Raw genomic sequence first — 144,179 nt, forward strand, 5'->3', positions numbered from 1 at the left:
TACATTTTTGGAATAATTGATTCTCTTAAAACTTGAGAATGCAACGAGCCAGGGCACTTTAAGCTATCCTGGGTTACGTATATTCAAATCTTCATTATCTGATAGCAGTACTTTTTAAAAAATTTATTATTTTTGAGGGAAAATGTATTTTTATGTATCTATTAGAGTACGTATTAAGGTTCTTGTAGTTAATGAAGCTTTTAAAGGGGTTTGCAGTGTAGCTCCAATAATTACCTTCACAACTAGTTTAATTTTAGCAGTATAACTTCTATACTGGCAACACTGAGGCAATACTGATTCGTTTTTTCCCCCCTTTTTGTTCTTTATACTTGGGTGGAGTTGAAAGCACTTACTCAGATTTATACCCAGTTGTATTAGGCATAAATTTGATCATTATATTTACTTTTCACTGGAGTGATAACAAAGGGATGAGGAAATACATAATAAAAGAAGAATCCTAAAGTGTTTTATTCGATCTATGTATCTACTGAGATTACATTATTCCAATAAACCACTGTTACATCCATTAAATTATGTTCCCTCTAATTACCATAAAAGAAGCAAGGAAATACTGATGGCATATCTGTAAGGTACTTCTTGAGTTGTACTTAGTTGGAAGCAATGGCCATCATAATCCTCCACAGATATATAGATCACCAACAAGAACCACTATCATATTTTTGATTTTAAATCAATCAACTGCATGTCAATATTATCTAGTGCTGTAAGACTGAGACTACAAATGACCTTCTCAATCTAGCCTTGGAAATCAAACCTCGATGAGAGACCCAAGGCAATAATAAGATGGCAAAGCCACCATGTGGTACAAAGAGATTGCCTCTGCCCAGTGTGCTTTGAACCAAGCACTTGAGTCACCAGATTACACTGATATTTTTTAAATTTCTGGTTGTACTTATATAAAAAGTCTGTTTCTAAAATGTCAGATAATCTAGTAAGTGTAAAGCCAAATTATAACCAATATTATTCTTTGTAGCAATATGGCAAGATATAAAGGTCATACTTAAAAGTAGACTTACAAAGGAGCCTGTGGTAAGACTCAGAAATCCAATATTGGACTCGAGAAGCTGTGGGAGACTTTGTGGCCCTGGATCAAGAGAGAGGCTCAGCTGTGGCAAATGCTCTGCACAGAGGGTGGGAAGGCAGCTGGCCAAGGGGCCTCAAGGGCCAGCTGGGAGCGTGTAGCAGAAAGGGCAAGATTAGTTCCAGTTGTGCTGGACAGGAACCTGAACGCTTGCAGAGGCGTCTTTGGGCCAGTCCCACTGCTCAGCCACCAGACTGGGCATCGTGAGCTTCTGCCTGTGTGTAAAGAGCTCCCTCTTCTCACACCTGCTATTGGAGTTTTGGACCTTAGACACACCTAGACCTGGACACGATTCATCCTGTGGGAAGCCTATAAAACATGCAGAAAGCCTTGTTGTTTGTTGGCTTCTCCGCTGCCCTGTCTCCAGATGCCTCTTGTACTGTTGCTGCAGCCAAGGCAGGATTACCCAAGCAGGCATCCAAAAGTGCCCCCTAAGAGCTGGCGCCAGACCTTCCCTTGGGTGTGCTGGCAACTTCATCCAGGGAGAGGGGAAAGAAAGTTCAGTCTATGTTCACTGTCTACAAAACAGGCCCATCTATTTCCTCAGCAAGTGCTTAAGGAGGGTCTGACTTAGAGCATCAGATGGCTGCCTTCTGCATTATCTCTGAAGTAAAGTAATGGTGTTGCCTACATCATGCTGTCCTCCTAGAGGAGAAGTTATCAATAACTGTTTAATGGGAAGATTTTTTTCTATTTTCTTAGACTTTTTAAATGTTTAATACATCTCTACTGCATTTTTCTTTCCCTGCATTGTCCTTGGTCAATAAAAATAAGTTATGAAGCATGGGGACGTGGTAGCAGGTGGCATGATGAATTACCTCTTTAAGAAGCTATGTTCTTTTCCACTATGGATGTAATGTTCTTCCCAGGTAGTCGTAAGAGGGCTCTTTTGTAGGAGCCCTTAGTCATTTTGGAAAGAGAATTAAACTCTCTGTGTACTTTGAAAAGGTTTTAGCAGACTTATGTATAGTTAAGTTCTAATGAAACTCCTCCCTTTATTTGTGAGTAATGAAGTAAATAGAATCAGGTTTGCATTTTTATAGTGAACTAGTTTGTGCTGCTAACAGTTCTAAGCAAGACATCATCAAGTTGTGTCAGAACACAATGCAATAATGTATTTCTGATCATATCCAGCCTGCAGAACTGAGCAAAATCCAAACTGGAAAACTTTTAAAAAATGTCATTCAACTAACAGCATTCCCTGCCAGGTAAAAATAAAAAAGTTTTAATTTACAGTTTAAATGTAGGGGAAAGGTGCTTTTTTTTAATACATCAGTAAAATAAAATTCTAAATAGCACATTTAAGTTTTTATCTTTCTGCATGTAAAGGCTCTCAGATAATGGACTTGGAATTGAGTATCTCTGTACCTTCAGCTTAAGTGTGGAGTTAAGGTGGAGAGCCTTGGCTGCTCCTTCACCCAGTTTTCCATAAGGAAGAGTCTGGGAGACGTAGCTCACTGTCCAAGTGGCCTCATGCCTTGAAGCAGCCTGACCACAGAGATTTCTTCTTCTGGAAACTGGCTCTTCCCATCCTAAGCTGATTTCAAACACTATCATCCATAAGAGGTGGAAGAAGTACCCAGTGTAGGATTTAGCCGTAACAAAAATACACAAATCCCAGTCAGTGGCTGTTGCTGGAAAGAGGTGTTTAAATTCACTTAATGAGTGCTTTTTTTTTTGTTTAGGTTTGTAAATGGCCTTCTCTGGTTTCTGTATGTGGCCAGAGTCACTCTGCTCAGGGCACTTTCCACAGCCCTTGCTGGGCTGGACCACGGCAGAACCAGGGTATGGCTCAGAGCCTTCTTCTCTTGCCCTCAAAAATTAGAGCCCTGCAAAAATTTCATCTGATGTCAAATGCAGGAACAACAGAAGGCTGTAAGAATTCTCTGGCACAAAAAGAAGGGTGCAAAAACCAGGGATGTGTTGAAAGCCCAGTGTTCAGAGCACTCAGTGTGTCAAAGTCCTGCATTTTTTCAATGTTGTCTCCACTTTGCAGCTAATATACAGAAGTTACAGAATCAAATCAGGAAGCTAGCACTAAACCTGGACTCTGTGCCAAAGCCGTTGCCCCATGACATCCCTGCCTCGTTCAGGTGCATCCCACAGACACTGGGTATGTCCAGTTAGGGTTAGGGTGTGCAGAAGCTGGCAAATAGGGCACAGTAAGGGCTTGTATGGAAAAAAGGGATTTAGATTTGAATTGTTCCAGACCTCCAGCTGCTTGGATGGGTACTTTAACCATGAGTCTGTTGGGGATGTGGCTGAATCATGGCTCTGTGAGACGAGCTGCTTCACTGGGCTGATGTTTGTTGGCATTGCTGCAGAGCTGCAGTTTAGTTCATCCCCCGAGTAAGGTGTCTGCTCAGGAGTGAGAATGTAAAGTTAAAAATACACAGTGTAAACCTAAAAGCTGTTCAAAGCATTATGTAACGATGGAAGATATCAACTGTGAAAGTGAAAAAGTTATATTATAGTCAGGCAAATAAAGCAGGTACTTTCCATCACAAATGTTTAAAGACTTCAGGAGTGGAGATTATTTCTGTTTCTGATACTCTCTCTTGCTGAAGTTCTGAGCTGTCATCAGCCTCCTACTAGATGTTGCTGGAAAAAGGAAGGAAACCTTTCATTCCCAGCCTAAGCTTGCATGTCAAATATTTCAGTAGTTACATAAAGTTTTCAATAGTTGTTAGGTTTACACCTTTTATTTTTAACTCTACACTCTCACTGCTCATTTTGCTTTTTCACCTTCTTCTGGCTCACCCTTCGTCTGTTCCCAGAAGCCTTCTGCCTCAGTCCTTACCAGTCAAGCTACTTGCACAAGCACTGTCATTAACAATAGATAAAGATCTTTTAAATAAATTATAACCTTTACTTCGAAGGATCCAGATGACCAGATGTGCTAATGCAAGAGATCTGTTTGCATGGGGGAGCCTGTGTTCTTGTTAAAGCCAAGTTTGGACTACCTTAGAGTCACACCAGTTGCAGTTGACACACACACAATGCCATTTACCTCTTGTTTCACCCACTGTAGCACTGTGTTCTGAAGGTGTATCTACAAAAACCTGTTAGATTAATTGCAGGTGGAAAGTCTGGGTGGCATCAGTCACTGAGCCCTAGCAGTGAACTGAACCAAGGTGAGCCCTGGTGGGCAAGCTTGTCATGAAAGCTTATGAAGTTTAAGAAATGCCAGTCAAATATTTGTCAAAAAGCCTCCTCTTCAAACCAAACTTTTTATCTTGAAGTATTCAAAGAGAGAAAAATCATGTAACTTACCAAGCTCCATGTAGATAGAGAAGAATGACACGGCACATGGAGAATTCTGCCTATATCTGGACCCCTTGAAGTGCAGCTGGAGTATGGAAAAGCCATTGCAAATATCTGTTCTTGCTTGTGCTTGCACTAGTTTAGTTGTAGACTTACCTGTCAAGGGATTAACAGCAATACTGAGATGTGGGGCTGAATTCCACCACAAATTCCATATTTCTGATCTGAATGGTTGAACTCAATAATCTTAAAGGTCTTTTCCAACCTAAATATTCCAATGGTTGTATGAATCATGGTCATCAATACAAAGAGGACTACAACCCTGTAAACAGGTTCCCCAGATGATTAACTATCTCCCTCATGATCACTGTTCTTACATTCTGCTTCAGACACAAAGCTTTGCAGAGGGCCACAGATAGCAAGGACGCAGTTATATTTAATTCAAAGGTATAAAAATAGGAAGTGAGCATTCACTTCATTATGTTTCTAATGAATTATAAAATGTATATCATCTAAATAAATATTCTTGAAATTGCTTCCTAATGAATCACTTACACAATGTGCCTACTCAGTTGTGTCAATGATTAATTGCATTCTTGCCTCCTTGCTGGAATACAAATGCTTTTATTGAAGCAATCCAACGTCAGTAAGACAACAGACTCATTCTTATGGTCATTCATTTGGTTGTGGATTGATAGAGTATTCCTTCCAGCATCTTTAGAGTGCATCTGAACAGCTGCAAGTGGCTGTGACATAAATGAAAGTTCATGTCACCTTAAGCAGAATGAGATGAAAGACAGTCTATTCATCCAGTTTCAGCTTATCAGTGCACAGTCATTAAATACTAATATTATCTGGAGCACTGTGATAAATACAGAGCGTACCGCGCCAGCTGCCAGCATCATCAGATGAGAGCCTTTTTACAACATTCTGATGCACAGAGGTGAATTATTCCAGATTATTAAACATTTCATTAGCTCTCAGTTTCAAGATGCAGCTTTAGAAGTGGCCAGTCTGACGGAAAAAATCATTATCACGGAATGCAATACTTACAAATTGGTATTTGTGAAGTTCAGAGACTGCCACTGTGAAAGAGCCTCGGAAACCTTTGTGTAGGTGAGTGACATCGTTCTGCAAGGCTGAAAAGCAGTTGCTTATTTGCATAATGGCATTCACATCATTGTTGAAAGATTAGGATTCATTTAATCAAAGTGGTCATGGGCAGAGAAAAATGCTTTTGTACTGAATTTAAATAAGCCACTCCTGAGCTTAGGTATTCCTCTTTGGCTTCCTAGCACAAGTCACATGGAAAACTTTGACTGCCAGCTGTCCTTGACACTGATGAGCTTCATGTCAGTGAAGATAGTTAATAATGTTCTTTCTTATGCCCAATTACTTAGACATCACTAAGCAGGACACTTTTATCTAGTAAGTCAACAACTGCAATTACATGGAAAGAAAGAAGCACTGGAGAATTAATTTAGTGCAGTCTGTCTTGCACAATGCAAAGTGACCAGTTTACAATGACAGGAAATTAGGAAGGGTGGTATTAACTAGGAATATACCACATGTGGCTGTGAGGTGCAATACTTTCAAGGTATATGGTTTAACTAAAATTGTTGGAAGTTAAAAGAAAAACTAAAGTACAGTTAGGCCAATTTGAAGAACACCCAGACATAAAGAATCCATCTTTCAGGTACACTCTGTATTAAAAATATTTGATTCAAGTGAAATTTTAGTAAAAAATTGCTCAGATTTGCCTTGCACATAAGCTGCAGCAAAACAAAATTGGTAACTTACAGAAGAAGAAAGCAAAGATTTTTAAAATGTGAGGATTTTGTAAATGCTTTGGATGATAAAGAAAAGGCAGAGTGCCTGAACCACAGCTGACTGTATTTGATAGTGCTCTTTTTCTTCAAAGTGCAATAATTACATGTAGGGGGAAATGACATTTAAAAGAAAAAACCACAGCAGAGAAGAACACAATTTCCTTCACCTATTAGCATTCCTCTTTCTTGGTTCAATCCTGCCTTTGTTCTTGCACATGAATCTCACTGAATTTAGGTAGCAGCCCTCTGGGTGACTCCTCACCAAATCCACTGCGGAGAAAGAGACTCTTGCTGTGCTCAGGGGAGTTTAGGGGTGGCTGTGGATGAGGAAGGATTTGGGGTAGGTCCTGCTGTTGAAAATCACAGGTGGCAGAACCACGTCCTGTTTGCACTGACTTGTCCCTTTCAGCAGTGAGACAAAGCAGACTCTCACCATGGCGGTGGCAGGACAGTGGTGCCTCCCAGGACTGTGCATGGTGGGGAGCAAGTCCTGCAGCATGTGTGGCAGGGAGGGAGGGAAGGAAAAGCCACATAAAGACTCTGTCCTTGCAGTCTACTGGGGTTATCCTGTCTGGGCAGAGCTGTGGCTGGTCCCTCTGTGTTGTGTATGAATCCACGAGAGGGAGGGGAGAGATGCTGAATGCAGGGGAGCAGCCTTCTCCTGGTGCCACACCCTGACTTGGTACCATCTCCCCAGTTTGCTTGGGCAGAGAAGCCTTTGCAAGAGCTACTCAGCTATTTCTGGCTAAATCTGTTTTTCTCTGATGCTGCCAGGAAGTGCCTGGCTAGCTGGGCTCATTAGCCTGGAGCAGCATCTGTGACCAGCTTCCTGACACATGAATTCACTCGTGCCTTCCTCATTCATTCAGGTACAGATGAAAAAAGATACAAGCACTGGGGAGCCAGCCCATTGTCAGTGTGGTGTGGCATCAGGACAGCTGCTGTTTCCTCAGAAAAAAACTCACCTGGGGCTTCCGTGGCACCAGAGAGCATCTGGCTCCTGGACCATTCCCAGATCACTGCCTCCTCCTCACCTCCAGATGCTGGCCCAGACGCTGCCCATGTGCAGGACCAGACTGGCAATAGGAAGCAGCCAGAGAAGAAGCAATTACTGGGTTAATGATCTCTGTTGCAACTACAGAAGCAGATTTCTGTGCCATGGAAATCAGCAGGAAGGTACAAGTGCAACAGGATATGAAAATTAGTGAGTACTGGTATGCCAAGGCTTAGGGACTTCTTTTCCTCAAACATGCTGCTGTTCTCACTGAGCAGCATGTCTGTGAAGCACCTCTGCTGGCTGTGTATTAGCTGTACAAATATATTACTGAGACAGCCCAGTGGGAGAAAAAATGGGTGCATTAAGGGAGGATGGAGTTCAGAATATATATACTCATACCAGGCACACATACACAGGCTTACATAAGAAAATGGATAACAATTGAAATTCAGTTAAGGACTTCATGACTTATTTTTTCTGGAAAGTGTCATCCACTTCAACATATTTCTTTATCTTGTTCTCCCTTAATAAGGATATTGTCTTTCAATTGAGTTAACTCTCCTTGTTGCTTAATTACTTTAAAAGAGGATCTCAATTACTTTTTCATGATCTGTTGTCAGACATGTTTGCCTGCACTTATTTATAGCAACTGAGAAATTTTTTTCTTTAGTCTTTTCTGGTGTTGTCTTTACAATTTGCAGTGTATGCTTTGGCTAAACACATTCAGGCAAAAGATTACCACAGACAGATCTAATTGCAGTCATATAGGCTAAAGTGTAGCTTCATTGGGATTGCTCTCAAAATATGAAGCTGTTCAGAAGTATGTATGAAAGTGGCAACTGAAGGCTAGAAATTTGGGAAGGTCATTCTGCTTTCTAATGTGGATTGTCTGCCATAATGCCAACAGGCTGTGTATCACTGCACACATAAAATTAATAAATGCTACAAAACCTGTACTGTGCTTTTCTGCTACATGCACAGAAAATTAGATTGGTAAGAGTATCTGGGCATGGATGACGTGCTCAAATATTATAGTGATTGGCTGCATATGGAAATCAGAGGGTTCGGTAGTTTGTTTTGGAGGAGGGCACCCTCCAAATAAAATGCAATACTGCAAAAGGGGAATAAAGAAAAAATATTGTGCTATTCTTTTTTTTTTTCCCCTGCTTCAGAGCTTTACATTCTGAAGTAAACATGTGTGGACAGATACGTATCAGAGATTTATCCAAGTTAATTTTCAAATCACAGCCCTCTGAGCATGCTAATTTACTGTGCTACGCTATTTCTGCCCAACAGCTGTAAAGCAGACGTACCTGGTTTAGTGCAAAGCCAGCTCAGAGCTGTCTGTGCTTGCTTAGTCCTGCAGGCACAGAGATGCACTACAAATCATATCCAGCAGTTTTCAAGAAGCAAGAAGGAACCTACAGGGTTAATATTTTATTCTTTTTTGGTTATTATTTGCACTGGTTGCAAAGCATTACACGGGAAAAAATAAGAAGCGGAAACAAAATTTACTATACTGCATTTTACCAAATGGTCTGTGAAGTAAAGCAACAACAAACTAAAAAACAACCTTGAGAGACTGATATGGCTGCAGAGCTCCAAAATATTTCCCATTGTGCTGATCAGCTTATGTTTATCATTAAACAATACCGTGGCACTAACTGTAATACAATGAATAACACAAGATTCAACTCGAACAGTGTGAGAACCTCATCCTGCTGCAAATTGCTAGGAAGGGAAGAGAAAGGAAGGGAAGAGCAAACTAATGTGAAAAACATGCAAAGCACAAACATTAGGCTGGATTTAGAGAGCTGCAAGTTATTTTACGAGCATTATAAACTGGATATTTTGTCATTTAAATGAAGATTTTGAGATTTCAGCTAGCTTACATTATAACCCAAGCATCGGCATTAAAACGAAGATCAATAAGCAGTTGAAAACATTTGCAGATCAGCTAGTCTCAGTCTGTACCCTCATGTGAGGGCCAAGTGCTGCAGGCTGGTGATGGGCAGGAAGCAATTCCTGTGCTCGGCTCCACAGCCTGCAGCTCCGTGCCTGGGAGCAGCCCAAGCTCCTGCTCACCCCTGTAAGCTTCATGCTCCTCTCTGTCAGATGAGGCTCAGATGAAGGAGCATCCAGAAATAACGGGATCGTCGACTATGTTAGATTTCAGCCTGATCTTTTATACAGAGATAATAATTTAATGCCTCATTCATGAGTTTCGATATCCCTTCCTAAGCTAGTGGAAAACGAGCAGAAGAACTTCAGTTGTGGTTGCCAAACCTTCTTTGGAATCTTGCTGACTTCTTGATGTGGGTGATTTGCTCTGGAAATGAGTTCTGGATAATAAGTCATGTGGAAAATCATCTGTTTCCTCAGTGATAGATTCCCTGCATTGTCATTTCACCAAGGAAATTTTCTTGGCTGGAATAACACCAATCCCTTTTGCTAGAGAATAATTGTTATAGCTTTTATAGATAAACATCACCTTCTCAGACCTTCAGTTCTTTGAAAATGTCAACAACAATTGGATAATAAAAAGCTGGCTGTGCTGTCTACTGTAATTTCCAAAAGGCTTTCAGCGAGGTCTTTCACCAGAAGCTTTTAAGGAAGCGAAGCAGCTGTGGGGCAAAAGGGAAAGTTCATGTGTGAATAAATAATTTATTAGAAGAAAGAAATCAAAGGGTGGGAGGAAATGGTCGTTCTTCATGGTGAAGTGAGATTGTAAGGGAGTCCTGAAGAAATTCTTACTGGCACTTGTGCTTTTCAACACTGTCACACAGGATATGGAAGCAGGGTGAGGAGCAGGATTTGCTGAGAATATGAAGTTAATAATTTATTCTGGACAGCAAAGATGATTATGCAGACTTGCAGAAGAAACCTGCTAGATAGGGCCATAAAATGACAGATGAAATTTGATGTAGACAAATATGAAGGTGGGGGAAAACCAATCCTGTTTTAATATATAAAAAGATGGGTTGACTGCTTCCCTCAACAGCAAAAACTCTGGGCTATGACAGAGCACGAAAACTATTCATGCTTGTTATCAGTATGCCACCTAAGAAAAAGCAAGTATTAACAACTGACAGAAAAGAAAGAAAGAGAAAACTGGACATCATCATCATGCCACTTCATATGCCCATGATTTCTCATTCCTTCTATTCTGCATGCAGTTCTGATTTTCCTCAAAAAGGTGTAGAGATGCTGAAAAAGTTTCAGAAAAGAGCAACAAGGATGATCAAAAGTATGAAACTGCTTCTGTATGGGGAACAAAAAGAGGAAGGGAGCAAAACAGTCCAAAAAAGAGTCAATGAAATAGCACAGAAGGGAGCCAGCTCAAGAGTTAATGAAGTCATGAAAAGCATTCTAAGAGAGGATCAACAGAACACTCCTGGTAGAGGAATAGGGCACTGGCAGATGAAGTAGTAGGAAATAGGTTCAGCTGACAGCACCAGAGGTTGCTCCACCCTCAGAGGGTTCCTGGGCTGTGAGCTCCTGCTCACAGATATGGATGTCCAAAGTTTGCATGTATTCAAGGAGCACAGGACAAACTCATGGAAAAGAGCTTTTCTGAAGATTACAGCATTCTGTGAGTCACTTGGCAGTTACTGCTGGAGACAAGGCATCACCTTAAGAACCTTTCTGGTCTTACATTGCAATCAGCAGCTTTAAATATTGAAAAAAAAAACCAAAAAACAAACAAACAAAAAAAAAACCCGAACTTTTTTTTTTTTGCCTAGGAGAAGTGATCTGATTTCAGATCAGATTCCTGATCTGAAATTTGGAAACAGAAACTACAGCGAAAAGACAAATGCTGTTTGACCCTTAACATTTGAGGCTGCTCTTGCACCCTTCCAGCTTACTTTCCTTCCTTGTCTGTACCACTGAGCACTCATGGGGAATCCCTTATTTGAGGAAAAGCCATTTTTGTGGCCACTGTGGTCCCTGACCTTGTTTCCACCACTTGACTGTAGTACAATGCAATGTTACTAAACGCATTCAGTTTTTCAATAAAGGTAGTATTCTTCTGGCCAAAACCACATTAAACATGATACTGAATCAGCCTGGGAGCTATCCAAATATCCCTGTTATTTCAGCACTCCTGCCCAGCTCAGTGCACAGTGCTACCTATCCTCCAGAAATTAGCCAATAAAATAAAATTGTGTAAAAACTACTGAGCATGATTTCAAGCTGCACAGGAAAACATATAACACTATGAATCAGAGTAAAGCCATGAATTGGAGTAAAGCCATGCTTTTACTTAGAAGTAAAAGTAACCTAAGGCTAACCATGAGTTGGTTAGACTAAGTGCTAGGCTGTGTTTAACATTGTGTTTTAGCTGCCATTTTTTAGCCCACTACATTTCCTTTGTGAAGGAGAAGCTTCGGTCTGATCAATTCCTTTGCTGCTGACGATGGACGAGGGATTTTAGAAAGCATCCCCAGGGTACAGAGAGCCCTGCTGGGCTGTTTGCCTTCCTCCCAGAGCTTTCCTGTGGAAGGGTACAGTACAATTCTTTGGTTTTAGCAGTTAATTTACATCTGTTGCTGTCTCTCATTTGTTATTCCTACTCCCCACGCCTGAGACTGTCATACTTTGTCCTTGGCATAATGGGTTTCAGTGAGTATGAAGTGTATGAAGTCATGAAGAGGATTATTAGCATCTAAATTATGACAAGTGGGAGCAAATGAAGACTTAAAGCAAAGATATCAGCTCTCTGAGAAAAATACTAGAATGAAATTAAATCAGATAAGAAATTACAGAAATTTGAAATAGGAGATAGAGACAAAATTGTTTACAATTAGTTCATTGGGGTTTTTTCTGTATAGACTACACATACTTTGCACTATTTATTGAACAGACTAATGACTCCTCTGTGAAACAATCTCTTTGAAAACAGTCAGAAAGCCTTTTTTGGGATCACTGTTGTATGTTGTTCCCACATGCTGGGAATCCTGGCATGCTGCCTGGGAAGCTGCCTTCACCCATGTTACACCTGGAATGGTGCAGGTGTCCTCTCTGGTACCACATCCCAGGTGTATTTTCCTGCAAGGGTTTGTGTGTTAGGCTTGTAAGACACAGCTGTTCACGTATGGGCTAAACTCAGAACCTGCATTTGCATGTCCAAGAGATAACATTTAAGAAACTTGTGCGTTTAAATCTAGATGCTTGTATGACAGAGTTGGAAAAAATCCAAGTAAAGATTTCCCGTCTACCCTAAGCATTGCACCTGGGGGGTCTGCCGAGACAAAGCTTGATGCCCATATCCCATTTGTGGGTCTCTGGGGCACAAAACAGGTGTGGAGTACACAAGACTTTTAACCAGGTGTAGGATGAGATCTCTACTTCTGATCCAGTGAAATATATTTTCTTTATTCAACAGATGAATGCAGAAAACATGAGTTCAAAAACTTGAGCCACTTACCACTTGGAAGCCAATATATAGCAACTTCAGTTTTCAGGTCTTCAAAGCATGGATGGTTTTTACTGAAAAATGGGAATATGAAATAGACTCTGACAGTAGAAGCAGCATCTGAACAGTTGAACTAAGCTGCCAATCTTTGAAGTAACTCCTAAACCACCATGATGTTCATACTCACACCAGTAACCAGAAAGCTTTGCCTTACAAAGCTTCAGATGCTGAGAGCTTGCCCTTGAAAAGAGTTAAGCTGGTATTCCACTTTAATTCATTGTCATCTCAGGAGAAAAACCATTTGAAAATAACAAAATCTTACCTGATAAAGACTGTATTAATATTTGTAGTAGCTGGACAGTTTGTATTTTTGAAGCCAAGTGAGTGAGTAGAGTGTAACTTCTGTATTTGTGGTGGCACAGTAGGACCAAGACATATTTAAACACTTGGACTGTAAAGTTATGAGTAATCTCCTCAGAACAGGGATATTGGTGTCAGAGATGTGACTGGGCATCCTCGTTCAAGCCCTGCTTTGGCAGAGAAGGTAAAAATAACTAGGTTTTTTTTGGAGGGTGGTTAATTCTTGGGTGAATCAAGACTTTCCTTGAGAAGTGTATCAGCCTTACTGTCCGTGTTGTGGACACTAAGTGCACTTACACGAGCTTAGATAAGGCTCCCATTACGGTCCTGATGGAAGAAGGTTGTGCAGTTTGGGATGCCCAAGGGCTGTCTGTGATGTCTCAGCAGGGCTGGCATGTATTTCCCAAGGCCTGGGAAATCTGTCCCCTTTGGGAGAGCCCCTGGAGGCTGAGGCAATGCTCAGGGGCATGTGAAGTGTCACCAGATATGTGTGGGTAACTGAACTGCTCTGCTGGTGACACACCATTGATCAGGCACTTCTTAGCAATCACATATGAGCACATCTGACACAGGGCTATGCCAGACTTAATAGGTAGTGATCTTTTAAAGATGTGTATTTGTGGAGTCTTTTTTTAATTTTCTTTGTTGTTTTGTTTTGTTTTGTTTTTGTGCAGCACAGAACACACACTTGCTAGCTGAATTACATTTTAACAGGGTTCCCTAGCAGACTTCATGAAGTCTCCATTCTCTGATTTGTTTATCCATAATCCTACCTTTTACTATTCCCATTCCCCCTGTTCTATTTATGAAAGAAAGTGTGATGAAAACACTCTGGAGAAGTGTAAATCATTGTAGCTTGCTTGAATTTAATGAAGATAGTAGAATTTTTATTATGGAAGGATTTTGCCTTTTCATCTTCAGTTGCCATGGGTTTCTCCAGCTATCTCTGCTGTAAAACCCGAGGGGTGCAAACTTATAGGATGAAACAGTATTGTGTAGTTCATTCAGATGGTTATGATTTATCTGTTCATTATAAGTCACAGATCTCTGTTCAAAATTGATTATGTTTAAAGATTTTGAGAAAAAGAAATTCTTTGTGATACTTTGATGAATTCTGCTGTGATATGAAAGTCATCATGTGTCTTCCATAAAACACACTCCCATATTAGATGAAACAAAGACTTGGAGGGCAGTAATGGATGTGTGGTCCAAGAGTAACTGTACTGCTGTGGAAAAATATTCTTTGTGTAACAGAGGCATCACAGCGACATCATTTATTTGGGTACGTAAAATTGAAGAAAACTTTTTCCTTTCAGCATAATGGAATCTTGTCAGGAATTATGAAGCACAATTTTTCTTTTTCAGGTTTTAACACATTGCTAAAGAAATGGAATTTTTTGCTTTTGACAGAGACAATAGGTAATAATTCACTGTGCATTAAAATAATACCAAGATTGGATAAATCTGCAAAAGACATTGTTAACAGAGCTGACAATAGCCGTTAATCTTAACTTTTTCTTTTTTTTTTTTTTTTTGCAGCTGGCAAACTAAAAGATACTTTCCATTTCCCTCTGAAGATGTGTCTATAAGATTCATTGTAGCACTATGATAAGCAGGCAAGAAACTAAAAATGGGATGGCATAATATGAATGGTCTGAAGGGCTTAAGACAAACCTTCCAGTAAGCTCCTCATAACTTTCTCTTGAGCATCTTTAAACTGAACTCAGGGCACATGTGTCTCCCAGTAAAGTTACTGGGAAACACAGCACGGCAGTAACAGCACCCCATTGTCCATTCTGTAAGACAAAGAGAAACCAAAGCACTCAGAAAGGGGAAAAGAAGAAAGCCCTTTCACTGGCCAGAACCATTTAGAGATGAGACTTACAGTGGGGCAAAATCTTGTACCCAAATATGAATTTAGGAATACTAGAATGTAACTGCTACAAATCCAATGGAGGACACATTGGGAAGTCTCTCCATCCAGCAGAACTGTCACTGCAGTTAAACTAATAAGCAAGAGGTCATTGATTTTGAATTGAGGCTGAGAAATAATCCCCCAGGTGCTGTTTTGAACTGGCAAGAATTTGGCAGGAGGCACTGATTAATGCTATTGTGCTCTAGCTCCTGTTGAGAGCTTTTATGTTTTCAGCAACAATCTGGCAGAAAGAAACAGAGGAGCAGCAGCAGACCTGTTCTTTGAAGAAACCTTATAAAAGTAAAGGTGGAACCACAACAAAAATCTCTCCCAGGCATATAAATGCTTTAGAAACAGCAAGGGAGTCTTATGGTAATGTAGGATTATTTAGAGCATGAAGGACAGTGAACAACAATATCTTCAAACAGGACCACACAGTGATGTGTTCATGACACATTCAGTGAAGTGTTGGAAAAGAGTCTCGCAAAATGTTGGCAAAATCAAGTCATTTCATTTTCAAATTTCCTCCCTTTTGTGATAGATGTGCTTTTTTTTTTTTTTTCCTGGACAAATGGCAATTTTTCTGGAATTAAATAAGAATTTTAGGACATACATTTCAGTGAGGAAAAAAAGCAAACGGCAAGACATTGAACCCATTATATATGAGTTTGACATGAAAACTGAAAGCCACATTTTGCACAAATAGCAGAGGTGGAAAATGGAAGTGAAAAGGCAGAGACTGCTGGCATCAATGTCAGTATCTACAGTGCAGTCGATTAAGTTAGAAGAGAGAAGGAAAAAGAGTGAAAGGATATCAGGTTAATTGTCAGTTGTCAAGTCAGTTTAAATGTGAGTAGAGCAAAGGATGTGTAGGTATTTAAAGGCATTTCTAGTAAAGAGCTGGCACCAGAAGCTTGGTTTTGTTTTGATTAGAAAGCGAAGGGCTGAGGAAACTCCTCGATACCCCTTCCATGAATCCAAGTAGTAAGGGAGTAGTAGTAATGAACAGGTACACACATATTCCTTAGCATAAAACCATCTCTGGGGATTTTACCTGTGTCTCTCTTTCAAAACACTCTGCTGCTCAACCTTCCTATGGGCCAGCAAAGTCACCTCAGATCATCACAGGGGATGAAGACACTCAAGGACTGAGTACAGAAGTGCATTCCCTTGGCTGAAAAATCCCAGCAGTGGTAGGGTGTCACATTCAGAGAACATGTGATCTTAGTCTTCATAATCTTATTCCTTTTTAAATCTTAAATGGCTTCAGACTGCAAGAGCTGGAAAGAGTTTAAGAATGAAGGGAACTATTTCCTTTTTACAACCATTTCCTCACTTGTCTCCCACCATCTTTCTAGTGTGAACAATCTTCAGGATGTGTCATGGAGACTTGAGAAACATGATGTTTGAAGGTTTTTTCCCCTTTGATTTCAACAGTAAATTGTACATAAAAGTGATTTGCTCCAGCTCAGAGGAGATTGTCCACTTTTGTTGTAAGGTTCAGGCTTCCCAGGACTTGAAGTGAGCAGGTGCAGCAGCTTGTCTCTGCTGCTCTCAGCAGGGCTGAGAGGGAGATGCTGTTAGGAATGCCTGCAGGGCTCCCTAGGGTGAGCTGCTGGCTTGGAGCCAGGTGGGGACAGGGCACAGCTCCCTGGTCCCTAACATGTGTTTTCACCCGCCCTGTCACTGAGGGTGGCTGTGATAATTAATGACCTGCAGTTCCCAGATTGTTCAAGGACTCTGTTAAATATAGGCACAGAATTAGCAGTGGCAGAACTACCCTAGTGAGGTATACTGAAATATCTCAACAGGTATTTGAGGGCTCTTTGGTACAATCTATGCTGCAACCTCACAATTACACTAGTGTGAAAATTTCCCTGCTGTTTTTGGATCTGATCTGAAAGTTCATTGCCAAAATGGGAAGATTCACATGGATTGTTGTGCTTTAGATGAGGACTGCCTTCTGCTGCCAGTCATTTTTCAGTTTCCAGTACTGAAAATCTTGTGTTGGGGATGGTGTTTCACTTTGAGGAATCCCCAAACTCCTCCGTTCTGTTGGATTTTGTTTGATTTAGACCTTGCTGGCTGTGTTTTCCTGGACTGAGAATAGGGAAATGCCAGACATACTATTTGTGTGTCTGCAGGAGATGCTGCAATGAAAACAGCATTGAATTCACAGAAGGAGAAGCCCACATTGTCTTGGGAGACAATTACTGGGACAAGTGGCTGCTGTAGGGGTGAAATCACCACCAGGGCTGAAAGCTCTGCAAGCTGCCCATCTTCCAGTGTGGAAAGCATGCACAGGCAACATCTTTTCATTAGCAATTTCAAGGAATGAGATGGAGGAGATGCACAAGAGGTGGCAGCAGTCTGTGGGGACAGCTTGCCCTGGTGAAATAATGAGGGAAAGGAAAAAACAACAGAAGCTAAACCACAGCTAGTTCCAGCTAGAGGAGCTGACAAACAGACCAGGAGGAAGTTCAGAGCAGCAGTATGTCTTGGGCATTACTTGTTTGTTAAGAAAGGACATCCAATTATCACAGAAGCAACTGGAGAGAAGGTTTTTCAGAGCCACAACTTATGTTCCAAAAGTGTTTCTTTAAAAATCAACAGCTGGAGCTTGCAACAGATGGTGAAAGCACAGTGAAAGCAGGGATTACAACCAGAGGGCAAAATGGGAATTTTAATGCTAGTACCAAACATTCCTGATGGGAGAGATTCAGTCGTCTGTGGATAATAAGCATGCTGTCGCAGTCCCTGCTGCATCCCAGAACTACAGTTTGGGTGAAACAGTCCTTAGGAGGGCCACGTTTGTGGCAGCCATATGTCACCCAAGGAGAACAGCTAGTCTTCAGAAACTGGCTCAAGGGATTTTTGAATTTCTAAAAAGTGATCTGAAACGGAAAGAAGAGAGAAAATGAGGCAAAACCCCAAGGAAAGATCTCTCTCTGCATATGTGTGTGTGTTAGCCTGCAGCTTGTTTGTTTTGCCATAAGCTTTGTAGACATTCTCACATGCTGAAGCTCTGAGTAATTCAAAGAGTAGACAAAGTTAAAAAGCAAGAAGGTGGAAGAATGAAAAATGATCAGGTGTAATGTGACTAGGAAATATGAGAACAGCTTTTGGAGCTCAAAGGTAAAGAAAAATAGGTATTCCTATAACATTCAAAACAGTGTAGAGAGAATGGGATGGGAAAATGAGGACAAAGCTGTTTCTGTAAGATATGAGCTCAGAGTCAATAGGAGGATCTGTGTCAGATAGGCTTTAGGATTTTAAGTCTAAAGCTGTCATTCAGAAAACCCTGTCAGTTCATTGCTTCCCTCCAAAAATATCTCTCATGCAGGCCAGAAATCTCTCTTGGTAGCTGGATGTCTCAGCTGTGCCAAAGGCCTGACCTGAGCAAGACTTCTCTGCACTGAATGACAGGCCAGGCTTAGTTTCCTGTCAGCTTCATGCTTTACAGGACAGCAGGACAGCTGAAACAAATGAGCCAGTGGCAGAATTTTGGTAAGCCCTGTAGAAACTGGGGCTCCCCTGCTTTCCATGCCTTGGCTGCTCTTGCTGGTCCAAGGGGTCTCCTTGCTTGTGGCATCTCCCTTTTCTATAGGTCTGTGTGGGTCCTGGGTTGGCAAGCCAGGGAGATCAGCTCCATGCTTCTTTTGCAGGGAGGAAAACCCCTGGGAAGCTGGCTTCTAAGCTAAACTGGTATTTTCATCAAAATCTGTCCTGGAGATAAAGATGACATGTTCTCCCAAAAGGCTTGTGCAGCTTTTGAGGGCTTGGCAGAAGAGTAATTAGTTTCCCTGGATGTCTGCTGTCATCCTGAACAGTGGAGAAAACCCACAAATGAGATAAGCAGGCTAAAAAACTTGGAAAAATAGCTTTGAGTGCAGATGTTTAAAGGAAGAGAAAGGTAGCCTCTGTAATTTGGCAGCATTCAGGCCCTCTGCTGAGGCAAGGCAGGTGGTCCTGGAGACCTCAAATTCCAAATTTATTTCCTGAGTTCCTGTGTAAGCCCATTTTTCTCCACACACATGACCCAGATCACAGAATCAAGCATCCAGAATCACTTAGGTTGGAAAAGACCTTGAACCCTTGACTGTTCACTGCCTTGTCAACTACACCATAGCACTGAGTCCAGCTGTTTCTTGAACACCTCCAGGGATGGTGACTCCAACACTCCCCTGGGCAGTCCGTTCCAATGCTTAACAACCCTTTTCGTGAAGAAATTATTTCCCATGTCCAATTTGAACCTCCCCTGGCACAGATTGAGGTAACAATCTCTGAATTTTACCATGGCAGCCAGACAAAAATGATTAACACCAGACTTCTTTCTTGAACCTTAATTCAGGAGAGGCATCTCCCACTAATCGGATCCTAACAGGGAACAAGTACCAAAAATAATGAAAACAATCCAAAATCTCCAGTGAAATGTTCTCAGTAACTGTCCAGCTCATTAGCTGGAAGCAATTTTGTAAATTTGGTACCCTTCCCCATCATGTGACTTCCTCTGGCAATCACAGTGGCCCTGGAAGGCTCCACAAGGCAGGAAGAATGGGCAGCAGGCCCATGGCAGCAAACTATTTAATGACTGGGTTGTTGTGCAAGTGACTGTCATCTGTGAGAGGAGGATGTTTTCCAGTTTGTCCTTGGCAGCTTAAGCTTTGCTGAAGGATAACCATATTGCAAAGACAGGGAATTTCAAGAACTGCTTTTGCTTTTAGGCATTTTGAGTGATGTGTGCTCTTATGAAGTTCAGATTCAGAAATGTACTTCCTTGAAGCTCAAGGAGATCAGAGCATCTCTAATTGGGAACAGTAATCCCTTTAATTTCAAATAACAGCTGGAGGCTTGTTTACATACAGTCAACCATAGAAGTTTCTCAAGATCTTCCATTTACAGGCAGTAATCATCTACCTTCACTCATTTCACTGTTTTACTGTTATGTGAAGTTTTTCTAGTTCAGTCTGGAAAAAAAACCAGCTTTGGGCTGACCTAATTGTGGCCTTTCAGCACCCTACAGGTAGGAAGCCTGCAAAAAAGATGGAGGGAGACTTTTTACAAAGGCATATAGTGACAGGACAAGGGGGAATGGCTTCAAACCAAAAGAGGGTAAGTTTAGATTAGATATTAGGAATAAACTCTTTATATGAGGGTCGTGAGGAACTGGAACAGGTCATCCAGAAAAGCTGTGGATGCCCCATTCTTTAAGGGGTCAAGACCATGCTGGATGGGATCCTGAGCACCCTGGTCTAGTGAAAGGTGTCTCTGCCCAGAGCAGGGTAGTTGGAACTAGATGATCTTTAAGGTCCCTTCCAATCAAAACCATTCTATGATTCCACCTGTGTCTATTCAGTGAAACACAAAATGTAAGGTAACCCATTCAGGAGCTGAAGCTTGGGTCCCCTATCAATGCTCTTATGTCTACAGCTTTACACCATTTATGATGAAAACATGGTTTTAATGCTGAGAAGATTTAAACTAAACCAAAAAGCAGTTTCAGCAGCAGAATGTTAATTAGGGACACTAATACATGAAGTAGAAAGTATTTAACAGCTTGGCCCAGCTACTGAAAGAAATATCTGCACATACCTACATCACAGTTTGTTCTACTACACCAGAGCTTCCTCTGAAACAGCAGTATTACCAGAAAACAACATATTTTGTTGAGAAATGACACTATTTCATTTGAGACAATCAGAAAACAATAAGTATTGTTCATCTGCTTCTGTTACTGTTCCAAAGGATTCTGAAGAGTGAAATGCCCAAGCCCTTTATTCAGTTTCTTCCTCAGGAAGGAAACAACAGTCCAAGTCACAGCATTTTGTCACTTGCTGTCACAATGACATGCTCTTGTTGCACACCAGAAATGGCCTAAAGAACATATCAGCGTGGATAACAGTTTTTCACCAGCGAAGCACTCCCCAAACTTCTAAAAATTTGCATTAACTGGTGTAAAACTAACTAATGAATAAACTCCTCTGATATTTAGTATGTTCATGGTTGTTCAGTAACTGCTAGGTGGCAAAGCAAACTTTTTTTTCTGCTGCTCTTGTCTTATAACACTTTAAACATCCCATAGCAGAATATATTTGATGGCATCACTGAAATGCAATGTACCTGCTCTGTTGAGGAGATGTCAGAGGTTAAATACAGCTCCTCACAGGGAAAAAGCAGCATGAAAATCATGGTGCTAGGAATTAAATTAAATTACCACGTCCTATTATTTCAGGTGCTACTGCTGAACTTCTGCTTTTCTGATTATTTCCCCACTACTTTAAGAGTGAGGCTAAGATAAAACTTACAGATAATATTTCTGGCCTAGTAATGCCCTGTATAGGTTATGGAGAAGTATCAAAATTACTGCTTAGTTAGCACTACCAGATACCTACCTAGGACACATCTTGCTTGAAACAGCATGTGTTCTCCCACCTTAGGGGCTTCAAGAATAGTAGCTCCTTCCTTTTTGCACACAGAAGGCCTGGGAGGCATTGAAAGCAGTGCACAAGCACAAATAAATTTCCTGAGCAGCATGTGGCCAGCTGGTAATGTTTAGTGAAGTCACCACACACTGACTCTTGCTATTCACTTTCAGCATTAAACTTCCACTGCAGTGGGTAGGAGCATGAGCACCAAGTTTGATCCTTGCCTCTCTTACTCCTGGAAACAAGGCAGAGGGATGTCTCCAGAAAAGAGATTCTCACTAATACATTATTGCTTAGCTTTGGTTTTAAATGTTGAATTTTCAGTTATTCTTACAGAAAATTAGGAGCAACAGTCAAATCACAGTCCTCATAGTCCAGAATTTCCGTAAATTTCAGTGCCAGTAGCTAGTGCAGCTTCCACTGAGAGACTGTGTCACTAGGATTGCACCCCGTGAATAAACTGAGGACACAAGCTTATCCAGAATTTTCTATTCATAGATAATGTTATCTTGAGGACACACTATAGTTATCTTCAGGGACATGAGAATTGGAAGGCTACCCCACATCACTCTTCTGCAAGAGCAAGCTAAAAAAAGCTTGAGCTATGCTTTTTCTTTTTCTTTTTTTTTTTTTTTCTCCTGGCATGCCACATCTGAAGGCAGAAGTAATTAACACAAGGAAAAATGAACAAAGTTGCCAGACCTGGCTGTTCAAATCAGTAGGACCTATCCATATTCTGAGAGGTCTGGACAAAGAGACAATTACACAAAAGTGGTCTACTAAAGATTTTCCAAGTAGAGCATGGCAGAAAATTGTGTGGTTGTTTATTAGCCTGGCTTCCAAGTCCCTCCCTTGGCCTTCCCCCTAAATCCTACTCAGCTTGGAAAACCCCTCTCACAGGAGAGACTGTCAGGAAGTCTATAAGCAGATCTTTAGGCAATCCTGAGGGGCAACCTCAGGCTAAAAATAAATAAATGACCTGGCAACATTGATCTTTGAAAGCTGCTGCTTGCCGTACTGAATCCAGAAGTACTGCTGCTCATGTTTCTGCCTTCCTACAGACAGATGGCAAAGTAGAGCCAAGTCAAGAAAACCCTGGTGCAGAAGCTCTAGGTGCCAGGGACAGGTATATATCTCCAAACTCTGTCTTGAGCAGCACCCCTTATTCTTACATACCCACAGGCCAGCTGCCCTCTTCCATCCCTCGACTATAGAGTGCAGCTCCCAGCTGAAATCAGTACATAGATACACACACACACACACACACACACATATATATATCTTTTTTGCAGCTACCAAAATGTAAATCAACTCCAATGCAAAGGAATTTAAATCTCTCTCTCTGTAAAGAATATGAAGACTCTCAGCTTTTAAAAATAAATCAACGTTTTCACATAAATCAACTCTAATGTAAAAGTCCATTCATGGGAGGAAAGACAACTAAGATATCTTTACATCAGTTGTGAAGACTGTTAGGAGAATTATGTAAAAAGGTCATTTATTTCCACATAAACCCAGATTTTTCTTCATGTAACGTAAGCCTCTTACAGGGCTTTTTGGGGGGTTTGGATCTTGGTGCAAAACATCAGTATTTATTTTTCTAAGGTGGTTTTGAAAAAGCAGATATTTGGGAGGTTACCTTGCCCAGCTTGTGAATTTTGCTCCACATACTGGAAATAGACACCATAACACAAGATACAAGAGTATCTTTATAAAATAGTGTTTCCACTATCGAGAAAATAACCTTGAAACTAAATTAACAGAAATTTCATTATGTTTTATACAGCAGGAATGGTTTGGCTCCAGGTTTAAATCCCACTATATTACAAGAGCATTACTCACTCAGACTTAATTACAGATTCCAGCTGGAGTATGACCCTGTCTCAAAAGCATCAACTCAGATAACAGGACAGCTTTGCAACATCATTTTTTTGGCACCTGAATCCTGAACTTGGCACAGCTAATTAAGATCAAACAAATGTTGACATGATGACCCTGTTACAGGAACACAATGCCTTCCCAATACTGACCCCAGCATTCCACAAGACATAGTCTGGAACATTTACTTTGTGAGTAGCGTCTCCAGCAAGTAGTTCCACTTTCAATACTACTGATTGCCTCTCAGAGAAATGTTTGCTTCCAAAGTCCCCAGATTATGGGTCATCTGTCATGACACTGAGTCATTCAGGCAACTCAGCTTCAACAGAAAGCTTCAGAAGGAAAAGGAGTTACTTTAACCTGTGCTAGAAGTTTTGTGCTTGAGCAACTGGAGAACAAGGAAAAGCATTTCTAGGAACAGACCTAGAGATGACTGAGGTGGCTGTACTCAGGCATTTGCAATTCAATGCACTGACACAGTTCAGCTCTATTTCTTGAATGTCTGAGGACCATGTTTCCACACACTATATCCTGCAAAGCTCTGTATCAGAGGTGAACTGGGTACTGCCCTCTGGACAGAAACTATAAATTCAATAGAAGGCTACACGTCACAACTACGAATATTTCAAATGAAGATGGCACAGCTTTATGTGCTTTGTTTCTGCCACGTGGGAAAGCTGTTGAAAAGTTCTAGATGATCAAAAAAAAGCAGTTCATATACCTCTGGGAGAAGGGGGTGCTGAATCTGTACCCTGTTTTCACAGCCTGGAAGGAAAAAAAAAATCAACCCTGCCTCAACTCTCTATTCTGATTGTTTAATTCAATGCTGTGATCAGACTAGAGAAGTTTACAAGTATCTTGTAAACAACTCTAATGTGCATGGATCCCAAATAAACCCCAGATCACATACAGGTTTTAGGTGTGGTATTTCATATGAAAGCAGAAATAATATTTTATTTTCTCCTAAAATCAAATTAGCCATACATAATAAGGGCCTGGAGTGGGTGTTCTTTCCTAGACTCCAGAGAGAATCAAAGGAAGTCCAGATCATGAGGGGAAGACAAGAGTGACTCTGGTACAAATTCATTTTTACTTTTGCTGCTGTTAGAGCATCCCCCTCTCTTAAATACCACTCCTTCCTCTTCCTGCACCAAGACCTTTGTTTAGAGACAAAACTCCTGAGCCCAGAGTAAAAATACTGTCCTTAGGGTCTAAGTATGAATGTAATGACAAGCATAATTCTGGAAGAGTTCATCCAAAAATGAGAAAGACTGATGTTTTGTGGAGGGGCAACAAGACTAATATATAATAATATTTGATAATAATAGTTGATAGAATACTTTTTTTTCTCTGCAAAACCAAACTGGAATTCCTGCAGTGCGTCAGAGATTAAACAGTAGGCAAACACTCACATCCACTTTATAGCTCTACAGCCTAGATGGGAAAAATGGCAGTTCAAGTAATGTGCCTGTGTCAAATCATAGGGGAGTCTGACTATGAGCTCTTGCTGTTTTGCAGCCAAAACTAGGTTATATATGCATGTTCAGATTTGGCCTTGTTAGAGAATGTCCTGTGAGAAGCATCAGAAAAAAACAACCTGAATAAGCTGGACAAAGCTGTGGCTTTGGATTGGGGTGGGTTTTTTAATTTTGTTTTGGTTAGTTTATATTTTGTTCATTTATTTAAATTAGTGCCTGGTCTACTTTTCAGAAACAGTTAAAGAAATAATTTTACATGGGTTGTTGGAGAGTATCTTATAGCTTAACTGAGATTACAGTGAGAATCTAAGATTTCATCAAGTTTTTCATCCTCCAGTTTTCTGTGTGGAAATAAATGGCAGAAGAGAAAACTGGTGACATTTTCCAGTCTCTTTGGAAAGAGAGAACAATTTAGCAAAATCATTATTATAGACTGTAACACGTTTATGAACAGAATGAAATATAATCTTTTTAATAATATTTGATGTAACTGGATTACTGTCTCTTCAGTTTTTCATGGTTATCACTGAACACCTTCAATTTACATTCTTAAATAAATCAGTGTAAATAAAATATGCTCAGAGATCTTGTATGTGAACAGTACTTACATTTAATTACAAATGATCTGGATATGTTTATAGGTGAAATACATTAAAATTGTTTACAGGAAATAAGCTCAAATAGCACTAGTTTTGAAATCTAAATTTTCACAACAGTACTGAGTGTAGCTCAGCTATTTTCTTGAACATGCTTTTCAAAATGGAGTTTGGAATGCAGTAGAAAAAAAAATCAAAGAAATGCCAAAAAGAGGGAAGCACAGAAGATCAAAACTCCATAGCAGGTTGGATCAATAAAATATTAAACTGTAGTTCTTAAATGTAAGTACTACACCAAGTAGTAGCGTGGCTGTTCTTAAATGTTAAAGCCCTTGTTTTCTAAAGGAGACAGTAATAAGCATTTTTCCTATTCAATCCACTCAAGATTTAGACATCGTGCTACAAAAGCGAACATATCTGACACTTCTTCTATAACTTTAGCAGTTGGCTTTCCTGCTCCATGCCCAGCCTTGGTGTCAACATGGATGAGAAGTGGATTGGTTTGTTTACTGCTTCGGCCCACAATGTACTGCAGGGTAGCGATGAACTTCAGAGAATGGAGAGGGACCACACGGTCATCGTGGTCTGCTGTCAGCAGCAGCGTGGAGGGATACTGGATGCCATCTTCTTCTGGTAGTTTGACATTGTGAAGTGGAGAGTACCTGAGAAAAACACAAAAATGTTTCCATGTCTTTTTCCTCAAGACGCAACAGGAAGGTCCTTTCCTACTGAAACCATCACAGTGGCATCTGTAGCACTCAGCATAGAACAGTTCTCAGTTACATTAATCAGAATTGTGCTAATGGCAACTGACATGCAATAGTGGCCACAGATCTCTGGTTCTGAAATGTGAAGCAAGTACATTTCGTTATTTTCAAGAGAGATGTATGTGTACATCTCGCAGGAATGTCCAAAATATCAGGAGAAGCCAGCGGGAAAACTGCAGCAAAACCTGTCAAGTCCATAGCAGGATCCATCCTGCTGGAAACAGGGAAATTGAGACTCTCAACTGAAGCTGAGAAATTAATTAAGATCCTATTATGGTCTAGTACCATTCAATTCCTACAAATAAATCCAACCCACGTTGTATAATACAATTCACAATGGAGACTCCCTCTCCCTCATGGTAAAAAATACAATTTATGTAGTGGTCCACTTGAGAATATTCTGTTGTAATAGCCTGAAAGAGTCATTATTCAGAAAGAAAACTTTACAAACTGTTAAAAGCTGCTAGGGGAACAAAGGTCTTTGAAAACAGGACCACTTGATTCAACGGGGCTTTCTAGATAGTCTTTGATTCAAAACTGACTTGTAAGGAAATGCTGAACTCTCCAAATTCAGTGTGGGAAAGGACGAAGTAATCACTAGAATAGACATTGATCGTGACAACTGGAAACTGTTGAGCAGACTATGTGTTTTAACAAGCCCAGGAAGTATTTAAAGGCACTTACTTGCGCAGCCATTCGAACTGCTCCTTACAGTCGGAGCAACCATAGTCAGTGGTCCAAGCATGGCCGATGGTGTACTTGTGGAACTTGAGCATGTCCATCACTCCCACTTGGGCAATAGCACAACCAAACAGGTCAGGGCGCTGGTTAGCACAGGCAGCTTCAGCAGGAGAACAATGCCATTAGTATTCAGATCTTAAAGAATTAAGTTCAACAGTGAAAGGTTCACTACCAAGTCGTACTGGGAGTAGGCTGTCAGTGAAAATGAAGTCAAATAGACTTTCAAGCAAAACTGTAAGCAAATACACAAATGGATAAAAACTGTAACTCTGAAAAATAATATTTTCAAAAGAACTTAAGAGCCATTTCTCTGCTCTTCAGAGAACCAAACATGTTTTTCTATGAAAACTGGCTTTCAAACCACCAAACTGGGACTGAAGGAGAAATAAACTTTTAAAGCATGTGAGATTTTGAACTACTGAACTGAAGGTACCTAAACCATTCGCTGTTTAAACTTTCAATGTTAGTTTCAAGACTATTATTATTAATGCCCTTTTCCATAATTACTATGTAAACCCATAAGAAAAAAGTTTTGATAAAAGCAGACCGTTACAAGATCAGTGGAATAACCTCAAATTAACACAGTGAATTGCTGCTGTATTTTCTTGTTTTACGATTTTTATCTTCCTACAGCTGGAAGGGACAATTTCTTTAAGAATAATGCTTGCCTCATATATTTTAAAAACAACTGCAGTAGGCCCATCAAGCTCAGTGTTCAATGTATATGAGTGGCAACTGGGTGATCTCTCCCGTAAATTATTATCTGATGAACTAGATATTTCAGTTTTCTCTGAGCTGGAGTTATCTTCAGCCATCCTATAAAAAAGCCATCAAAACACACATCCCCTGTAAATACAACTGTTTCCTCTCTTACTATTTATTCATCATATCCTGTAAGTAAGTTCTTCAATTCCAATTCCTGTTTCTTGATTTAAACCTTTTCCCTGGTGATTTTACAAATTCCCCTGCCTTTATTGAATTTTAAGAAATAAGAGCACTGAAATTTTCACATAACTACTACAATTAATCCCATAATCCCTTAATTAATTCAGAGCTATTCACTGTGCATCCACATGTAGGTATGATCTTTCCTAAATTCTTATCTCCTCATTTTTGTCCATTGTGAAAATGGATTATCACCACTCTTTGCCTCCTGCTAACCATGACATTGCTATGACATGACTTTGCTTCCAGCTCAGCAAGGACTTTCTTTCACAGCTTTTGAAAATCCAAGAATAACTCCTCACCTAGATCACTGTTACAAGCCCCATGTGCATCCCGACTCCTTCAGATAGCTCTAATACATTTGAAAGCTGCAACTTCAGCCTGTAGAATTCTTTCTTTTATGTCAGCTATTATTTATTGGTTTCAACTAGCTTGCCCATTAGGAAAGTCAGATTTACTCATCTGCAGCTTGTGGATCACCATGAACCATTTAAAACTTGGCATTACACTTGCCCCCTTCTGTTCCTCAGATAGTCAGGCTTAGTAGCCTGCAATTTCATACCAGAGTTCACTTAGGATCCTGCATGTGCACCATCTGGTCCTGGCAACATGCTACTTTTCATTGGACTGATTCATTCCAAAACCTTTCCTGCTGATGCTTCAACTGGAGTCAGCTCCCCAGAATATTCTCCATGAAGACAGACCCATGCAGGGAACCCCCACCCTCTCCTCAGGAGGGAACATCAAAACAAACAGACCATTTAGTTGTTCTGCTTTGCAATTCATTTTCTTTAATGCTCCTTTTACATCTCACTAACCTGCAAGTCCCACAGATCATCTGACCAGCTTCCTGCCTCTGATGAGCATAGAAAAATGTCATTGCTAATCTTAATATTGGAAACAATTTGCTCATCCATCTCCTGTAGTCTGTCTGTCCCTGCCAAGAGTTTACACTACACCCTATTTTCTTCATTTAAACATGATTTTTACTTTCTGCAAAATGAAATTTTACTTCTGGTCATCTCTGATATGTAACTATGCTAATTCTTCCTTATTTATGAGTCATTTCCATAAGGTACATATAGTGCCTTAAAGAGATGCTATGTAAAAGATTTTTAGGAAGATCAGGTCTCTCCTTTTCAAGCTATTTTCTTTTATGAACATAAATTGTATTGTGGTAGGAACAAAAGCCAAAACAACTAGCATAACATTTTATTTTAATACTATTTATTTCAGAATGTCTCTTGAGGCACTGTCTGTTGCTCAGGATTTTGGAAATTGCTCCTTGCTAGTTCCTTAAGTAGTTACTTCAGTGAGAAATCACCTATGGAGACACTCATCCATGCACACTACAACTTTCAATTAGCCATAATAATTATATGCATTAATAAAGTGTAATCTGGAACAACAATTTATTTGTGAATTTTACGCCCCTTTATATAACTTTGAGCTTTAAAATTCAGTACGAAAATAAGCCTTCAAAATGTTGGAATGGTTTTGTCTAGGCAAACATGAGAGGTCAAACACTGCATTTGCAGGGAGGTTTTCAGCTCACAGCTGTACTGCTCTGCTCAGCTTGGGGATCACACTGCAGGACAAGGAAGTCTTGTTTTGCAGTTGAATGAGGCAAGACGAGCTCAGGGCTCTGCAGTCCTCAGAGTCACCTCCTGTTAGTCTGACTGAAAGGAAACAGTATTTTGGGAGAGTGACAATACTCTTCCTTGTCAGCTTTTTCTCCAAGAAATAAGAACAAAGAAAATCTGGCAGTTGGTCTTTGAACCTACAGGATGAGTTATGATCTCTAATGTTGCACCAGTAACTACTGCAAAATTTACTTTTGCTCTGATAAAAAAGACCTTATAAGAATTTCCTGAATTCACCTAATTCTTCTCAGTCAAGGAAAATCCCTATCTGGCTCATGAAGAGCATGGAAATCCTGCTTGACTGTAATCCACCAGTAAATTCAAGGGAAGGATTCTAACAAGATTTTTTAGAGCAGGGAGGTCTAACACTTGTCTCCTACCATAATGATGTGCTTCCTGCAGTCGTCACTTGCTTCCCCTTATTGACACAAGGAGCCCAGATGAATAGTTCAGCCAGTGAACCAGGGGATTTTATTACTGAAGCAGGGTAGGATGAATCTCATCCTGACTGAAGCTGAGGTCCACATAATGATAAAGAAGTATTCTCAGAAGCTATGTAATATATTCAAAGTTTAACTGCATTTCACACTATATATTTGGGCCCAACATAAAACTGACTTGTGCAATGCTTGCATTCCCAAATGGAGTACAAACCCTTAAATCCTTTGTCATATTCACCCATTTCTATTTCAAATGCACAAACACCTTCTGCCACTTGTTACTGAGAAGCATATAAGCTTCCAAAATACAGCTTTACAAGTACTTGTTACTTGATCTTTAAAACAATTGCTTTTTAAAAATAATAATGCAGGTCTAGCCAAGATGGCTTAGACTAAAGATCTGTATAATTCCAAATTCTGTTTCTCATGCTGGATGCTAATTCACTGAAAAATAGAATAAAATCAGTAGAGTCAGTATACAGCAGCTAATAAATACAAAAAGAAGAGCAAGCAGAGTGGGTCTAGGGAAACTGCTCATTTTCTATAATTCAGTGGTTTATGAACTTGAGGTGCCTTTTTTACCCCCTTATCACATAAGTAGCTCAAATCTGTCATACTGTCACCTTTTATGCTGCTTAATAAAAGGCAAACAGACCCCGATACTATTACTTTGTGTCTCCATTTTCTTTCAAAATTGCACAAAAAAAATCACCTTCTTTTTTCTTCTGTTATTTTCAGATGCTTTCAGATAGGGATCTTATCAGAAATAGCTTTTGTAGCTCTTAGACTGCTCAGAATGCGAGACAAGACTTCTGTTTAAGAGAAGGCTATTAATTTTCTTGAATTTAAGAATGCAGCAGTGAATTTTAAGTGAACAAGATGCATTTGTAACAGACCACACACAGTTTCCCAATGCTACATAAATTAATAGTTCAGTGGTTATTTTGCAATGGTTAACCTGAAGAAAGAAAGATTAGAAAAAACCCCATGTTTTTTAAACCATTCTTACTTTCCTCTACCAGAGGATTAGCTCTTACCACACAAATCTGTGTGACTTTTAACAGTCAGCCTTTGCCAGAGACGTCAGAATTCCAATCTCCTATGCAAACTGCAAATGAAGTTTGTACATATTTAACACCTGGTATGCATTAATGCATTGACATTCTGGCAACTTTTGACAGGCACATCTCATCAGTTTTTGTTTGTTTACTTTAATAAGCCCAGCACCAAATCTGGGAAATAGACAAAGAGTTCTTACCAACTAAGAGGCCTCCATTTGAGCCTCCATTAATAGTCAGCTTCTTTGGGGATGTGTAGCCTTCCTTGATGAGGTATTTGGCAGCACACTGAAAGTCATCAAAGCAATTTTGTTTGTTGGCCAAGATACCACCTAGCATGGAAACAAAACAAATCAGTTTATACCATAAAATCCTTTTGATATCATCTCTTCAGAAAAACATGTGTCCAAAAATACCTGGGAACAATTCCAGTTTCATGAACATTTTAATAATTGATGCAGCTCAGAAGAACAGCAAAAATGAAAGATTCTGTCAACACACAGAGGCTATAAGATGGTTCTGTCAATAACTCTGATGCTTTCAGAAACTCTGAATAATACATACCTATACTGTGGAATGAGTACCAGGTAATGTTCCTAACCAGTGAAAGGAAAGCTAAAAGCTTTGCACAGCAAAATATATACAAAATGACCACATACAACACGCTTGAGGTTTAAGCTAATGGGACTTTTAACATCATTAAACTCAGTGACAGTTTCTTAAGGCAATAAAGATTCAGCTTATAAAATAGGCTATATAAAACAAGCACTTCTAATTTCCTGGATATAGAATATGTGGCTGGCAATTTACTTTTTTTCCCTATTAGCAGTTTTCTAACCACATGATATAAAGCTATGGTCAAAAAGGGACTTCAAGAGTTCCATCTTGCTTTGAAATTTTATTAATTAACTTTCAACATGGAAATGCTTAAGATACTGCCATAGTTTTGAATGAAATTCCAAATGTCATCAGATGTACAATGGAACAAATAATGACAGAAAATGTTGGTTCTGATGACATCATTGATAAGACTTCCAGGTCTGAAAAAAAAAAATTTTGCAGGGTGGGATAGGGAAGGAAAAGGATGATTTTCCCTACAATCTTTCAATTATTCTAATAGAAGAGTATCGGCTTAGACAACTCACAGTTGTCCAAATCTTGCTTGTTTGGCAAGAGACTCAAATTAGATCCTCCTCAAACGTTATCATACCTAAAGACCATGGTAATCTTGGCCAATTAAATGCTAGTAAGAAATGGGATTGCATTCCTGTAGCAAAGGCCAGCCAAGCAAGTAGGGCTTACAAGATGCAGAAATGGAAGTCCAGTGTTTTCTACTTTCTTTAAAAGCTGGATGTTTATTCCAAGCTGCTTGCCTAAGGTTCCCCCTATGGTCCAGGAACCTCCAGGACAATTAATTTTACCCTAAATTAAGTTAGATGAGCTACAGTCTGGACATGTCTCTTTATCTCCATTCTCCATCAAGTGATCCTTGGACAACCAGTTCACAATGGTTTTGTAAAACCATTTAGAAAACCAATGATTTTGTAAAACCTTTGTTTCTATGTCACAGAAGTTTAGCAAGATAAGTCTGACATTTAGTCATAAAGATCTTGAAAAATTGAAACCAGTACATTTGTAATTTTTTTTTTAAATAAATACACATCATTCTTGTATTAACAAGACCGTTGAGGACAGACATACTGGGACAACAAAAAAGTCTTTAAGTATGTGGCAATAAAGAAGAAATAAATCTTAGTCCTTGCTCAAAACACCAGGCTGGTGTAAAGTCAGAATACTATTTACAAAATTAAACCCAAGCAAAAAAAACTTCTGTAATTGCTTCTAGAATTAAAAAAGAACAGATACATATTTTATTTCAAATTGCAATAAAAGACTTGGGTCATAATCAAGCAGGAAATAGGTGGATCAAAGAAGCATTATCATATTAAAATAAATTTTATTAAAATCTACTACAAATCAATCTGCAAATTAAAATTAATGAAGGATACTTCATCTTTAGCAATATCCTGTATCTGCAAGCAAATACAGCTTCTATTTATGAAACTATTACATAATTAACTCAATTGTGAGGAAATGACCCAGACAAATAGTTACCACAGATGAAAAAGTAAAATCAAGATGCAATGATCTGGAAATACCATTTTGTCTGATAAAAAGATATTATGGATTACTGCCATGGCAAATTGCTATATCATAAGCACCACTGTTTTAGTACATTTGCCTTGCTGATAACATTCCTAGCAACTTATGCACCAGACTCTTGGAATAAGAGTAAAGTGTTATGATTAAATAAGGATAGGCATGTTCCTGAGATAAGGACTTTTTAAAGCTTTTTCCCCTGGTGGAGGAATGTGGACAGTTGTCAACAATAAGGAAAGTAGACAAAGACAATTCAATTATTAAGACAAGATGGGAAAAACATGGACAGAAATAGATCAAAAGTGTTAAGAAAAGGGAAAAAGAGATTTACAGAGCTTTTCAGTGTTTGAATGAGTTTCCCTGTGGCATGACAGTTTAAAAAAAAACTAAAATGTCAAATGGTTACCTACAAATTGGATCCCCCAAGAGTTTGGAGGGGATGATATGAATGCGCTTCTGGAGCTGACAGTTTTCATATGAACTTCAATCATGGAATCACAAAACCATTTAGGTTGGAAAAGACCTTTAAGACCATCAAGTTCAACTGTTAACTCAGCACTTTCATGTCCCTAAGACATATCTATGTGTCTTTTAAATACCTCCAGGGATGGTGACTCAACCACTTCCATGGGCAGCCTGTTCCACTGCTTGAAAATCCTTTTGGTGAAGACATTTTTCCAGTCACATTCATCAAATTAAAAAAGAAAGTCTATTCATAAATTATGGAAAAATAATATAGAAGAGTTTATACTCTGAACTCAAGGGTCACACCTTCCACAAAGTTCTGCAATTTTTGTGTGTGTGTGTGTGTGTGTGTGTGTGATACAAAGAGAGCCTAAATAGTCAGTGTTGTTGTTTTGATGATTAGAACTGGACACCTGCAATAATCAAAGAGGTATGTGAAAGCAAGCCAGGTCTTTTTAAAGAGGCAGACATTTTTTTATAAGATCAGTTCAAGAAAAATAGTTGCGTTTTCCAGTGTTTAAGTCCAGGGAACTTGATATTGCCTAAAAAACCACAATGATTTTCTTGGAAAATATTCTCTTTGTACAAAACTGTTTTTAAGTAGGCTGCAAAAATGAAAATAATCTAATGAAAACCATCAAATTAACACTGGACAACGTACAGATCTAACAAGTAAGTAAGGAAAAATATTTACTTTTTTGCAGAATAAGTAAAATGCAAAAGAAGATGTGAGCATGGGAGAAGGAGTGAAAAGAAAATGCTGCAATTTTCATTGCTAAGTCTGCAGTTTTGCTCCTGTGCTTTGACTGACTTACCTTTGTGCCAGGTCTCTCCATATTCTCCCCCGCCCCTGATGTTTGCCACTGCTAGAACACCTCCCAGGTGTCGCACAAAAATAAGTCTTGACACGCTGAAAAAGCAAACAGATAAGAGGATTGTTTTTATTTTCCAATTTTTATACACCTACCACTTCTGCAAAAATGCTTTGAGGGAAAGATCTCTCCCAAAGTCAATGAGAAATTGTGAATTAAGTCACTCTTGAAGGCGAACTTAAGTAGTTGGGCTTTTTTGATGGTTATCCATGGACATGAAACTCCCAGCAGCTTTAGGAGAGGAAGGAACCAGTGCTGGTCTGTTCTTCCTCCCTCAGTTCTGCCCTTCGGAGGAGAGTGGCCAGTGGTCTGGCCTAACAGCTGACCACTCAGAATGTGCCACCGTTTACAGAAGTTATCTTCAAAGCCATTAGTCTGCAGACTAGACTTATGCAGTACCACTGGACCTCCATAGCTTTCTGAATTGTTCCTCCTTCATGGGACCTCCACTTCTTCTGAGAGGAAAGGAAGATTTAGCCCAAAGGAAGAAATCAAAGAATTAAGAACAGCACTTGATTTTTGTTTATGAGCAGCTATTTTCAACCTAACTTATGCTTAATTTACTTCTTTTGGACGTTTGTAATACTATGTTTGCAAAGTAAAATTCTATATCTACCATCCTTTTGTGCTATGGTCAGCAGTCAAGTCAGCAGCTGGCCAATCCCATTCTTATTAATTTTCCTTTCACATTGCTAAATACAAAACAAATAGTATAACATAAAATTACAGGTTCTGCCTCCCCTACTATCTCCTGAAGTTATCTGAAAACTAAAATAGCATATTTTTTTAAATGCCAAATTACAAAAGTATCAAAGACATTACTATCTTTTTTTAAAATGAACTGAAGTAATCAAATTATATCTAACAAATATGTTAGTTGTTGATCTGTTGAGGCTTAACATAGCAGAAGCTGCAGAAGGCCAACCACATATATGCAAAAGAGACAAGTAAAATATTAACCTTTAACCTCAACAAGCCTTTATTTTCCCCTCTAGTAGGTTTAAATTTCTCATTTACTTGAATTCTTTGCTCACCCAGAAACCAGTCTGCAGAAAATAAATGTGTTCAATCACAAGGGCAAGGGCTGTGTCTTTTTACCTTTAAGTACCACTGCTGCTTATCAGAAATGGTTTGAAAAATGGCAGTCTTACACTGTGTCTCATGTGGATGTAGTATCACAACAGGTGAAGTTTTCATACCTCCCAAAGCAATTACCTATGTACTGGCACATGTTCTTGAGAGTGTATATCAGGCAGTAAGGAAATGAAAAGGAAAGCACAAGGACAATTAATATGAGATTTCTGCATTTTCATAACCATCAAAGGAAAACCTTCCACCTAGGCTGGTTTATCTGGCCCATCAGATGGCTCAGGAGCCATGGATTATCTCAGCTTCTGTAAAATTAATTCTTAAGACCATCACTGTGAATTGCATTTTCCCTAGATTGCTGTGACATGCTGATCAAATGCAAGATTGATATTCTAGAAGTACATTGTACCAAGGTCAGGGAGCATTACTCTGTCAAACAGGTTGCTACACAGCTAATGTGGAGTAACCTGACAGTAGGTTGCCTCATGAGACTGTGGCTTAATTTCTGGTAGGTAGAGTCACAAAACCTCCCAAAATATTCTGCACTTCTTTTCCCTGCCTACCTCAAACTTTGGACCTTTTGGTCCAAAGTTACTTGATTCCCTAATAACCAAAAGTAGCAAGTAAGAATTACAGGTAAGGTAAGAACTTGCTTCCCAAACATACTGCCTGAGAATACTTAAAAAAAGAAAATATTCCACAATAGAGTCCATCCTCTTCCATCTGCTGAAAGGAACTGTGTCCATCTGAAGGATCATGGTGAGTCAGGACCCTAACTTGACCAATATTTTGATTATTTGTAACAAACTTTCTCAAAGTTTTTCTCTTGAACTTTATTTTTAAGTTCAAGGAACCAGGTTTTTAAAGTATAGAATCCAAACTTATTATTTTTTAAAAAGTGAAAATTCCAAGTAATCAGACAGCTCAAAGCTCAAGTTTCCCACAACACCCTATTACTGCCTCCAGTGTTTTTCCAGGTGGATTCTTGCTTCCAGATTTGATTTCAAGTCAGCTTGGTGTCTGAGTCACTGCAAACTGCCCAGTCAACCTGCATGGCTATGAAATGTCTCATTCTGCAAAACGAAGTCTGGCTCCCTGGTCTTCCCAACAGTCTCTGTAGCCTTTTGCTCATTATCCCTGCTCTTCCTTCTCTTCTGGAAGCAGGGTAAAGGAAAGGGCAACAGGGTCAATATGGAGTCAGTGGAGGGATCAGAAGACAGTTCCCACCATGGAGAGCTCCTTCCAGACCCTCTAATCACTCATAAGGAGCATAAAACAAGAAAGAATAAATCAGATCTTGTTTTTTGCAGTAGAGAACAATGTGAGGAGCTGTGCTTCACAGAGCAAGAACACTTCCCCAGAATTACTGATATGCTCTGAGGTATTAGAGTTGACAGAAAAATGCAGGCTGCTAGTGCACAGGAGATGGGAAAGAAGTCCTCAGCCACTGGACTTGGTTGCTTTTTAAGCTTTTGTGGAGCTGAAGAGAGCAGTAACAGAATAAGCAAAAGGCACAATCGTCCACTCTGCACTGAGGACTGCTCTGTTGCCTGACCTTTCTCCAGGCTCACAGTCTCTCTTCCCTGCACCACCTCTTTGCTTAAAGGCTGGGAACAACGTGGCAGTGATATGCAATTTCACAGTCTGCTGCACAACCAGCTGCATTCCAGGATGACTTAGAAATTGCTTCTCCTGTACCCACGCAGGCACACACAGAACAGAGAAGGGAAACATGTTGGTTCCTACAGTGTAGTTAGCCAAATCTGAAGCATTAGTGGTGGGTTTGTGATGGCATTTCCCCAGCAGCTCTGCCAAGCCACTGGTATCAGACTCCATCAGCCTTCACTTGCACTTGCTATGTGGGCTGTATAATTAATGACAGTGCTCTAGCAAGCACCATCTCAAAATGCCACCAAATGAAGCTCCCCAGTCCAGCGAAGCATATGAAAGATGCATGCTTGCATTCAAAAATAAACCACTACTGTCACTGACTTAATGACTTTGGCCTATCATTCTTGCAGTTATTTCTGGATCCTGTAACCTGTTGTTTTGTTTCTATTGCTTTCAGTAAAAAAGATTTTTTTTCCATTTTTGATGTAAAAAGGAACATCAGTTTGTGAATTAAGCAGAAATAAGCTCCCCAAACCAGAGAGCTTGTTCACACTAATGGGTGTGAAATACCAGTAAGGAAATACTGTACAGGCTGGAAGACATACAGGACAGAATTGAACCACTGGAAAAGGAGAAGATGGAATGCTTTGTGGAAAGTTTTAAGAGTCTTAAGTTTAAGTAAAAAAGCCTAGGAGTATTTGGCCACAAAGTTTTTGTTTGTTTTTTTTTTAAAAGTAAGCTGGCTCCTACTGGTTGCATTTCCATGGCTACATCTCAGTTCAGAATCGGGTGAGTGATGTAGCAAACCTCAGCCTTGGCCATCCTGTGGCTGCTTTCTAGCACTCGTGCCTGTGGTCATAAAATAAAACAAAAACCAACCAACCAATCAACCAACCAAAAAAAAAAAACCAACCCAAAAAAACCAAACCAAAACCAAACAAAAAAACCCATCACCAAATCATGGTGTTGGGCTGTGGATGGAATGGCATTCGGATTTGGGAACTCCTTGTGAAGTACTGCAGAATGTAGTAACAGAGATGGAGTAAAGCATTAGTGGAATCTGCCAGGTAAAGGGTGAACTGGACATCCTGCCTTTCTGACATAAATTCCGTTTTACAATTTCCTTTCCCCGATTTTTCCTGCCTACTTTTGGAACACATTCCCTCACCAAGTACTCAATTCTCAGGTTATTAGCCATAACAGGTTTTTGAAGGCTTTCGCTTTTCTTTTTTTTATTTTAGAAAGAGAAAGCTGAGAAATCATACCTTGATATTACAGGGAGAGAGTAAGGAGGGAGGTGTGGCCAATCATGTTTTATTTACATTGTCAGTGCAACAATATATTTTGATCTGGAGGTCACTGATAGTTCTCTGTGCATTTACTTTTAAGGGACTGTTACAGATTCATATTCTTAATTTATGAACTGTATAATGAAGGTTTCATAGGGTTCAGGAAAATATAGGTCACTGCTCCTACCTCCCATCTTCCTCTCTTCTAAATGTCAGCTGCACCCTTTTACTGCTGTTTGCTGGACTCCTACGAGAATCAATTTTTAGCTTGCCAAAATGGCAGAAAAACACCCACTCCGTTTTGCTGGGATAGTTTTCTGTCATTCTTGCGGGGTAAATCAGCTTAGCAAAGGATCCAGCAAGCACCAGGGCCAATGGATGGGAGGTGGAAGTAGGGACTGTGAAATACCTTCTCCTTCTGCCAGCAACCAGCTCGTGTCAGTCTGCAGTACGTGAAATTTTACCTTAAATTTATAGATATGTAATATTTATTTTACATATATATTGTAAAATGAAATGAAAACATGGTAAATTTTATCACAGTTTCCAGCATCTGCAATAAACTGTAATAAATCAGTGATTGAACCTAACTAAAAAAGAATTCTAAAACTATGCTCGTTATATAATTGTGTCTCTCAAGAACCACAGGAAATTAGAAGTGTAGCTTTATGAGGCAGATAAAAAGCTTACAAATAATCACAGAGCACAAGATGGGAGGTCCATTGTTAGACAAGGTATTTGCTAAAAAGGACAAGAAACTGTAAATGCTATTCAGAAATACAATCATAGCAAACAAGAAAGGCAAGCACTAGAAAGAATTTCTTGAAATGTGCTAACTCTAAATCAAGTCTGGTAGCACCTAAACTTAAACCATTTCTTCATAATAGATTACTTTTCTGTGGTAAGCTGCTCTGCTGCTTCCTGAAAAACTGTTCTCTATTCAGCCCCTTCCGTTTCTGCTCACCTAGGAGCATTTCTTAGGCATTCAAGCATTGCCTCTTGGCAAGTGTATTCCAATTGCCTTGCTTAAGAAATAAGCCTTTTCTTTAAAGAGACCATCTATGCAATAAAGCTTATGGCTTTTGAGAGCTACAAAGCCTGTTCTGAACACAGCATTTTTGGTTTACAGTGTGTTGCTTTGCATTTGTGAAGACAGTATAATTTGTGTCTCAATACACAATCCTCTTTCCTGATCATATGGGACACAGAAGGATTTTGTTTCCAAGCCAAATTTAAATTATTTACATTAATTTAGTCAAACATTTGATTTTCTATAATATTTAGACATAGGTAATTGTTTAACTTGGAAAAAAGAAAACTTCCTATGCTGTTAGTTCAGCAATGGGCTCAAATATTTCCTTAATATATTTGTCCATGTTTTTCTGTTGAACTCAGTGACAGAGCAAGAAGAGGTTAAGGTGTAATCCTAAGGGCAGGGTGACTGTTGTAAACCTCAAGAGAGCAGAGCACTTCTCTGCTCTGACAGAATTTCTTCTGTGAGCCTGGGTAAAACCCCAGACAAATGATGCCGGGGCAGCTCTTATCCCTCATCTTGCTTACTTAGGAACTTGAAATGCATCCTGTCAGATTCATGGTCCACCCTGCCCACAGTCTGTGACAGCTGCTAATACCAGATACTTCAGAAGGGGTGAAGCATCCTGCTTACCTGTAGCTCGGTGTAATTGATATGTTGAAGCCTCCATATCCATACAAGAAGGCAGGATGAGAACCATCTAATTTAATTCCTTTCTTGTGAATAATAAACATTGGGATCTTAGTGCCATCTTTGCTAGGGTAGAAAACCTAAGACAAGAGAAAAAGAAATACAAAATGCTCTCAGTGCTGTAACTCTCCTCAAGTGCTGTTAACAAGAATGAGAGGTGGTAATTTCCATGGGGTCTGATGGGTAAAACCTTCTGAGCAACTTGCACCAATTGCCCAGGTCAGGTTCAGTACTGGGCACCACCTGCTTGGTTGTGTAGCAGCTCTGGAAAATGTATCAAAATGAGACAAAGGGTATGAGGTATCACCTTTAGGTATCTTATCCATCAGTTCTACACACAAGAGGGTTTAAGAAAATGTTACAAAAAGAATACAGCTCTCTGCAAGGGAAGACTATCAAAACACAAGGGCTGCATGGTCCATCACATGTGAAATGAGCAAAGACTGAGCTGGCACATAGAACAAACAGAATTTAAACCAGATTTCCTGCACAGATGAATTCACCAAGGCAAGTCTCTATCCAGCAAAAGTGGACTTAGCATTGCCCAGTCTTTCAGGTTATCTCAGGGACACTTCAGCCTCATCAGGGTGGTAACACAAACCATGACAGAAACTTTTGTTGCACTTTGGTGCATTTTCAGACATTACTAGGCAACTAGAACCAGGAGACCCAACCTTGCAGAATCCCCAGTCCATCAAGTAAGACAACTGAACTGCCCACTGGCTTTCTTCCTGAAAGGAAACCAGCTCCCAAAACACCAAGTATCCACATAGCACATGCCTTCATACATCTTTCTATTGCTGCCACAGCACTGTGTGAAGTTAAAAGCTGAACTCCATGTACACAAACATAGACTGTAATTGCTTAACACAGTTCCCACATCTTCTTGTTTGGATGCATGTCTCTGCCTGCATACTCTAATTTGGGATCCACTGTGTTATATTTTGCCAAACAAGAAAAACATGTGGCTGTGAATGCAGCTTACGGCTTGTCCTAAAATTCTGTCTGATTCCTTTTCACTGCCTTGCTTTGACATCATGGCAGTTTCGACTCTAATTAGAACAACAATGTAGTAAATGAAGAATGACATATTCTTATAATTTAGTTGCATGTTTACAATCTCTGCTTTTAAAGGAAATAGTCCCACCATGATTTGTAAAGCATATGATCAACAGGTTCTATTTTTACAACACATGAACCTCATCAGTAATATGAACCTATGCAACACATTTATTCTGAGCATTGCCTGTAATGTGAAACATGTAAATCCACATGGCTGAAAACAAAGTAATCATATTTAATTTTAGTTTAATCATTGCTAAGGAAATGTGAGAAATTTCAAATGAAATCACATCTACCTCCAAAGGCTTTACCAAAACCTCTAGACATATTACAGATAAAAATTCAGTATTTCACAGCACCCACAGTAGATAGGGAAAAAAACAAACCAAAAGCCTAAGGGTGTTTCTACGCAGATGAAATCACTTTTTCCAAATGCCATAACTGTATCTTAACTGACAAAGTGCTTGTCAGAACAGTAGAGTATAATGGATTTTCACTTTAAATAGTTACCTGAACACTATAAACGAATAAAATAACTGATGAACAGGAGAACTGCTGAGGCTGATGATGAGGCGTTCCAGAGACTCTTCCCTAAAATATCATCTGTCAACTCCAGCTGTTGCTGGAAATTCTCAGGAAGCAAGCACCTGGCTGTTATAAATTTCCAGAAACTTACTGCTGTTGGCCAGTCCTTTCCTGATGACTAAAGCATGCCACTAATCTTACTGCTGGTTTCTGAATGAGGACTTTATCTTTTATATAACAGCTCGCTGAAAACTGACTTCTGTAGGGCTTTTATTGTCATCAGTTAAGATACAATAACATACCATTAAATGAAATCTCAAATGTCAAGCTGCATGTCATGGCTTAAATTTGCAATTTAAGGGGTTTCAGTCCTATTTTTGCTAAAATAATTATTACCTCTCCCTCCAAGAACACAAGAGAGGGGGAGCAGAAATCAATTCAGTGAGACACTAAGATACGTGAAGCCATTTAAGCTTCTCCAAATAGACTATTTTCAACAACTGATTCAATCTCACCTTTAAATTAGCTGTTATCTCTGAAGCAAGCCCAATAGTTTATTCATGTAACCAATAAAGGGACATGCTTCTATCTCAAAGATTAAGGTAAACTACAAAGGGCAAGCCCTAAAAAGGATTTCCCATGATGGTGTTTCATGCCTAACTTTAGATGCTGTCAGCTTTTACAGTGCTAAATGCTCATTAAAGAGTACTAACTTCTGTTTTATCACAGTTAGGAGAGATCCACTTGTGCCAATCACATTATATTACTCATTGTTCATATAATTTCCAATAAGGTCTTAAGCCACTAAGGTCAGCATATATACTAAGAGGACAAGTAAGGAAAATGCATTTGAAGGGAAAAGGATGGAGAAAAACACTTCAGAAATATTATTATGAATTCTGAAACTCACCATTCAAAGAGGGACATGCTAAAAATAAGTATCTTCAGCCTTTAGGAATGCAAGAGCAATGCTGTGTGGTTGACAGGGCACTCCTGCTGCGTGCAACCCTTGGTGCTATTCTAGGACCATAGTGCTGGAGCAGTAGAGCAGCCCTGGAATTGTTCTATCAGTCTCACACTCATGTCCCTGTGTCACATGGCACTGGGGTCTCAGTGCCAGAAGCACCTTCAATTCAGATGGCAGAACCTGAAGTATATATTTATAGCCTCTAGTCTACTTATTGTGATGGAAGGAGAAAGCAATATTCTTTTCACAGTTACTCATTGCTACAAATTACATGAAAAATAAGCTATATAAGCAAAACAGAACCCAATTTTAATCATTCTTTAGTGCATACATATGTATTTATACAGTGCTGTGTTACTGTCTTTTGATTTTTAAACTTAGCATTGGAAAGCAATTTAGATTAATTTTCACCAGAAAAAGGCAATGGATGTTTAGTCAAAGACAGTTTACAGAGTAAGTTTTACAAGCAAATATAGTTAACATCTCTGTGCTCGGGCTTGTAAATTTACTTAGGAGTTAAGCAGGACAAAAAAGTTCAGTACATTCATTCCTGGGGAGGTCTTTGTCCTTCTAATTATCATCTGCTTTAAATGTGCTGTATTTATATTAGGTGAATCTTCCCTTAGGGAAGGGGGGAACTAGCAGCTGGCATGGTAGACACAGACCTAAATTCATAAAGGCTCTATATTTATCCACCTCTGCCTCTGCAATGACAAAAAGCATCCTCTCCATCTCAAATCACCAGGAGGCAAAGCTAAGTATTTCAGAAAAACAAAAGTTCTGAAAAACAGAGGCTGCAGATGAAGTTTTCTTTCATTTATCTGCAGAGATAACATTGCCAGATATTGATACTTGGACATAGAACTAAAAATAACTTTGGCAATCATCCAATATGCACTTCTCTTGTAAATATAAAATCAGTACCTTAGAATATTAAAGAAAGTGACACAATCATCCCAATAAATAAACAAAACTAATCTGTCTGCATACTCACATTGTGCCACATAACTAAAAATACCTAAATTACTGACGCTGAATAGAAACTTCAATTTTTAAAAATTTAAATCCTCAGCAACTTCTGAGTATTTAGTTTTACTTCTTCTCCCTTTCAGAACTATTTTATCTATTTATATAATGCAAAAGATTAAAAGATGTATGTAATTGTAATTGTTTGGGTGTGAAAAGTGCACCTGAAATCACCTTGCTTTTAAAAAACCTAAAATCCTTCTACACAAAAACCAACCCCAAATCTTTACATATTTAAAAATTAACATTCTAAGGTAAGATTCAACACAGGTTTTGAAATGCTGCTGTAAGACACAAATCCAAAATGATCTGGTCCATATGGGTATAATGTATTTATTTTTGGAACTGTGAATGTTCACAAATCTTTTATCATTTTCCTGACTTGCTCACTAATGGCAAAGTATTAAAATCCAGTTTAAAAGTGATTAGTTTGTCTTGTCAAGAAAGAAGTATGTCCTGTAGATAAAACATGAATTTTATACAAGAGAAGAAACTTTAATTTCTGAGACTTGAAAACACCCCCTAAGTCACAGTAGGCTAATTATTCATAGGAAGCCAATAGTTATTCTAATAATACCTCTCCCAAATTCTCTTTCAAGATTAGGTATTACATACCAGAAAGAGCAATTGTTTCCATGTCTGCGTGTGCTTGATCAAAACCAGGTAAGAATCACACCTGTCATTAGACTGACATCCATTGCGTGAAATGCCAAAAAATTTTACAAAGAGCAACTAAAAAGGCATATAAATCAAGCTGGAATGCTCCTTATTAAAAATTCATGTTCAATGATTTAGGTTTATTAACACCACAACAATGCCTTCAAAATAATTTTTTCCAATATGTCCTATACAGTTATTCTGAGATAATTAATTTTCATTTGAAACAAACAGAGGATTTAGCAGTTTTGTGGGATTTAGCAATATTTTTCTACTTCTAGGTAAGAGCAGCTGCCCTCACACACTGCTGCAGCCACCACAAAGTTACAGACAAACTCGGGAGGCAAAACACCCTGTTCAGTCCCAGCAATCCCTGGCACAGGGCTACAGGGAATGACTACTTGGAACTGAGTTTCAAACATCCAGTTTCACAAAAAGTATTCCCTTGTTAAGTGAAGATTTCTCAATACACTTACATCAACATTTGTGTTTTGAGATTTGGAGAAGAAAAGTACAAGGAATTCACTGCACACCTTTTGCCAAATGTCACAAATGCTTTGTTAAATGTGCACTGTTTTAAAAATCCCACACCAGTATCTTTGAAAGGTGACTGGAACAGTAAACTTAAAGGAACAGTCCCTAGAGAAAGTCTTCCTTCACAGATGGTGGCATCAAAGAGATACCAGTGCCAGAGCAATGCCACATAGCAACATCTCCCACTGACAAGTCCTAACACTCGGTGCTTCAGGAAGGCAAGTCACAAAGACAAGTCTGGACATGCAGCACTGGCAGGCAGGGAGAAAGCCTCTCTTGAGACACCAGGGCAGAAAACTCACTGATTCAAACAGAATCATGTGCTGCCTTCCACACCATCTGTCCACTGCCCATTCCATCCCTCATCACCTCTGATCTTATATAAAACAGACACTAGTCTGGGGTTAAAGACCATAGTACATCACAAGCAAAACTCCCCATTTATTGCAGCAGTGGCATGGACCCAAGTGTAAGATCTGCAGTGGCCCCATAGGCAGCTCTGGCAGCCAGCCAATGGCCACACGTAAGAGCAGCTCTTACTAAACACCAGTTTTTGTATTCTTATATAGAACATGAATCAGAAGTCAGGAAAAACAACAGAGAACTGTTACCACTACAGAGCAAATCCACAGGATCTGAGGTTTCCTTTCTTCAGAGGGGAATCCTCATCAATCTTCTTTAAGCCTCTTAAATTAGCTTCAAAGCAATTCTGTGTGGGTTGCAAAGCTTGCTTAACATTGAGCTGGAAAGGGGCCAAAGTAACTCAGTACAGTAAAAATTCATGCAGGTAAAACCCAGAAAGGACACCCACCACAGACATTTGCAAAAGCACTATGAAAATAATCAAGAAACCGCTCAGAAGAAATTGTTTCACCACCCACCCACCAGCACAAAAAGCAGACTCATGCTGACAGAGGCAAAGTGCCAGGAGATGGGCTTTCAGAGGAAATACCTCCTTTCGGCTAGGTTCAGCTGCCCAGCTGCAGGGAGGTATCTCATAGGGTGGTGGGAGGATGTAGGGGAAGACAACAGAAAAATACAGGTGCAAGATGAGAAATCCTGCAAGACTGGCATGGTAGAAACTGCTTTTAAATCACTCTTTTCTACATAAGTTAAAAGGTATCATCCCCCTTACATAAAGCATTAGTGGTAAACAGGATCCAGTGAGACCCTCACACACTCTCTACTTCTGCAACCAGCAAGGCTGCCTCTTCTGTTTATCCTTTGCCCCTTTCAGTGCAATCCCAGAGCCTCCTGAAGCAGAATAATTAGAATCTGCCAAATACAGTTGTTCCTCTTCTTTCATCAGTTTGCCTTGAAGATGACTTAGTGTACAGTGAAGAGACAGACATGAGACAGATAAATTTACCTTTTCATTTAAATATACACTCTAGTCATGTTAAACAGAAAAATGTCCCAGGGATCTGTGTAAGTTACACTCTCTTTTCTGAATTACCTCTGTGTTTATGCATTCAGAAAATGTACTACTGTGAAGCAGTATAGCATGAGACAGGCAAAGGGGTATCTTGATGGAAATAGCACACCATTATGAGTAAAATCATAATTAACATCTGCTGGCTAGTCCATTTTCTTTCATTAAATCAAGCTTTAGTTCACTGAGTAAACTGCTCTGACAAGAGACAACACAATGCAGTAGTGTGTAGGCATTAGAAAATAAACCTCATTTTTACCATGGTGGAAATCAGTTCAAATTGTAATGAGAAACACTCTAAGAGCAAAAATACAGAGGCAACCTACCTGGGCTAAGTTACTAATTTGGGCCCCGACATGACTAAAAAGCCACCAAAATAGCAGAAGGGGGAAAAATCTCTTGAGAATGGTCAAGGAAAAACTCAAGTCCTGTAAAATATCTGGGGCTATATTAGAAAAAATAATTCTAAGGTTCAGATGCTATTGATTTCAACAGTTTCCTGTGGAGACAGTACTATTGTTTTCAGATTTGTAGCAGTCACTTGTACAATGAAGAAAAATCACTCAGTGAGTAGCAAGAAGCAGAAGAGAAGTATGAGTTTTCATTCACTGTTGTAACAATGCTTAGGGAAGAAATTATTCCAAGTCTAATATAAAGCAACCCAGCAAAAAATGTCAACTGATGATGTAGTTTCCAGCAGATGTCAAAACTAAAACTTGCAAGGGACTTCATAGCAGGAACACCAAGGAGTGTGCTGAAGCACCCTTGTAATACTCTTGGAAAAGGGCAGAAAAAAACAAATAACAAAAGAGGAACATTTTTTTAAAGCCCTAAGACTAAGGACAGTTTGCAGCAATCTTTCCTTTCTTAGGCAAAACATGAACAAGACAGCAAAAGCCAATAAACCTGTATCATAATCCACAACTAATAATCAACTCTCAATAAATCAACAGACCAGATTTCTAATGACACCAGATCAATAGAATGAGTGCTGTCAGTTCAAAAACCACCAGTAAGCAGAAAGAAAAAGTCAGGGATGTCCTTACTGGTAAAATATGACTCTGTGATTTCAGGCATTATGCTTTGAAGATTTTCTGCATCCAGACTATTTTTAGCTGTTAGCAGGGATCTCTGTACACTGGTTCTTTCAAAAATATTGACAAATTGGATGAAGAGCAAGTGGTTCAGGGAGTTGTCAGGGAGAATTTATGTAGCAATTTTTCCCTGTCTGTGAGAATAGAAGCTGGAACTAAGGAAATAATCTCTTTCTTGATATCATTCATCTACAAAGTTGAAACACTAGTTACTGTGAATAATAATAGTTCTTAGAGGTTCTCCATGTCCCATAAATCTCCTGTGAGATGACTAAAGGACAGAGCAGAAATAATTAATCTAAGGGAAGATAATACTTTATCAGTACCTCTGAGCAGTGTTGATAAAATCAAATCAACTGCTAAATGAAGATGCAAACTAGCTTACCATTAATAAAATTGCACACTGATGAATTTGTGCTGCATCATAAGCAGACAAAAGGCCAGAGAAAATTAGTTATTTAAATGTTTTTTGGGCAGAAAGTGAACTGAAAAAGAACTATCTTCCTTTATTTTCCCTCAAAAAATGTTCTTCCAGAATTCACCAAGATTTTGTGATTTTTAAGATTTTACTACTTCAGTTCTTATACTGAGGACAAATAAGAGAGGTTTGCAGAAGGATTCCACTCGTGTTCCACTTAGACAATTTTGCAACTTTGCATCTCTGGACACTTATCAAAGCACTTTATGTTTAGCTTGTCTTTTCAGCAGTGAATCCAATTTAAGAAAAAACAACCCACCAAATCTGTTGACAAAGCATTGACTAAGCTTTTTAAGCTCTGCCTTACTGTTACTAGTGCAATTTTTTTCTGTGTTTGGTATAAATGGAGTAAATGGAGACTATGCCCTTCAAAGTGGTCAGCAACACCAGTGTATTACTGAGGTGTGATTGTGCCATCTAACACTGAATAGAGAGAGGTTCTCCAAAATCTCCTCATTGCTATTTAGCAAAATTTATTTTCCCAGTGTAAACTGAACTGCTCATAATATTTTATGATCAACCTGGTTAATATGCATCCTTTTCTAAGGTAATCATGCTATGGTAATCACGCTAAGGTAACCAGTGAATGCTAGAGTTGTAACTTTAGGTTACAAGACTTGGCTATAATTTGCTTCCCTTTTCCCCTTTGAATAGCAGAATCTGCTCCAAGTAGTGGCCAAAAAATCATCTATCAGAGGTTTTCATCTTCTATACATCTATGTAAGATCTCAGCAACATCTGAAATTGTTGTTTTCCACTCTCTACTCTGTTAAACTGCTTTCCATCATGATGATGAATGTTAATTAACAAGAAAAACCCTAATCCACCAAGCAGTTTTGACCCTGGATAAAGACAGCAAGTATAATTTTATTGGGCTGCAGTGATTATGTGTGTGTATATATATCTCAAGAGTTTATCTGCATTTCTTACCAGTTCTAATTTGGTTTTGTCTCCTTTAGGTAGTTAATGCATAGCTATCATTATCAGTCTTCCAAATGTAATTTATTTCTCTGTTCTGCTTCAAGCTGTGGTTGGTAAGGGCCCTGTGATGGTCTGCATTTCCATGCTGTCCAGCACACTGCTGAATGTGGCCCATGATTAAGACTCAATAACCAAGCAAACAAAGGAGCATCAACCTTCTAATTTGTTCTCTGCTGGCTGCCCTACCTCCTTAAACCTCTTTGTAACAGTTGCATGCCAAACCTAATAAATAACTGCATAAACTAGTTATGAACTTGTGTGTGCCTGGAGGCCTGCAACTCTGAAACACAAACCTCCCAACCCTGCCAGAGCCACTGATATTCTGAAAACACTCCAGTTCCCCAGCTGCCTAAAGAGACACTATTGAGAATGAGAGATGCATCCACTGTGAAGTATTTAAATAGGAGTATGGAGCTGTAGTGAAGCTTAATTGCTAACAGGAAACACGGAGACACTGCAGAAAAGAGGGGACAAGGGAGTCCTTTCTGGAAGGAGTAACAGAGAGAAGCCAAAACTACCTGAAATAATAAAATGCAATCCAGCAAGGCCAGAAATACAACATACTATATAACCTGACAGATGCAATCACATAAAGAACTGTGAACAACTCCCTAAAAAGTAATTTAGAAAAGTATCTTGGAGATGTCGACATGCCAAACTGAACTTGAATGATGAATTGTTAGGGAAAAGGCAATCCCTACATGAGGACATATAAACCAAAGTCTCACCCACAATGATTTGTGAAGTAACCCCTCCTGTTGTATTCACATTTGCAAAGTCTCTGCTGGAGTGCTGTGTTCAGCTGAAACCATGGCACACCACATGCTGAGCATCTAAACAGATCCCAGGAAGAGGATGCAGAGTGATAAGAGGCCAAGAAATACAATCCACTAGAGAAACTGAACAGAGTGCAGATTTTTCTTCTGTTTTGATTGTTTTTAGTCTAAAGGAAAATAAAATTGAGGGACACACAGTGTCAGTCTTTAAATGTGCAGAAATTGGCTGTAACCTCAAGAGAACCAATTGCCTTCCAAGGCAGTGAGGGACACAAAGCAACACGTTTCAAATTCAAAAAGGGAATTCAGGTGAGACCTTTAGGTGGTGTACCCCTATGCCCTGCAAAAGCTTTTCAATAGGAAACTCAGTGAGAACCTGGGACAGATTGCCTAGGGAGTGTGAAGGCATTTAAACACAAGGCAGACAGAAATCAGGCAGGAATTGCTACAGGCAGAAGTGACCTGCCATAGTGGCCATGACAGCTCAATCATGACCATGTCACCACCACATCCAAACACACCACCACATCCAAACACATGCAGGCATGGTACTTTCTTCTTATTCCCAGTTTTTTTGCCCCTCGTTTATTACAGCAGCTCTGCTACAGGTTTTTCTGTTCACAGCTACAGCCACCTGTTGAGCAGTAGAAGTTGGTTTCTTCTTGCAGGAAAATCCTACCTCCTGGGACTCAAATAGATAAGATGAGTTCAGAGATTGTTCTTACACAGATTTTATGTGATTTCAAGAAGAGAAGCTTCAAAAGCAGAAGTTAAGAAGACAGACTCTAAAACAGAACAAGTGCCTCCTTTCTCTTTGCCTTTCATAAAACCACGAAACAGAGGAATGTGAAGGCCATCCAGGGACTTTACATACATAACAAAATCTACAGGAGCAGCTGGTGAGAACAGAGATATATTCAAAAATCCACCACTTGCATTATGTATCTTAGTTAAACTGGATTATTAGTTAAACTTGAGAAAATGGTTTAAAACTTTAAGCATTACACACTTACATGTTAAAACTGAAGAAAACATTTTTAAAACTTGCCCATATATATAACAGAGATGAGCAAACACCTATTAACAGAGTGTCCAACATTTTATTTTCAAGTAATATGAGCCTCACTAACAAATAAATTACTATAATTGGTACTGTTCTGGAAAATTGTTTGAATTTAAACACTGTCCTATGGCACAGACAGGTACATACCTAGGTATATAACTCTTACTAAGAGTAAATCCCCTTCCTAGGAAACCTAATGACTATTAAATGCACTTACATGACACTGCTAGTACAGTACTGAAAAATACAACCAGAGGAGTCTGGTTTTCTTGGAGGCCTAGAAAAGGCAGTCAATGTGTCTCCCTGCTAGGTCAGTGGCTCGAATGCTGGCCCACAGCAGTGATGACTGACAACTGCAATCATCTAATGATCTTTTGCCAGCTGAAAAATACTTATGATTGTGGTCCCAGAGCAATCTGTCCTCAATACAGCATTATCATCACAATTAAACTCCACCCCACCAGCCAGGCTCCATGAGGCAAAATGATGGGTGGGCAGATGGATAGAAATATTCCCATTCTGCAGAGGAGCATTCTCATTCTGAACAATGCTGGCATGCCAAAGTTTGACATTTATTCTCTTAGTGAGAAAAGGGGCAGCTATCACTTTTTTCTTTCAGTAGAGGACTATACTGAAATTTCCCATTTTTATGACTACTTGCTTCAAGCAAGAATTAAACAGCTATAAAGAGGCTTTAGAGCATTTTCTTCTGTGGAACCATTCTGTGTTTGACCCTCTACCATGAATGGTATTGGCCATTCAATCTGCACTGTACAAGACAAACAAACACTATAATGATCAAAAGACTGTGTGCTGTCAGCCTTTATTACCATTAGACATATCAAGAGGGGGGCTTTTTTTTTGATGCTAAAGTTCTCTGAACTATTTGTGTAAGATTTTAATAACCATCTTGATTAAGTTTTCAATCCACATCTGAAAACTCAACTCTGAGGATCAGCAAACCACTGCCATTAGAACAGCAAACCATATCCCCAGAGCAACACCTCATCAATATGAAGCCATGGACGAATTTCATCCTGAATGTTTCTGTTCCTGTAGAATGAAGTTAATAATATTCACTACCTTTGAGAAATAACACTGATAAGCCTACACAAATGGGAGAAGAAAAGCTGGAAGTAGATTCCCACTGAGGACCATTACACAGAATTCTTACTTACCCTGTGAATAAGAGAGTTAATTAAAATAGCAAGGTGTTCATGCTTAATTAGTGGAGGTGAGTTCAATCAGAGGAGTGAATATGAAAGTTCCAGGAAAAATAGAAGGAAATTCTTTCTTGAGTTTTTAGAAAGAAGAAAAACCCCAAGTATTTTTACTACATTATCATTTTAATATCTCTATATCAGCAAAGAATCTACCTACAGAGGTTCCTGAAGACTTCAACACATGCGTTTATTTAAGGTATCTGAGTGAATGACTTTTTAAATATTTTTTATGGCAAAAGGTATTTTTCCATTTACTGTAAAAAATCAAAGCTATTTTTTATTTACAATCAACATTGCAATCATTTAAGACATGTGAGGCAATCCTTTAAGCTCCACTGCAATTCCTTAAGCTCTTGTTTAAAACTCCAGGGTGCAAAGAGGAATTCAATTCACTATAAACACTATGTTTAATGCTTACAAGGCCTGTTTCAGTCCATGCTATTTCGCCTTGTGTTTTAAGGAATTCTGAGAGAGTGTGGAATGCAGCTTGGGATTAAGTAAGCCAACTAACATCTCCCTTCACTAGAAAAATGGAAAACAAACCACTGCAAGCTCAAACAAAAGCTCCACTGAGTAAGGCACAGGAATAGTATTTCATAATGAGTTTTAGTTAAACTACTAAGCAATCACTTCTTTTGTATGCTTGAAACAAATGAACATTTTTATAAAGTCTAGAGCATGAAGGGTCTACAGATGCTTCCACTTTAAAAAGCTCTCCAGCTCCCTACATACTCAACAGAAAAATAAACAAATTACTATTAAAAGCTTGGAACTATTGAATCTCAAAGCCTATATGACAATACAAATGAACACAGAGAGTATTTTTAAAAATATTTTAGCATTATTTCCCACAACGTGTGGTCAGTAGTGTGCTAATTCTTCCTAAGAGAAGTTTTGCACTCCCCTGCATCCCAAACCACACCACATTTCCATTGTTCTGCATTCTGCTGAACAAAAGCTCCCAACTTCCTAAACTATGCCTCAATCCCCAGTGGTATATAAGAAGGGGATAGAGCAAAACCAGACATTTAGACGTTAAAATAGGACTTGAACTGGGCTGGTGAAGAAAGCAATGCAAAGTCTATCACTTCATCCTCTTATTTGGAATAGAGAGACGTGGTTCCTACTCCAGATACCTAAGGAACATCTGAACTGCATTGGATGGGGCTACTTAAATTATAATGGATGGAGAACCAACTGCTATTCTGCTACTCCAGCATATGGATTTCAAAATTCAAGAGCATTTAAGGTCATCACAGGAAATCCATCTCTTGGTACTCTATCTAGACATAAAGTCCTTGATTCTGACAATTTCCTCCCTTAGAAAGGAGGGTAATGTGGCTGCAAATATTTAATATACAATGTCTTAGCTTTCAAGAACTACAGGGGCCTTTAAACTAGAGCACTACATTTTCAGTGTTTCAGTGTTTCTTCATTGACCTCCAATTAGAAGAGGTAATGGCAGACTAATGTGGTGTTTGTAACAAACACATGCCAAGGATGTAAGATACTATATTCCACAGGCAACCTGCCAATGCTGTCACAGTTGTCACTGTGATTTTGTTGATGTCCTCCAGAGAGAGACTGGTGCCTTGGTGCCAAAGCACTAGGTGAGATCAGAGTCAGTGACTTCAATCTCCTTCCTGGGAGCTCTGAAAGAAGTGGCTCAAAGCTTATATCCTCCCTGCAAGAGAGCAGGTGTCTGCCATACTGTGGCAAGCACTAAAACTGTGGTGTTTGTGACATTCCTTCTTCCCACCAATATTTCACAGAATCACAGAATATGCTTAGTTGGAAGGGACCTACAAGCATCACTGAGTCCAACTCCTAGCCCTGCAGAGGCAGAGGACCATCCCCAAGAGTCACACCATGTGCCAGAAAGTATTGTCCAAAGCTTCTTGAACTCATTTTCTTCTTTACTGCAATACAAAACCTCAAGGAAATAAAAAGAATAAAATGGAAACAAACAACAATAAGCAACTTGTTTCCCCCAAGCATTAATTCTATCCTCCTATCCCATGAGATCAAGGCAGGATTCAAACCCCAAATACTGTGAGAAGAAAGAAAGTCCAACTCTTCAAAAATCACCCCCTTTTTGGTTGTGATGGATTCTTAGGAGAGGGATGAAAATGATGACAAAATTACTTACTCCTCTGTAGAAAAGGGAAAAATTATTTGTCTCTGCTTAGAATCAGCTGCAAGTACATGCCTTCAGTTCTCTGGTATGAGAGTACTTTGTCTCAGCAGATAGATTCAAAGCTACTCAACTTTTCTCCAACTTACAAAGATCTATTAATACAGAAAAGTCACACTCAAGAGTTCTGGTCAATGGCGATGGCATTTGGGCTGGCACTGTGTAACACCTTCATCAGCAAAATGGACAGCGGGATTGAGAGTATCCTCAGCAAGTTTGCTGACACCAAGCTGTGCACTGCAGCGGACATGCTGGAGGGAAGAGATGTCAACTAGAGGGACCTTGGCAGGCTTGAGAGGTGGGACTGTGTGAACCTCATGAAGTTCAACAAGGCCAAGTGCAAACTCCTGCACTTGAATCGACACGATCCCAAGCACAAATTCAGGCTAGGTGGAAGCGGACTGAGAGCAGCCCTGAGTGTTGGAGTCTCTGTGGTTGAGATGACCCCGAGGTGTCAGAAAGTCTCTTTTTCCCAGTCCCGCGACTGAAGGAGTTGGGATTCCTCAGCTCTGGTTTCCAAGGTTGTTTATTTTCTCTTATCTAATACATTCTTTCTCTGACCTGCTGAGGTCTGTCTGGCAGGTTGGTTCATGGCACACTGACCATCCTTGGGGTAGTGTTAACATTTTACACTAAGAACTATGTGTACTTTATTTACAGTAATTTTCCAACACCTATTACACAGTCTGACTCTAAACCAATTTAAAAGTGCCACCATCACACAGAAGATGGAAGATAAGAAGGAGAAGAAGGAAGGACAGGGCACGCCCAAATTCCTCCATCTTGCCTCCTGTGCCCCCATTCTAAAAACCCCAAAATTCTACTTTTTCACCCTGTGACAATCATTCTACTTAAACTCTTGTGGCTTGTAAATCTTCACACAAAGCTGGTAATTTTCTCCATGGGTTAAAATCAAAGGCACAGGTGTCTTTGACTCCATGCCAAGGTCTCTGAGCCCCCTGCCAGGGGCTCAAGCCATCCAGGGCAGCCAGAGGAATGTCCTGGGTTCTGACACCTGAGGAGAAATACTTGGGGGTGTTGGCTGACCAGACACTCAATGTGTCACAGCCAGTGTGCACTCACAGCTCAGAAAGCCAACGGTGTCCAGGGCTGCATCCAAAGAAGCATGGCCAGCAGGTCACTACTCTGGTGAGGCCCCACCTGGAGCACTGCACCCATCTCTGTGGTACCCAACATATGCACTGGCATGTCACAGAAGGCCCAGAGGGGACACATGAAAATCATCTGAGGGCTGGAGCACCCCTCCTATGAAGACAGGCTGAGAAAGTTGGAGTTGTGCAGGAGAAGGCTCTAGGGTAGCCGAATTGTGGCTTTCCAGTACCTAAGAGGGGCCTATAAAAGAACTGGAGAGGAACTTTTTACAAGGGAATATTGCAATAGAAAAAAGGAAATGGGCTTAAACTGCAGGAGAGAAAGTCTAGATGAGAAATTATTAATAAATTCTTTACTGTGAGGGTGGTGAGACACTGGAAACAGACACTGGAACACTGGTTGCCCAAAGAAGATGTGGATGCATGATCCTCAGAAGTGTTCAAGGCCAGGATGGGTGGAACTTTGAGCAACCTGGTCTAGTGGAAGATGTCTCTGCCCATGGCAGTGGGGTTGGAACTAAATGATTTAAATCCCTTCCAACTCAAACCATTCTTTGATTCTACGACATATATGTGGGTAAGGGGAAAAAAATCTATGTTAAGACCATCTCTATAACCACACTGAAAAAAACCAGAGATAATTATATTATCAGCTCTTGCATTGCTTAGCAGGTTGAGCTTACTACAGTTTTCAAAGGACACTGCTTTCCTCTGTTATTTTTATATTAATGAGGGAATCTAATGCTCATGGAATGATACCACCAGCAACAGCAAGATCCAGGAATAGCATGGGCAGGTGCTATGCACAAGTTTCTCTGCCAGTCAATATCAAGCCTGACTCATCTTCTCTCAGTGTTGTATTTTCCTGAAGCAGAGATTAATCACTGTGCCAAACTGTATGGTGTAAAGTTCCACTTGGAATGAGAATGACTGTAGACTAGTTTTCCCCATTAATGCCTCATAACTTGAAATCAGTACTGCAAGGGCTTGGTGACGGGAGGTAAAGACTGAGCAAGAAAAGAATAGAATTCTCATGAAAATTACTTCACCTGCAAAAGTATTTCCTGCAAAAGAAAGGTGGAAATTCATTCCAGCCCAAAGAGAAATATCTTTTTTAAGACCCGTGCTTCTTGGATATGTGCTGCAATATCTAAACAGCAGCTGCTTTTTTAATCAAACTAAGTTGTAAAATGAAGTTGTGTTATGAATTTCACCTTTTGCAAGAGCTAATCCAAAGTGCATCTGTCAATAGCAACATCTATTTTCAGTTCATCTCAAAGTATTTTAAGTACTGGAGGGTATTCAAAGAATGGTAAAAGGAGCCAATCAACATTTTTATTGTTGCAATTTTAACACTTAAAAGCCTACACATCAACCTTAAAGTAGGTGTGTTGTGAGCCACACCAGAAGACTGTTTATCCACGATTAAGTGTCACTGTGAGGTGCTAACATGGAGAGGCATATAAGTACATAGTTGGCAACTTTACAGAGATAAAATTTTTGTATTCAAATAAGATGCTTTTATTTAAAGCAACAGTTGAGTTATTAACACAGTAAGTATCTTAGGGCAAGTGCTGTTTTTAAGCTCCTGTAAAAGTGTTTTTTCCTTCTGTAAAGCCCATCCCAGGCTATTTCCTGAAAAAGTCTGTCATTGTGATAGATGGAAGTACGCAGGGAAGAAAAACCAAATTTCAAGAAGTGCTTGAGAGGAAAAGTAATTAATGCAACTTAATGTATCATTTAACAAAAGCAGCTAGGATAAATTTTTGATGTGTGGCAAGCATTTTTAAACAGTTTGACTTCTTCATGAAGGTCACAGAGATTTCAAGGTAAGGGCGTAAGTACAAGTTACAGCACGGTAAATTAGACTGTACTTGCAGGGTGTCACATGGAGCCAATAACTTAAACACATGCTCCCACCCTGGTGCAAAAGACAGGTGTGTTGAAACAGCTCTCCCTTCAGTGCAAGTTGTTGATTTTCTTAGTTAGGGCTGTCAAAGTGTAAGATCTTAACCCTAGCTACAAAAAATGCAGCAGTTCCAGCACAAATTTTCTTTGTGTAGTAAACTTCACCACTAGTCTACCTTTGCACTTTACAACATATACCAAATACAGCAGATTGGATTTGAAAGACCAAAAACAGGCACTGTGGCAATTTACCAATTGCCATTAATTCAGGTTTCATATACACGTGACACCTTACATTTCAGTTCAAATCTTGTCCTGTTATATTCAAAGACTTCTGAAGAACAACTCATTATAGTTTCATATATGCTACACAGCAAAGCTGGGAAGATTGCTAGTATTAGCAGGTATTTCTTCAGGTATATGAGAATAAAGAAAGAACTTTGGCAGGAGACCTGCCTTTCATTAAGGACATGGATTAGGACAGTCAGCAACATTATCCTTTCCTACTTAGTAATTCTGATGGAAATTAAAATTATTAAATAGATTCTGCAGCATTGTTCATTCTCCTATAATAATCAGGGTTTGCCTACTTTCTTGCATTCTTTGGATATTTCTTGCATTCTTATTTTTTATTTTTTTAACAATTACCTGCAACATTGCCTGTGTTTTGAAATAGCTATGTATTAATTTAGCTTGACAGCCTGTTACACCCTGCTTTGATACCCTGCCATCCCCTTTCTCTCCTCTGAGCAGAAGCACCATCAAGGCTCTGAGTGGGACCACCCAAATGGAAACGAAGACTGGAGTCCATCAGCCTGTGCAGTACTGACAGCTTCAGTTACTACAAACTTGAGCAGGCAGTCCCAGCCCTGGCCTTGACGAACAGCCTTTTTCACAGCTTAGCTGAGATTCCTCCATGGATCTGAATGAAACATATCAAAAACTAATTTCCAAGAGGTTGCCATACTGCAATCATTTGCTGGTATAAGACAAAACTGGATGACTGGTGGGCCAAGAGTGCTCTTCATAAGCACTGATCCCAGTGTCAACACACAGGTCACATTTCCCTAGAACTGGAAGTGAGCAGAAGCTGAGTAAGGAGAAAACCAGAAACAGTGATACTGACTTCTACCACATTACAGCCTAGCAGTGAATCTCTGCCAGTGCTTTACAAAGTGAAGGTTTCCAAGGGCATAGCAACAGCATGCCTCCTCCTTGAAATTATTTGTATCACTGTTCTACTTTACCTTAATTTAGTATGTAATTGATTTAAGTGTAAAATGAGATTTTATTTTTCCAGACATTTATTTTATAAAATTTGATTTACTAGAAAAATACATTACTTCTGATTTACAGCAACCTCTTCTATACCCTTTTTAATTACATGGGTATTTGTGTTTCATTATTATCCTTCTGAGTTTGATGGCAGCATTACAATTGTACTAAGCTCTTTCCTAAAGAGAATGCAGTTTTCTTTGTCTTATCCAGCTCACTCTGCCCTAAAGTTATCCTGAGGAAGTCCCTTAATGAATTTGAATGAAGCAGCAAAAATGCATTCTCTGTGACAACATTTCCAGGAAATTGTTCTCTACCATGCTCTTATTTCTGTCTGGAGATGCAGACACAGACAGATGGGGCTGTTTACAACCACTTCATGTACACATACTACTGCCTTTACACTTTCAGAGAATGTGCCTTGGCATGTGTCAGACGCAAAATTAAAAATAAGATATTAAGAGAAGTATGTAATCTCTTTTCAAAGACTTCAAGCCATGCTGTGACAAGGCTTTATGTTGCTTACCTTCTATGGAATTTCACCTTTTTGCAAGCTAAGCTTATTTAAGTTCCACTTTTGGCACTAGACTTTGTTATGCCTTTATTTATAGAAAGAAAAAGCCTCTATTCCATTCTTACTCTTAGGCAGAAGATGAAAACATCCTACATATTACAACATGAATCCACCCTCCAATATTTATTCTATAAATTGGAGGTCTTAAATATGCTAAGCATCCCAATATAATGACTGCTTTCCTAGACCCCTAATGATTTCTGTTGTGTCACCATCCCTGGATGTTTTTAAAAGACAAATAGATGAGCACTTAGTAACACATTTAGTGATGGACTTGGCAATATTGGGTTTATGGCTGGATTTGCTCTTAAAAGGTCTTTTTCAACCTAAATAATTCTATGATTTCAACGAATTTCCATGAACTCTCTCTACAAGTTCCATACCTGTCTTAAAAATCTTTACAAGGGCACAGTATTTTATCAGGGTCTTACCAAAGCTGTGTTTAGTGGAAAGATCATTTATTACTTAAAATGTGTATTTTGTATCATCATTTTAGTAACAATAATGTTACAAGGTCAAAGCAGTTGTTTATGAAGAACCCTGTATTTTCCTGAAACTGTTCCATATAATCTGTAGCTTACACTGTTTTCTACTGCTAAAAGCTAATTTCTTTCAAGTTCATAAACCTGAAATTTAGCTAATTCTTATACACCTTCACTATGTGTAACAGGCACCTCCAAAGGATTCTCCACACTACTACACTGAGATACCTGTCTGAGCCTTTAGAGCACCTACAATAGTATTTCAATTCAAAACCAAAGCATGGCTCTAAAGCAAGTCTCCTCACCAACAGCTAAGTCCAGTTATGTTGAGCTCTTACATAGGTGGTGGGAGTAAGACAGCAGTGTTCATGTTTATTACCTGAATTGTCTGGTAAACAGAAGGATCAAATCCTTTAACAGTCACTTCTCGGAAAACTCTTGGCTCCAGTTCCTCTTTGGTCAGATCACAGTGATATATAATACCTAAAATACAGAATACAATGCAAGCTTGTCAGCTTACTATATATCTATCATTAAAAAGATGCCAGTTTAGGCACTGTGATGGAGTCATGAATAGGAAAGGTAACTCAGCAGGGTGAAAATGAGTAGTTCTGGACACATTTTTTAATTTATTATACAATATAACACTTACATATATGCATTTCATTTAGGGAGTGTGCAAAGGCTTTTGTGCAGAAGGAGTAATTCTCACCATTCACACAAAGCCAGGGGGACTTAAGCAAAATAGGGGGAAAAAATGATTCACATAAAATTAGAAAGGACTTATTAAGAAAAATAATGTTAGAAGAAAGAAATGTAAAGTCAAATTTAAAACACTCCCTTTTATATCCACCAGACTGAGAATAAATATATCAAGAATTTCACTCAGGTCAACAATTTTCTTCTTATGGTAAAAGATTTGAAATTAAAATTCAAATGGCCCAGATAACAGAAAGAACTAAATATCCACTTGAAATTGTGGCAGACTAGCACAGGTTACCTATGGAACTGAACAAAATCTGGTCTTGAGTAGCTTCTCTTACATCTTGATCTTGCAGGTTTGAAGATATCTTCACTTGAGTTGTACATATAATTTCGAAAGGATTGTGCACATGAGAAAATTTATGTCTATAAATAGTATAGAACTTCTAGGTTGCAGCAGAGGCCAAATCACAGGGAATGCAGCTATCCAGACACTACACAGATGTGTAATTAACCAAGAATAATTTTACATTTAAGCTATAAAATATTTCCTATCATTCAACCCTAATAACATTTGAGTATGTGTCATACAATGTGACTATCATGTTTGCACACTGGTTAACATACTAAAAATCCTAATATTCATGCCTGTACTACAGATACATGTGATACGTAAACTAACTTGAGTGTTAATTATTCTTTGTTTTTCTCCTTTACAAAAAGCTGCTCCCTGCAAAATTTGGAACATTTATGAGGGAAAAGAACACTAAAAGGTATGGCATCCTCATCCTTAAGACCTGGGATCCTCAATGTAATAAAGTTAACCAAGGTGGACAGGACTTGATTGAAATCCTGATGTATTGTGTGCATTATAGATAAATTCAGGAAATAGAAGTAATTACTACAGAGGTTGTAATTATACAAATTCATGCAGACATTAAATAATGAGGAAACTTATCTGATACCAGGGAATTGCCTCTTCAAGTAAGTGTTATAGACCAGAAAATCAGGAAGATAGAGATTGGTAAACAAATGCAGATGTAAACAAACATTTCTAGCAATTGATAAAGCCTTTTTCCATAACAGTGAATTAAGAGGGGACTAAAAGTAGGACTACTCTAGTCTGCTATGATTTTTTGTTTTTTCATTTATTACAAAATTACTAGCAAGCCTAATCAGGCTGATAGGTTCAAACCAGCATTAAGGAAGCATTTCCCTTAAAGATCAGGATCCAGAAAATGATGTGGAAGTTCCGTGTAAAGCCATCCAGGCAGCAACAGCAGAGTAGCTGTTTGACACACAGGCAGCTGCCCAGGTTGGGCAATGTACTGGCAAACACTGCACACAGGGCAGGCAGAATTCCCACATCTTAGCAAATCACACAATGAAGAATAAGCACAGTCACAGACTGCATTTCCAGAGCAAATCAACTTAATGTTACACTAACATGCAATTCAACCCCTGCTAGTGCATCTCTTGTTCTGTTGTATTTTTAGTGTGACAGCAGTTAATATAAAAAACCATTGTAGTATTTGTAACTGTTTTGTTGGGTACTAAATAAATGCAAAACACCGGTGGTCACCTAAGCATCTGACCAGAGTGGACAGCAGGGATAGCCATATTTTTCAGGGAATAACATAAATTATTTTATGGTGTCAGCATATACGGGTTTAGAACTGCTTTCATATATATGGTTATTATTACTTTTGTTGTAGGCATTAAACACGAGTATGTTAATTTGTTTCTTATTAGAAAAAAAAGAATAGTCCAATCTAATACAGGTGCAAATTATACTGACAGTAAAGTAGGAATATATAGGTTAACCAAGGATGAGCCCCATACCTTTTGTATGATTATTCCTCTGATGCGGTGAATAGAGGTTGCACACAAACTAAAATAAACCTACCTAAAAATTACCTCTCCAGTCTGCTTTTCTCATTCTTTCTTTATCCTCATAGTCTACCTACATTTCTTACCTCCCCTTTTTCTTCCAGCTTCCAGGTCACTCTGCCCCAGTTAACAGAGCTATGCCATAGTGAATTATTTGTAGATGCTAAGGAAATCAATGAAAAGGAGAAAAATAATTTGCCTAAGCAACCAGCAGGCAGTGAGAGCAGCTATTGCTGGCCAGCTGGAAAGCCACAGGCTAAAACAGATCTGGGCTCTTCCCCTACACATTTTTAGAAGCTGCAGAGAGTCTACTGGATCAGCTGAGACGAATGGTGCAGGCCTGCAAAACTGGCAACTTCTGGGCAAGTGAACTATGAACCATCAAGCTGGACAAAGTTAGAGACAAATGCTGGAGTGTCCTCAAACTACTCTCCAGCTGCAAGATTGCAACAATCTGAATGTTGTTTAAAAGAGGAACGGAAAATAGATCATATTTCTGTTTATGTAAACAATAGGACAACAGGCAATTCATCACACTTATCTGCTAAGACTGAAACCTAATTTTGATCATTTGACATAATCCTTACTAGCAAAACCAGCAAACTTATCTAAAGTATTTTACAGCCATTTTGCAATGTAATGTTGCTGTGCTCTAATTGAAACAAGCAAGAACATAGGCCAGATGCTATAAGCACAATTTTTATCCCCTTATGATAACAGAACCTTGGAAGGAGATAAAGATGCTGAAACCTAAAGATGCTGCCCCTTCATATTTGAATCCTGTCTTGTATTAGGCATTGATTGTTTGGGCCATCAAGAAAGAAAAAAAAAAGTGAACAGTAAATAAATTTTCTTGTCATATACTAGATTGACAATCATGTAGAGACTCCCTTCCTATGCAAAATCCCAGAATATTTACTGTTTTGCCACACCTGTATTATGTAATGCTTTGGACAGCTCCAGCTTTGTAGGACTCTACAAAGACAATTCCTACAGCAATCCAACAACACCAAATACTGTAAGGACAGGTAGTAAGGATGCTCAAATAAGGCTATGCATCAATGAATCATAAAACTGTCAGAGAACAATTTCTGTGACTTTTATTAATGTTTTTTAAAATTGTGATTAAAAATCATATTAAACACATTAACAATTCTTTCACTGAGTTTTTCACCTTCTAACTTGATGTATGAAGCAAGAACTGTGAGAATGTTACAATTTTATCTCCAGTACAAGTCAGTCTTGAGTCTTAATACAGGTTTCTCGAATACTAGTAGGTACATTATTTAGGCTTGATGGAGCAAAGACTGTGCACATTTTTTATGTGCACAATCACTGCTAACATGGATGGAAAGCAGTTTTATACCAATATACTAAATAACTACTAAACTACAGAAAATGAGAAAGACTGTTCTAGGGAAAAGAAACAATAATATGAGAGCAAAAAATCTTACCTGGAGATAAAAAGGAAGTAAACTGGTAGAATATTTCAGTGTCCTTCTTTTGGCCACTATATCCCACAATACTACCAACTTCTAGGGGAAAAGTCTTGAGATGTGCACCAGTGGCTAGGTCATGAAGCTGCAGGATATTCTTCACATCATGCAGGTAGCATAAAACCAGGAAATTGGACCTCACACAAGCAACCCATTCTGCACAGCATGGAAAAGAAAAACAAAGCCACAGAAAATACAATTTTAAAAAACTAAGAAAGAAAACAATCCATACTGTGATCCTATGCATTTAGCATTAAATGCATGCAGCAAAATTTCTGACACGCACTATCTTTAACTCTTAAATCTTTGTAAATGAACCCAAAATAAAGTCTGACATTCTCTGGAAATGCATTAACCATGCTGCTTAAAGTTAATTTATGCAGACACAGGAATAAAGAATTGCTTAATCAATATGTGTATGCATTTAGGATATTTATAGATCAATACTGCTCTTAAATATCACAGATTTCAATGCATAACCCAAGCAAAACATTTATCTTTGCCAGCAATACTTATGAAAAGTCACGAAAACAATCATTATGATTTATATTCAAACTAAACTCGTAAGAGGCACGATCCCATACTGCACATTGAGTTATAGAGCCTAGACATTACTATTTCTCTTGGTTCTATTGCTGAAATAATCAGGAGACTATTCTTGCAAGCAAGCCCCACTGGGCGTAAGAAAAGGTTACTCTGGGGTGATATTCTCATCATGCCATTAAAAAAAGTCCACATGCTTATTCAAGATGCTGATGTTGCTAAACAGCATTCTTGAGACTGTAAGCTAATAGGAGCAGGATGCAGCACAGTGAACTCAATCCAGGAACAAATCCCTCTGCAGAGGTTCATTGCCTTTATGTCTCTCCTGGCAGTCCTAGTTCCAGTCCTACCATGTTTGTGCAGCTGTGCAGGAATGAGAGCTTCTGCTCTACAGAACTTTTCCCATCTTGAGTTTGTTCCTTGGCATAATTACTAGACATTATGTGAACTTTTATTTCATGGCATGCCAATTTTTAAATTTGACTTAAAAAAATTAAAACCAATTAAAATAAAATATCTGGGCTGTCATTTCTAAAAATCTCTGTGGTTCTACTGTCTCACTTCAATTTCCATCTCTATAGCTTGTAAACTGTAGAAACTCTTTGGAGCTCCAGTTCACCCACAATAGATAATGTAACATATTTTCTCCTGTCTCCTGTGTCATTTGCTTTAGGTCTCTAGTGACAAGTCTGTTTACAGGAGAAAGATCAAAACATCACAATCTCTGTCATTTAAGAAATTATTTTGCAACAAAAGTATTTTAACTTCTCATTAATTCACAAATTGAATACAAGCAAGACAAAATACAAGCAAAGTTAAAAATCAAAGAAAGTATCCTGAAGGAGATAATGTGGGACATTTTATTTGTTGGTAAAACTAGATGAGGAGGTGATTCTTATTCTCTTCCAACTACATATACACAACTTCTTCTCTGACAATGCAGACTGGAAATCTAAATCATGGGCAAAATACCAGTGTTGGAAAATGTTTTTTTTTTATCTGCTGGAAGCAAAGAATTAGGAGATTAACCAAATGAGCAATAAATTTTAGGTAGGACATACAGGGGTACACTTTAATGCCAAAGTAGCACTGTGAGATGGAGAGTTGAATGTGACAACATTGGATGAAAAAATATCAGAGCATAAGCATATAAAAATTGACGGAATTTCAGTTTTATGCCATTTTATGTTATTCATATCTTAACAGCTTTTTCTAGTTTCCTCAAAGTCCAATAAAACCAAATAATTTGAATTCACAGAGTTGTAAAAAAGAGTCTTATAAATGCATCTTTGCATATTCAAATTTCAGAATCAAAATTCTGAGTTGTATGTTGTGCCCCTTTCATTAAAGGTAAGAAGTTTTTGGAATTGAAGGTCAAAACTCGTTATTCTGAAAGCATCATATATCTTTCATATGGAGTTCAGGTCTGTCATGACTCCCTAGAACTCAAAGACCTTTAAATCCTTTTAGCTTGTTTCTGAAGAACCAGTGAAATGTAATACTTGTCTTTCCAGACATGTGAAATCATGTTTCATAAACACCTAAATAAAGCTTTACTACTCCCCTCTTCCCAAACACCACCATTCATATTTTTTTTTTACCCTTAAACTTTCCAACACCCTCATGAGCTTCTAGTCTAAATTTGGGAATTTTCTAACCAAAGCCCTAGAGAACACTAACTGAAATTTTAGCCATACCTGAAATAATTAGGTACAGCATAACACTGTTTATAAATTAGTAATCAATGTGTAATTTTAGCTCTAGTGTGGCTAAAATTTCTTAAGTGAAGCTGGAGAACACAATAAACGTTTTAAGTTAATAGTTCTATTCAATTACATATTTTGAAATAGAGAATCACTCTTGGTTGTATACACAAGGAGAATATGTAGTAATTTAAAATATTTTTTACATTGTCACTGCACAAATTTTCCACAATTTTTATGTGGTTTATGAAATTCATACAAAACATGAATTTAAAAGTTAGCATCCCAAATGTAACACACCTTTTTTGCATGCAGAATTATTGCCTCTGCAATGAGCAGGAGATCCCATGAACTCCACTGGTATTCTTAACAACATCTATAATTAAAATGTCTAGTTTGACTCTCAAAATCTCTTGAAAAAAGTTTCATAAAATGGATTATAAACACTCTCAGATCAATTTCAAATGTATATAATATATAGCTTTGCCTCAACAAAAAACAAATAAGGGATTTTATTTTAAAATTACATTGTGGTGATGCTTTAATTCCTCCCTAATTATTTGATTAAACAATTCAGTTTAATTGATTTTTTCTTTAAGAGCTGATGCTCATTATTACTTTAACTTACATATTTATGAAGAGGCATTACTCTTTTTATTAGAAAGATTCAATTGCTCAGGAGAAAAGCTGCTGGCTTATGTGGGGATTTCTGCTACTAAGGAACTTGCCTAGGAAGCAGCAATATCAACTCTCCATCACCTCTTTGGTTTACAAATCAGATGCTTTCAGGTGGAGATAACAGATGAGAAGCAAAATGTCTTTAAAACATTCCATGGAATTGAGGAACACAGCTTCTGTGTACAGTACCTGTATTATAACTGGGTTTGGTGCATTGCTAACTGCCTCCAAAACTTACAGTAATGGCAGCTACAAAGAAACGCAAAAATCAAAACAGAGCAAAACATTGAAGCAGACTTGAAAGACCAGAAGAAAAAGAAGACACTAATAGCCAACCAATATACACAGCAAGCTAAAACAATGCTGAATTATTAACAAGATCTATTTTTTGACGGCAAGCTTTAACTTGAGTCTCTGTTATTCCCATGCTCAGCACTGAGAACCACAGATACAGTTGTGTTGCATTAGCAGCCAATCTTTTTGTTTTGCTCGTGCAGTGCAGGATGCACCCTGCATGCCTCTGTATTTCCTAGGAACTTTGGAGACTGTGTGATTTCAAATCTCCTGTCTAAGCCTGACACCATTGCTGTGGGCACCCTTTAAAGACAAATGGAGAGAAGAAATAAGCAACTTTAGAGTGCAAATGAACCATTTATTTTGGATAAAACACTGTGAATTGCTTGCTGAGCACTTTTACACACACAAGTGATGGTTTTTAAAAAGCTAACTATCCTAAACCTTACCAATGTATAGGTCGATTTATTTTCAGTTAATACCAATGAACAGAGCAGTTACTCCCCTGGATACACCTACATTTATCAACCTACCTACTTCCAACATCCATCAGGCACAGGATTTATATTACTACATAGTAAACACTAAGAGGTTGCCTTCTCCAACCTGAGCATCATGCTTCAGGCACCACAGAAAGATGAACACACTTGGAGGCAGTCCTAAGTACTGAAAACAGGTATGAAGAGTTATCCTTGGTACTGGCCAGTTCTCTCTGAAAAGTAGTGACCACTTCGGTGTTAACAATAGGTTACACACAATTCTTCAAGAGCTAAATTTGGGCTAGAGGAGATACAGTTCTTAACAAGGCCTAGAAAACTGAGCTCAACTGTGTCTAGAACTTCTAGTTCAACCTTCCAGAAATTCATATACTGCTACTTTCCAAAAATTCTTTTTTTTATTTTGACATTAATCACAAAGCCTCTAACTTGGCACCTGCAATGTTGCTACGAACAAGTTTTTGAAATAGGTTCAGCGAAAATCCTCACACTAAACATCTGTGCCACTAACCTTAATGACTTAAAACAGTTTTGACCTTTCCTTTCTGCAGCACTAACTACAGCATGTTAAATGTCTGAATGTACAAACATGCTCTGACAGAAGCAGGCTGAAATGCTGATGGAGAACACACCACACTAGAGGAGCCAAGCAGCCACAGAGCTTCAGCAGGAATTGCTGAGTTACTTGATGTGTGGCTGTGCTTATGCGTCCACTCAACACATGTATTGTTGAGTGAGAATAATTAATGTATTTCAATGGATGACCAAAGCTGTAGCTGCCAGATGGACCTGGAAGGTCATGGTGGTTTTTTTGGTCATCTTAGTGACCATAAACTTCAATGCCTCTGCAGATTAACAGGTACCAATGCTGATCTCAACTAGAATGACCTGTAACCATCACTCAAGGCTACTTAGAGTAGACCTGCAGGTAAAGCATGAGCAAATTACAGAATAAAACATGAATAATTCTGAAATGAGTGAGTAAATGTTGACAGGCCCTCACAATATAAAGTATGTGTCTTCTCACTGAGATCCCATCCTCACTAGTAGCCTGCCCAATGGGAAAGCTTCAACCAATTTCAACAAGTCAAGGATTTGGTATTCCTTCCAGACTTTCCCTCCTGGTTTCATTATAGTGCCAAAACACAAATTTCAGCTGCAGTAACTTACCTCACCATCTCCCACACATTTATGAATTAGTTAGCAGGTTAAACATATAAAGAAAAATACTATTTTCCACTTGGGAATTGTAGCTGAGGGAAGGGAAGCATTTTACATGCACTGAGTTTAGGTGTGCAGTACAAGGTACAGGGAGCACTGCTAGCTTTGCCTCTACTTGTTAAATGGCCAGCTGAGATTCAGGAACTGCTCAAGATCCTCTCCTCATCTACAACACATTCAGGAATATGTCTTATTCCTCAGCCCCCCTTACTCAGGAGATCTATTCTGCTTTTTATTGTCATAAGGAAAGGGCTGGATACTAACTGCTGCTCTCCAGTTGCCCTGCTCTACCAGTACTCTGGGTGCAATGGGGGGTGGCATAGTTCTCAAAATAAATTATTTAACCTTCTAAACCCAGCAGGTTTATCCTGTGCCTTAGAACTAGGGTTGCAGGTCTGCCATGGTCAGTCTGCATTTATGGTGTCATAGCTGCCTTTCAATTCAGCACACTTCTTGCAGCTATGTGGTCATTTAAAGCACAAGTTCAATGTCAGATGGGAATCTGTCCTGTGGTTTTATTTCAGGCTCCCTGAAAATTAAAACTAATACTTTATAAATAAACTCCAAAGGGAAGGAAATTAGCCTCATCACACTACAATATGCTCTCAGGCGCCTCCCTCAATTCCCTTTTAAAATAGCTGTCATTTATTTCTTCCCCTCAGTTCACAGAGTAGAGATCTAAATTTACCTCATCTCTGTGTAAAATCCCTGCTGATAGTTGTAAAATGAAGTGCGTGTACAACTTCACTGCAGGAATATGCTTGATTTTTTCCCCTTTATTTCCCAAACTATCTCACTTATAAACAGCTCTTGAAAAAGAAAGGGTCAAAGCCAATAGAAAAGTCTATCTTAAAGAATATGTTGAGGAAACCAAATGACATTCACATCATCATGCAGGCATGTTGTTTTTATTTCTTGGTTAGATTGTATTAGCTGTAGCATCTTTCTAAGAATACAATGATACTTTGTGGAACATCTCTTTATGCCAGTGATGGACCCTGGTAGAGCTTCTTAATTCTCAATCATTAATTTATTATTTGTAAATAAATTTATTTATGGAACTGCAGCTTTTACGAAATTGAATCTAAGTTAAGACGCAGAAATGAACAAGCTATGTCTTCCAGGTAGGTCATACCAGAGTAGGATCCATATATCCCAATAAAACACATCTGTGACCTAGGGTATCACTAACTATAATGCTTGTGAAGAAATACTAATACAGCTAAATTACATCTTGTTAAAGTCACTCCCACACGTAAGTAAAAAGCAGTAATACCCATTTACCCTCTGAATCACTGCTGTCTTAGCTTTTGCAGAAGGAGCTTCATTACACTGTCATCTCTTTATCACCAAAATCAATTTCACTTCACTCCAGGGTTTTCAAGAATGAATTATTAACTGCCATTGCTATAATTATGTCTTCCTCAACAAAACTTGTAATGATTAAAAGAGTCTGACATGCAGACTATTGGCTTGCTTGCTGGCTGTATCAAGTGAAGGAGTGAGGATTTTTATTTATTCAGGACTACAACTTCCTGAAAATGATAGAACTCCCCCATATCTTGGTGCTAAGGATACAAGACTAATCTGCAAGTGTCTGTAACAAAGAAGCAACTGAAGAATTTAAATTTACTTTTCTGTAAAATCTACTATAGATTTATTAAGATCTACTTAAAACTGATCTTCTTATGGAGATTTTCATTTGTTAGTTCAATCCATTTTCTTTACATACTGCTCCAAAAAGATATAGAAAGAGGTAGCCATAGGATTGCCTGTTCTGGCTTCATATTCAAGTACAGTAAAAGATTAACGACACACAACATATTCCTGAAAGTCACCCTGATGGTTTTATATGACAGATTATGTTTGCTTTCAAGTGCTTAAGAGCTGAATGCCTGTTGGGTTTACAGTCTAAAGGCCAGTGTCCTCAGTAAACCCATTCATCTGAGCTTTCAGGTTTTTTAGTGCCGTTCTTGTTAAGTCTGTACTGTCAAGGCTGTCATGTATAAACCATTAAATGAATGTTGCATGCATTAATTTTTTTTGTTTGTGCACGAACATGAACTCATCACGACTCTGCCTTTAGAATGAAATGGAGTTGAGCTAAATACCACAGTTTAGGGAAGAGCAGATCTGGTATTTATCTTAATGGGAAGGAATATATAATCAGTGCTTACAGAGCACTGGTCAAAGCTCCTTTGGCTGCCCAGACCACCTTCCATGTAAATCCACACATAGTAACCACATTTCATGTCAGTCACAGGTTTCTGTCCCATTCTATTTATACACTCACCATGTCCAAGTCAATTTTTCAATTTGGTCCTACTTTATAAACTGTTCTCCCACATAGCTTAACACACTGCCAGTGAATTAGCACATGACCAAAATGAAGACTTGGAAGCAATTTTTCACTTACACCTATTATTAATTCTTTGCTTAGGACTTGAAACATACTTCATTTAAGATGCAGGTTGATTCTGATTCAAACAGTTACCAATCTTAAGAAAAGCCTAATTTGCTACATTTCCATTCACTAAAATTCTCTCAATATTCTAGACCCCAGTCATTTGCAACACCACTACAATTCTGGATATGTTTAGAGCAAACATTTATGTCACACTGGGGACATCAAGGCTGGGGCAGAAATCACACAGGGCACATTGTGAACTGCAGACAGAAATAAAGATTATTTTTTAAAGTGACAAAAGCCTTAAGATGACTTTGAAATGTAGTAAAATAGGTTTGTCTCAGTGAGGAAAGACAGAAGTTACACTGTATGCACATATGAAATCAGATACACAGAGAGAATTCTACTCATTCTAGAAAGCTGCTCTTTACTGGAAAAGTAGCAAACATGAAAGAATTTGTACAAAAATTGATTAATTAAAAATTCAGAGTATTTTTGAATAACTAATTGTGCTAGTCAGATAAATCATAATTGTACCTTATACTGTATGGAGAGCAAACTACATAAATGTACACAAGGCATCTGTCAAAAAACAGCTCAAAAGTGGTTCTTCTGTATTATCTGAAATGAATTCTAAGCTTTCATAGAACTTTCTGCAAAATGATGGGATTAAAAAATACACCTTTAATTGTATCAAAACCAAATGTTTATGTTTTGAACTTGCTTCTATACTTTAAGAATTTCATGCCCTTACACTTTCCTGAGGCTTTTTTTTTTCAAGTATTGTTTACTCCTCTTATTCCAGGAACAAAAGAAATCCTGTCTCAAATTCTGACCAATTCTGTTCAAAGCATACTGCAGTACTGCCAGATTTGCACTTTCCCTTCTCTCTGCTTACAAAGTCCCTCTTGTTGTAATCCCTGACTGTCTAGTAAACATTTATTTCACTGACATGAAGCAGGAAAATACTTTTCCCTCATTTCCTACAAACACTGAATTAAAACCAGGACAGATGAAGCAACTTCACTAGGGCCACACAGGACGTTGGACAGAGAGAGAGAAAGAGATGTTCTGAACTGCTTGTATCTCAGCAAGTATTTTAAATTACAAATCCTAACCAAAGTTTAAACACAGGAAAAAAGCAAGAAGGTCTGTAAAAGATCATCCAACAGACTAACTGCTCAATAAATTTGGAAAAAGCAGAACCTAACGTCTTTAACTTGACATGAACTCTTACCTAGAACATCTTTTTCATGTTCAGGGACGAGAACTTTCCATTTGGATTCCTCTGGATCACTGAAGTCAATGTTGATTAGCCGGTAATTTGGAGAATGGCGGTTTGTCTTGAAAGTGAACACTGTTCCTTCATTGGTGACATACTCGTACTCAGCCTCAAAGTTATCTATCAGCTTCACCCATTGAAGAATTCCTGCAAGATCAAACATAGAACGTCAGTCCCTCAAACAAAACCTTTCAACACCTGACAATTGCTGTAGGCTCCTTCTTGAACAGTGCTGGTGACCAGAAGCAGTACAGTTATGGAAAGGCCAGAATGTGTACCAGGTATTAAGGACTTTCAAAGACTGCTCCAGATCAACAGGCTGCAGTGGAAAAATGCCAGTTCAGAGACATATTAAGATGACTGGTTTGGAAGAATTTCTAGCAAAATCCTAAGGGGCTTCTGGAAAGCTCAGATGTTTGCCACAGCAATGCTCCTACCGCAGTGGCTGCTGTGAATCCAACACCACCCAGCACATCAGGTTCTTGTCAAGGGAGCTACAAGTGCCCCCTTCTACAGACTTAGAATGAAGGGCTGCAGCTGAGTTGAAAGACTGCACTAAGCTTTCAAGTGCAATTTTATTTTTAACAGCTTTTCTAAAATTACTATTTAATTATAAAGAAATGTTTGGGGATTTTAGCTCCTGCAAAAATTTTACTTTGAATGGAAAGTTTTCCATTCTCCTTAAAAGCCCAGAACTTCCCACAGAATAGAAATTATGCTATTGGAATGAGTACAAGAAACTTCAACATGAGGAACTTCTCTCTCAACTCAGAAACAACATTTCTGAAATGCTGTTCTGCAGAAATTTGTCACCACCAAAGGACAACTACAGTTAGCAAAAACATCTGGGTTTCTGAAGAAAGAAAATTGCACTTTGCCTATAAATCTCCTACAATATCACACCTTCAACCTGAAGATGGGATTTTAAGACTCCACTGCTTTTTATTCACAGTTTCCTGTTTTGCAATAGGTTGAGAGGCTAGTAGAAAGAAAAAGCAGCAAGGCTAGATAAGATATGTGATATTCTTGTTTTATGTACAACCCAACCTATCATCCAAACTTACTGCAAGCATTATACATTAGGTATGCTGAAAAATCAAAATCCTTATGTGAAAGTAAAGCTCTTATATCTTAAAATAACATTTAGTGCACTGTCTGCCCCTTTTCTAAACCTACAGGTTGGTTCTTTGCTTTTATGTATAAACAAACTGTTCATAAATCTGTTTGTGAAACTCTATAATGTAATGTTTGTATCAATAAAAGAAGCATTTCAGCTTATTTTATAATATTAAAAACTGAGCAAGTAGATCATAGCCAAGCTGTAATTACCGTAAATTTTAAAAAAGAAAAGAATAATTGAGGAAGCAGTGAGATGACTAAGGTCATTTTAAACCCATTAGATGTAATAACACAGTATAGTCAGGACTGGTACATTCATAAAGTTTGTATCCCTTAATTGCCATTTTAGTTTAAAGAGAACTTCCCTGTCTCTTCATGCAAAGTGATTAAATTCCACTTTGTGTACTGCTGTAGTATGAATTTTCCACACAGTCCAGTCAATTTAGTATCCCGAGTGAATACACTTTGATTTTTCCTAAGATCCAAAGTTTTGTCCTTCTCAAGAGATTTCATGTTGAAGAAAAATCCTGCTAAGTCACTGTAGTTGCTCTGAGTTCCACAGAGAAAACCTGCTTTGATGCCCAGTAAAATAAAAGCAAATCCATCCTACAGCAAACCCTAATAAACAACATGAAAACATTTCAGGATCCCAAGTCACACGGCATTTTAGTAAATAAAATCTTTAACTGCAGAGTAACACCATAACAATACTGGTATCTGACAGAATGAAACCATCACAACGAAGTACAAGACTTCATAAAAAGAAATTGCCAGACTGTTGAAAAAACACACTTTTTTAATGGCAAATGTGCACAGTAGCTGTAGTCTCCATGAGTGCAATGGAACTTGGATTCCATGACGAAAAAGGACAATAATGTGACACTAGGGATTTACATTGCTTCCTTGCAACTCATTCATCCACTCCCAAATGAGCAGCTAGTAAATAAGTGAGGGTTGATGCTCTGCAAGGGTACACTTTGTTGTTATTATACAAAAACAAGAGCATCCATCTTATTAAAGTGGCTTTTATGTAGACTTTAGAAGACAAATATCGCAGTTGAATTACCTCTAAACCACTGTCTTACTGAAGTGGTTAAATACACCAACATCCAATCCAGGATCAGAGGCAGTAACGAGGCAACTACAGGCAGCCCTTACATCAGACACATCATTGCTGCACAGGGTATGTGCTGCAGTTCTCCAGTGAGAGGAACAAATCCTTTGCAATAACACGGGTATCAGCCATAGGAGGATGCTTCTTTATGCTTGGTTGCAGGTGACCTAGTTGTGGCTGTGACTGAAAGGGATATTCTAGCATTGCTTCAGATGCCCCTGCTTAGCCTTCTCCTTTGGGCAAGAAATAGCAACCTGATGGCAAAACACAGGCAGTTCACTGGGCACTAATACGGCTGAAAAGTGATGGGCACAGGCACCATTTCTTCCCAGGTCATGCCAAGGGCAACACAAGGAAGGGACAGGCCCGTGGAGTTCACTAGCATGGCACTGCCCCCATGTCAAGCACTCTGGCCTTGCCCCTCAGTAACAAAAAGAACAGTATGCCTGTAAGTTACGACTTCAAAAAGTACTTGAAAAACAAGGTGACGGATGGACATTGAGTCCATTCTTCATAAAAAAGAGAGAAAAGAGTTGAAGAACTGAATCTTGATAAGGCATTCCCAGCAGCCCTCTGGGAACATGTGTCTTTGAGAAGAATCACTAAGAAGTGGCATTTGGATAGTCTAAGGCTACTCTTAACATCTGAAACGCTGAAGACTTCAGTTTAATCCACATAAGCACACAATTGAGACAGATTTATTATACACAGGAAAAACATGCCAGTTTCCTGTATACCGCTGCTATACCCTAATTCTTTCCCCAGCCAATTCTTCTATTAAAATACATTGCTGAAAAGATACAGATGGTTTTGCCTATATGTTTTATACCAATCAGTTATTCATCATCACATACTTGCATGACAATAGGAACGGCAGGTAGAGTTCAGTGGACAATAAAGCCATGCCACACAACATGAAAATCATAATCCTACAGAGCTAGGCTTCTGCAAAAGACAAAAGCAATATTCAGCATACAGATGGAATTTTTAAACAAAGTTTTTAGATCCATAGAAGATCAGAAGAGAAATTGTTTCAGTAAGCATCACAGAATATGCCCTCAATCTTGTACTGGCCTCTGAACATAGTAAAATATTCCATGGCCTGCTGAGAGCAGTAGGTGATGAAGCAGGTCTGTGAATGATGACTATGATGACTACAGGAGAAAGGAAAGTTAATTTGAACAAATTGGTAAGAGCATGAATTATCACAAGGTCTTGTTACCAACCCTCTTTATACAGAAAGGATAGAGTGGCTGAGAGTCACTGTTAATCACTTCACAAAATGTTCTTGATACTTCCGTATTTCATGTTTCATGGAAAGGCCAAACAATCAGTTAATGGCAAATAACCTCTTGTCTGTGTACTGGAGAGACAGGGTTCAACAGTATCAGACACTGGGAAAAAAGTTTTCAAAAGGCAAACACTTGCATTTGGCTTTTTTCATGTGCTTTAACAGTCAAAATTATCAGGTGAAGATATAAATGATTCATAAATTCCATTCAGTGTTGTCATTTTTTGCGAGACAGCTTTTCTACAAATGGGACAGTGCTGAGAAAACCAGGAGACTTGGCTCATAACAACAGGACAGGTTTTCTAACCCAAAGAATGATGCCACATTTTATTATGGTACACATATTAAGTAAATAAACTTCTACCTATGGAAATATAATGAATTTTCAACTCCCAGATTTTCATAGATTCCAGAATGATTTGGGTTGGAAGGGAGCTTGAAAGCCATCTAGTTCCAACCACCCTGCCATGGGGATAGGATCACATTCCACTAGGCCAGGTTCTCAAAGCCCTGTCCAACCCAGATTTGAATACCTCCAGGGATGGGGCATCCACAGCCTCATGGGCAATCTCTTACAGTGTTTCATAGTACCAATCCACAGTAGGTTTTACATTCAATAGAAGACAGAATCTCATGGTGCACAGCATACATCAGATTGGAAACGATTATTTCAGGGCCCCTGTGGCATGTTCATAACATACTCTGGGAACTGAATGACAGAGTCCTTCACTCAGACATCTACTTCCACATCAGAATCTAATTTCTTCTTGAATCATGCAATACTCAGCTTGCTCCCAAGCCCCTGCTCTGAGTGAGGCAGCTAGGGAAAAGAACTCAGGGTTTTTTCTCTCTTTTTCTTCAAAGACACAAATATTTAATTGTCTCACTCTGATCTCCAAAGGTAAGAGGTATTTTCAAACAATTTGGACTTTCTTTAAAAGCAAGATCGCTCTATGTCTTGGGACCTGACTTCACATATAAACATCTGAGGGAGGAAATACTGTCAAGGAGACATTAAGATGTTCTTAAAAGGAATGAAACTTTTGTATTTGTATTGAGAGGGTACAACTCATCTTACAGATGATGGATGACAGCTACTCAACGATCATGGAAAGTTAATGTATTTGCCATCTAGAATATAAATAAATGGAAGGAAGCAATCTTCATTCCTTTGGGTTAAAAAGTTCAGACATGTCAAGATATATTCAAAGATTAATCCAGAAGAAAGAAATCAAGCACTTTTATGAACAGACATTTCTCAATCAGTTTCAAGGTTCCAATTTTACTTCCACTGGGATAATCACTCAAAAGACAGGAGAAGAGAATATATATGATTCATTTTGAGAGAGTTATAGCTCATGCCCTCAGACAGCAGAACACTTCAACTGAAAAGCAGGCATCAAAGCTAATCTCTCTCCCTCACACTACACTTTCTCTAATACAGACAGATGGAAGCACAAATACCTCATCTAAAAAATAATTTCATTATGAATACTATTTACCCTGGTGGTGCTCAAAGCCAGCTTGAATAAGGCTTTGAATAACCTGGTCTAAAGGGAGGTGCCCCTGCCCATAGCAGGTAGGGGTGGGACTGGATGATCTTTAAGGTCCATTCCAACCCTTCAATATTCTATGATTCTGTGATTTATAAATGTAATGTCCAGTCAGAAAGTAGCAGCATGAAGATGTCCTTGCTCAAATTAACAGCAAGCTATTTAATTTCATAGAATAGTTTGCATTTGAAAGGACCTTTAAAGGTCATCTATGCCAATCCCCTTGCAATGAGCAGAGACATCTTCAACTCGATCCAGTTGCTCAAAGGCCCATCGCACCTGAATTTAAATGTTTTCAACAATGGGGCATCCATCACCTCTTTGTGATGTGGTAACCTGTTCCAATGTTTTAACACATTTCTTGTAAAAATCTTCTTCCTTCTGTCTAACCTAAACCTACCCCTTTTTAAGTTAAAAACCATTACTGTTTTTTATATGGGAACAAGCCCTGCTAAAAAGTTTGTCCCCACCCTTCTTACAGACTCCCTTGAATTTGAGAGGAAGCAGCAAGGTCTCCCTGAAGCCTTCTCTTCTCCAGGCTAAACAACCACAGCTCTTTCAGCCTTTCCTCATAGGAGAGGTGCTCCAGTCTTCTGATCTTCATCATGGTCCTCCTCTGGGCCCACTCCAGCAGGTCAATGTCCTCTCTATGCTGGGATGCCCAGAGCTGCATGCAGTGTTTCAGATAGGGTCTCATGAGAGCACAGCAGAGGAACAGAATCCCCTCCCTCTTCCTGCTGCCCATGCTGCTTTGGATGCAGCCTAGGGTACAACTGGCTATCTGGGCTGTGAGTGCACATTGTTGGGCCGTGTCCAGCCTCCCATCCACCAATACCAAGTCTTCTCAGACCCAGCAGGGCTGCTCTCAATCCATTCATCCTGCAGCTTGCATTGATAAAGGGGGTTACCCCAACACAGGTGCAGCACCTTGCACTTGACCCTATGGAACTTCATGAGGTTCGCATGGGTCCATTCCTTGAGCTTGTCCAGGTCCATCCATATGGTATCCTGTCCTTCAGGTATGAAGCACCACTCAGGTTGGTGATGTCTGCAGGCTCAATCCCACTGCCTATACAGCACTGCTCCCAGAATGGGATCCCGAGTACCTATGGTTTCATTAGACCACAGACACTCATCACCCCTGTCCACTGGGACACTGAGGGTAGTTGACCACTACCCTCAGGATGTGATCATCCACCAATACCTCATCTACCCAAAAATCTGCGCATAAAATTCCAAGCTCTCCAGTTTAGAGAGATCAATATTACAGGGGATCATGTGAAAGGTCTTACAGAAATTCAAATAGATGACACCCCGTAGTGCTTTTTTTGTCATTATTTTTATTTATTTTCATTGCTAATAATTTGCCTCCAAAATAAATACATATGAAGTATGTATTTATACTTATATTTATGTGTAATAAATAAAAAAATACAATGAAAGCAAAACTTTGAAATTGATATTTAAGGGATATTAAACATTTTTCTTAAACACTCTATTGTTGATCCTTTCACATTTTTCAAGACAACTAATTTTTTTTCTCCCTATTTGTTAGGATACAACAGCCTTGTTTTGATATTAATTTTTGAAACTTTTTTTAAAGTTACTTCAATCACAGAAAAGTTTTTCAAAACATGGAAGAGCATTCTCCCTCTCACCATATTCCACTTTATAGCTGATGTCTGCTGTCGCCTCACTGTCTCTTGTTCATTTTCATTACAAAGGTTCTGACCCACTATTTCAGGCTACACAGCACATACTGACTCATCCCTTTGATGCTACTGTATATAGCACTGTTCAATGCTTACTTATTTATTAAGAGAGCCTGATAAATTGCAAGACTAAACTAAAACATGAAAGGCCAAACAATCCCATTTTCAGCACTGATGGGGACAAACATTACCTTTTTCCACCTGCCCTTGAGTCACATACATGCTTTTTTTGGCGTGGGGAAAAAAAGAACAACATTCTAAACAAAACCAAAATTTTAAAAATTCTGATTGATAGTGTTGCTCTTAAATTCTTTTAACCTTTCCCAGCCAGTCTAATCCAAAGCAATTCCAGATGACAATGACTAAGCAATTCCAACTGAAAATGACTAAGCTGTGAACTTCTGTGTTTGCTACATTTTTATCACATCTTTTCAAGCCAGTGGTTCTCAAGTATTTTTCACTAGCTCCTATTCCCCTCTACATGTGTCCTCCCACCACCTCACACTGTTCACCAGACGTAAACAACCAACCTCCAAGCAGCCCAGGCATAAGAGCCCCTATCACTGTTCTCTCTCCAGAAAGCCCCTGTACATTCTATTTAAAACAAATCTGTGTTTAGCTTCCTTTCCAATCCAAGAACTCAGGTGTGCTTTCCAATTAGCCAGCCCTCTCAGTTTTCTGCATTCCAGAAATCACTGCAGCTTTTCATTAAGGCTATATTTCTACACACCCAAAAGTTATAAGAAGAGCCATCTCTTCTGCTCCCCATGCTGGTTTATATCCCTTCTTTTTTTACCTCGCTCTCATGCCTCAGGTCCCCCAGGAAGAGCAAAGTGGGGCTCTGCCGAGAGCTCTGAGTCAGTAACTCATGAAACAGTTCTACAGTGTTCACAAGAGGATCCTGATTTTTTCATTAGGCTTCTCAGCTGCTACCACAATACAAAATTTAAAAAAAGGTCAATACTGAGGACAACTTCAACAAGAGCAATAGACCATGTCACACTGGTCTATGTTCATAGCCAAGGGTGATTAAACAGCTTTCATTTATTTCTTGTTGCACACCAACAGATTGGTGCTAAATTCTTTCTTCAAAGCACCAAATCACATATTCAAAAGAGTAAACAGTCAAGACTGACAATCTAATAAAAAAGAAACAATCTCATTTCTCAAGAAATGGGAAAAACAAAATTATTACCAAGCACAGAAGCATGAAGAGACATGCTACATTAAAAACCCCACTGTTTTTGTGGTTTGTTTGGGGTTTTTTTTTGGTTGGTTGGGTTTTTTGGTTTGCCTTTTTTTTGGTAAGGTGTACAACAAGGTTTGCTAATAAATAATTGCTTGATTACTGTGTATCCAGCTGTTTGGCTACTATGAGGCATTTTCAGGTATAGCAAGAACAGTTAAGCAGAGTCATTAATGAAAGAAGTTTTCTTGTTTGACTGGTTCAATAAACAAGCAAACCTGAGTTCAGTCTGTCTTGTGGAAGCCAAGTTTGAAAAATAGCTACCAAAAATTGTGCCTTACAGTGCTCAGCTACTGGGTAAATACGTGTTTTTTTTAAGAACTACTCAGCATTAGATCACTTTTAAATGTTTGTTACAGGAGCCAAGAGTTGAAAAGCCTATGAGCAGCTTAGCAAGATAAGTAGGGAAACCTCTAGTACTGAATGAGGGAACAACCTTCTGGTCATGAACCCACAGTGCTGTCCTTCCTGACCCAACCAGCAATGCACTCCTGCTACTGATTCATAAGGCAAAATTAAACCTTATCAGTTGGCTGGCAGAGTGGTTAAATCTGGACAAGAATCCCATAATTTTGTCCCTGATCTTTCTGAACCTCACCCCACGAGGAACTAAAAAGGAAGAACAAAGCACAAAGGGAAGAGGTCCCATATCCACAGTTACTTGAAACAGTACAGCAAGGGAGTTACCCCCAAAGCTTAAAGAGCAGCCAGCTGTCTTCTCCCAGGGGGTCCTCTCAGAGTGCCTCAGTATTGTGTCTTGCCACAATACTGGGAATTATGACCTCAGCTCTTGAGAAATTGAGTATTTGTAAAATACTGATATGATATAAAAATATTTTTTAAAGTTTGGTTAAGTTAGTTGTAAACATAGAATTTCAATTGGTAAACCTGGTAATTTCTAACACAAAGAGTTTTGTAACAAAAACTATGTTACAAACTGGGTTAATCTGGTGGGACTCAAAAAACACCTATGGTAGTAGGGGGGGAAGGGAAACAATAACTCCCCAAATCTCTTATCTTTTCAGACTAATTTAAAATCCCCATTAAAAAGAAGCTATTACTTATTTGTCATAGGTTACACCTAGCACGGTGATTTTCTATTCTAAAAAGGAGCATTCTTGGCACAAGTAGCTCACAACGGTCTGCTTAAAAACCTAGCAAACAACCTGAACATTTGAAGAGAAAAATGACTGAGTCTGCATACAGTAGAAACCCTGTGAAGCAGGGGAAGGAAAGCATGAAGAACATTTTAGCTAATCTGGGAACCAGAAAAGATGCTCAAATGCTCCCGGTACCATTCATGGAAAGAAACAGAAACACTGATGTGTAGATTATCTTCTGAGGAAAACAATCTAACAAGGAATATCACAGGAGACTGCACAGCCAATGTGATTAATCTACAGCTGTTGACAAAAATATCGTGACATCATAAATGCGGAAGATTATCGACACACCTAAATTTTCAGATGCAGAAATAGACAAGTTAAATCCTTTTAAGTTTCCTGAACATTTAGAAATAGTCTACTCTCATTTGTTAGATGTGATCTCCATTCAGAGACTAAGATGATTTCCCACTCAACACAGGACAAGTTAACATCCCTTGCCTCATAGCCTGAGAAATAATACATGAACAATCAGTGAATGCACAGGACACAACTTCATTCAGTACAACAGAACTAATATAATGTTCTCCCTTCCACAGACTCTTTGATGACATCATTATGACCTCACTTACTATTTAAAGGCAGTATATGCAAAAAGAAGCAACAACTCATGCTGTGCAGGAAGGTAATGAAATGCATTAACTCAAGATTACTGAAGCAATTATTAAGTGGCAAATATTGGACAAACCGTATTTCATAAAGAGATATCTTGTGAGAAAGTTAAACCAGAGGTTTCTTCTCCCTCAAAGCAAATTACTTTATATTGTTAGCAAAATCATTCTGTTCCATTTCTTGATCATTCTTGTGGAACAATCTGGATCTTTGCTTTCAGTGTCTCGAATTGAAAAGGCGCAAATTTACTTTTTTATTTGTATTGTCTAGACAGACAGCAAAAATGGGACAGGCATGTAATTGAGCATAAATATAGAAAAAGCTCACAATTTAAGAAGGCAAAAAAGGGTTTTACAGCTTTGTTTTTTGCAACTGAATGAGCTTATCTGGTTGGATTAGTATTTTCAAAACAGCCACAAACTGTTGAGTTTAATTTGAAATTTAAAAAGGAAATATTTTCTTGCTACAAAAACATGCCATATATAAGTAAGAGTAAAAATGGAAGATTACACGTTCCTTTCACCTACTGGGGAAGGAAATATCTGAGCTCCTGTAAGCTTGTTATGGGCTATACTGTGTTGCATGATGATTCCCACAGTAGCTGACTCATCCCTGAATTCACAGCCATCTTCCAAGTTCTATCAGGCAGACATTTATTAACCATTTTTTATTTCCACACGTGAAACATACTGTTTAATTCTGCACTCCTGTTTCTTCTTTCTTTTCTCAAGATGGATACCCCCCTTTTCACTCTGCTTCCCCACTCTACCCTGCAAATTTAAGCAAAATAATTCAACCACCTACTGTGCTCTTTGAGGGAAAAGGCCTCTTTTTGTTTCTCAGACAGACAAAATGAACATTTCTCTGAGCTAGAAGGTCTCCTAACATACAGGTAGAAATATTTTTTTAATTGTGCCACATTTCTAACCTACAGTAAGTTAGAAATAAAGCCCACAAATTAGCTAGCCAACCTTAATTCTAACAAGCCTTAAGTAGAGTGCATTTACTCATTCTAAACTATGACCTTACAAAACAAATAAATTCAGAAGTATGAGAAAGTTGTTAACACCAGACTTGAAATATTTAATGAGCATGTAATTTCATATGTCCAGCTGTGTGCAGAAGTAGACTACTAGTTCAGCTAAATCAAACAAGTCCCCAAAAATTAAAATGAAAAACTATATCAATAAGGTCTATACATGAAAGAGAAGACTTACATTATTATTTGATCATATGGAATCTGCCACATACCAACCTCTATATATCCAGTGCAATACTGCCAGATTGCATGAAGTTTTCGAAATCTTTTTCTTCAGTCTCAGTGAAATGAGAAAATTATAAAAACAATCACTATTTCTAAATAAGCTGTACATTATACTATCAAAAGCTTCCAAACTATGAATCACTTCACGGAAACACAAATGGCTTTCACTGAATCCAAGAGCCTCGACCTAGAAACCACAATATTGCTACCCAGTACAAGAAGACCTAGTAAGAGGTGACTAGCCTATAAAATATCTACACAGGAATAGTTTATTATTGTGATTCCTGCAGCAGGATGCTGCTGAAGAATGACACAGCTTCTACGACCATAGTGTGGCTTTAGTCTATAAATACACACGTGCATTTATCTTGACCTGCTGCTCAAACAGGACTTAAATACTGATGTATCTCAAAGAAATGAAACAGTATAAAGGACACTTCTATAACCAGCCTCTGTGGGATTTTCAAGGACAGGTCCAAACACTGGAAATGATATAAGGAACATGGATATAAGAGGTCTATTACAGAAGGAAGGATAAAAAAGAAGAGGGGGAGAGAACAACCTAAGTACAAAATTACTACAAAATTGCCTGTAATACCAGTTGTGTCCCTTCAGTTCTGAGGTACATTCCATATATTAGGTCCTTTCCCTTGATTACTAGCTCTGTTACTTTTATTCTCTTCATTACAAAACCGTAGTCCTGTCTGTTAATGGAACTTTTTCTTGGTCAATTAATTTCAACAATCCAGGAAGCAGTTTAGTCAATATCACTTTAACAAGGTGTGAGGAACAAAAGTAACTAAGAATTCAATGGTCATTTTCAGCTCTCAGTTGCAAAATCAGACTTATTTACCCCTCTGTCTTCAGCAAGCATCTCCAGGACGCAAAAGCATTTTGACTGAAATAAGCAGAGCATCTCCAATATTATTTCACTTCTTTATGGTTACTGAATTGAAGCTTCACTGTAAAATCACTCTGTCCTTAAAACAGCATCTATATCAGATGTTATCTGTTAGATCCTAGACTACCTATAATATCATCCATTTTCTTTCATTTTTCAGTTTCCCTCATTCCCCCTTTGCCAGTCAGTACAATTTCTGAAATAACTAATACTCACTCAGACAGTCCTGAAACTAGTTATTTTATTCTGACAGCTTCTTCACAAACATCTGTCTTAATCAGTTCATTTTCTCTCTCTCAACTTTGTACTTTTTTTCAGATTTCCTGCTTTAATTTTTTCAAGTTGTTTTCAGTTTTGAGGTATATCTCTTTTCTTTTTCTCCCTTTAATCTTAGAAGCATGTGAGCTACAAGCCAATTTTTCCAATCAGCACAGGGGTCCAAATCTGTCCAGAGAGATACTTGTATTTCACATGGACTGAACCATCCCGAGGGAACAGAGGAGAGCAGGAGCCTCAGCTAATGGTCTAAATAGGTACATTCAGTCCATCATCTTATCACACCTACAGTCTGGAGGTTATTCTCACTTTACCTCCAACACAGAATTTGGCAGCAAGCAGAGTCCTTCATTACAGCACAAGGTAAGAAAATTCATTATTCAGCTCATCTGCTTTGGATCTCACAGCAGTCAGTGATGTAACAGCTGTTGGATGAACCTGTGGCTTGGACTAACTTAGCCTTGTTATTACAGACCCAACTCAGCCAATAGCCCATTCAAGGAGATGGGTTTACAAATTTAAAACCAAACAGAATTACTCCACTTGTCCACCCTATGGGTCCTTTAAATGATACACCTCCCTATCAGCCAATATTACTTGCCTACAATATTACAATGCATTTCCCCATTTATTTAACAGTCTTCCCTGTTAGACTTTATTTCAACTCTGAGAGCACACTTGTCTAACACACTACGAATTGATCTATGACTTACAGACAGCACTTCTGAGGAAAATCAGAAGAAAAAACAGGTTGTTTAAGAAGCTCTCTAGAAATGTAGCTATTCCTTCTAATCCACAGACGGATTCTGAAACTTCCTCATCTCAGGTCACCACAACCTCCCACTAATGACAAAGCCCTGCTGAACACCATAATGATCCAAATAACAGATATACAGGACAGGTGCATCTTAGAAGTCCTCTTAAGTGAGTACAACACACAGACAGAGTCTTGTATGCAATGAAGAGACACAAGCCTCTGAACACTGGAAACAGCAGAACCTAGTGGTGTATGGATTTGTATAAAGTCATTAGACATTCTAACTGAATTATATTAAGATTCATCATAAACATAGTGTCATCCAAGAATTCACACAGGAGAGAATGTTATGAATATCAAAGCTGGAAGACAAATCTTCATTGATTTTCATATCTCTGAGAATCCATAGGGGAGAGAACTTTGACTGAAAGTGGCTCAAGTCTAAGACGATAAAAATTTCTTCCGGAGCATTCTCCACAGCTCAGGAATCCATAAGGGTGTCCCTTTGAGTGAGTCTTCAAGGTACAACAAGATTAAATTTATGCCACAAGCTTACAGTCTCACGTCTGCCTGGCCAACTGACCTTCCACACATTCTTGTGAGGGTTGGACCACCAGGACTCCTGTTTTTCCATTACCACTGATTGCATGTGGGAGCCAATACTTCCAAAAGCAAAGTGGGATTAAGCATCTCTTATTTCCACAAAAACCAGGCTGCAAATAAGGAACAGCAGACATTCATCCATACACATCCAAGAGAAAAACCAATGATTTGGCAGCAATTTTAGGTTACCCCATTCTGTACTATTGCTACACTGTTGTCCATTGGATTAAACAAGGTAAAAGGATCCTTGCAAGTTAGACAACCCAGTAAGCAGAATTTCAAACCATAAAAAACAGGAGAAAGTGATTCCTTGACAAGTAAGGAAGATGTGGATGGAGTAGGCAAGCCAAGGTGGTAAAAATGAAAGAGACACAAAAATCCACGAGACAGCTGAAGTGGAGTCTCTCCAAGCACAGGCACGTGAAGAAGGAAGTGCCTGCAGAACAGCCTCATGGAGAAAGCTCTCAAACCTGTACTGAGAAACCAGCACACTTGGGTGCCTGCCTGAACTGCCTCTAAACTGATGCACACAACATGGAAACAAACAAGGAGTCTCTGTGCAGTTTCTGGACTCTGACCTCAATGGGTTAATGAAGACATGGTGGGATAGCTCACAGGAATGCTGTGCTACCATGGAGAGGTAAAGGTTCTTTAGTAAAGATAGGTTGGCAAGGTGAGGAGGTGAGTTGTCTTCTATGTGAAAGAACAGCTGGAATTCATGGAGTTCTGCCTCGGGAGATGGTAAGTAGCTCATAGGTTAAGATTAACAGGCGGACCAGCCTGGGTACTACTGTAGTGGTATATACTACTATGTGCTATAGAGCACATAGTAGTAGTCCATGCTATGGACTTCCTAATTAGGAAGAAGTAGATGATACCTTCTTCAGACAACTGGAAGAAGACTCATGTTCACAGGTCACACTCCTTACACTGGAAATTCTAGCCACTGTGATGCCTTCTGTGTGAAGGACAATGTAACCTAGGGCTCAAGCAATCCACAATTCTACAGTGCCTTGATGATAAGTTGCCAAGGTGATCATGAAGCCAAAGAAAGAAAGGTGCCCTGCCTGACCTGGTATGTACAAATAACAAAGAATTGGCTGTGCATGTGGAAGTTGTTGCCAGCCTTGGCTGAAGTTTGGTTGTAGACAAGTCAGCAGTAGTGTCCCCTCCTTAGCCTGAAATATGCTGTTAATAAACAAGAGGACAAGTTTCTAGAGATCCAATATTCAACAAAGAGCTACTGCAGTATTTATTCTGTTTCTGAAGTTTCTGGAGAGAGAAGCTGCAAGAATCAAAAAAGGTAAGTTGTGTTCTATGCAAAACACATATTGAGGAATACCTTTCAATAATGCAGTACTCTGGAAATACGAAACTACCAATCAGTAAACCAGCTAACTATGCCAACAATTAACAACAGCCATATGGTATAAAGTGCCATACTTTCACCTCATACCATTGTGGCTACAAAGCCTAATACACAAAAGCCAAAGGCTACTCCAACTAGAAGGCAAGAAAGGAGCACTTCAGGAAAGCGAATTTGAAATATGAGTTGATACTTCTACTGTAACAACAACGATGCTACCAAACAACACCGGAGGATTTTTATTTCCTAGCACTATCCATAGAAAGAAAATGTTATCTCTAAGCAAGTCACTTTTTGTAAAAAAGTGCTATCAGCTCTTGAAGGGAGACGCATAAAATTTTTAAAACACAAAAAAAAGTTTTAACATGGAAAAGTATCAGTGAAATGAAGTAAACTGAACATACACTGGTACAGCTGCTTAACTATACCAACTTTTCCTTGTGACCTTTTAAACAAACTACAGAATTAAGAATGGAGTTTTTCATCTACTGATACAAAACAGAAAATGGAATGCTAGCAGTGCTTATTTTATCTGATTTCTGCATTAAAGTGGTTAAGCAATACATGTATTTGAATATATGTATTTCAACATACATATCTGTATTTTCATTCAAACATAAGGTATTTCAAATTTTATATTGTCTTAAAAGGAAGCAAGCTTACAAAGCAACACCTACCTGATATACCCTGAGACTCCTTCTGTAGATCACAGTACCACAGTCTGTTCACTGGATCACAGCCTTCTCTGATAGACAGCAAGACATATCGACCATCATCCGACACCTGTAAGAAGTTACAGAAAAATCTAAGACAATTCATACTCTGGAAAAGAGAACTCCAACTTGAAAAGTGGGTGCAGAAAAATCTAGTGCTGCTGTTAAAAGAACATTACAAGCTATAACCACATTATAAATTATCTGATAAAGCTTCTTGGTCCGCTTTTGCACATGCATGTACACACACAACATAATTTCTGAAATGGTGTCTGCTAGTACAGAAAGTCATCAATTAATCCTTCTTGTCTACTCAGGCTTTGCAAACACACTACATTTCTTGACAAAGCTTTTGAAAGTGCAAGTCCAACAGGGAAAGACAGAAAGTAACAAGAAGTCTTAAATTCTCCTTCTCCTGACTGAGTTCTTTTGAGCATAATCTAAAATTACAAAATTTTCATGTTTTATTAACAGAGCTGATAGAGAAGGCTGTTTTCTGTCCACATTCTTATATAACCATATCTAATGGAAATTTAAAGTCACAAAATATGAATCTGGGTTCTGGAAACTTTCCACTTGGCACTACATACAGCTTCAAAACAATTCTTATATTGTAATTACTTCTTAGACATATTTCAGTTTATAGTTGTAACATTTGTTATGCAAAATATCTGTGGAATGAGTTGCGCAAAATAAATTTCGGAAGAATTAAGTTCTAATTATACTGCTATTCCAACAGATCCACAATTTTAAGGACACAAGAAAGGGACCTAGTAGAACAGAAACAAATCTCAGTGCATGAAAGTTAATAAAAAAACCCCAACAACCAAACACTCCTTGAAACAAAAATGATCCCCAAATGAGTTTTTCCAAATTGTATTTTTATAGGCATTTTGTTATAATCTAATTATACCACAAAAAAAGTCCATACAGCCAAAAGCCCACAAGACAAATAGAAAAGAACACCTAAGATTCTTACTGTAGCCAAAAACCCACTCCTTTACATCAAACAGTGAAAACATCTTTAACAGGGCACCCTGCACCTAGAAACAAGTATATCCAGAAATGGAAACCAAGATTAGGTGATCTTTCTTGAAAGATACATCTTCAGTGGTTTTCGGCAAGCAATAATTGCAGGTATAAATTTTAATTAAGGAAATTATTGCAATATGCTGCTTAAAGATCTGTCCATACTTGTGAAAGCACCAAGTTCCCTTCACTTCCTCACCAACTGAAAAAACATAGCAAATAATTTTAAGTTATATATAAAAATACAGATTTCAGTTATACTCAAGAATATGACACACAAAACTTTTTTTAGTCACAGTCAGAACCCACATAAATTTATTCTTTGATTCTGTGAGAAAACGGTAAAGAGAAGACTGATAACTTTACCCAAGAAAGAACAGAGATGTGCAAATTTCTGATGTTGTTCGAAGGGCAATTCAGGATCTCTGATGACAGCAAATCTGAGTACATCTAATTTTTCCTTCCATATTCCCAGCTGGACTAGTTAAGAGTTGACAACAGTTTATGTCTAATTTGAAGTAAGAATTCCCAAAGCATCTTGCTGGTGGGATACCAATTAAGTATGTCTCTATCACTAAAGCTATTCTTACACCAGTGAGTTCTACAACCCAAAGGATTTTGACAGAAACAGGACAAGACTGTTGACTGCAGCATGCAAAAATGTTCAGTATTATACTGCAGATTTAGACATCTACATTGCAAAGTTACAGTCTGATGAGCAATCTTGGCAGAAGCAACACCTTATGCAGTCTCCACCTCTAGCTCTTCCTACTGCTATGGTTGCTTGTGTCCATGTAAGTTCATTCCCTATGTCATACCAGTACAAGCATCCACCAGTTGTGAAGTACACCAGTTCAGGGAACTGATCCAACTGAAAAAATGACATATCCAACAACAACAACAAAAATTTAAATCTCCAAGAACTAGAAAGGAAGAAAGAATCCAGAAGAACAAGACACCCAAGCAAGCAAAACAAAGAATCCATGAAGGGAAGGAGAAAGAAAAAGGAAAAATACTTAAACAATCCACAATTTAAAAAAAAAAAAGAAGAATAAAAGCCCCTCTGCCAGATTAGTATCTCAATCAGTTCACTTTTCAGTTGCATAAATGGCCAAACTAACACACAGCACCAAACAGCTTGAAATATGAATAACAGGGGTAGAGATTACTTAAGGCAGCTCAGATTGCAGCACTGATGAATGTGTAATCACAGCCCAAATGCCACTGACCCTACACTGTAAACAGACAAGAGTCTGGGTTTCAGGATGGCAAAAGGATATAGGATTTACCAACTATCATTTTAATTATTCTTACACTGCTACATCATCTTCATGAACTGAGCTGCAATCCCTGCTCTTGGCTCAGAAATTTATGAACTGAAATTTCATACTAGTACCTCACTCAAATCTCAGAATGCATTCATGGTTCGGCACAAGAGGGACAGCTGTAATGTCAGACCTGATTTCCCACATTTAAGATGAAAATGAAACATACCTCAAGAATTTCTGAGAGAGATCTGGGATGCCAGTCAGTGCACATTTCTCTCATTAAAATAATTACTATCATTTCAAACTACACCCACTGGTAAAAGGTAAGCAAGGCTATAAAGCAATTGCACCTCTTAAAACAACATTTAGTATCTGTCAAAACAGGACAGAAGAAATCCTGTAGCCTTTCAACTGGAGCTTTTGAAAACCTTCAGCATAACAATGATTTTACTGGCATAACACAGCACTAATCCCTAACTCAGCACAGTAAAGTAAGGATTATTTCAAAGAACTTGTTAGTATGTATCTTTTGTTGGTTGGCAATTTTGAGTTTGTCAGATCTACTATTTCTTAAATATTTGTTGTGACCATCATTACACCATATAAATATACACAACAGTATCACTAAGATAGCTGTACTCCTAAGTACTATTTTACCTAGTCTTTCAAGCATAAAAACCTTTAAATCCTCCTTTATAGCAGAGTTCTGGTTTATAGTGGAGTGTTTTCTCTGGGCTGTTTTTCTGCCTAGCAATTTCAATGCTACCTGTTCTCTCCATTTTGATGAACAGTAACCACTGCTAAGAAGACAAACATTAAGAGAAGAACCTGTAACTTCAATATATCAATGAACACCAAATTAAGAAAAATTATATGAAGTCTAATCAGTAAAAACAATCTTCTAACCACTCAAATCTCGTCTTTGTTACAAAATACAACTAATTAATTATACAAGCCATATAAGGAACTGTAAAAGGTTATGAGCATCCACAGCAAAAAAAAAAAAAAGTGAAATATTTTGTCTAGCAGCAGCAGCAGATTTCAGACCAAAGTCTCATACATAATTGAACAAACAACAACAAAAAAGAATGAAAATGAGAAAGCTGTTGGGTTTTTAGGCTTCCTGGCTTTATGTATTACTCAACTAAAATGTCAATATGAGAAATATTAGAGTGCTCTACTTTCAAGTCATGTGCATACCAACAGTGAATATTAATGCAAGTTCTGTGAACACTACCCAGACAGTCACAATTGCCAGATTCAGGATAAGGAAGAGCTCTCTACATTCAGTTCACAAATAGGGGCCCTTAGAGTACATTGTATTCTATTAAGGCAACTATATATACACATCATTCCTTTACAGATAATAAATTCAAAGTTTTACTACCTTTGCCCTTTTTTATTACCAAGGTGGAAAAAAACCTAATCTCTGCGTAACAAGGTATTAAAAAAAAATAAATAAAATTCAGTTATCAGATCCTATGCCTTTGTTGAGAAAAAGATAAACTCTCTTCCTAACTGCAGGCATTAACAATAAGGTAATCGACAACCTGATCTGCATCTATAGTTATTTATAGTTATTTCACAAACTATTGCTCCTCATGCACTGGTGCCCTTTGCATATGAAACTGAGCAACTGTCATTGCTATCTAATGCATTTCCAATGAAGCACAGCAAATGAATCACATACCAAAAAAAAAAAAAAAAAGAGCAAAGTTCAAAAAAATCACAGAATCAAAGCTTTCCAACAGAGCTAAAAGGTCAAATTACTAACTGTAATGCATCCAGCCATGAAAGATCAGATCATCCAGAAAAAGAAAGATGTGTAGCAATAAAGATGCAACCGTGCAACACATGGAACTAAAAACTCATTGCATCATGAAGCTGGACTTTTAACACTGTTATAGTTTTCACTACATGCTATGGATGTAACAGCTTAAAACCACCCAGAGTGACTGAATAGATTTTTTTTAAATACTTATTTAGGAATGTACCCAGTCACCACAATCAAACGGATTAATGACAGCAGTTACTTCCTTAACTTTAGATATATGCTGCCCAAAGACTTTTGCATAACACCACTGACCCTGGATATGACTCCACTAAGAAGAATTTACATGCAAGAAACCTTCCACTTGCTGCAGAAATTACCTCTTTTGTTATTTGTGAGTATTTTTAAGCTTTTTATCAGATGAACAAACTAAAATATTAGGCACAAAAATCCACGTTGGTTCTATAGAGAAAAAAAAAATTACTGTAAAATTTGCTGAAAGATTTGGCAAGTAAAGAGCACTTACACTGTCTGAACAGCCTCAAGTATTCTACCATCACAGATGTGCACATGCGCCTGTGCTGCAAAGATCTGCCTGCATGATGACAAAGAATCCCCACAGTAGTCTCCTAGCCTTCCAAATTCCACTTTTATTATCCCACATTTATTAGAAAAAGCAAAGCGATTTTCTTCCTAGAATAGGAAACTCTTTTGTAAAGGGTTGTGGGGTTTTGTGGTTTTTTTTTATGGGGGTTGTGGGGTGTTGCACTGGTTTGTTGTTTTCTTTAATGAAGGCAACATACAGCTATGTTCTGATATTATCTTTGCAGCGGTGCCAGAATGTCACTGAAGCTTGCAAATAGCTCCTATCACATTCTATGTTCTCGCAGTCTTTTAAGACGTTGAGGATTGGGGCACGAACTCCCTCTCACAAAGCAACCTCTTGGGACTGTGCACAACCCAAGGCACCTGAAGCTGCTACTCTCAGGCTGCAAAGGCACTGCTTTGTTTTCTCTTTGCAGAGTACTGGTTTCAGAATCAACCAGATTTCAGAAGCCCTAATAATGGGTGATCACAGGAATGCAAAATTTCAGGATGAGGTCCAACAGAATCTCCTTCCTACATTTTGAGGCACAGGCCTGACACTTTATGCAGGACACAGACACGGTTATATGCAAACAACATTGTGATGTGCTCTATCCACCCACTCTCCCACTCCCCAGGTTAGAAAACTTGCTCTGGGCATTAATTCAAATCTCTTATTCCAGCTGGGTTTTTATTCTTGGATTTTAGATACAATGTGCTGGTATAAAGAGCACTTCTATACTGACCATATCCTTTCAAGCCTCCGCCAGCTTTGGGGTTGAAGGAGCCATACCAAAGTCAGAAAACAGGAATTTTGACCCTAGCTCATCACAGCAATATGCACACACATATTTACTTGCATTCTCTTTCCTAAGCCTAGCACAGAACAAAATCAGTAGCCTTTTGGGGTGACAAACATCACACACAATTTTTACTGCAGCTTTCATCTTGCTTTTGAGCAATGAAAGCACCAAAGCATCTGGAACCTGGCTATGTAAGAAATTATCAGCTCCCATAGCCCCACATGCAGCCATGATTACTAGCCTCTTTCATACAAGTAGAAGCCTCTGGGCCTACTGCCAGGGCTGTAGGAAGATATTCATACTAGTCTTCTATTTAAGATTCATCCTTGACTAAGACAGTGTAAAAAATTCCCACAGCCCTGCTTTACCCAGCAGTGTGTCTCACTTGAGTGAACTGGCAATGTTTTCAGCCCTCCATGCTGCTCACTCTTCCCCAGTGGATGCTTCTATGTTGCTGCAGTGAAACCACTACAGGCAGCACACATCTGGCACAGCCTGCTCCTCTGTGCTCTGAATATCATGTGCAAGATCACCTCTCTGGTTTAGAACCACTGATGTTAACTTACAGCTCCAAATATGAAATGAAAAATTAAAACAATGATTGTCAATTCAGAGACAGTAGACAGTGTTTGTTAGAAAACATGAAAATTTGTACTTATTTTACTGCTGGCAGAATTGGGATAGGAGGGTTCCTCTCACGCACTCCTTTCTGTCCTGTTTACTTTCCTGCTGCTACCACAGAGACTTCCAGCACTACCAACTGTGAAAGATTGTTATGTAACTTACTGTTTAACTTTGAGAATAACAGTCTGTCTGTGAAAGAGAGATATGTTCAGTCAGTCTGGAGAAGAAGCAAGAAAATGCCACTTAAACAGAAAAGCATGGGATGCTCCTGTTTTCCCAGAGTACCTATGACATTGCCAAGGTTTTAAAAATCTTCATACCAGACTGCCCTCTGCTGGGCTGTTATTCAATTAAATTCTATCCCTGCTCTTCACAACTCTCCCATCATTCTAGAATCTGTACCAGAAATGCTTATGCTTTTTCTAGACTAATGAAAATATTTGACAGCCTCTTTTTCAAAATTTACATATCTGACTAAAAAAACACAGATTTTTTTTCCTCAGAAACAATCCATTCAAGTGAGGAGCTGGAAATGCATCTGTATTTCTCTGCCAACACCATTTTCAGCACCACAGATTATGTTTAAGTCAAGCATACTTGGGTTGGTGTTGAATGTATAATAAGGAATAGCTTGCATATTGTCTTGTAAATATATTAAGCTGACAAAATTTTCTACAACTATCTTATGTCCTTATGAATGACCTAGATTCCTATCTCCATTGAGAATACACACCACTCTGACTCCCTACAGCACACCTGACATTATTTTTGGTGAAATATCATGGCATTATTAATTTTGCAGTCTCTGAAGAATCTCCTTGTCAGGTGCTTTTCACTTGCAAGTGAGTCATTTCTCTTCCTTGACCTTGCTTTCAAGACCTGCAAATTCTGTTCAAACCTAGGTATGAAAGTTCAACTCTCCTCCCACCATAGAGAAAGGTTTGGTACTCAAGACTGGAACACCCACACTACAAATCAACTGTTTTCACTGAGGCTTATGTAAAACATAATGTCTCTAGCTAGCAGGACTAGCAAAGCTGGTAAAACAAAATCTTTTTTTTATTTATCTGACAGAAACACATGAAAGTATGCATTTATAACATGCTGCGCTGTGCAAAGTTGTATTTTAAAACCTACAGCAGCATCTTAGCACCAAGGAAGTATATTCAGGACAGCACCAAACAGCCACATAATTTGATTTTGACTAATGATATTTTGATTTTTCTCCCACTACTTTGTGGTCTTCCACTTTCTTAAACACTTAGAAAAACTGACCGGAAAACTTGCTGGAATGGCATGAAAAGAAGATTTTTTGACCCACTGCACAAAGACGAAAGACATTTTGCAACTGCACTGTTTTGGTTTGTGTTTGGTTTTGTTTTTTTTTTTTTTTTAATGGCAAAATATTTTTCTCCTGACCACTAAAAGTACCTTTGTTTTCTGTCAGCCTACAGTAAAGACAGCCCTAACATGGGTTAACGAGTTGAAACGTGACACAAATTGATGATCACATTTTTCAAAAGAGGTTCTTGCAGAGAAAAGTATTTGCAGGAACTGAGTACCCCAAACCAGGCTAAAACCACTTCATATTCCTCAAATGTGTCAGACAAAAAAGAGACCAATATAGAAACAAAAAGTACTGATCAAACATGACAGGCAGGAGAGTGCAGAGTATTACAAGTATTCATCCACAAGGGAAAACGTCAGTTCCCTGACAAATAGAACAACCATCACTACATTTCAGCAGCACTCCAAATAAGTGCACTCAACTGCACATTGCTAATCTAATATGGGGAATAAACCACATTAATTACAGGTTTACTGGGATTTTGCACTATATAGTAGCAGTAGTAGTAGTAGTAGTAGTAGTAGTAGTCAAAATAAGCTTAGGAAATCAATTCCATTTCCAATAACATAGTCTATACCATATGTGTGCTGATAAAACTTGTAGGGAAATTTAGAGTTCTCCAATCATACACAGATAATTAGCAGATTTTGACCTGTATATCTCCATTCCTCAGTTAAGCAGAACAGATATATTTATTTTTCAGGGAAGACATTGCAAAATTAATTATAACCAAATAAATACACAGCAGGGAATATCCAGACAGTGGATATTAGAATAAGCTTTTTGTGCAGGAAGTACAAGCTGGGGCTAAACACGGACCAAGAAGAAACAAGAACAGTGATATATTATCCATCAAATGATCTTCTCTGTCTTGGAATTTGTATCAGGCAGAATAACCTCAGTGAAGAAAAAGGGTGTATGATAGTGTCATTGCAGCTGGAGGAGTGATTTAAAGCAAATTAGGCAGTCTTATTTTCAGGAAATCTTAATCAATGATTCTTAGTTCAACTGTCAACTCCTCAACACTAATAAAAAGTGCTCTTTTAACAAAATGTTTTCAAATTAATATCCACTATCAGTTGTTAGAATCTGAAAACCAGAACATGACAATGGTAAGGTGCAGGATGTTTACCATACCTCAGCTCCCCCCATCCATTTTGGATCATCGGGAAATTCAGCACATAGGATATCTTCTGACTGGTTAGTTCCTAATACGTGATAATACAGCTTTTGATGCAGATTAGTGGAGGTCTCAGTGCCTAGTGAAATGCAGATATTTAAACCAGTAAGTTCTCAAAGAAATGCAACAATCATATTAAACCCTTAGAAACTTGTGTATCCCTTTGTATATAAAAGAGAAATTCAGAAGAAAGGACTAGGAATGGTTCCAAGCTACAACCATTCCCCTCTAAACAAACACCATCCTACTAAACAAGATTAAACTTCATGCTGGAAACCTATTTAAAAAGTAACCTTTTCCTTTTATTGTTGATATTACCTTCTTCAAATGTGAAGATTTATGATTTCAAGCTTTGCTTTCTAGAAATAAAAGCAAGCAAAGCAAAGAAAACCAAGAATCCCAGCCACCCTCTAATGACGTTTTCATTTCCATTTCACCCAGTGCAGCTAAGGGGAGATTTACTGCTAATTACATTCCTATAAACCTTCATACTTCCATTTGCTGAAAACATAAAAGTGATGTATTTTATAGCACTGCATGAGGTGCCACTTGATTTAATTTTTTTTTTTTAATTTCATTCTTGCAACATTTTCCAACACTTCAGCTTTTCAACTACAAACAGGAGGTAAAAAAAAACCTCAACAAAACAAGGTTGGTGTCTGTCTTGCAAGTCTGTCAAAATTATAGGCTTCAAAAGCAAACACAGAGGCAAAATTAAGGCTCTCTCCAGTTTAATGAAGAGCACATCTCCAGAAGAAACTTTTCAGTAGCTCTGCCTTATAATAAATCTGCTAAATTCCTTCCCCAATGATGCTCCTCCGCAATTTATTCCACTTTGTGCGGTGCTCCTTGAATTTTGCTAGCATAAACATTTTGTTTTGCTTTGCTTTAAACCACACATGAATTAATCTGGTTGAACAAAAAAACCCTTATGCCTCACATTGCTATTCATCAGGTCAATCTCCCAAAGCAATTTATCTATGCCCACACAAATGCATAAGGGGAAAGATCTAAGTAAGCTTCCACCAGACATCAAATTCTAGCCAACACCACCAACAATATGGAACCTAAGTAAATCATGGCAGAGAAAAAGAAAGGGAGCAACAAACTTTGAGAAAAGGAGGGGCAGGCAGACAAAAAGTGACTCACACTAACTGAACATAGATTTTGGCAATACAAGACATAATTTGATCTCTAACTGCACAAGCAATACAGCCACTTATTTCAATACAGATTTGTAGAGCTAACTGCTGCACCAATTCACTGCAAATGTGATTTTGCTTCCACACAGCATGCAATTAGAATGGTCATACCTACCATCACTTTTCCCATCTTGTTTCGGGTAGCAGTTATAGAACATGCCTCTTCCATCATGGGTCCATGCCATGCAACTGAATTTAACTCTCTCTAGTGTATCTGGGAGATCCTCAGGACCTTCTACTTTCATAAACTTGATAGTAATCCAATCAGAGCCACTAGAACTCAGGCCATATGCAAAGTATTCACCGTCTTCACTGAATGCATAACCTAGGAAATCGGAAACAAACAAAATGAAGAGAGATTAAATTAGGATACTAGTTAAAGAAACTGTTCACCAAACACTAAGAGAAGGTTTATTTTCTAAAAACAGTGCAAGACACTACATCTGCTATCACTCGAGATTCACACCACTTTTCCAGTCTCTGTGGACTTCTCAGTTAATTCACAGATCCCAGTTTAGGCACAGATACTCAGTAAGTATCCATGTTCAGTAACATAACTTATGCCCAACCAATTATAGTTTTAATCACATTTCTTCTACTGCTCTGAGCTTGGCAGGAAGACCTAGAAAATTAAAATGAACGTAGGTAGAGAACTCGGGTGGAATTTTTAAGAAAGACACAGTACCAAAGAAGCTAACAAAGATGCAAGCTATGTATCTGAAATAGTGTAAATACCATGTTAAAAAATTGAGTCACTGAAAACGAGACCCTTTAAAAACCTGAAAACTGAAGTAACTGGGAAACTTTACCACTAGCATGCAAATGGTTAATTACCAGTATTCTCAGCTAAGACCTGTGATATATATTTCACTTCATCCAAACAGTGAGGAATAAAGAGCTTCCATTTTAGCTGATAAAGATCAAATTCCTGCTTGCAAATCAAGTCAAGCGAAGAGACTGAATTATCACAGGCCTGTACAGACCTGAAAGTACAGGTTGCATTTCACAGACGTGATAGTTTTGAGAGGCACCACTGTGCCACACCAATATATTCTCTCCCATAAGAACGTAAGAGTGGCAAGTCTGATTCAGAATACAATTCCACCTAGTTGTCCTCAGGAGTAACCACAATGGGATACCTACACAAGTAAGAACAACCACGTAATCATGGAATGGTTTGGTTGGAAGGGATCTTAAAAATCAACTAGTTCCTACCTTCCTGCTGTAGACAAGGACACCTTCCACTAGACAAAGGCTGCTCAAAGCTCTGTCTAACCTGGTCTTGATCACTTTCAGGTATGGGACATCCACAGCTTCTCTGGGCAACCTGTTCCAGGGCTTCACCACCTTCACAGTAAAGTATTTTTTCATCATATCTAATCTAAACCTATTCTTTTTCAGTTTAAAACCATTCTACCCTGTCCTATCACTACATGACCTAGTAAAAAGTCCCCCTCCAGCTTTCTTGTAGGCCCCCTTTAGGTACACGAAAGCTACTATAGGGTCATCCCACAGCTTTCTCTTTTCTGGGCTGAATAATCCCAACTCTCTCAGCCTTTTGTCATAGGCGAGGTGCTTCAGCCCTCAAAATCTTTTCATGGCCCTCTTCTGGACTCCCAACAGGTCCATCTCTTTCCTAGAATAGGGGCCTAGATTTAGATGCAGTGCTCCGGGCAGAGTCTCACAAGAGCCCAGTGAAGGAGCAGAATCCCATCCCTTGCCCTGCTGACCACGCTGCTTTGGATGCAGCCCAGGATTAAATCACTTTCTGGGCTGCAAGCTCCCATTACTGGCTCATGTCGAGCCTCTCATCCATCAGGACCCCCAAGTCCTTGTTAGCAAGGATGCTCTCAATCTCTTCATTCCCCAGCCTGTGCTGATACTGTGCAATGCAAGCACAAGAACAAAATTCAGGAATACATGCAAGAACAATGCAAGCACACGTAATATTTCCCTCAAATATTTTTATCACCTCCAACCATATTTAGTTTAGCAGACTCTTTTTCCATTCAGTAATTGGCTAATACTCCTGAATGCCTCCCTTCTCCTTGATTATGTCCAGCTTGCTTTTTTCCACCACCACCATCCATTGGTAAGGGGTTCTACAGATTTACTTCTTGCAGCATGAACCATCACCTTCTTCTGCTTGCTTGGGACCTGACTCCCACTGCTTTCATTTGATATTCCCTCATTCTTGAAATAGAAAAATGACTAATCAACCCTTATTCCTTCTCTCCATCCTATTGCATGCCACAAATGATTCTGCAGACCTCTAATATCTTTGCTAAATTGTCCCTTTTCCAAGCTGATTAATCCAGGCACACTCAGTTTTTCCTTTGATTGTTCCTATTGCCCTCCTCCAACCTGTATTTCAGAGCCCCTTTTGAGCTGAGGAGACTGGTGTTGATTTAGTTCTCAATGGTACAGTATAAACTCCTGGGCTGCTAATGCAATGGTGTCTCCTTGTTTTGTTCTCTATTTCATAGAATCACAGAATCATGAAGGTTGGAAAAGACCTCCATGAGTTCAACCTTTGACTGATCACCACCTTGTCAACTAAATCTCAGCACTGTCACACTGAGTTTTTCTTGAATGCCTCCAGGGAGAAATTTCTTCCTGATTAACAAATTGGCATTTGATGTACTTTTTCGGCTTCTACCAAGAACGAAGTTGACATGTTCATGGAATTATGTGTTACACTTCAAGCATTGTTCCTAAGAGGTCATCATGAGCTCAAGAGTTCACTCCATCCATTCTCCATAAATGAGGTCAGGATTATTTGTCCCCCTTTGTGCACCACTTAATTTATCTGTACAAAGACTTTTGCCTGTTAATTTATTGCCCACTTGAATTATTATTAAGGTCTTCCTGCAACTCTTCAGTCATTCTTCAACCAGGAATAACTTTGTACTGTCACCAAACTCTGCTACCTCATGGCTCACTCCTTTTTCTAGTATGTTCAGCATATGAACACTGCAAATCCTAGCACAGTCTCTCACAGGGCTTTACTGGTGATTTGCACTTGACAGCCCATCAGTTCTTCCTTTCTCTGCCCTTAAATCAATTATTAATCAATATCAGGAGTTCTCCCTCTTGTTACACAGCTGTTGGTTTTCTAAGTGCCTTTGGAAGGAGACTATGCCATAAGACTTCTAGAAATACACAGAGATTATATCAATGTAATATACACAGATTAAGGCCATTAAAAAAAAAGCCACATTGATTCTTTTCAGCTAGGTCACTTTTAGAGAAACATTCACTAATTCTGACAGCTGTTTTTATTAACTGTCCTTGAAAAGACTTAGTGACTTTTAGGTCCAAGAGTCTGCTTCTAAAAATGAGCAAGTAGGAGTGTGAAAATTGACAGCTAAGAGAGGTTACAGCCCTAGTGAACACAAACAATTTTGTGATCATAGAAGTTAATTTTATGTTCCTTCACAGTCTCTTACTTTTAACTTGTTGGCTTGTGTTAAAACTGCAAAATACAATTTTAAGAGAACTAATCAATATAAATACATAAACTTTTTTCCTTGCTATGGACAGCCTTAAGAGGTGCTCATATTTCATTGGAAACCTGTTACAGAGTTGTGAAAAAAGTATTGGTAAACTAAACCAAGTTAATTGTGGATACAATGTAGATTTAGAAGTGTTCTTCTGACACACCATACAAATCTACATAGGGCTATTGCAAATACTTAAGATTAAATTTTCAACTTCTGCTGAAGACTGAGACTTACTCAGCAGGAACTGCTGTCTCACTAACCTCGTAAGGCCACGGTGCCATCATCAGAAAGCTTATTTGGATCAAGAAAAACTTTGGCATCAGCATCCAAGGAATCTTGTACATATAAAACTCGCTGATTCTGGAGCCCGGTATTGTAGAAGTGAAAATACCTAAAAAGAACACAAGAGGGAAAAATTAAATAGGAAGAACTCTGATTTTCAGTTAGGCAAGCACAAAAAACCTTGTATGAAGTTGTCATGAAGTGAATAAAAGACAGATGAATAGGTTAAGGAAACACAAGTTTCACAGCAGAGTAGGAGTCATGGCTAGGATACATCCAAAATACCTTTTAAAAATAAAAGTTGCATTTGCCACAGTGCATTTCAAAGAATTCTAAGTATACTATAAACTCCACATAACTGTCTATGTTAAACTACTCTGGCAGCTGCAGCATTTCTCTGTTACAAGCACTGGCACAGGCTCCCATCCCTTATGTTCTCAGCTTTGTCATTCATACAGCTGCTTTCAATCCATACTAGGTGACAGACTTATGTTCAAATCAAATAGAACCAAAACTGTTTCAATGTCCTTAGAAATGTGTGTTTGAAAAAGAACAGACAATTACAGAGCTGTCTTTAGTGAGTGATACTCTTCACATCCTAAGACACCACAGAGCTCACAGAAATTAACACCCATTTTCATAGAACTTTACTACACAAATACATGACTTAAAAAACCAGGCAGCAGTGCCGCGCCGGGGGAACAGGGAAATTTACAGAGCAACAATCAAATCTAAATATAAATTGATATATTCCCTAAGACTGAAAAGTACTTGGGTACAAACATGGGAACTTGGTCAAGCCAGAAGGGGAAAATATACTCACAAAGGCCTGGTTAACAATAGCAGCTAGTAATACATTTAAGTAATAACAGTAATGTTCAGCAAGTGCAAAACTGAAAGATTAAAAGAAATAGAAGAAAAAGAAAAGTAATTTTCTATTTGATCCACCATTTTCTTGCCAATTTCATCTCTGAAATGCTGGGCAACAAGCTGTGAAGCAAAGGTCAAGCAATCAGACAGACACAGCACCTCCCTGGGCACCCCTCCTTTCTGCAGACCTCTACAGAACACTCTTCAGATGCTGACCTTTAGCAGCTATTCTTCATCAGAAAACCAGAGCAGTTAAATTTAAGGATTTCTAAGTGTCATGAGAAGTTCAGAAAATTCTTCAAATAGAATAGTTCCTTACCCCACACCTTACTGACTGTTATTTAACTTGGTAGAGACCTCTTGATCGCCTCACACACCACAACATAGGGCTTTTCTACTGTATTTGTATTATATTTGAACTGCTCAGATTTAAATCCAGCACATGCCAAGAAATAGAGTATCACTCAGAAAGACTAAAAAGATATCTATTAAAGTTGAAGTAAAGTGTCATAAATTACAAGCACATCAAGCTCCTGGCACAAATGTTCTTCCCGGAGGACAATCAGCTGCATCAAATTAAGAATTTGTATCTGTTAGCAGAGACGGTATTTATCACTGCCAGCCCTTCTGCAACACTAAGCCTTAATAGCACTGAAGGTAACAACACCCAGACATGTTTGCACTGCACAGGGAGAATGGGTCAGAGAATCCAGAGCAGTCACTGACCAGACCTGGTCATCTGCTACATCTGCATGAGCATCACATACAAACTAACAAGCTTTGCCTGACTCACTCAATAAGTCATACTTCCCCACAGGCAGCACTGTCCTAAACAGCTCCACTTAAGGAGGAGCTTAAACCTCACACCTCTATACTCTGTCATGTTGTGCTACATCCACGTCAATTAAAATTCACATTAAATCCACCAACAGCTTGGGCTCACTCCCCACCATGCACCTTCAACAAACCCCATGCAGTACAGAATTTCCCTCCCTTAGTAGTATCAGTGCCTTCCTCACAGCACAGATCACTAAAACATATCCCTCTCAATATCTGTGTAGAAATCTTAAGGCAACAAGATATCCTCTTTCTCATTATCTGTGGATTATGGTGAACACATATATGACATAGCTGGGTGTGCACTCAACAAGGATAAAACAAATTGAAAATATTGAAAATTATTATCTGTGTTTCCCATAATTAAGAGTGGCTGGTTGTTTGCACTACTTCATTTTGAACTGCTAAAACAATCTTTAGATGTAGTTAAGTCCCTTTACTCCCTTTCTCTAGAAGCTTGCTACTGTTTCTAAAAGAAGTCACATTAAATTCAGTAGCAGCTGCAGTCTCCAGATCTTGGGTAAGACATAGAAATACCATTTCTTCAGCTAGCCACAGAATTAAACCAGGGATATGAGTAGGTTAGGCACTGGAATATAGCAGGATTTCTTTGTTTCTAAAAAATCAGATCTTTTTCCATCAGTTGCTTTAAGTCCTCCAAATGATATTTCCCATATACCCTGCAGCTACAGGAACAGTTTTTCACAAGGGAATTCCTACTGCTTTTCACTGGCTATGACTAAACAAAAAAAAAGCCTACCAGCTGCTCAAAGAATGATCAATGTAGAGCAGGGGTTCTAGCAAATATCTGGAACAGAACGCACATGATGGGCTTATGCTGTTTTCAGACAATATGCTTTTACCTATACTGACAGTGACCAAGCCTTTCTGAAAGAAACTCCTTGAAGCTTTACTTTTACAATAATTATTCCAGAAAATCATCTGAGTTCTGATAAACTCACAAATTCTTATAAAATAAAAGACAATAAAATAAGAAGAGCATATGATTGGAAACTGGAGAGAGTGAAGCACCTTGTGCTCTGCATCATGCAACCACACATGTTAACACTGGCTTAGTTTTCTTACGTCGCAACTATAAAAAAATAAATACAAATATAATTTGTTTTCCTGATTAATAGTTGCTTCTGACTTGCTTCACATTCATCACCACCTCCAAAGACATTCCTCACATACCTTTTTCCTTTCTTGAAGTGGCAGCTGTACTTAGGATAATCATAGAGTTCAGTCATTCGTTCCTTGAACAGTGCTCTAACAGGACACTGCTCGAGAAAGGGTACTGTGAGCTTGTTCTGAGCCTCCACAAATGCCTGAAACAAAACAATCAAAAAAAATATGAACTCAAGCAGAAATGCCTATTTTCTACAGAAAACATTTTCAGAAGCAATGCAACACAGAGATGTTTCCCTCATATATATTATGCAGTGTCACATGTGAGGAATCCTACATGCTTATTTGCATTATGCCACAATTCTTTGATAGGACTCAATTTATATCTTAAATAATGACTCTGTGTGCATATAATGGAGTAACCAGCCAAGAGACAAAACAATCCTCCTGCCTTTCCCCTTAAAAAACCCAAAACCCCAACAACCAAAGAAACCCTAAACAAAAACCCAAATACACAAGAAGTCCCCAAAACCTAAGGTAAAAACCTCCAAAAGCACACCATGCTTTTAAAAACTCTCATATTCGCCTAAATGACAAATATTGCCCACAGACTGCACTATTATTTCAGGAGCTGGAAAGAGCTTTAAGATGACAGAAAACGTCATGTGCATCATCTGTTAATATTAATAACATAACACACAGAATTAGTCACAGCCAGTATTTTATGATAAAACCAAAGCACTGCTCACAGATTGATTCTTAGGGAAAAAACACTAATCTCTGAAAACTTTGGGAACTCTGGTTTCTTGAAAACACTCCAGCTCTTGTCACAAACACTTAAGGACAGTGATCAAAACCATTACCACTCCAGCTGTTTGTTGCATGCGTGGAAAACCTGGTGCTCTGTTGGTGTTTCATCATCCCTATTTATAGCATGGTACATTAACCTAAAATTAATACCTAAGCATCTTAAGGTGAATCACAGCTGCCAACAAGCAGACGTGCAGGCTCTTCTGTCTCTAGCATGAAGGTAGGACAGGACACCTTGTAACTCACAGCCAAATGTCGCAGCGGCAGCTGCAGTGTCCCCTCAGACTCCAGCCTCTCACCTCCAGCACAAAATCCTGTCCACTCATCCCTTGCTTACACGGGGCTCTTTGGAAGAGGGTTTGAAAGAGCCTGCTGTTGCTACCTGTCCTGAATCTGTCGCAGGGCAATCAGATCAATGCATTGTAACATCTGAGTTTCAACTTCATTGCAGGGCATGACCCACAGAAACAGCAGGGCTACAATTCACACTGCACAACTTGAGCTTCACAGATGTTCAGAAAAGCCAGTGGCTGTACAGGCAGAGTACCTGGCACACACTTACCAGATGCTATCAGCATTTAGTCAAGTATTAATTCTTCAGGTGAAGAATTAATACGTGCAAAGCACATCCCAGTGGTAAGTCGGGCAGCTCCACATTGTATTGCTATAACCGTCCCCCGCCCCATCAGATGGTGAAAGAACTTAATGAAATCTACCCAAGAATTGTGTATCTGAATTGCTTTCTCTAAATGGGAACGTGAATTTCAAAGACCACATACACAAAAATATGGACTGTGGATCCTATACAAATAAATTAACTTCTCCCAGTCCTGTGACATTTTCAGCAAAACAGTGGCTTACAAAAACATGTGTAAGACCATCCAATGTACTGGGCAGCCAAAAGCACTTTCCAGTTACATGTAGGGAACAGAAACCGGCACACATCTTCGTCTCATCCATCAAAAACGTGACCAAAATGACAACTTTGCTGCAAGAGTATACTGGAACTGTGTGTTACCTACTTTTAACTGCATAGACACATCTTACCACATCTGCTTTCATTAGTGATATTCAAAGAAGAAACACAGACTTTTCCTTATAAGCATTCACTGCCCAAGAGCATGCTTACAGACTAATTATTATACTCACAACTGTATCAGTCATAATTTTGCTTTTACAGGAACTTAATATATTTTTCTTATTTCCAATTAGTGTACACCAAAGATTCCAAGATTATTTTTAATGGAATGCCACCGCTGTACGAAAAAGGAGCAAGGAATTATAGATTTTTCAAAGAGTTTTGTGGAGAAGAATACAGTCCAGTTTGGAAACTTTCTGTCTCCACACTTTTGAGCATGAAGTTGCACTCATGTTTAAAAAGCAATACATAATTGAAATATTGCTCTAGATAAAGTACAAGAACATATGTCAGCAGAAACTGTCACAGCAAACAACTCTACCCACCACACTGAGCTAAACAGATGCCCCCCAGGCTACAGGGCAAACAGTAACTGAACACCTTCATGAACCTAGAAAGATTTTTACTGTACCTGTAGATATCTGCATCTGACAATGTATCATAAACCTTGAACCAGGGCAGACTTTGCTAGCAGCAGAAAGTACAGAATAAGGGTCCAAGCAAAGCAACCTCCTATGGCTGTTTTGGAAGATAAGGTAATTTGAAAACCAAAGCAATTTTTACAGCATTGTACTACCAGTAGAGATGGTTTAAGTAGGCCAACTATCATTCTAAAACAAGAGTCAAACTAAATTTCATCTAAGAAACACATGCCACAAATTCTTTTCAACCATGCTTTTCTACAACCTATCACCTTTCTACATTCTACTAAGCTACTCTGTCAAGATAATTATTCTACTGACAGTATACTTTCCAAGAAAAAGCCTCAGAATAGCAACTGTTTTAACATGACCAATCTTTGTTATTACTCTGCAAAGCATTTACAGTTCATATTCAGCCAACGGTAGCTCAGGGCAACTCCTAGAAGAGAGCACAAACCTTTCCTAAGTATTACAAAGAAAAATTTATTAGAGTTCTTGTAACTTCCAAGTGCAAAATTTGGAAAATTTATCAAAATGTGAACAAAACACTGGTCTATTATCAAATCCATTTAATTGTAGATTTGAGAGTTTCAGTTCTAGTCCTAATTCAAATATACACATGTTCAGAATAGTACAACCCAACCCCACATGATCCCTTCTTTTTCATCACTTGTCCATCACTCATGTCTGCAACAAGTTCAGCATTACTGCCTACACTGCCAGTGAGTTAAGGTACTGTACATGACTAACATAGCAGCAAAAGGCTTTGCTGTAGTCGAAAAATGAGCTTATTTCCCACAAAGTGTTAAAACAAGCCAAGAAGTTGGAAGTCCAACTAAGCCAAAGCCAAGACAACAGTGGAAGTGTGGTGTTGCAGTTGTGGCCTATGTCACTACCAGAAGTGTTTCACATTTCACAGTGTAGCACATTTCAGCTGTGCCAGGGATGTTTCCTCAATCTGTCTTAGACGCCAATGGCCAAACAGCAGCAGACCATGAACTCACATTCTGCACTTCCTTTCCCCAAAGTGAGACACGAACTTCCCCACCTAACCACAGGTTTGTTTTTATTACATTATATACCTTACATATCTGGAGGAGGGAGTTTGGTGGCTTACAGCTGCCCTTGACTGGTCCAACCAAGCACACACAGAGAAAAAAAAAGTTAACGTTTCTCTTCAGTATGACATCAACACCTTGAACATTCAAACTGGCCAAGAAAAATGGGGGCAAGATAAACATAGGTTTATTTTTAAAAATTCTGTGATCTAAGTTATACCAAGTATTCCACACTTTCATAGAACCATAAAATGGTTTGGGTAGGAAAGGACCTTGAAGATCATTTAGTTCAATGCCCCTACCGTGGGCTGGGACATTTGCCAGTAAACCCATTGCTCAAAGCCCCATTCAACCTTTCTCCCGTTAAAAGACAGGGACGAAATAATGGCATTGCTGCTGGCGCCATGAGTTACCACATGAACTACACCTTTGCTCACTATGTAAGTTTTCAAAACGTATTGGCAGGCTCTTCAAAAGCAGAGTACCAATGCATCTGGTCTATAAAAGAGAAGCATGTGAAAGCAGCCATCCCCATGCAAAGAAAGGTTACCTTCGTCTCCTCGCTATCGGGATCTTCAAGCCAGCAGTACGGATCGCTGATTTTGCATCCATGGTAATCCGACACCTGAATTTACAAAAGACAGTAATTTTAAAAAAGATATGCACATAAGCAAACTCTATCCATCAAGGAATGATAGTCAGCATGAGGAAGGGCATTTGGAATTTCACAAAAGCATACAGTGCCAAGGAGCAAAGAGAGAACCAACATATTGCTCCCAGGTGAGTTACTAGTATTACCATTCTTTGGTGATGGCACCACAGCAGCAGAGTAGTTCTCAGAAAAAAACTGAGAGAACCAGAAAAATGGAGAAATGCACATAAATTCCTTCCACAAGATAGACTAGTAAGCAAAAAAGAAAGCCCACCAATCAGACCAAGACCCTTAAGGTTTTCAAGCCAACTTATGAAACCCGATTACTGGATGTACCCAAAGTACTGGATGTACCCAAAGCCAGTTCCTGGCTACACAAACAGTCTCTGGTTTAGCCCTCCCTACTACTGTTGCCCACAAATGTGTGCATAATGTGTATATATATATACATAAATCGTAATTCAAAAAAACAAAAGCCTACCCCAAAACAAAGAACAAAACATAAACTACAAAAGATTAATCCACGTGGTTGAATTTACCGGCTTCCTTCCTCCAGTAGATAAGAAAAGACTAGATACCGGCTATTAGGGCTTGCACAGTTCAGCCTTACAGTCAACTAGGAAAGTAAATACTTCAGGATTTTTTCCAGCTTTGGCTCATACCAGCAAACAGTTTGGTTTAAATGCAATGAAAATCCTTCCTGGCCGGTGCACAGTGCTTTGAGAAAGGGAAAGAAAATCGAACCCATTTTGGCCAAACTTACACTGTAATCCCTTGTGTATCCAGACCCGGTGGAAACACAGGGAGATGAGACTATGTTACAGATGTGCCATCCTATATAAATAGACTATTTGTTCCTCTGCTGACGCTGCTGCAGCCCGGGCGGAGGCCTGGGATTCCCTGACACCGGTACCGGAGCTCCGGCATGCGCCGTGCGGCCGCTGCTCCCGCACCGCCGCCCGCCCCGGACCGGCTCCCGGCCCCGCCGGCCCCGCACGGGCGGGACGTGCCCGGAGGCACCGGCGCAAGGGCCCGAATCCCGCCCGAACAAGCCCCTGGCAGCCGCCGCGGCCCGCGGGCGTGACAAACCCGAGGCTCGGCACGGAGAACGCCGGGCGTTCCGCGGCCGCAGCCGAACAAAGCCCCCAGAGCCGAGGCGGCGCTCCCGCCCCGAGGCGGCCCCGCGGGGAATGGCGAGCCGGGTGCCCGCGCCCGGGCCCGGCGGCCGCCGCACGCCGGCTGCTGTCCCAGCCCGCGCCCTACTCACGGCGGTCTCGTCGCGGTACACCTCGGGGTACTGGAAGGCCGGCATGGCGGGCTGCGGCGGAGAGGGCCGGGAAGCAGAGGAGGCGGAGGAGGAAGAGGAGGAGGAGGAGGCGAGGCGCGGAGGCGGCCGCGGCGCTGGGGCCGTGTTTTGGGTCGCGGCGGCAGCAGCCGGCAGCAGGCGCGCAGCGCGGCACAGGCGCAGCGCCGCAGCCGCCATACGGCCGCCCCCCGGCAGCACAGCGCCAGCGCCCCCTGCCGGCTCCCGCCGCAGCGCGCCGGCGCCATGGCGGCGGCTGAGGAGCCGGCGCTGCCCTTGCGGCCCCGCCGCCCTTGGTCTCTGCTCCCCGCTCCCGGTCACCGTGCTCCGGCATGGCTGTGTACCCGGCTCCACCCGGGTTTCATCCTCCTTATAGTACACGTTTCCAAAAAGTAAAATCGCAGGTTGTCATTCTTTTCCCGCACGGCTCCCCAGCCTTGGCGCGCGGTGAGGGAAGAGGCTCGGGGCCGGCTTGCAAAGGTGCCCTCCGCGCTGGCCCGAAATCAGAGCTCATTCCTCGGTGGGGTTGATTCTTCGATTCTGATTCTGTGACTCAGGCAGCTCAAAACCAGGTCACAGAATCACAGAATCGATTACATTGGAAAAGACTTCTGAGATCCTCAACCTGTGACAGAACTCTACCTTGTCAAGTACACTGTGGCAGTAAGTGCCATGTCCAGTCTTTCCTTAAAAACTTTAAGAATAGTGACTCCACCACCTCTCTAGGCAGCCCATTCTGATGTCTAATCACCCCTTCTGGGAAGAAATTCCTCCTGATGTCCAACCTAAACCTACTCCAGTGAGTCCTCTTGTTCTGTCACTGGCTGTCTGGGAGAAGAGACCAACCCTCACCTGGATAGAACCTCCTTTTGGGGAGTTGTAAAGAGCCATAAGGTCACCCCTGAGCCTTCTCTTCTCCAGGCTAAACCTGGCTTGGTCCACTCAAACCTCTAGTGCATTTCCATTGAACATACATCTGCAAGTTTCCAGCGAGTCCCCTTTGCCCTAAGAGTGAAGGACAAGTTGGCCACCTGGTCCCGGTGGAGATGGCCACTCCAGAACACCAGCCCCGCTGGCTGGTGCTTGTCACCCTCGCCCCCAGGGTCATGGTGTGTAGTTCCATGCCAGCCCCCACTCTGGCCTGCACAGCCGGTCTGGATGAAAGAGCACCCAGTAAAGGTGTTTCAAGTGGATGACTTCAGGCTCATGCATGGATATTTATTTTACAATAGGATTTCCTGGGTCAGAAAACACGCAAACATTTTTCTTCCTGGGATAGACCAGGTGTACTCCTCCTTCACAGTGCAGGAGACAGGAGGTGGTTTGGCTGCGTGGCTGAATTGCTTTTCTTCCAAATAAAGCTGCTGCCCACAGCCTTTGCCAAGCTGTTCTGTCAGCCTGGGGAGGACTTCACTGCAGCTCTTCATCCAGGGTAAACTCATGTGTATGTGTGGTTAATGGCACCAGCTGGAGACATGGAGGTTCGTGTGTGACCTTTAAATGTCTGGTAAACCCAAAGTTCGCTCATGGTTGTTAATAAAGTAACCACCTGGGATGACAATGACCTAAAACATTTTGGAAATGGCATCAAACCTTTATAGTTACCAGCTCAGAACTGTGTCTTGATTGCCTTCTCTTAATGGAGTTACCATCTCTAATTGGACATCCTGTATAGAGGCTGAGGGTTGTGTCCATATGAAATATGCCAGCCCTGTAATGGTCACTGTTACGTAGTGACATAACCGTGCTCATCATCTTTGCTTACATCCTAAACAACAGCTGTGTGGCTTCTTTTCTCTCATCCCATCTCTTTTGGTCATTTTTCCTTATTACCTTGTTTGTTTGTTTCTTCTCCCTTTGCAAGGCAGCAGGACAGCTGCTGTCTATGACTCCACCTTTTGTTCTGGAGCTCAAGGACATGCCACCAGCAAGGAGGTTGATGGCAATGCCTTGACATGCCCGATGCTGATAAAAGCTTGCTAATTGTCTGAGCAACTTGCTTAGGTAGATACCTGCAAGCCAAGGCTGTTTCTGTCTAAAGCTTCCCAGACAGAATTGTATATGCGCACAAATTTGCATGATGGGGAGAATTATTAGCTCAATTAGCTCAATATTAGTCAAGTGTTCTGCTTGCCAGTGTGTAACACAGACAAGTTGTATGTCCACAGTTTGTCTGGGAGTTTTGGGTAGCTTACTGCAAATTTATTTTGTAGACAGTGGAGGCCGTGCATTTGATTCAGACCTGCAGTTTGCCTCGTGAAAATGTGTTTTGCAGCCTGAAGGTATTGTCCGGGGTGAATGTATTTACGTTTGTCCAGAATGCCTGACTGTTAGCAGCTCGAGCACGGGTATCTGTCGTATATCTGACTGAACAGCCCTACATCTCAGTATCCGGGGCATTTCCACGTCTCCGAAGATCAGCTTCGTGCTGTAAAAGCAGCCAGTCTGAGCTGCAGTGGGAGTTTTGGGCAGCTGTGCTTCTTGCACACAGCTGGGGCTCCCTGAGCTGGCGGGAGAGGGCAGCCTGGCCACACGGGCGCTCCGCGGCTCCACACGGCAGCGCCCGGACTTCCTCAGGCTCCAGCGGCGCTCTCAGAGCAGGGCAGGGTCATTCCTGAACGGGCTGGCAAGCATCCAGTAAGCACAGCAATTATCCATCACGATACCTTTCAATTCGTCCTGTATCCAGGATGAAGGTGGGAATATACAAAAAAACCCCCAACAATACAAACAAAACAAAAACAAAAACAAAAACAAAAACAAAAACAAAAACAAAAACAAAAACAAACCCCCCCCCCCCAAAAAAAAAAAAAAATAAAAAACAAACAAGTGCACAGCGGTCCAGGGTAAGATCTTTGGACCCGTAATTTTGCAAGCAGTAATTTCCTTTCAAATACGAGCACCAGGGAGTGAAAGTGAATTTTCTCTGCACTGTAAACTTCTCCCTTGTTTTTTGTGGGGGCAATGGGGGGAGAAGGAAGTGAACAACAGCAGAAGGAGCAAATCTATACTGTTGGATCTTTTCTTATCAGGAAAGTTCACATAGTGTCTAAAACACTGCACAAAACATATCTTTCTTACCAGACACCATGTACACCCCGTACAAATGAAAGAGACTGCAGTGTGCAGTCTGATAACAGAAATCCTTACAATGAAAGGTGTAGCACTCTTCTGCCTTTTTTGATATTTGCCTTGTTTGGTTAACACAAAATTGTAAGTTATTCACATTAGGACTGTGCTATGACTGAAAATTTGAAACCTATCTTAATTGTTTGTATTGTGGCAGAAAGTAAATTTCTACCAAAATTTTACCTTTTCTTGGGCCTAACCAACACTAACAGAGTTCAGCTTTGATATTTTGATGTGTTTTGAAGATAAACCCCTGAGTAAGCAAAATTTTATCTTCCCATATATAAAATAAAAAGTTTGAAAATCTCTTAGTAGCGTTTGTCATCTTATCAGACTCCCATGTTAGCATGATTCTGATCATTTGCAAAACAGATACTGGTCTCTGCTGATATTAATTATAATTCTGCTGATCATCCAGTCATTAGCAAATCTCTTTCAGCTTAGTCAGCATCTCCACAATGACTCACTGCAAGTAGTATATTGACTCAGTAGGAAGTGAACTCATCATCTTGGTCAGGGGAGATCTGACAAAAAATCTAGCAGCAAATTTTGTTTTTACCTTTCCTTGTAGCCTTTTCCCCAACCTCACTCGCATTATGACTTACCAATAACTGGAAACTTTTCTGTTATAGAATGAAGATACGTCTGTACTTTTACTCCTGTTTTCTATACATGTTTTTTATTTAATTTACTTAATTGCGTGACATCAGTACATCAGTTCTGCTCTTCAGACTTTTACCAACAGGTGTCAGCAGAACCTCAGTCTTGTGCTACGGTGAGCGTGTGCTGAGGTGTACGCATAACTCCAGTTTCGGGGGAATGTGACTCTCAAACTGTCTGCCCTGATGGGTTTCTATTTTGGAAGCACTGACTCAAGAGCCTAAGTCCTGTTGATTTTCAGTGATCCTTTGATTCCTAAATTATGTTCATCTAGCCTACACATTAATTATAATCCTTTTGTACTGTTTATAGGTAATTAAAGGATTGCTCATTTTTGATCTGATTTATGAAGTGGCTTACATAATAAAATATGGTTTTATTATCTCAGTCACAGAAACTTCTACATGGCACAGGTCTGATCAACATTTGAAAGTGCTATCAAGCAAAACAATATTTCACTGTGGCAAACTTCTCTGTATGCCGTGGGACAGGATGGGTTCATTGAAGTCAGTGTGACACTGCAGAATCCTCCTCTGGCTTGTCCTCGGTATGTGGATCGGTGAGCGTACATGTGCTTACACTGCTGTGAAGTCAGTTCACTGATGTAGTGATGTCCACAAAGCATTAGCGTGGCATTGCAATTACAAAGTAGTATTAAAAGGTATTTCATCAGGTAGGCAATCTAAACCAACATATCTAAACTGTTGTAGGAGGATGAACACAGAGATCATAATATAAGTACACCCAACCCAAAAGCACTTTTCTGTGAAGGAACTTTTTCAGACAGATGAAAGTTAAGGTGTTTGAGGTTCACCTTTTCCTTGTGCAGTGACCTGAGGTGAAGAGCGAACAAAATTCTAAATGTAGACAAGACTGATAACTCTTTATTATTATTATTAAATTTTAACATGAAAAGAAAGATTTGCCAAAAACCTGAGATCACATAGTACATCTGTGCCCTTGTGTCCCTAGGTAGACAGTCAATACTCAGGTCTCACTGCACGTGGTGTGCTTGGGTTGCATAATAAGTTTTCACAGAGACCTTCAGTGTTTGCAAGGTTTGTAGGTCTGGTGCCTACTTAGGCACCAAATCACCGTGTTCCTGATACCTAGATTATACTTACTTCAGCATTTCTGGAAATGAATCCTAATTTTATACAATTTGGCTGGGACTCATGGCTCAGGTATTTTGCCAAATTCTTCTTAAGAAGGCTCTTGCAGAAGAAAAGTTAGAAGGAGTTGAACTTTTCTTGCTACACAGTACTTTATTGCCACACAGGGGAGAAGGGTGTGACATAAAGTCCAACAAAGTCAATAGAAGGTTTTGTGTCTACTTTTTCCCCACACTTATTTCACTGAATCTTGAACCATCCCTTCCTCCACCTCCTCCCACCAAACATCACTCTGAAAACAAAATTTTTACAAATATAATTTTCTATCTAGAGAAGTGTTCATTCTTTTGTGTGGAAAGGTAGCAAATCCATATTAGGATTTTTTAAAATGGAAATATAAGTGTTAATTTTTAATGTTTGCTTTTGCCTTTCCAAAATATCTTTTGTTTTTGTTGTTATTGTATGCTGCACAAACACCTTATATGCTAACTCCTGCCTTCAGTGCCAAAAGCAGCTAAGATAATCTTTATATAGAAAAGGATGACAGTATAAATAATCCTTACGTGGCAGTATCTGAAAATTGAGATAAATATGAATTGGAAGAAGGCTTTTCATTCTTTTCCATTCTGAAAATGTAAGGATAAAAATTTTCTTGCTTTGGATGAAATCTTCTGCCTATTGAAGTCAAAGGAAGTTTTGTCACTGATTTCAAGAGTGTAGGAATGTCACCCCTAATCTTGGCAGTGAGCAAACCAGTAAGCAGCTTCCTGTTAACAGATTATGACATGATGACAGAATGTTAAATACACTAAACATAGGGAATTGGATAGATTTTTCTTGGAAAGGAAAACAGTTTTAGCTCTTTTTAAAAGACTCCACATCTAGAAATATCTTTTTCTGCAGTCATCATCTACCCATATTTAATATGTTTAGAATGTATGCGTTCAAATGGCTTAGAAATAAAGCTTTCTGTTATGCCTCAGAAAACATTTGGTTTAGGTTATAAAAATATAGAAACTATAGATCCTTGCAGAAAGAATAAACTTTGGAGTCAGAGCACCAGAAATGTGCTTCCAAGAGGGACTTGCACATGACTTTGAAAGGAACCTTTCAATACTTGAGAAAGAAAGAAAATGATATGTAATTCAGTGATCACCAAATCTGAAATCCAAACTAAATTGAACACTGTGCAAGATTAACCCACAAAGCAGTGCTTTAGCCATCTGTATAGCAAGTCATTTAAAATATTACTTCTACAATTCCACAATGAAGGTAAAAATAAGAAGAATGAATAAAATTTGATTCCAGAATTGCTTTTTAAGCAAGGCACCTGATTTCAGTAGATGCTAAATAATCATAATAACTATAATTCACTTTTTAAACATCTAGGGATAACTTTAGACTCCTCTCTGAAGCAGTGTGAGTCAAACCTAGTCCTTAAACTGAATAACACATTCCAAAGATGCTGAATATCAAATCTCTGTATTTCTAGTATTGCAGACTCTGTGCAATTCAGATGTGGACCAGGGCATCACTGTGCCATTTTCCATATGGGGCCAGGTGGTAGAGATGCTCCATGCATTTATGATCTACTACTTTCAATCAAAGTGAAGAACACAAGACAACAGGTAGCTTGCCATTCAGAGACATGGAGAAAAATAATGTGATGTTACAGGTCTTGCAACATGCAATCTGGTGTTTTGTAGACTGTGAAAAAGGAAAGCTCCCTGGCAAAGGCTGAAGGTGCATAATGACAACGTTCTGTATGTTTTTACAGAGAGCTTCACCTTGACTAGCAGAGCAATGTAGAAAGAGGTCATTAATGCTGTGAAAGGTTCCTGAATGTGTGATGACAGATGGTGCCACAGGTTGTCCAAGATGGCAGCATGGCATGTACGCAGGAGAATTGTGTTGTGCTTGATGTCGGGAGAGTGGATGGGAACATGGGAGGAGAGGGGAAGCCTGCTTACAGCTGTGGGCATGGAGGAATGAGCAGGAAACAGGCCCCGTCCAAATCAGGCCCCGGTGAAAGGATGAAAGCTGGACTGGTAATTTTAGCTGTGTGGAAATATGAGAAAGGTCAAAGCTTTGAAGTTTTTTTGTGTATCAAAATTTACAGAGGGCCTCAAGAGTCCTAGACTGAAGGTGCTGGACAAGCTCAAGGGCCAAGGAACAGAACAGCCAGTGATGTTAACCACAGTGACTGAAAAAAGCAGTAGCAAGGAGAGCGTAGAAGACAGATTAAGAGCTCTGGTGAGCCATACTGAGCTTGAGCCGATGGCGAGACATTCAGAGAGAAGCAGACTGAGCTTTGGGCTTGGAGCAGACGGCTGGATTTGAGTCATCAGTGTGAGCAGTTGGGCTTGTGTGTACAGACGACCTTCCCCAGAAGGGAGGTGCCCTTTCCAGTGGGAGGAGGGAAGCCAACCAAGACCAGAGCCCTCCAGAAAGCTGGAGAAAAATGAGGGCATGTTATTCTCCTGCTCCAGTATATGATTTGTTGACAAGAAAAGCTTTTAATAACTAATCTCAAACCATATCACCAAAACTTTTCAGGAGATACGTTCTGATGTAGTGTGAGGCTGGTACAGAAGCCCTATGTGATTTATTCAGTAAATAGTCACTTTTATAGAAGAATTTGAAGTATTTCAAGTTACAATATTACTGAAAATTAATGTATTTCGTGAATTCTGCTATTTCCTTCTCTTGGAGAATTGTGCAGGAATTTCAATGATCCAGTGTGTATTAGAACAAGTTAAACATTTTTCTTCATCTGGAAATTTTAATTCAATTTTTGCAAACTTTTTTTTTTTAAGGTTTTTTTATCCCTATGGTTTCAAATTCTGACAAAATGTGAAGGAGGAGAAATTGAGAGAGATTTCATGGAAATAAATTCCTCTTCTGAACATTTTTATTAGATGTTCTCCCTTTGTATTCAGTCTAGACAGAGAAGATTTTTTCAGTGCCTGAAACAGGTTCCTGAGTACAGCCAGAAAACATGGAGCAAATCAGAGAAATTGCAGAAATAAGTATGACACATTTGAGAACAAAAAAAAAATCCACAAAAAATTCCTCACAAACTTCACTCTAATTCATTGTATCTAATTAATCTAATTTAGTTTTGCTTCTTGGCAGGTCTCCTGTTCTAAACTCTGCACATGCCTGAGAGTCATCAAAATGCACAGGACAGGGCCAAGGTAAAACAAGGCCTCTGCCCTATAATTTCATAAACCAACTATTCCAAAGCACTGCTGAAATTACCCAGGTCAGAAGAGCCCTTTATGAATCTTGAGAAAAAAATTTAAACAAGCATTTGTACTAAATAACAGTGGTGTTATTTAGCTCCAATTCTCCCCTGTCCTCTCATATGTAGTGGGATTGTGATATCAATATTCTTCCCCCATTTCTGATATTTCGCTTCTGTAGAACCAACAGACAACTGCTACAGGTTATTTGATCCTTTACAAAAATTATTTAATTATCTACAGTTAAATATTCTAGAGGAAATAAAAGTACTTGGAAAAGAAACCTAAATGAGAGAAAAGCAAGAATTAAAGACTAGGACACCACATGTTCTGCAAGAAGGGTCTTGCTTGCCTGGTAGACTTTCTTTGATCTCTAATTATGTTAGATGTTATGTTGTTGATGTTAGTGCTGTAAATAATTCCTCTGAATTCACTAATTAAATCTTTTAATATTATTCATTCCCTCCTACCAAAACTTACTTTAGTAATTAAAAACATCATGGTAATTTATTCTGACCGTATGACTACTTTGTCAGTTATTTATTTAAATAATTTTATTTTATTACAACCTCACAAAAAATTCATCCTCATCATTTAATTAAATGATGTATGTGAAAAGCCAAGAGGTATTTGGAGTTAGGCTGTGTTTGTTCACTTCATTTATGCGCTTACTCTTGCGAACTTCAGGGTATTTACAAAGGTATAAAGGGTAACAGTTGTTACCACACCAAGTAAAACTTGCAAAATATCTCCGTTTGCTTCATGATAAGCATGTTATCTAAATCTTGTAAGCACTAAAGAGATCAGAGAAAGAAATGTACCTTTCTCTTGTGTAATGCTACCTGGATTTTCTTTTTGTCTCGTGGGAGACTGGCATGTTGCTGTAAACCAGCCTTCTTAATCACTTGTGCACTCACTGCCCTTTTACTGATATCACTCACATGGAGAAAGACACATTTCTACACAGCTCTTAGGATTTCTCTTTTACCAGAGCTAACTGAAAGTGGCTGCCTACATAAAATCGTTGCTCACACTGGCAGCTCTGAGCTGGAGGGTTTCAGCCAAAGACACATTGGAGCATCAGACAGACTTGCTCCAAGACTCAAACCTTTGGAAAAAGCACAGTAAATTTAGTAACCATGCCCCTACACCTACTAAAGAAACTGAATTTGTCTTCTAGTTTCAGGTTAATAAACCTAACAGCCTCATTTCCTGGAGGGTGCTGAAAATAAATTCAGCCAGACCCCTTGTTCCAGGGTGTGGAAAAGTTGGCAAGCAGTGTTCTCCAAGGATAATCACACAGAACAAGTCCCTTGTTTGGAAACACAGGACAGTCTTCCTTTTTCTTTTTGCAGAGCACAGAGTTGAAGTCATGGTTGTCTGAGTTAACCCTTTTTTATTCCCTGGAGGCATCCTAATATGCAAAATGAACACTGTGCCTTGTGCCGGACTGGAGCAGGTGGCTTGCCTGCTGAGCCATCCACTTCCTACAGCCCACCATAGCCAGGGGAGGTCAACTCAACTCCCCCTGATTTGCTTCTCTTAACTTCTCCTTTTTAGGATGATTTACTCACCAGTGAAGAGAGGTACTCAGTGATCAGACAGAGCATTGCATCTGAGCCTGACACTTCACAAATCACATTAAAAAAAGATTTATCTGTGTCTTCCCCACTGCCATTCAACCCCTCCAATCCCCCTCATAATCTGTCCCTGAATGGGCGAGATCAGGGTTGGAAGGAAAACAAGGAAATTAGGAGAGTCTTGATTGCCCAGCTCCCTAGGAGTCTGCCTTAGAAACCACTCAACCAGCTCATGGCTCATAGCTGCACTATGAGCAGCTTGTTGGGATCATGGTTATAGGCAGGTCTTCCATGGAACTTCATGCTTCTGTCATTCCACCATGTCCTCCTTTCCTCAAGTACATCAAAGGACGTCTTCACCATATGTAAGCAGAAATCTTATGTTACCTTATGCTTTGTTGATTAAACTACTTGAAGACCCCACCTGGTCTAAGAAAATGAAATTCTGGAATGGCACCACTGGAGGATCATCAGCAGGTCTGTGATCCAGCTTGCACCTACAAAGCAGGTGATGAGTAACTAGCAGGACTGAACATATAACCATGTTTCTGGCCCATATATCTAAACCTTTCTGCTAACATCCAACTTAACTATCAGTGGAGACATCTTGCATTGTTTTTCTACAAATCTTGCAGAACCCAATGCTGTCCAAAAGCGTGCTCTGGAAGCTCATTTACCAGTACACACTATGCTGTCTGGTGTGGTAAAAAAAATGCTCAGTCCAATGAAGTCAGGTCCCCTCCTCCTTTCCCCTGCCCTTGCATACCTGCACACTCAGCACTTCCCTCACATTAAGCATGATCTGCCTCTAGGTTTGCTTATCACAGTCTCAAGAGTAAGTACTATGCAAAGTTAAAATCTGTTGAGCACAAGGGCATTTGACCCTGACCACAACCTGCTGTTCCTTTAACAAACAATTAAGACATTCCATGTGTGACTAAATTTGAAAGCAAACCCAAGAATTAACCAGCTTGTTTTAAATAGGGATATAAATAAGAACCAGCCCAGCCATTGCCTAAGAGATAAGCCAAAACTTTGGGGTTCAATAAAAGTTCAGTCACTTCTGAAGGCTGAATATTTATTTAGGGAACAGGGTCATAATTTAGGGAAAGGGTCTTTATTTAGGGATTCTAGGGAACACAATATCTCCCTGAATCTCATTTCTATTTGAGTAAGTTTCCTCTGAGTATGGATGATGCTAAAGGAAAATAACAAAGCCAAATCCAATCTCGCCTAGCACAAAAAGTATTTATGTAGACTTCTAATTCTAGTGTGAAGTAGCAACAAACAATACAGTCACAAAGGTATCTGCATAACTCTGCATGATATGTCTATCTCATGGCTTGTAAGAAGAGAATGCAGAAAAAAAAAATCTGCATTTAAATCAGGTTTGTCATAGAAGCTTAGCTGGAATAATACAGATTAGCTTTTAAAAAGATGCTTACAAAAAAACCTGTAATCTTAAAATTAGCGAGACCTTGCTTGATCAATTTCATTAGAATGGCAAATACCATTTCTTATATGAAATGGTGTATCAAATCTGTAAATAAGCTAATTGAAATACATCTAATTTTTAATATAGTTATGTGTTATATATGTATTATATGGATCATATAACTTAGAAAACCTGAAATAGTTTTAATGCTCTATCTAGGTAAAAAATGCTAGAATAAAACTGCATGTATCAGGAGAATTTTAAAGTAGCTTTTTAGTATGAAAATTTTCTCTGTGGCAGAAAAATAGATTCAAGAGAACTTTGGTTCTGCTTAATAGTGTGAAGGGAAAATCAGTAATTAGTTATGAGATCATGGAAAGTGACTATATCCACACATTTTTCGAGGTGATATGGAGTGCAGAGGGTTCGTTTTTCAGGGTTTGTAGATTGAAGATTACACATTAACCACTAACCTAACTGATAACTCCATGGACAGAGTCCGTTCTTCTATGTAACATGGCCTCACTTGTCCCATGCATGATGTTTTATGAGAGCTCTAAAACTTATGCTTGCACTGTTTTCTTACAAATTGTTTTCCATGCAGGTCAAAAGAGACTTTCCTAAAGGGTTCAGCAAAACATCTGAGGATTTTCATGTAGATAAAATGAAACCTTACATGAAAACTATTACAAGGAGAAGTTTTACTTCAGAATACGAGTGATCAATTATTCCTGTTACTGTTGAATTTGGAAGAGCATTGCTGTTTGTCTAAGAATTGCACACAACAGCCTATCACTGCAGTGTAAAGCTTAAATGCTTGAAAGTATTTAAGTACCTAAGAAGTATTATGATTTCAAAGATACTGGGTACATGAGCATCTTTGAAATCTTAGTACCTTCTACGTAAAAATCAAGGGCGTTGGCAAGGTCAAGGAGTTTTTTGTGATGCTTCTGACACTTCTTTTTGTGAGAGACTTTCTCTCAGTAGCAGAGAAATTGTTAATATGTCTGAAGTTGATGGTTTAATATTCTGTTATTAGCAGAGAAAGGTAAGCACACTGTTATAGCAATTAGTACAATGTTAAGATTTGTTTTGAAAAGAAGGAAGTTTCCATACAATATTTTAAAGAGATGTTTCATGGCAGTATCAGATGAAAGTCAAAAGATCCATGTTCTGTTAAACACAGGAAAATATATAAGCACATAATGGTGTTATTATCTTCCTAATTAAAATCTTTGGTGTCTCATGCTACAATTGAACTAAAATTATGTAGCCATTATGGTAAGTTAACACTTAGATACAACACAGTGGTATCAATACTGAATTTTATCACCCTGTAGATCCTTTGTGATAGTTTTTTCTTTCAACCTGATGTAAATAAAGTGAACACATATCACTCATTAATTAGTACATATTTCTCTCTATGCATTTTTAGCAAAACATTATGTTTTTAACAAAACATTAATTTTCAACCACATAATTTTTTATGTCTCTTTTTTCACAGGCATGCTACGAAAGCATTTCAGTCACCATGATGCTGAGGTTTTCTATTATTGGTAAAAAGAAATTATGGGTATTTTGTTGAGATCAAAAGGATTCAGAGCATTTCAATGTCTGTATTTCCAAGATGAAAATTTTACTGAATATTTTGACTCACCCATTTGCTCCCGTTTCACCATCCTAATCCATTTTCATTACATGGCACATTTTATTAATCATACATTTACTATGTGCCTACTATTTCAAATCAACTAACTAATGCTGTGATATTTCAGCAGGTTTTTCAAAGCAAATCAGCCCAAATAATTTGATTGCTTTCCCCCAAATTTCTGCCTTTCCAAGAAATTTCAAATTAACAGCTTTTCCACCATAAAAAACTAAACATCAAAATGTAAAGAAAAACTTGTCTTAAAAAAAGTTTTCTTTTAAAACTAGCAGTGGTAATTTTCATTTGGAGTAATTTAAAAGTGCATTTCTTCTCTGTAACATACAACCAATAGATTAAGTTTTCACTCAGCTGTGGCAATAACTGCCTTTTTGAAAGGCCTCAAACCCAAAAATTTTTAGAATGTTTTAATTAACTTCAGAGAAATAATGCATTTTTGATTTTCTGAAAACTCACATTAAAAGGCAAATAGTACTTTCTTGTTTGATTTATGTCTCTTTTGAGGAGCTTCTTAAAGATCAGAAAGTTTAGAGGTCAATGAGATGATCTGACCCTTAGTAAGTGAACCCCTAATTATTCCAAAAGACTGAGGCACTGGGGATCTGGGATCTTCATTATTCTCCAAAATGCAGTGTTTCCACTGAGCTCTGTTGAGAGATCCCTTTCCTCAATCAGCTCTTTGCCTGCCCAGCAATTCTATACTTTACATTCTTGTTTTGCAGATAACACAAAATCTGTCAAATGAGATATATACTGATCTTTCTTATCATATTGTTTTACACAAAAGATGCAGTGCATGGTATACAATTCTAAAATAGCACCAGAAACTATTATATTCTGCTTCCAAAAGTGAGCCTGTCTGAAGTCCACAGATGCTGGCAAAGTCTTTTGAAAACCTTCAGGAGCTTGATCCAAAGCCAGCTCAAGCTAATGAGACATTTTCCACTGACTTAAAAGTGTCAGAGTGCAATACATGTTATGAGTTACAAAGAAATGGGTGCATTTTACTTTCAGGCTCTTTAGAGTGTTGTGGTGTGGAGTATTTTTAAACAATCAGTTTAAAGGCTAGCTCCAAAATCCACTGGACTCAGAAGGCTGAATCAAGCTGAAAATTCTGTTCTCTGAGTATTAATATTTCACTAAGGCAAAATTCAACTCATAAATGCACCCATCATTTACCCAGCTGACTAGATCCTTCCTCGTCCTGCTTTGCCCTTCTATTGAATATAAGCTGAATGGTGCCCATGTTTGCAGTGGGGCAATTTATTCATAGTGAGATTTAATGACCTGTGCTCATGAGCTGTAATGATAAATGATACAATAATGCAAATGTTTCAGGCTCTAGACCCCCCCTTTTCTTTGGGTCTTCTATGAACAAAATAAAAAGTATTTTCTGACCCATACCCTGAGAGATGCCCTTTTTTAAAAGGAATTTTATATAGCACACATAAACTCAGTTAAAATGAATAAGAACTGGGGAATTCATTAAAAATAATTCAGTAAAAATAATGACTGGCAAGGAGTGAGCTCCAGCTAGGAGTTCTGCATGAGTTAAATATGATATTTTACTTCTTCACTGCTATACACCTCAGTGAAATGGGTTAGGCTTATTATAAAGAAACAGCCCAATTTTTGTCTTTCACCTGTTTTTTACTGCAGGTTCCTGTCTTTTAACTTTGATTTGTATAGCTGCACTGTCTGCTGTGTGCTGGTGTCCCCACAGGACCCTTTGTTTCCAACCTTTGAAAACATTCAAAACAAACAAGACCCTTTCTCTTCCCATGGATAGAACACATAATATTAATGGTTATCTACCTGTGATAAGCAGAGCAGTATCATTTTACATGACTTGAAAGGGTCATCCATATCGTCAAGCACAATTAACTTGTCTTACTCTCACAAAATGGGCTGGGGGAAGTAACTAAGAGGCCATGCTTCTTCACATACCTGGAAAACAGTTCCAGGACAAGGAGACACCCAAAAGACACAAAAAGATCCTAAACAACAAGCACAGGAGGCTTTCTATTGAGAAAAGAAGCTGTATTGCACCTTTTTGATGTGCTACTCTCTATTTGTGGTGCCTGTGTGCGTATTTACTGAGGGGAGCAGTTCTATACAAGTTTGAACAAGCCAAGCTGCAGAATTTAACTTCCTGCTTATCCCACTTTTAAAGAAAGCAGACTCTTTGCAACATTTCTGGAAAATGGAGTGAAAGTTGTTTTGAGGCTATATCCAGACTTCAATAAAAAGTGTTCTGAAATGTCACAGAACTTGCACTGTTTCTCTGTTCAGGTTTTGGTTTGCAGCCTACCTAGATCAGAAGAGCAAACTAAGAATGAGTGGTAACTCCAGCTCTCTGAAGGAGGCTTTCACACCCTACGGTACCTTTCAATTCTCAAAACTAATGTGAAAGATTTTGTTTAGAGGAGAAAATGTCCAAGTAACCACTGTGTGGAGAACAATGTTTGTAATTCAGCATGTGAGCATATCCTCTCTGAGTCAGCACTGAATCAGTGTCCCAGCTGATGTTTAGAGCAGTGCCATACTGTTTAATTCAGATGTAATGATGTTGACCACTTGGGCTGTGGAGAATGGCATAGCAGTTGTCACAATAACAGAGCTATTAAATGCATGACGTGACCAAATGCCATATCAAAGTACTGTTCTGGCCACATACATTATTCCTGCAATTAAATTAAATGTATTTCACTTCCTGTCTTAAATAACTGGGTAGTACTGCTGCCAACAAGGTGCTGACTTTCAACAGAAGAATGATTGACTCTCAATAGCCAATAGTCCTTTATCCTCTAGAGTTTTTTCCTACAATGCTTTAGAGGATCCTTTAGGAGAAAGTCACTGGTAAATCCACATTTTTTCTTTATTAATAAAATCACAAGTTTGAATCGGCCATTTTCTTTTCACTACTAATGAAAAAAATCTTTACAATGCCAATGTTGTGTCTTTTCCATGTTTAATATGCCTGCATAGGGAGAGATGGTCAGAATAAAGCTAGCCTTCCTTGCTCAGATGAAATTTAAAATAGAGAAAAAATTGAACAATGTCTATTTCCTGTGTTTTTATTGTTTAAAAAAATCTGTAATTTATTTTTGTCAACAGAAAAAGACAAAATGTATTGAAAAGAAAGCAACAATATTCCCAAATAATTCTTGTAAATTTTTAATTATTCTGTGATTCTGTGAATCACTTCTACGTGCACTTTCACTTTGATAAGAAAAGGAAAGTTGGGAAGGTTTCACATTTTTATTTCTTTGACAACGATTCAAGCTAAACTAGTATGTTTTGGTAAAGAAATCAAAGCGTCCTTTCCTCCTCTTACCCTGTAGTGTCCAACTTTTTGCCAGCCCTGTGCAGAGGGGGTGCAGCCTGCAGGGAAAGCGGGAGGTGCCCGGGGGTTTAGGACGGGCGGATGAGGAGGGCGGGAGGTGCCCGCAGGAGAGCGGAGTCCCCGCCAGGCAGCGAGGGGCCGGGGACGGAGCGGCTCTGCCGCTGCGCGCAGCCCACGGCTGGGTGACACGGAGCTCGGGAAAGGTCAGCGGCCGCGCTCTGCCGTCGGCTCTCTGCCTATCTGTGCCATCTCTTGAAATAACAGCGACTTCCAGGACTCCTTCACCTTCTTCCCTCTCCGGCCCCGGCATCACTTCCCTCCCCAGTCCCTCTCTGGCACACATCCTTCAGCGCCACTCTCTTTTCTTCCTTGAGCTTTTCCTGTTGTCATCACCAAGACCTCTATGTCCTTTATTGTACTGTGTCCTCTCAGGCTCAAAGGCTATCTCTGGCTCTGAAGATAAAGTCTCCACTAAGAAGAATGGAGATTTAATTTGGAAAGAAAACACCATCAAGGGTTAAGAAAAAGAAACATGCTGGTGCTCTGTTTTGGGAACATCTCCACTCTCTCTGTTATTTACTCACATAGGTAAAATCAAAAATTGCTCTTAATTATCTACTCTCTCCTTATCATACCCAAACTTTGTGAATTTCCTGAAAAATCTATTTATGATCTGTACCCTTGAAAACTTGGAAGCAGTTCATTGGAGAGAAGCTTCCATATTACTCTGCCAAGAGGATTACCAAAATAGACCTGCATTGTTATTTTTTGAGTATTCGTGACCCTTCATTCGTTTGTTTGTTTTAAGGGGATTTTTTTTGATTGAAGCTGTTTTGCCTCAGTGACAATGAAAGTTGAAGAGAGTGTTTTAAGCAATAAAAAGTAATAGTTTAAGTTTTCTGTGCAAATTATTTCAGAGGGAACTGTATATTTGAAAGAAGGAGACTGCTTCTGTAACACGCTACATTATGTGGTAGATCAGGTACTAAGAAACTTCACTAACCTGAAACTGAAACTTTGGGTAGAAAACTAATTTCTTATGTACTTTTAGGACATAAAGTCTTGATGAAATTTTCTCCAGAAATGAAGAAATCATCCTTGCTGCCATAGCCATCCCTGAAACTGCGGAGCCACCTGTGTCTCCCTTTCCCACGTGCTTCTCACAGATGTGCCAGCAGTGGGTCTTTTGCTGCTGGGAGTGCTTGTCACTAGCAGGACCTCCTAACACCTGCTCAGGTGGGGCACCAGCCTGGTGCCTGGCAGGGGAGGGGGAGACAGGCTTTGCTGTTCACAGACACCAGTCCTGTGCAAATTAAATGGCTGTCTGCAGAGACATACATTGGTGAGTAGCTGAGTCCCTTCTCTCCATGGTACATGTAGCAGAGAAAGCACCCTGTGCACTGTCTCACCACAGCACTGATGGCATTGGGGAGTAATAGCAACCTCTTCTCTTCCTTGCATTGCTAAACTGTTTTGCTGCAATACAGCATAAACACAAGGAAAAATCTGTGACATCCAAAGCATGGTCTCACTTGAAGAATGTTTCACATTTGAAGAAAAGCAAGCAAACCAAGTGAAGATTCTTAACTGAATAGAAATATGATGAGCAGTGCACAGAATTTAACAGGCTTTGTCATTAACTGTTCCCCAGTGCCTGCTGAAATATTTGACCAGACTCTCCAAGGAAATTCAGTTATGATTAAGTAAAAAAGAGAGTAGGGCCTATTTAAAAGGAAGGCATTTGTAGTAAAATACCTTAAAAATTTTCCTAGATGTCATAGACAGAGAATCTCTAAAAACTGCCATGCACTTTGCCACAATGCTGTACCTGGTTCCAAAAAAGACATCTCAGCTTTTACAGACAGAGGAATCAAAATAAACTCTGATTGCTGAAGCTACATTATAATTTAGGAGCATCCTTATATCCACTCTACTGAAGATAAAATCTCTTCCTCAGCCCTGAGTACCTGCAGCCTTCCAGGACCGGGTATTGAAGTGGTGCTCTGAACATATATAAGCATATTTGTAAATAATTCTGTACACATACATGTTGCCTTCTCAAACATCATGGTACTTATTTGTCAGTGGTTTGTCTGCATTGCTTGCTCTTTAATTTGATTTTGAAGCTCCTAACACTCAAGACAGATCTGAGCTCAAGAATTACAGACATAGTGTGTCCTTCCTGAAAGTTTCTGTAGGAGACCTCTGAAAGGAAGTTGTCAATATTCACACAGAAAAAGTATTCCTTGCCCTTAACAAATGCATAGATGTCTGACTAACCCATTGTAAAATGCCTTTATGTAAACACCCCTCTCATAAATCTGGTGGAATAATATGCCATTTACAATAATACCTACTGAAAAGCAGCATTTTAGGTCTAGAAAGAACTACTTTTTCAAATGGTAATTTCTTACAATTATGGATTATTCCATAACTCCAGTGAATAGACATAATTATAGGAATATGTGTGCATTTCTGTGCCCCAAATTCTGTGTTTATCTTCTAAAAATGATGACCAAGACATTGTTGTCTCCATTAAGATAAGTGGTAAGATTTCAGATCAATAAATTAAACTAATATCTCACTGGAGGAGAGAAGTCCTAATCTTTAGGAAATCCTAATCTTTACATCTCTTCCACTTTTCTTTTACAATATTTCTACCAGAAGAGCCCATTTATCTGGCAGGTAAAATTATAGTAAAGAGTGATTGATTTGACATAAAGTCATGCCAAAAAGTGTGTAAGTGAATTGTAGAGAATATTTAATAGCTTTGTGGCTATAATGAATAATTCTTCTGGCCTTGATAGCTTGATTCAACCTAGAAATATTGCTATAAGTCCAGCTCATCCTACATGGCATCACAGTGCCACTTTTCTTTCTGCAATGAAGAGTTTCCATCTTATCTCAGTAGATGATGACTTAGCTTTACTTATTTATGTTCTTTTGCTGGGGTACAACAATGTGATGTACACAGGCTTTTGAAGCATCACATGGCATGGGACACTATAGCATATAAATTATCTAAAGCTATTGGAAAACTTTTCTTTTTCAGCTTCTACAAACCATTACATGCACAAACCAAGAGATTCCCAGGCCATGTGAAGACCATGGGCAGCAAAACCTTTCCCCTGCTCTAATGAAACTAAGTGTAATAAGGATGATGGTCTTTGAGGAAGACAAATTATCAGATTCATATCAAACTCCTGTCTAAAGAGCTCCATCAGTTTCCCTTCCAAGGGTCTAGCACCTTGGGGCCCATTTTTGGACTTGCTTGCCTTATATAATCATATTTGGAACAAATATTAAAACATATTTTTCAACCATTGAAATACTGGCTTTCGAAATAGCTGCCAGAGCTGATGGAGAAAGAATACAAAATTACTTCTAAGATAAATTTATGAAAGGGATTAAACAGCAATATATGATTATGATGATCTCCAAGCATGGACATTAATATTTAAGCCATCAAGCTTTGTTAGTTTCATGTTTGGACCTTCTGATCAACACTAAAATAAATGTGATCTCCATTCATGAAATGAATTGTGTCACATTAAGGAAAGGCTTTACTTTTCTGCTGGTCACTAGCAGAGACCAAAGATTTTTTTCTCTTGACATTAAACTTGCCTCCAAATTTGTTTTGTGTTTGAAGATAATTTCTTCCTGCTCCCTTCTGCAGCAATAAACTATCTACAGTAAGAAAAAGGATATGACATAGGATGTGATGGGGCTCTTGTCTGCTCTCTCAGGTGCACAAAGTAACCACCAGATTTGGCATCAAGAAATGCATTTTCCCTCATGGCCAATTGGTGAGGCCCATAGGTGTCCAGAGGGAGTGAGGGCTTCTCTACAGAGGCACACATAAATCAATTCCTGCAGCCCTGTGAGCAAACCAAACAGCAAACATAAACAGGACATTGCCAGTGATCTTGATTTCCCTGGCTCCCTTCTTGTGGCACTACATGGTCCTGAAAGACTCTTGACAAATCTTTTTTCTCTGGTATGCTGGGAATTATATGGCTTGTGGTAGATGGAGAGATGTGGAATATGTGTGCTCAGCATCCTTTCAGGCCTTTTGTCTGGACCCCAGTCTGTGTGAAAGTCTTAGATTCCACAGTATATTAAAAAGAAAAAGGTCCCAGATCCTCTAAACAGAAAATCCAAACAATGCACTGTGTGCCTTTCCTCTTGGGAAGAGGTCAAGAAAACATTTTGTGCATATGTGATGAACACTACCTGTGCTACTTAATGCATTAATGACACGTACTTGCAAACTTCTGACAAACACCATAAGTATTTTCAGCATGCTAAGCATAAATTCTTTTCAATTACATAGACAGGGGAACTCAAAAGTAAATGTAATTGTTAATACTCCCAGCATGTGTATCTAAATTATGTTATTTATTGACCATTTGTACTATGAATAAGTGTACTTAAAGACACTTTAGTGTAAAGTGTTACTGTGTGCTAAAGATCTCTTCACTAAATGTTTGTAGAGTCCTGAGTGGTTTGCGAGTCAATTAAACCACTGATGGAACAGAGATAAACACTTCCTATTGAGAAATGTCACATCAGTCTTTCTGCTTCATTTCATGGTGTCATTTAATGCACTGAATGGCATTCCAGTGACACAGCACCAGCTATGATATCATGGCATGGGCTATATAACGTGCTGAACCATGTGCAGATGGACAAACAGTATTGCAGTTGTACTGACTGGCACAGAAACCAGAGACAAGCTGTCATGTATTTTTTTTCTTAGGGCACACTAACCTGCAACTGGAGTCTTGAAAAATGGATTTTCTCCCATGCATTACTCTCTGAGGAGCAGCATGCAGGCATGTGCAATTTAACACCTGCTAGCTCTCCCTTCCTTGAAAATTAAGAAGTGTGGCAACCAGTGTTGTCAGGATCTTTTTAGGATTAGATTTCCTCTTGCTTTCTACAGATGGGAATGTCAGCAAACACTGTCACTCTGTTATACCTGATACATCACTCACATTGTTCAGGTTAATAGATAAGGCACTGGAGTTTCAGGAGAGCTAACAAATTGCAGTTCAGTTAGTGCTTGCAATTTTTCAAAGAGATGAAGTATCTATCTATTATAAACTATTTTTATGAAGAGCTTAAATTTCTGATTTCTTCAGAGCTATGTAGTTACAAGGAAGGTAAAAGCATTCTTGGTAAGCAGAGAAACTTTATGTCCCTATTTTAATATAAGGCCTTGTGAATTCAGTTTAAAAATACTTGAAAGCTTCCAGATTTTTATTTCATTGTTTAGATGCTCTGATATGGTGGATAGCATGTTGTTTAATAACAGCAAAATATATGTCAGAGTTGACTTACAAATCATTGTTATATTGAGTAATATGTTTCATTCAAATCTAAATTTTGGAGGAAGTATACAGTAGTATTTAGAAATATTTGGTGAGATAAACAGAAAAAAGAGAAGATAGCTCAATGCACTTGGGAGCTATTAGATTTGTTCTTGTACTTCAAATTAATATTGGTGTCATATGATTCATATTTTATGATAAACTAATGTAGCACCCTGAAATACAAATAAACAAGGCTCCATTTCTCAGAAATGTGCTTGCATTGCTGTTGAATCAGAGCTTGGCATCAATACCAATGGAACACATGAAAGAAGTGTCCTTTTTTTCTTCTACAGGAATATTTTTGGAACTGTGTTTTGAAAATACTGAAGAGCTTGTAGCTGCAGCAAACCAAAGTGCGCTAGGTAGCCAAGATAGCCAGGAATGAAAGTTGCTGCATTTCCTAATCAAAGCAGTGACACAATATTTTCTCTGCTCCTCTTGCCAGCTAACAGTGCTCAGCCTCCTTCCCACTGCCCCTGAACCATGCTTCCAGCACTGGGTGTGTCAGACAGAAGAGAGATGTGTCCCTCTTTTCCATCCGTGCCTTTGCTCACAGAGTGCGCCTCAATTTGACCTTGATTATTGTTATACATTCCTGGCCCTTTTTTTGAGATGCATTTTAAAAACAAAATTAGAAATTAAATTGGAATCAGGAAAATGGAATTGAAAAGACCTGGAGACTTCACTGTCTGTTTTTGGGAAAGCAAAAAGGCATTAAATGATAGAAGTAGAAATATGCATAGAAAACCAAAGTCAGGGGTTTGTGTATATTTCTTGTTACCCTACTGTATACAAAAGGAAAGTCATTAAGGTTACGAGTCATGGGAGTTCTTCTTAATGGTCAAATTGCTTTGTCAACAAAAGGGCTAAGTATATTAATGTATCATATTTCATCTCCTGCTCTTTCTGTCTATATATTATATGCTTGCTCATTCGAGTATAATAAACCCCTAAAATTTACAGCTTCTTCTAGGATTTTATGTGAAGTTAACTGAAAACAGATTTTACTCAGGGAAAGAAAACAAAACCCACTACAATTTTTGCAACTGAAATGCTTCTGCTTTGGAATCAGTCCTCTGAACAGAGAAGATTCCCAGAGAACCACTGCTTCTAGGTCTCTGTGCTGTGGGACCATGTACACAAGGCTCTGTGGCAGATGGGAACACCTCCTGTCACCAGTGCATGTCCTCCTTAGGGGAGCCCAGTGTTTGGTGTGTTTGAGGTGTTTGCTTATTTACTCTCCTTTTGGACCTTTGGCTTGACCTGTCATTGTTCATCTCCAGTAGGAAGGGTGAAGGTTTATCTGTCCCAGAAGAACCAACCTGGTGGTTACAGGGTTCTTCTGGGATGTGGGAATTTTGGAGCCAAACTCTCTGAGGCTGAAGATACCAGCCAGGTTTCCTGCTTCCTGGATGAAGGGACTATGGCATCCTGTACAATGTAAGCACAGGTACTTTCTTCCTTATCTGAGCTTAAGAAAATAGAGGGCGTAATATTTCTTCCCTAAGCACAGAAAATAATTTGATCTCTGAAGCTGTTTCAAAAGGGTGCCATATGCAAGCAAGAGAAAAATATTATTGATACCTCTTTTTTTCAGTGCTCACTGTAGTTTGTTTAGAAAGTCCTGTCATGCTGAGTAGAACACTCAGACAGGAATTCTTGGGTGCTTACCTCTCTCCATTCAGCCTGCTAGATACCTCACCCAGAAATTGCCCTCCACAGCCAGGTGTTCTGGCCTTAGTGTGGGTTATTGAAAGGTTGAAATTCCTTCTGGTGCCTTGGTCTTAACAAGGTTCTTAAGTAATAGATACTGAGCATTGGTGTGAGCCAGCTGCTTCAGTACATTCTCATTCTGTCATGGACAACATGTGCCATCAAGTGCTGAAGCTCACCACGAGGTCACCTAGAAGGGTATGGATGATTCCAGGTACAGATGCAGCTGGACACAGAGCTCTTGCAAGAAAAAAAATCTCAGATCTGCAGTAACCAGAATCCAGCCCAAAGCCTGCAGGAGTCAAAACAGATATTGCTGTCTTCAGTGTGAAGGAGTCGCTCCATTAGCTGCAGGAAAAAAAAATCTTCAGCACAGACTTGCTATGCAAAAGCAACATTAAGCAACTTCACAATTAAAACTTTAGAACAGAATAACATGAAGATTATTGGGAAATCAAAAGAAAATATTTTAAATTGATTACACTATACTAGAGGTAAGAATACATCTTAAAGGAAAAATTCAGAGAGCTTGGATAAAATATTAAATATTGTAACATTTTAAAATAGGCAGCATCTTCCAAGAATTTCACCAGGTGCCTGGATTTTTTTGTTCTGCGGAAAAAGGGAGTGTGAAATAAAACCAGACCATATTGATAAATCTGTAGTATAACACTGCAGCAAGCAAGTCTTTGGGCAGCATCTCAAACTGCAGCTACTGAGACTAGATGCATTGCCCCACAGAATGTGTGACAGAAGTCAACAACACACGTGATAAGCTGCCCTTTCATACCTTAAATCCTGCCCTGTTTTAACCTTCTAAACTGCCACAGTGGTAATGTCACAGCTTAAAATATATCTTTCCTGGTTCCTTATGTTTGCTGCCCTGAGAGTTACTCTTGAGGCTAGTGGAAGGCAGGAAGTTAGGTGCTGTTATTTTTTTCCATGTGTATGTAAAGCTTGATAGACTAAACTAGGAGGGTCAACAATAGGCGAAATTAAAACAGTTCTAAAAATGAACTAGACAAGAGGAAACAATTATAGGGCTGCTATTTGGAGGAAACAAGCGCTGGGTGGTTCAGTCGCTAACACAATGAAGGAGACAGTCCATGATGGTGCTTCTAAACCCTTCCTGGTCTGATATTCCCAAACTGTCCAGTGTTGTTTAGTTGCCTGGAACACTGCCACAGACACATCCTGATAGGTCAGGAGCAATCCTCGGGAATTGCTGTGAGAAATAGGAAGCAGGCAAAGAGGGCAGCAGTAAGTGACATCTGCTCCTTTGAGGAGCAGCGAGCACTTTCCTCTCCCTGGGTTGTCTGAGGCAACGCCTTTGGTCAAAAAATAACTCCAGGAGGTATCATGGATTTCAGAAAACATCATCAGATAACATTTATGGTTGCCCAGGTCTGCTTTTAGGCTGTCAAAGTGCTTGGTAGTATTCTTGTTGCCATAACGCCAAATCACTAAAGCAATATTAATCGGTGGGGATCAAAAGAGACACGACCTTAAGCCAAATGCACTGACTGGGAACTTAGAAGACTTGTCCTGGTTTTTGTGTTGATACAGAATTACACTGACTGCATCCTTGGAATGCTCAGCTTTCCACCTGTGACTAGAATTCTCGCTTTCTCCTTGTCCTTTAAATTGTACATTGAGCTGCAAGAGGTTTGTGAGGGCACTGTCTCACATTGAGTGTTAATACTCCACATGGCACAGCAATGCTGGGTTCCACACTGCTGTAACAATAACAGAGAGAGACTCTTGCATCCATCTGCCTTACTGCTAATTAATGAACTTACCCATCAAACCCTAGATCTGAAATATAGTCCGTTTCATTTTTAGTGGCAGACTTTTGCCAGGCTCTCTGATGTCTAATTGAAAGTTAATGATTAAAAAACAAAGGTCTTTGTTGAAGGCACAGGAATGTCAGAAAGGGAAAGTGCTAAGAGCCCAACACATATATTACCCAAATATCGATTGATAAGTGGGACAAAGGTAAGAGAGAGTTTCTCTAGTCATATTTTTTTTTGTGTGCCTCCTAAAATGTTTTTATTAGATGAAGGTGATTCTAAAAACTTTCATTCAAAAGGCTAAATAAAAAAACAATTAAGTGCTTTCAAAGCTCTGCTCTGGAGAATGTGTGGAAGACATCGTGCATAGATTTCTTGTCTGTCAGGTTTTATGACGTGAGGTGAGAGTAGTGTTTCTTTTTAAATCCAGAAAACAGTGCAGACCACAACTACATAATCAGAAATTTACCACATGGTTATTCTTTTTTTATTGCAAACATTTTAATTGCAGCTGCAAGAGACTGAAAAATCCTGCCTGATAAGCTTGCTTTTCTGCTTTGATAATACAATGGAAAGCTACCATGCACACACAAAAGCTCATTAAATTAAATGTTAGGGATTATCTCTGAAGGTAAGGGAATACAGAAGGCAGGTGGAGATAATAAAAGCAGGACATTATCCCATTAACATTTGTTCTGTTACTGCACCCACTTTGCTGTCAGTTCTCATTAGCATCCTACCAGAAAGCTACAGACTAGCTGGTAACTCCAGCACCTCTGCATACCGGCCACTCCTGCAGAATGGGGAAAGGTGCTGATGGCTGCATGTCAGTCAGGGCACTCACATGCCAGGCAAGAGTGCAGGCTGCAGGTCAAGCTGCAGAGAGGTGCCTTCTCAGCACAGCCCAGTGCTGTTGGTGATGCAAGAGCTCTGCTGGGGTCCCACCAGAAAAGTGTATGCTCTTTCAATGTGTCATTGCCTCACACCACCCATGCAGCTGCGAATGGTTCTCCTTCTATTGGACAGTGATTCAGTGTGATGCACGTGTCCCAGGGCACACACAGCACCCACAGACCCCTCTCTAATACCTAGGAACTCGATGTACTCTTCAAACACAGGCTGGCCCTGGGGCAGCTCGGGGGAAGGAGGCAGCAGAGTGAGGATCCATCCTCTCGTGACTCCCGGGCTGCCAAGGGGAGCTGGCAGCGTCTGCAGCCCTGTCCCTCACTCACTGCGGGGCTCTTCCAGAGCAGGAAAGCCAAAGGGGAAGACGACAATAGGATAGCTCTGCTTGTCCCTGGCTCTGCCCTCCGGAGTCCCCCCGGGACAGGAGAAAGCCATTTGTCTGCATTCCAAGGCTGTTTTCTTTTTCTTTTCTTTTTTTTATTTTTTTTTTCTTTTTTCTGGAGAATCACAGTCATGGCAGTGGAAAAGCAAGAGCCACGGCCAGCTAGTTCTTTGGGCTTGCTCAGGAGACTGATTTAGAGCTTTCCTTTCCCAGAATTCGAAACCATTTCTGCAAGCACAGATTGACCTTCTTTGTTCATCTGGTTAAGCAAAGACTTTCATTCCTCCCGCAGAAGATGAGGGAGAAGATATAGAGTAAAAAAGCATCCATGGAGGAGAGCACTTATGATGCCCTCAAACTGGTAGCAATTATTACATGACAGTAGAATTTGCAGAAATGGGGACACTGTAATTAGCTGGCAGCCAATTCATTGCCAGTCCAGGTAATCTACTTTCAGTCAGTGCCCTCACTGTTTTTACCTTCTTATTCCCTCCTATTCTTTCCCTTGCCTTTGGAGTTTCTCCTGTGATTCCACTCCACACCTTGTCTTTCTGTGTAACTAATCTCTTTCTAATTAAACCCTATCCCAAGAACCAGATTCCCAAATCCATTAATCATTGCTCTCCCTGGTTTTATGTTTTCCCTTACTCCATCTCTAGTTTGTTTACATACATTAAAAACCCTAATCTGTTGAGGTGGGGAAAGCCCATTATTCCCTTTTTCTATTCTAAATCTCTTTTACCTCTCTTCTTTCTCCCTCTCACCTCCTAATTGCCCCTAAGGCCCGAAGTCTTATAAACACAAACACAATTGCATTTGGCTTGGAAGCACATATCAGCCCCATACAATAAGATGCCATACATAGGATACCTATAGGCTATGCTTCATTTTTTAAACTGTTTTCCTTCCTCTTTTATTCTCCTGTTTTCATTATCTCTCTGTTTTTGTTTGTGTTCTCTGCCCCATTTTTCATCCAGGACCTCTCTCTGCTTCACCCCACCCTTGCAGCCTCACCTCAGAGGAATGCAAACCAAATAACCATTCAAGACTGGCGAACTTTAAAACCCATGACATTCAAGTGGGTTGGAAATTAGACAAAACAATTTCACCCATCCCTTGTTTAGGACCCTGATGAACACCTTACTGTAGCCTCCTGGGTTAGTGTGCACAAGGATGTGCTGCTGCATGTCTCCCTTTCATAAGGGAAACACTGGAATGTGGCTGGGTACCAAAAAGCCTGTTGCAACATGGTTTGTTAGAAGGACACCCTGGATTCCCCACACACATCTCATACACAGGGTTTTTCAGCTCACCTTCTTTGATAGTGAGCATGGAAATGGCAGGATGAGTCTTGTTGATTGCTTAAGTGGAGTAATTTTTTAGGGTAATGAATAGACTAGTTGGCAGATCTGCTTGGCCCAAGTTGAAAATCTATCCCAAACAACCAAATAGAGCTTTGTTTTCTTGAGTGAGAAAACAAAATTAAAAGGGCTCCCCAGTTTTCATTTTCTTGCTTTTTATAAACAATTTCTTAAGGCTGCCTAAGAAAGTCACATGCCATCCCTTCATTGTCTTCAAAAATCACATCCAAGCTGGGTCCAAAATGTATTTTATTTACTTAGAAAGTAGTTTAAACAGTGTCAGTATGAGCAAAGCCAGGGTGCTGGAGTCTGAGACATCAGGAGGAGATGCTTTCCCCTGTGCCCCGCGTGTACCAGGGCTGCAGGCAGCAGCCAGAGGCCCTGGATGTGGGGGCTCCCAGACACTGGGGATCCCCAGACCCGAGGGGTCCCTGCCATGGCACAGCAAGGAGGACAGGGGCTCACACACAGGTGCCAGAAGGGCCAGTGCTGTGCCACTGCACACAGGAGCAGCAAAAGCCCACCCCCACCCATTGTTTACTCAGCTCTCTCCCTTCTCTCTTGTCACACAAAACCAGGCTTGCAATTATCACAGTTACAAAGCTGGAATCTAATTTCTTTTCTGGAAAACCTTTAATATCAGTTCTGGTTTTGGCTATTATAGGATGAAGCTGTTCTTTTTACAGGAGGGGGTGGAGATAATTTCTTGAAAATGAGCAAACAAAGTGAAAATAATATATTATAAACAACAAGAAAATGCTTGAATCCAGATTCAAACAATGACAGATCTTTAAGGGGTATAAATCTAATTTTCCATGCAATTAGTTTCAAATCATGATAAGTGACAGATGCTTTCATTTATTTGGCTGAATTGTGACAACATTATTTTTTTTTCTATAGTCGTCCAAGCCTGATCCAAAATCTACTAATGCCAGCAGAAAGACTCCCACTGTCCTCAGATGGGCTTTGGATCAGGCCCTAATTAGTCTAGGACAAACCAGTAAACTCAAATACTTGAATTGTTTTATACTGAGTCTCAAACCATACTTTGTTTTCATTCTATATTTACTAGAAAAGCTATGAATAACTTAGATCCCTTCATTTAGGAAAATTTAGCTGGATTCTTTTATATGAAAAGCTCCCAACAAGTTAAAAACCTGCCCTGGAAACACTATACCTACATTACATTAAGAAAAAATAGGAAGAGCATACAGTCTTTCCATAGACATGATGCACACGTTTCAAACATTGCAAAAAGCATACCCAGGAATCTTCCTTCAGCAGCACATTAATGTTCACTAATGACAGTCTGCTGTATGCCTGCCTATACCACAGCAGCTGATGTATGTATGGTATATAAAAGACTGTGTACACAAGGATGCATATTAAGTATACCTATAAGCAACTATAATTTTTATTGACGTACATAAACTACACCCGCTGAAGGATATTTTTTTGTTGATATAATTATATCTACATTAGAGTCCTTTTGGCATGACTATGTGCTTCAGGTGAATTTTTCACACATCATAACAAAGCTGGCAAGACTTTTAAGGGTTATTAAGTCGTAGGCTGGATAACATTTTAGTTGGCAAGGCGTAAGCTTCTTGACTTGTTCTGCACTAAGATGATACAGTAGAATTTACCTAATGAGCACACTGGAGAAGGTGCGTGGTTCAGATGCTTAAATCAAAATCTTACATTCATAACAGATCCAGTGCCAATCACAAGTTTTTATAAAGAATAAAAAATGCAGAAAAGGTACACAAACAAGTGCAGACAGCTGCCTTTTCCCTCTGTTTATAATTAGAGCAGACAGCACCCTACCTAGCTCACTCTGTTCCAGAAGTCAGGTAGCCACTTTATTATTGCCACATACTCCTCCAGCAATGTGGTTTATTAGGCTGGGCTTGCTGCCATGACAGCACAGCCTCATGACTTTCAAAGTAGAGCTGGTGTATGTCTGGCTAGCTCAGAATGGAAACAGGTAGGAATCAGCTGCATTGCAATACTGGTGGGACTTCTGCTCCAAAGCTGGAGGTCCACCATGTAGGCATCTGTGCCTGAGTTAGGTCTCAAGGCTCCTTTTAGAGGCAGTGAAGAGAAATGGGCACATCTGGGGTTCAGCTCTTTTCATTTGCAGGTGCGTATCTAAAGTCAGAGGAATTCCGTGTGCAGGTGTCTAAACTTAGGTGGGATGATCTTCAACCACCTTCATAAATGGCTGCAGCTTGGGCAACATGGAACATGGAAGCTGCACTGGTTTAAGTGAGAGGTGCTATAGCCACATGTAGCCATGGCCATGCTACAAAGTGAAGATATGTGCCTGTGGATAGCAAAGTATTTTCAAAAACACTTCAGCAAAATTCTTTTTTGGAGACACATCAAATCATTGTGTTTGTGCTGTGACTACTTCCCTGGGGAGCCTGTTCCAGTGCTCAACCACTCTCTGGGTGAAAAACTTTTTACTGATATCCAATCTAAACCTCCTCTGACTCAGATTCATGATGTTTCCTCAGGTCCTGGTCATGAGAGAAAAGAGTGAGAGTAATGGCAAAAGCAAATTATGTTCTTAGTGATGAAGAGGTCCCAGATATTAAGGTCTTCTCCCTGCATGAGTTCCAATGAAGTGGAGGATGGCTGTGTCAGGCAGTCAATATACCTTACCTAATCAGGTCATTTACAGCAAAATAGCCAGCACAACCTTAGGTTAAAAAAACATTTGCAGGTTTTCAGCAGTTATCCAGTAAAGGTAAACCTTCCAAATGAATAAGCTGATTGTGGTGTGTCAGACACTCCTGACCGAGTTTGGAAGAAAAACATTTAAAAAGCCTGTTCACACTGCATAGTTCCTTATGTCCTTTCTGGTAATCAGCATGTCTCTTCTGTGAAACACCCTGTTAAATAAATGTATTTGATCTACAGCAGTTTTTGTCAATGGTTCAGACAAGTTAACCTAGTGCATCTTTATGGACTAAATCTGCTGAAAGAGGGGTTTATTTTATTCTGAGGCAGTATTTTTAACAATCTCAGCTGCATGGGAATGAAAAAATGGGTGGCTTTAGAAGGTTCCAGCAACAGCTTTTGATGTGTATTTGATGTTTAGAAATAACTTCATATAGTATAGGCATCTTATATTTCCCTTTACATGGAAAACAGGGTATTTGGGTGGAATCCTTCATACTTACTGGTGACCAGATAACCCTAATATCTGTTTCAAAGTTGGGATTCTTTTAATCTGCCAGTGTTAAAGTCTGCTTCACAAATGTATCTCATTACAATATATAGTGGTCAAATATAAATTTGAATGAGGTGTGTTACTCTACAGTCTCTCCTGTCTTGTTTGGCTTCCTCAACAACCACCACCAGAGCATGTGCACATAAAAGAAATCAAATCCAAATCAACAGCCTGCCTGCCTCTGTGATTTACTTCATTCATCTGTGGAAAGATTTCTCAAAGCTCTCACAATTCAGTCTTTTAATGGAAACAGCAGATTATTTTCCTGGTGAAGAGGGACAGCATTTTTATAAACACCCCAGGATTTTCAGACTGAATGGATAGGAAGAAGGACTCTAAACTCTAGATGGAACTTCTACACTTTAATCAAGGGCTACTTAACAGAAACTATTTCCTCTTCTGTATAGGAGACACTTTTTCCCCTTCATTAATTCTTTCTTCTAAGGTCACTTTATATACCCTGGATATGCCCAATGTTTTAATATTGGTCTTGCAGGTTTTGAGCAACTCTCCATCAGTATAGTAAGTAAATGTTATTAGGATCGCTAAGGTAGGGTTACTTAAGTCAAAGACTACAATTTCATGTCATTTAAAATGGTGTAACTCTCCACACTGTTCTTTTTGCCTTCAGACATTTGTTCACCCAGCTTTGAAAGAACAGTTAGGAACATAGCCCTGGGGGCTAAACTAACAAATCTTTGATCCAGTCACATACAAATAAGCAAGTGTTTACTCTCTGTTTGACAACTTGGCAACAAATTTCACCCCTGATTTCACCAAATCCTTCAGAAGAAGTTGCATTTATTTTGACAGCCATTGTTTAGCCAGGTATAGTATGTCCTACCAGATCAACCCAAAGTTTCTTCAGGTAAATGCATGCTGCAAGGTGAGACGCGGGTCAGGGGATGATTAAAGGCTGTATGTCTGGCCCTGGGATGCCAAGGTGTGGGTGTCATGCACCCACATTGCTCTCAGGGCAGCTCAGCCCTTCCCTCCCCAGAGGAGCTGCCTGCCTACGACATGGGCCTTTTCCCCAAGGAGCACGCGCTGGCTGGTTTGCCAAGCAGGGCTGTCTGACAGCACTCCAAAGCACTCCAGGGCTGGCACTGGAACCCACGCTGAGCCAGCCTGGCCTCTCTTGTGCTGCCACTGCAGTGGCTGTGAGGGGAATGCCTGCATGTGCCCCGCCATGTGGGGGCAGCCTCCTCTGCCTCCTGGTGTGGGTTTGCTCAGGGCTCTCACAGAAAACCCCCTGTTGCCATCAAAATGCTTGGACTGCTGTTCAAAAGGCCTTATAAGGGCTCAAATCAGAGTAAGGTCAACATGAAGTATTACTGGTCAATTATTTTCTGACTTTAGCCTTACTTTTTTTATCCAGAATGCTGGAAACCATTTGCTTGATCTCTGGTCAAAGGCAGGCTGGACTCAGCTGTCACTAGAGGGGTAGTGGGGAGCTCTGGTGGATGGACAGTGGTTTTCCTAACTTCAGTACATCCACATGAAAATGAAACGGCGCTGGATCTACTATTTCCAGAACTTAATGTCAGTGGGCAGTTAGTCACTGGAGAATCAGACAAATATTTGCCTGGAAAAGGGACCTCATGAGATGAGTCAGCAGATCAGCCTCTGCTCTCTCCCCTAACAGGCAAATCCTTACTCAAATGCTAGTCATCAGAGCAATTTGAATATTCCATAAATTGGTAATCCAGGCAGAAGTTAATGGTGTGAAGTAAGAAGAAGGGATATTCCTAAATATTTTACCTATCTACTCATCCCTAGCATGAGGAGCTAAGTTTCAGCTCTCCAGCAGATGTGTGCCAAAGTTCACATAATGTTGTGTTGGTGTTCATCAGTTGCATTTTTAAATTAAACTTATGGCACATTTCTTATTAGAATTTAAAATAATGAATGAAGCAATGTTTTTCCCATGGAAATTTCTTGGCACAAGTTCTTGGGTACTTTCAAATATGATTTTTGAAACATCTTTTTAAAAAACAGAAAGTCAGTACATATTTACTTGGCCTTAGCTTTGGACAGATTTTCCTCCTCTGGCCTAAAACAAAAGAGCTTCTTCCCTGAGTGAAAAGAGATTTATTTATTGTGAATTCATGGGCAATATGCAATTGAGTTCATGTCCATCATTGACTACTTTCATCCATATAGACTTTGTCTCTGTTGTTCTGCACCAGGGTCACTGTCAGCACCCCAGAAACCACTATTACCCTGACAGCCCTCTTTACTTCTTGCATCCCCAGTCTAATTGCAAAGGCAGTCCATGCATAGGAGCAGGACTCTCCTCAGCCCCACTACCATTCAGTGGGACCCACACAGCCAGAAAGCCCACTCCTCTCCTGGACCCTGGTTTGCAAAGACTCCCTGACACCCTTCTGCACCAGTCCCAGGCTTTCCATGTTTGATGAGCTACTGGCCACATGAGGATGGGGATGACTCTTGCAGGGTGGCTGTGCATTGGTGCAGCTCCACTGGCATGGGCTGGTCAAGCACACTCCTCCATCCCCCTCTCAGGCCCAGCAGAAGCTGGTCCCATCAGGATGGTGTTGTGAATATGCAAAAGCACTGCCTGCAGCCACCATGTGCAAGCAGGCAGGCAGCAAACAAAATACATAAAAGGGTCTGCTTTTTCATTGGATGTAAAATATTCCCCATGAGGTAAGGATTTTGGGACATGGTGTTCTGACATGCTGGTTACCTTCTCTCCAGCTCACTCCCAGAGCAGCAGCAAGAATGGTATGGAGAGCAGTGAGACAACTTTTGCCCACACTTGTGTGCTTCAGCCGGATTGTCCAGCTCCTGGAGACACTTGTGCCAGAGCACCCTAACCTGACACTGTCACTCCTTGCCAGACCGCACAGAACCTTTGGACTCATCCTTGATGAGCCCTCTGGACTCATCCTTTTCCCCCAGGTCCTGCCAAACACTCCTAGGCAGAGGTTCCCCTTTCTGCCTCCTGTGCCCTCCACCAGCCAGCAAGCCCAGCTGACTTGGTTCAGACAGATTCCACTGCTTTGAGAAAAGCAGGCTCTGAACCTGTCTGTGCTGTAGAGAGACAGAGAGCTGGCCAGGAGGACAGAGAGCTGGCCAGAACATCTTCCAAGGAGTGGGGCAGGGTGCTGGCCTGGCTCCTGGCTTGCACTGCTTCCACCTGGGTAGTCATAGTGTTGGCATCAGCCTTTCTCCAAGGCTGGAAGGTACTGAAGAGGCAAAAGTGATGCTGATGTTTCTGAAAAGGCCCTGCTGGGGCTTAATTAGGTGTGAGTCTCATCTCAGAGAAGTGAACCACAAGCCAGCTGGCCTCCTGCTGCCAGCATGGTGGGGCTGGGCTCAGTTCCTCCTAAAACCCCCAGGACTAACATGCTGGGGCATATATCTGGTGATCAGAGGGTGGGGAGAGCCTAAAAAGACTGAGAAATACCCTCCAGAAGTGCTTTGACCTTTGTTGACAGTTGGTCTGGACCTATTTTTTGCTCTCTTCCTAGCCTCACCTTTTCCCCTACTTCCTCCACATCTTAAAATTACAGCCAAAACACTCCCCAGATGCCTCTAACTAATACCTTCATCTGGACTGGCCTTTCCCAGGG

The 144,179-nt window shown here is 39.4% G+C and overlaps 1 protein-coding gene and 2 long non-coding RNA genes across 3 annotated transcripts; 2 read left to right on the top strand and 1 right to left on the bottom strand.

The window, feature by feature from the left end:
- Positions 1-25,107: 25,107 nt before the first annotated feature.
- On the bottom strand, positions 25,108-109,829 carry PREP (prolyl endopeptidase). Its single transcript, XM_064412818.1, has 15 exons — positions 109,607-109,829; positions 108,238-108,312; positions 104,326-104,459; positions 101,403-101,533; positions 97,755-97,964; positions 96,395-96,516; positions 87,794-87,899; positions 72,095-72,286; positions 63,473-63,670; positions 59,806-59,909; positions 40,007-40,143; positions 34,295-34,389; positions 31,055-31,186; positions 26,712-26,868; positions 25,108-25,922 (listed from the first exon to the last, which is right to left on the bottom strand). Exons 1-15 carry the CDS (start codon positions 109,820-109,822, stop codon positions 25,628-25,630), a joined length of 2,304 nt encoding a protein of 767 aa, XP_064268888.1. The 5' UTR covers positions 109,823-109,829; the 3' UTR covers positions 25,108-25,627.
- Positions 86,774-92,291, top strand: LOC135296451 (uncharacterized). The gene is made up of 3 exons (XR_010358558.1): positions 86,774-87,053; positions 87,767-87,965; positions 92,174-92,291. It is a non-coding gene; the product is annotated as an uncharacterized LOC135296451 (long non-coding RNA).
- Positions 109,830-112,459: 2,630 nt separating the features above from the next.
- Positions 112,460-116,981, top strand: LOC135296450 (uncharacterized). Its single transcript, XR_010358557.1, has 3 exons — positions 112,460-113,978; positions 116,036-116,171; positions 116,663-116,981. It is a non-coding gene; the product is annotated as an uncharacterized LOC135296450 (long non-coding RNA).
- The last annotated feature ends 27,198 nt before the right edge of the window (positions 116,982-144,179 follow it).

Source organism: Passer domesticus, chromosome 3, assembly GCF_036417665.1.
Source record: "Passer domesticus isolate bPasDom1 chromosome 3, bPasDom1.hap1, whole genome shotgun sequence".
Lineage (NCBI taxonomy): Eukaryota > Metazoa > Chordata > Aves > Passeriformes > Passeridae > Passer > Passer domesticus.

What these genes read in the sequence shown, in the direction of transcription:
- PREP (XM_064412818.1), bottom strand. Translation starts at nt 109,822, where the DNA reads ATGGCGGCTGCGGCGCTGCGCCTGTGCCGCGCTGCGCGCCTGCTGCCG. An exon ending in TACTTCCTTTTTATCTCCAG is followed by an intron (nt 59,910 to 63,472) that starts GTAAGATTTTTT and finishes TCTGTATTTTAG; the next exon opens with GTATTATATATCACTGTGAT. An exon ending in CAGTTCGAATGGCTGCGCAA is followed by an intron (nt 25,923 to 26,711) that starts GTAAGTGCCTTT and finishes TGTTTTTCTCAG; the next exon opens with GTACTCTCCACTTCACAATG.